We start from the raw sequence: 144179 nt of genomic DNA on the forward strand, positions 1-144179 counted from the left end.
ATGTTTCCAACCCCAAATAGCAAACAATAGAGGCCAGCAAATCACGCCTTGCAAGTAACCTGGGTGAGAAATTGGAGGAGAGAAAGTGAGTGGAGCTTCCTAGAAATACCCTTGAACAGCTGGCTGTGGAGAACTGGGCAAAAATGCCTGGAGCCTGGAGCCTACCCTCATTCAAACTCACAAGGACAGCTGGCACTCAATATCTGGATCCAAGAGAAGACGTTTGCTGGCACATGAATAAAATCGCCCCTGGAAATATGGATGTGGACAAAAATATCTCTGCAGTCAGGGATGTGGGAAAATAAACAAATCCTGTCAAGAACAGGATTGAATCAAACACTGATTTAAATATGATAAGAAGATAGGAAAAATTTTTGCATTACATTGTTGAACTGGAGTGGAAAAAAAAAAAAAAAAAAAAAAAAAAAAAAGCTTTTCTCATACTTTGGCTAGGGATAGGAGGTGAGTAAAACGACCAAACTTTGGTGGGAAAGAAGTGGCCTGCTTGTGCAAAGTGCCCTCCATTGTGCTTGTAGGTGGCAGCACCCTGTCAGCACATTGCGAGAAGGAGCTCCATCTTTCTTTCTTACATGGCCTGACAGCTTTTCAGAAGAGATTTATACAGGGACAGATCGGAATATCTGTCATAGCAAAACGCTGTGATCAAGAGAAATGAGGCACTGCGAACCTCCAAGCTGGGACCTCACACTTCTCTGGGTGCCACAGATCTTGTTTCAGGAGAGGGCACAACAACAGGAATTGCTCGACATCCTGGAGTGGAGGCTCCCTAGGCTACACTGGTACGAGTCATGTGCACTGGGATTTGTTTGCCCATGTGTGGATACCTACAGCCCACAGGTCTGCACCCCTGCAGGGCAGCGAGCCTCCCTTTATGATTAAGGGAGAGAAACTGTCACTTCCAGTGCTCAACTAATCTCATTTGAAGGTAGGTATCTAAAACAGGCCAGATGAATCGTTCTGTGGAAATGTTTATTTCTTTCCCTTGACTACAAGGGAAGTCAAGACAGCTAATTCAGCTGAAGACATTTGTGCTAGAGCTGTTGCAAATGAGAATAGATGAATCCCAGCCCTCATGTGGCCCATCCCTGAGCCACTGCCTGCGGCTCTATGGCCCTGCTGCTAGATCTGCAACCCCAGCAGCCCTTGGATAGGGCACATGGAGCAGAGGTACTTGGTGGCAGCAGAACATGCATCCCATAGGAAGCAGATGGTAGAAAGGATTGCAATGGTCACAGCTTCATTACAAGGAGGCTTGACTGGGATACAGCCATCTTACGAAGAATTTTACATGTGCCTAGAATAAAAAATAATAGAATTTGTCCTGATGGCTTTGAAGAAATCGAGGAAAATCTCACCATTAGCTATAGGCAGCAAGTCTGCTTGGCTTGCCCCTGAGCCACTCTGCTGTGACAAAGCCATGGAAGCATTTTACAAGGAAAAAGGTTGCTGGCTGGTGAACTGCAGCGTATTAACATAGAAATGACAGCAATCCATGTGAGAGCATAGTGCCCATGCAAATCTTTCTTAGGCTATTAGCAGTATGTGGAACGCATCCTCAGATGTGGGACGCTTCTTTGCAGTCACCAGCTGACTAGCTCACAGCCTCATTGTGCTGTGTTGGTGGTCTCACTGGAGCATACATACTACGCTGTACAACAGAAAAAAAAAAAAAGGGGGAAAAAGCAGACTGCAATTCAGACCCCTGCTTCCACACTGAAGTACCTCTGGACCCCAGCTGTGGTGTAAATTGAGATTCCACATGAATGCTGTTGCCTGCTTTCACTGCTCGTTGGGTGCAATTTACTTGTCTTATCCGATTTACACTATGCGCTCATGTTTGCAGCATAAACATACAAGCTCATATAAGTATACAAGCATCTTTTTCCCATCTCTTATCTCTCATACCACCCTAGATCCATCAGATTCAGAAGAAGTGACTTTAATTTTAGCAGTCTTCCTTTCCTCATCCAAAGCCCCACTGATTTCTGTGCTGAGGTTTCCTAGCCACATCAGTAGTTTTCCATTGCTTTTCATTTTATCCTCTGTTTTGAAGAGTTTAAGTGAGAATTAAGTGATACCTAGGCTCTGAGTACAGCCCCCTTTCATAGGGGTGAATTTCAGCCTAAATGAAAAGTGCATGCATTAGGAATGCACTCCCCAAGCATGAATAAATGTTCTCAGGGAGCTCCTTAACAATATACAATCTTCCAAGCAACAGGTTGCTTTACTAGGATTAACAACCTAGAGGAGAAGAATTAATATAATTGGTACTCCTAACCAGAGCTGCAGAAAATAATCACAATGAAGTTAAAAAAAAAAAAAAAAAAAAAAAAAAACTTTGAAACTTGTTGTTTCTTCACATTTTATTTATTTATTTTTGTAAAACCTGCAGGAAGTTCTCTCATGTCAAAAAGGATGTGTGAATGTCCCCCTTCTCATCCTCACTTGTCAGCTTTTATATTCAAGTCAAAACAAGGCTTTTTAAGAAAGTGAAGTCCTAATTGACCTTCCCTAGTTCTATTTCATGTTTCCTTCCATAAGAATAAGAGCTCTGTCAGGTTGGAGGAGAAGTCCATCTAGTCCTTTACCTTATGTTCAACAGCAGCCAAAAATTGGTGCCTAGGAAAGAGTGTATTAACAGGGCAAGTGCGTAGCATCATTTCCCTCCTATTCTTTCACAGACTCCAGTGATCAGCAGCTCAGGGACTCCCTGAGCCAGAGGTGCTACCTTTGTGTTTAATGCCCTCGATGGATTTTTTTTTTCTTCCGTGAAGTACCTATAGCTTCACAAAGTACATAGTTAAGCTGTAGAACTCTGTTTTTTCGTAAATGTAAGTTTACATGGGTTTGAAAAGCAAAGTGCGAAACCATGTTACGTTTCCACCATTAGATGTGCTAGCAAAGAAACACACCTTGAAAAGGAAGTCTCTTCACAGGGGATGTCACTAGGCTGATATGTTTCTTTTTTTCATTGCTGTAATAAACGTGTTCCAGAGTGAATCTTTCAAGAAAAATCTTTCCCCGCAATCAGCAGCCTAGGGCTCCTGAAAATAGCTTGCAGCGCTCACCCAACCCATTCCTGAGAGGGCTGTTGTCAGGGATGCTGCCTGATTAGAGATGGATCAAATGTGCTACAGCGTATTTGTCCTGCTGCCCAGAAGTGGAACATCGGGAGCCACTGGACTGTGACCGGTTGAATAATTCTCAACAAATACACGGAAATAAACATCATCATCTTTATCACATTAATCACAGTCTCACAGGAAACTTTCACCTGGGTTTCAGTGAATTCAGAGCCAGTTTGTTCATTATCCTTGATTCTCTGGTGGCCCTGGGCAGCCAGAGCAAAATTCACCCTTATGTAAAAGGCAGTGCAAAGCCAACATTCACCTAAATGCCATTTGCATGGTTCTGTAGTTCATTGTCTTTGCGCTTATTCTCGGCAGAGTGATGTGGCGAAGAGGTCTTGTAGGATCTCAGGAGCCAGACAGTGCTAAGGCTGCAACAGGGCACCAAAACTGTGCTTTTTCACCCTTTTCCACCCTACAGGTATTTTTCTTCCTTGTCAGCATCTCCAGACTCTCTATTTGTCACATAAGCAATAAAAGAGTAACCCCTTCACTTAAGTAGGGAGGGTTTCCACTCGCACCAAACCTTCCCACTCCAGGAAACTTACTTTAACATCTGCTTTCTCCAGTACAGAAACAGCTGCAGAAAGTCACGCCTGCTGGCTTCAAGAGGAAGAGAAAGCCCCCACTTAGGCAGCAAGCACCATGGGCTCTTTAAAGCCTTCCCAGTGCCAGATTTAGTCTCTCTCTCTCTTCCCCTGTTCTCTTTTGTGCGTGTTTTCGAAGAGTCTGAACTTTTAGTCTGAATTGCTTTTGAAGCTGAACCTGCTACAAGTCTCTCTGGGTCGGATCTCAGTCCTTTTCCATTGCTGTTGTTTTGAGCTCGCACTGCAGATGGTGGGCACTGTCCCCTCTGCAGCAAGTGCACTCTCAGCCCTCCCAACCCAGTCCCCCTGCATATTTCAGATAATTTCAAATCCACATAAACAGACCTTCCATACAAGTAGCTGAAACCTTTTGGCTTCGTCTATAAGAGACAGAGAGAAGTCCCCTCAGGCAGAGTGAAAAGGGCCCATCTAACGCTGTGATGACAGCACAGTAAAATTCCCTGGGCCCTAAATATTTTATCATCATAAAATAAACATAGATCTTCTCGTCATGAAATATACATTAAAAAATGTTTAAACATGTTAATTATTAAACCAATATTGATTCATATTGGATGAAGCATTAACGGGTGGAGTTTGGAGGAGGAAAATTGGCAAATGTGTTTAATGTCGAAAGAGTGCTTGCCACATATCAATATTCATCAGGTCTAACCACTAATAATCATAAAAGTGACAGGCCATATTTATGGCTCCTGAAGCAAGTCAGTGCAAAGGGACAAACTAAAATATTAAGATGTGAAGCACAAAAAAAAATAAATCAGACTTTTTTTCCACCAGCTCATCACTGTGATTATATGGACAAATTGGGGATTTGTGTACGAGAGCCTGCAAAACCGGTGGGAAGGCTTTTGTGTGTTTATTTCAGATCAGGTTATGAGAAGGGTATAGTCAGAAGCTAATGATCACAATTGAGGTAAGGCTATCTTCATGTAGGTGGCATCACAGTACACAAGCAGTTAAATGTTGTTTATGGTCCTTCTCTTTGGGCATTTATTTGAAGAATGCTAAATGGATTATCTGAGAGTAGGAGGGTAGGAAATGTGTCATGTGCCACCCTTAGCATCTGCAGGATTGAAGGTGAAGCTGGAGCTCTGGGAGTTTTATGTTGTAAGCCAGTTATTTTGATTTTTGGTAGTAAAAGTTCTCCCCAAAAGAGACTAGCTTACTTACTGCATTTGGAGAAATTTTTCTGCAACAATTTTTCCACTGGAAGCTCTAGCCATGATAATACCCTGGGATTACAGCACAGAAAGACATGGTAGGTACTGCGGTCTGAGATTGTCGTTAAAATCGTTTAAACTTCTGATTGTCCTTAATTTTGTTCAGTTGTAAATGCAATGTCCATCCAAACCCCTCAAGCAAAGGAATCCTGATGCAAATGGAGGCTGTCTCAGGACATTCCTGGCACTGTCTTATGGGTCTGCTTATTGTTTCCCTCCCCACCTAGACATTTTTCTTGGTTTACCTCAAAATGAAGAAGTATACCATAACCCGTCTCCTCAATTTGCAATGGTGTGGGACATGTTGCAAAATTACTGGAGTCTAAAAGAACTGTAGAATTGCAGGGGATTCATTATATTAAAAAAAAAATCTTAAGAAAAGTGTCTCCTTTTTTGGTCTTTAAACAAAAAGCACAAAAAGGTTCAGTGACTGTGTTCAAGGACGCCAGTTTAAATTTGTTCAGTCTACAAATCAAAAAATAAATTTGTTTTCTTAACAGCCACCTCTGCAAACGCAGTATGGTGGCAGAGAGTTAACAGGTGCTCTCTGTCTTGCATGCCAAATTCATTTAATACTTCTTACTGCTTTGTTCCTCTGCAGGCCTAATAGAAGTTAGAAGCAGCAAACTGATAGAAACCTTTTCTTCTGAGATGGGGGGAATTATGAATACCAGGGGACAGTCATGTCAAGGAAAGGTAGATAAAACATTTCTCTCCCCACTGGAACTTGCTTTCAGTGTCACGGCTGGTGCCTGACTGAACTGCTACTGTAATTTACTACAGATATATAGGTACATAAGCTGTTTGCACAGTAATATAAAGAACGTAGGTTATGAAAAAAAGAGATCAGATGAGGAGGATATGGCCACGCAATGGATTAACTGCAGCCCTGGGAATCAGGATCTCTTCGGTCCCCTCTTTTGCTCACTAGCCTTTAGTACTTTCAGGAGATAACTGGGATTTCTTTTTTCTCACTACAAAATACATACCAGTATAACAGCAAATGTCAACCTTTTTCTTTGGGACAATACGTTCAAAGGCCAAAACCTTTAACATCTGGCAGCTGTAGTATTCCGTTGAACAACAGCTTTATAGTCAGTGTTTATCTGCTGGAGAAATGTTTCTGAGCCTTTGCATTGAGATGATATACTAAATTGTGCATTTAATTTCCACTTACTGTGAGATGTAGCATACATTAAATAATATTTGATCATTGAAAGCATGTTTATGGACTCTAATATTGTTATCAGTCATATGTGACTAATATAAAGTGCATTTTGTCATGATCGGTTGATTTCAGCGTAATTTGTCATTGATAATTGTTAATCTGGGGGTTCTCTTCAACTCTCTCCTAATGCAGCTCCATAAGATGTGTCTGGAGGGAGTCCTGCTATGACTGTCCTTGTACAATGACCTTGTGTAAAAGAAGGAATGGAGTGATGAAGCCATGGAGAGACCCACAGTGTGGAATGGCTTACAGCACTAAAGTCCTAAGTGTCATGGAGTTCACTGGAAGCATCTAGAGAGTAAGGCAAGTTTTAGCGTGAAGACTGGTGCCAAACATGTCCCCAGAGTCCGGGTGGAAAACATGGCATTCTTCAATCAAAGCAGAGCCAAAATTAACTTTAAAAGATGCACTATTAGCCTGATTTCCTAATAAAATTATGTTCTGTGTTTGGACATGCAGATATGTATGAGAACACATATCTTTCTCTTCTACAACATACCCCCCATCCAATAACTTTTGAACTAATTGACCAGTCGAAATAAAATGTGAGAGATAGCAGCCACAAAGATATTAATTTCTTACAAGTTTCATGAAAAAGCTGCTTCTGTTGGAGTTTGTAATTAACTACACACCCAGGAATTCAACGACGGGATACATATTCATGGAAAATGAACTTCATTTCCACCGATCACAGAACTAGTTGGCATCTTGATGGGATGTTCTCCCACTGGAAAACATCAATTTGTCTGAATCAAAACATACTACAGGAACAAACACTGGTTGCAGTAAAATTTCATTTGAAGACAGCTGTTTAGACTGTGATAACAGAACATTTTGAATTTGATTTTATTTTTCTTTCCCCCAGAAGTATGTTATTCTTCTCATATATTAACAAACAAACAAACAAACAAACAAAAAATATGGAGAAAAAACTGGGTGGCTCATAAAAAATATTTTCTTCAAAATTTTCCCATTATGGGTCATGGGAAAATGTTGACTTTGAGTGCAATTTAAAAAGAGGAAAAGGTTGGAATGTTGAAAATTTTCACTTAAACAGATATTCCAAGTTTGGACCAGAGTATTAAAAGGTTCTTTCAGAGTGAAAGGAGGAGTTAATTAGCAGCTGTATTCAAATAAACTTTCCTGTCAAAAGAACTTTCCTGTACGAAACTATACTATCTGGAGCAATGAGCAACTACGTCTTCCTCAATTATTTAAGAGTGGCATCCAGATGATAAAGCCAGTCCTTTATGGCCATTTAACACAAGGAGTGAGAACTCCTGGCATTCAGACAGAAAGTGGAGCCAGACGAAACATCTCTCCTTAGCATTGTCTTTGGCTACCTAAAGCTCACATCCCTTTGTCACGCCGTTAGTCTCTCTGATAACCACAGAAGCAATGTCCCTCCTGCTGATCTGACTACTGGTGAGAGATCTCTCTTTACCGTGGTCTTCCTTGAATCCCTTCTTTGTGTCATTGCCATAATTTCAGCATTTCCTCTCTCCTAGATCAGGTCCTTCTCTTGTCTAAGAAAACTAAACCAGCTGTCTCTGTGCACCAGAAAAGAGTCACCTATGCATGGTGACCCACCCAGACACATGGGGACCATTCAGAGAGAGACTTCAATACCAAGGAAGTCCCAGTCATCCACCTTCTTCTGTTACTTAGGCAAACTGCAATGGAGCAGGCCAATGACATACAAAGACTCCAAAAAGAGGTAGGTTTATTCAGATCAGGATTATGCAATGGATTGAGATCCCTGTGCCTTGGTTTCCTCTGTCTGTCGGTTTGGTGTTAATAACTTATTTTGCTTGGCTTCTCTGTTGAGATTGCATGCTTTTTGGGTATCCACTGCATCAGAATCTGGACAGCAGTTAGTCCACTGACAGCTTGATCTCAGCTGGACTCTCTAGATACTGCAAAAAATACAAGCTAATATACACCACTCAGCATGGCTTGCTCTCTTGTGAGCTGGAATGTAATGACATGGGACACCTCTTGCAAATGCGTCTGTCTTCCGGGCCTAAAAGCAGCCACATTGTATGCGCTGCAATTAGCAGGTCACAGAAATGCTGTCATTGATGGCTTCTCAGCTGTCTTTGGAAAATGTTCTCAACGTATAGCTAATAAGTAGGTTTCTTTGATGCCATTTTGATAGTTAGGGACAGCAGGAGGAAAACAAGCAGAAGATCCAGCTCGGCACTATTATTCCTTTTAACTTTGCTTAGCAAATGATTCTGAAGTGCTCAGCGCAATAACTCCCCCTTTTAAGCATAGGTTTTCCACTCCTCTTCCTTTGCAAGGGTCTAATTTTAAGGGAGCACTTTGGGATTCTAATAACAGAATTATACACTTTCCCTGCAGGTCTTTAATCTCACGATGTTTATCCCATCAGTTGTATCTCTGGTGAGCCTTTATCCTAGGATGTTTGTCTATTAAATTAACAGTATTTCAGAAGAAGAGAAGCCATTTGCAAGCAGTAAATCACAAGGCAGTGGCATTCACTTAGCTCTCTCACTGTTACATTACTCAGTATATTATACACTGTTCTATACAGTATATCACTGAGTTCTTTATCTTCCCTGCCGCCCCCACCCTCCGCCTCCATGTTGTCTGCAAAACGCACAAACCTTTCAGAGGCAGGTGAATGAAAAGAGAAAGAGACAGACGAGACTCGTGCAAGCAGAGAACTGGAAAGTTTGGATAGCACTGCTGGGTTTTGACTTGAGTTGCCTATAAAAAGGAGGGTAGAGAAGAACCCTACATATCGGGATATTTCAAAGTGCTCCAAAAGCACCGACTAATGATGCCCAGCAAAACCTCAGTGTCGACGAGAATGCAGTAAACACAGTGCATCCCGCCTACTTCTGAAGCGAAACCATCCTGGGATGGCAGTCAGCCCACGCTTAACAGGGTAAAGCAAAGTACCACTGTGCTGTAGGATCAGAAAGACACATATGTTGCATGGTGGAGGAATAGAATTAGTTGGAAGAGGGCCAAGAAAATGGGAATAATAGTTCTGTTTAGGCACAAAAACAGCAAATGATTGTGTGGCTTCATTCACGTGCCTTGATTCTTGGTCTTAATGAAGGAGCCCTTCCATAAGAAAGCAGCCTGTAGTAGGTGTTTGGGGGTATTTTCAGAGATCAGCACACCACAACAGAATTACCAAGACTGAGAAATGTTTGCTTTTTCCCCCTTGGATTCTCCAGTGGAAGGAGTGAGTGCAGTTTCATTTAAGCTCTGAGAACCAATTGGTTCCTAACAGAAAGTAGATCTGGTGCTTCTGGAAGCAGATGGGAAACATATTCTCCTTGTAAACATTTCTGAGGTGTCTAACATTGTTTTCCTCTCACAAAAAGGGGCAAACAAATGAAAAGATAAATTTTGAGGGCACTGTGAACCAATAATTTGGGGAAAAAAATCAGAACAGGTTTTACAAAAGCAATCTGTTGTAATGATTCTTAACTACTTTTTCCCTGTTGACTTCTTCCTACCGTCATTGTTGTCACCTTTTAAAATACATCCATGTAGAATTATGATTTCTAAATCAAAGTTGTCTTTAAACCAAAGAAGAAGAAGAAAAAGAAAATTCTTGTTGCAAACTCCTAAATCTAATACTTTGGAATTTTTTTCTTTCTTCCCCCTCTGAATTATCATCTAAAAAAAAAAAAAGTAAAACAGAAAAGGGATCCAGAAGCTCCTTTACTAGAGGATGCCTTCTTCTCTACATCTAGCTCCCATACCATAACTACTGACTTTCCTGATTTCACAAATTTTGAAGTCAAAAGGCCTCAGCAGAGGACTCAGTCTACCTCATCCCAAGGACAGGACATTCAGATTTCTCTAGTCATCTACATGTTAAGCAAAATTTAGGTCATGATAATCCATTCCAGCTCTCTGAACACTAGGCTGTTGTATGCTACAGGCGATGGATAAAGGACACTGAGGTGATCCCCATACTTGGAGTTATCAGATATAATGAGAAGTGGTAAGAGTAAAGAGATCTCTTTTCCTGGCTTGAGAGGGAATCCAAACTGCAGAGCACATTTCCATTGGACTCGTTCCCATTTGCAGCAAAACTGACACCTTTCAGCATTGCCCAGAGCTATTTACGATGGGTTATCCCCAGCTTTGGGCTCCTACTCTGGGGCTGGAGATACAGCCTTGATTTCTGTGCCCTTGGCCCATTCCTTGGCCGCCCATTTCTAAAATTCACCTCTGTTTGATCTATTTGTTTGTTTGTCTCTCTTTCTATTCTGCTTTTTGAAATTCTGCTTAGGATCTCATAAATTTTCTGTATGGACATGTTTTTTGCAATTGGCATATTTCCAAGAAATGTGGAAATGTTTAGACTTTGATAAAGCAGCTTTCTTTTTTTTTTTTTCTTTTCTTTTCCACGAGGAAAAGTTTATGGCAATCTTTCTGAATGGCTTTCCTCCATGAATCTTGGCAACCTAGGAGTCCCCTCCAGTAGGATATAATTGGAAGTGCCTGCTCTGTCTGATAGCCTGGCTTTCAGCGAGTGGTCTCCAGTTTTGTAACTGCAAATAGCTGTGGGCAATTTTGCCTATGCTTAATTGCAACAGAGTTTGTTCCTCCAATTTTTAAGTCCCTCATTTGCAGGCAAAAGCAGAGCACTGCATGTTCATGTGTCCTGTACTAAAAAGAAAATTATAACAAGCAGTAAGAAATGATTCTCTACAATGACTAATACTCATAATTTTTCACTCACAAAACTGGAGAACCAGCTGATGCTGGGATCACTGAGTGGTATGATCAGCAGAAGAAAGGCTAGCTGTTGGTTAGGTCTCCTGATCAAGTTCTGGCTTTGCCAAAGGGCCGATGTGTAACTCATTTCTTATTCGCTCTGGCTCTTGGTAAATTTAGCAATCTTTCAAGCGGGGCTAAGTTTAGAATTAGAAAATGTAAGACTGCAAAGGGGCACAATGGGCATTTCCAGTCTAGCCCACTGCTCCAAGATTGGATCAACCATACCAATTTATACTCTAAGGATGTTCTCCAGTTTGTTCTTTACACGCTCCAGTGACGGATGTTAGTATTAGAAAGTTAATCTAAATATCATCTTCAATTTAAGACAATCTTTGAAGCACTCCCAAATTAAGTTGCCTCATGTTTAGAAGAGCATAGACAACCTCAGATACTGGATGTTATGGCAGTACCAGCTGTTAGTACATACAAAACTTGCAGGGGCCTCAGTACTTTTCCTAAATTTTTAGAAAAAGATTTTCCCAGGAAACTGAGCTAGTGCTTTTCCATGCTCTACCATCTGCGTTTGCTGGAGACTGGCTCCGTTACTGGCATCCCACGAATCTGCCAATAGGAGGCAAAACCATTAAGAAACCAGCAGAGATCACTTTAAAATGCAAACAAAGCAGAATAGTGAGACACTTCAGGCCACATCCTAAACTGCTGTAAATTAGTGAAACTCAGTATTTCAAGCAAACTATGCCAATTTGCTCCATCTGAGAATTCGGCTCTTCATCATTAGCTCCTCCAGCATTACACAGCCAGGTTTAGGAGGCTTTGAATGACTTTCTGCTTGGAGTTTACAGCTGTTCCAGCAAGGCCTTTGGTTTATGCTGTTAATTTATCATTAGCCTGTGTAAGTATAAAGAACAAAACAAAATGGCTGGAAAAAAAGAAACTCAAACAGATGCACTTACTTTTTCTCCACTTCAGACACATTTTGGGTAAGAGGCATTGCTAAAGTAGAAACCTACTGGGACGTGTTTCCTAGTTAGGATAAAGATGTTTGTTGAGATCTAAGACATGAAGAATCCAGATTAATGAAAAAATAAAATAAGCCTCCAACTCCTACCCAGGAGTGTTCTTTTTCATTAAAAGAATATTTCTCTCTTCATTTCTGTTTTCTAATCATTTCTGATTCCACCTGGATCAGATGCAGATGTCCTGAAATATCAGCAGGAAAGCTAATTCTTACAGCATTTCTGAAGCATAAATAAGCAGAAAACAACAAAAATGTCAGGGAGAAAACCTGCTGTGCTATGGTCCATCTAGTTTGGCAGATTTACAGGGGTTAGACAGTCAGATAAAACTTTGTGGTATAGGCACAGGAAAGAGAGAATCCTTCACCGACCAGAATCTTTGTGCCATTTTGATCCCAGCTGAGAACGTCAGTTTGTAGTTGAGGCTGAACTCATTGTGTCTTCGTACCTGAGGATAGCCAAAGAACAAAAGCTTAAAATCATAGAGAAACTAGACAAAAAGTATTTTGGGAAAAAGAAAAGATCCATTACTCTGTTTTTTTCAGAGGAAGAAATAAAACAGAGAAAGTTTTTTCCCTTACTCCCAAATGACCTGTCTAAACATGTCTAATTAATAGTTCGGTTGTTCCCAGCTTTAGTCACCTAATATATCTCCAGATTTGCCCTTCAGACAGATTTCCCACAGTAAGGAGACAGATGAAAAGTCATGAAGGTGGTTAGCAGGATTTTCAGAGGTAAATACCCAAGTGAGATCCAAAGCAAAATAAATGGGCCTGAAGTTTTGCACTGCTTTGCACTTGAGCACTTCTATGAATCCTTACGAGCATTACTTCTTTTACTACATAATGTTCTTTGTAAACCTGACCCTCAGTGCCGTGACCAGGGTCACAGTGGGATCATATAGCAGTTAAAATTAAACCTTAGGATACCAAGATTAGCAATAATATATCCTAAAATGTTTTCTACTGATCTTGTTCCTGGTAACAACATGGATATATAAAAAAAGTCCTTCTTGGCTTTAAACTTCCTGCTATATAGTAATTAACTCGGAAGTCTTCCCAAAAAAGCTAATGAAAGATGCAGCTCTTCTGCCTTTGCCCTTTTTGGCAGAATTGTCTTTAACTCTCACGTGTGTTCCCTGCACAGCAGTGAATTACTCCTTTTCTGGTTCTTGCCCTATTGTCTCCAATACATAGTTTATCAGGCTGATAAAACAATACTCCTTTCCAGTTGCAGGGATTTGGGGCAGCTTCATACATTTCTTTCCATAAAGATCTTTGAAATTTACTTGTGCAGACTTAACATACAGGGAGTTGATTATGTATATATAGATTTTAATATGTACATGTACACTCTTTTCTTGAATTTATGAGCATTTTTCTTTGCGGACAAGCATTTTCCCAAGCACAGCGTCAGGGAATTTGTCTTATCACACAGCTTGCTTGATGACTGATACTCTGTGTGCTGCAGCAGGCTTATTACACTGACAGAGACACTGTGCAACATGGAGACAGCAGCAAATCTGGCTGTGGTGCTCATGAGTATGAAGAGAGCTGCTACATTCGATTTATAGCATCAGTAAGTGAAATAAGCTGGCTCTTCTTTGGATTGCCCCCTCTTAGGGGTTGCAGTTACAGGATAATGCTAGAGATCTGGCAACTACCCACACAACAGGAAAAAAAAAAAAAAAAAAAAAAAAAAAGGAAAAGAAGGAACCTGATGTGGCTAAAATCTCCCCCATAGGCCCCAAGACCGTAAAAAAATGTTCTGCTGACATCATGGAGCGAATAGATCCTGTTTTGCTTCAAGGTGGGTCCTCTTTCACTCCAGAGCTACCACTAACAGTGGCCTTGAGTCACTTTGAAATAGTCTGGAATGAGTCTATATCCCTCTCTTGATCTATTTAAAGACAATATGACATTTTCAGTCATGCCCAGGTTTTGTTGCTCATGTAGGGTGGAAGTTTGTTCTTCTGTCTTTCAACACTGATCTGAAGAAAGCACCTTGTCACCACCATTGTCTGTCTCTGATTTGGAAAATCCAGAGTTAGAATGCAGCACTACTCCCTTTGTCCTGGACGTGTTCTGTTTTATGCTATTATTGCATGAGATTAACATAACAATAATCAATGGCTTCTAGTTTTGGAGTTTTATAGTAATCCTACATTTAAACACACTAGAGATAGAGACAACTTCATATCTCAGAGAATAAACAAGAACAAAACTCACTGTGCTCTTGCTGGAGAAATAACCCAGATCTAAGCTGAATTTTCACCAGTGTGCCCAGATCAGGAAAAATCACTCTGAAAGTCCACAGAGGTTTCCTCTATGAGTTTTCCATATTTCTGACTGTCATATATATCTAAAACATGGTATCAGACAGCCTCACCTCATAATATTCTGCTGCCTCTTCTTCTTTGGGTCATGAAAGAATGAAAGAAGTTAGGAACGAGCATGAAACTGTAAATCAAAAATTACTGCTAGTAGTAAGAATATTCCTGTTAATGATTATAATATAACTCCATTTAGGAACCTTGCCAGGGACTTTGTTTTAGGTCCTGTTCAAGGTGAGGAAGCAGGTGGCAAAATCATTTTCCATCTCAACAAATTTCCCCATTCCCTGTCTACAGCACACATCAACCTGGCCCTTTGATCTGGTACATGATACTCTCCTTCCCTGGAGAATTTGGGGCCAGATGCTCTAACACAAAGTAGCTCCATTAAATCTTTATCATTTTCCACAGGGCATCACAAATTTAAATTGGCTGAAGGCCTTGCTCCTGAGAGCCACTGGAATGAACTAGGGAAAGATACAAGTTTTATCAGTTTTTTCCACAAACATCCAAAGGACAAATGGAAATAGCGATGCGCTTTCCTTAGGAATCCAGGCAACCCTGCAGGCAGTGGAGAAAAAAAAGTGCTCTAAGTTTAAAAACTCAAAAGTTTAAACATTTTGGCAAAAAAAAAAAAAATAACTCCATTCTTGTCCAAAGTGTGTTTCAAGTTGAGAGCTGAGGAGCAAGACTTCTTCTCTCATACTGGTCACTACAGGACTTATGCCTCCAAGTGAAACCAGTGTCAGCATTACCAGCCTTACTGGGACAGGTGGCCATAAGGAGATGAAGACTCCAAAGGAGAATAGACAGAGAAATTTCTCCTCTCAGGATGTAAAGGACATACTTCACAATGTCTATAACCTTCATAGCCACCACAAGAGACAGGCACATACTGACAGCAGTGACTTGCTGTTGAGTGTCTTAGGGGCAGGCCATGGTTTCTCAGAGTTCTTGAGGGTTTCCAACAGTGATTTGCCATTTTCTCCTCTCCAGTTGTATTCTCTCTCTACTGCCTTGCTCCTTACCTCTTCAGTCCTGAGGTTTCTAGCTGGAATTTGCAAAGGTGCATTTGACTGAGTTTGCTCATGGGCCTTTCTAAGAGCTGTCTACACATGGAGCATATTTATGTAGAGGGAAGGAGGTTGTGCATGTATGCATGCGATGATTTTTCTGCTCATCCACATCAGGGCATCCACAAAGGACAGGGACCGCTGCATCTGTTTCTATGTCTAGTCACAAGCCAGTATTCCTATCTTCATATATGTAATCGAGTGACATATCTCCATAGATTTTTCTGGGACTCACATTTATCTGCTTATCATAAGTACATGCTTACCTTGCTTCTGTGTTCACGGGGACATTTATTTTCTTGTATGTGCATTAACACATAAGATCTTTGTCTTAAAAGTGAAGCTACTGAGGAGGAGAAATGATAATCTGGCTGGCTGGACAGTCAGGCAGAACAACGTGTTTGGGCACATATATTTGTTTTCTTACAGCTTGTGTTTGATTGCTTATATATACTTACTGTCATTGAGTGCACTGCATTGCCATGGATGAATATATTCAAAACACATGTGTATGGATTAATTTTGTGTATTTAATGTGACCTTAATATTTACATAGTTTTCAAAGTGCGGACAGTGCTGAGATGGCTTGGGGACAGATTATCTACAACTTTTCATCAATTCAAGCACAAATTTACAGATATCCTTTAAGTGAGCTTTTAGCTCAACACCTTCTCTGGAAAGTTTGTTTTGCTGTTGTATTTTTATCCACCAAGGGAGCATTTACCAAAAGTGGGGCTGTGCCTGGGCACTTACTTTGGTAATGACAATTTATTGGAAATGTGAATATGGTCACACAGATGATGCCAGCTGCACTATTCAACTGCCATCAGTCCTTTCGGCAGAGAGGTGGCTACGGGTGGAGGACCGTGGTGGGCAGCTTTCCCAGACCAGTTGTTGAGCAAGAGTGCCAGATGATGGCATGTTCACTGCTGTACTCTCACCCCACGTGCGTGTGAATGCACTTCCCTCTAGTGGGCAAAAGCACTGCAAAGCTTGTGATTTTCCTGCAGCTGCAGAAGATTTTCTTTAGCTCAGGCAGAACTGTCTTGTGTTTTTAGTGCTGAAGGTCACAGGTTAGATCCCAACTGGGGACATCAGAGCCATCGTGATATAGTCTGACATAGCTCCATCTCCAGAAACGCATACGTGAGTCTTCAGCATATGTGCTCGGTGATACCCGCGTGTGTCACCCCATGGTGCTACATCAGAGCCCTTGCTGGGGAGAGTGTCAGGTGAGACGCGTTTCTCCATCGCTAACTGCCTGCCTGACAGCCTCCATGAAAAGCTTGCTGCTGGCACTGCCATGCAGGAAAACTGCCCTTTAAACAGCAAAAATCTCATTTCCTCAAATCAGCCTGAGAAGTGAATTCTCAAAATATCATTTGGACGGAGAATTCCAAGATATATTTGAACTAGAAAGATCAAAACAGGCTTATTGAAAAATTCCATTTGATAATGTCAAAATGTTTCATTCTGGAGTGTCAAAACACTGCAATCTAAATGTTTAATCAAGTAGCACATATCTGTTGAATATAGCCATTATTTTAATTCAACTTTATTTTTTTTCCTAATGCTTTCCTTAAACTGAAGCAAAATCAGAGGGAAAAATATGTCAGATCAAAAGATTTTATTTTGACTGCCAATTGTTTCAGCATTTTTCTGTTCATATTTTTAAGTGGCTCTGTGTTTGAAAATGTTTTGAAAATATTTTTTAATCAAACTGTCCTTTCAAAAGAAATTTTTAAACTGTGCTACTTTCTGTATGATTCTTTTTTCTTCTCAACTGGTTCTACGGGTTGTGCCTTTTTATCTGCGTTGAATTAAAATCTCATGTTTCCTGGCTTACAAATTACTGGGCTTGATAGGCCATCATGTTTGGAAGATTTAATCAGAAGGCGAAGAGTCCTCCTTCACCCAGTCCCTTTGCTCTTTCCGATGGAGGGAGGTGGGAGTAATGAATGCTGATTGAACCTTGGGCTGAGAATGAATGTAGGGGGAAAAAAAGGCCACATCACTCCTGTGTGATTCAATTACCTCAGAGAACTTTTATTCTCTTGGGGATTTATTCATACGTTCATGATGAATTCAATTTGCAAGCGAACGTAACGGACATCGACAACGCGCGGGCAACGCTGCTTAAGGACACCAGTCGTGGAAGGAAGCCAGGCAGAGGCACAAACTGGATGAAAGTCCTTCTCGTCAAGGTGACACGAGGGGTTCAAGCAAGGGGAAGGGACTAAGAGAGGCTCCGAGGGCCTGGCCTCGAGGAGGAGGTGGGGGAACGCGGACGCTTTGGGCTGCCCGGGAGCACACGTGGCAGCGCAGAAAACCAGCAGGAAAGGAGGCGGCCTGGGAATTTAACTGCAGCAGATGCAGCCATTTTCAGATGCTTATTTTAATCTCCAGTATGCAAAGCCTGGTCAAAATGCTGTCAGATCGGTGTCAAATGCTATTACAAATCAGCATATAATCCTGGCCTAGAGAGGGAGGGATGAGCAGACAGACAGGTCCTAATACCTTAATTTAGCAAATAAGACACTTTCATTTTTAAAAAGTGTTTATTTTTGAGAGGGACGAGTGATGGATATGAAGCTCTGCTCTCTACTACTTATTCAAATATAAATAGAGAGAGGACTAGTTGAAAAATTCTGAATTATGCCCCCCTCCCCAAATTGTGATGTTTGTTCTAAATAAAATTAAGCACAATTTTAAAAGCATTTTATTTACATTAAATATTATTTCTTTAGTATCACAAACAAAAACTGCCAACACTCCTTAATGACAGTCAACAGTTTCCTCTTTTACTAGATCAGCTGCAGACGTACTTTTCATCACGATCACTATCCAAACACAATCACTGCAAAATTCTCCATTCTGCTTGGCCAGAACAGGGAGAGCTATTTCCCTGAAATTTTGACATTTGTTTTTGTTACACATCAAAATGCAAATTCAAAATTTCCCTCAGATCCAAAACGTCAAAATATTACTTGGAAGCATCAGAATGCTTGATTTTTATGAGCATCTTCAACAGTGTTGAGCTATTATAATAAAAAGTGAACATAACAGGAAACATCAAATAATATTTGTTCATCTTCTCAATATAAGTCATGTGTTTAAAGAACATGACTTGAATAATATCATCAAAATTAATATTTTTACCTCAGCAAAAAGAAATGTCCCCCTTGAACAGAATGAAAAGCAAAAATGTGTTTATATTTTTTTCTGCTGAGGCTGTGATGAAAATTGATGCACTAAGGTGACGTGCCTTTGCTTCAAGAGAACGTGTTTCATTTTATCAGAACAGTGAAGAAGTATTATTTTTAATTATAGACCAAACCTATCCTCCTGAGCTTCAATGTCAAAAAAACTTGTCAGCACACAGAGGGAAGAGGGGAGAGGTGGGGGCACCCGGTGTCAGAAAGCATGGCTTATTCTGTATTTCTTGGCTACTTGCATGACTCAGATAGATACTCAAAGACAGAAATGATGATACAATGTCTAACTGCTTTTGCAGACCCTGTTGTAGGACTAGTGGGACTCTGGAGGGGTCCCACTGATCAGACAAGAAGGCTGCTGTGTCTGCAGGAGCTCACTCCAGTGGCCAACAGTGGCCAGTCCCTCACCCCCTTTTCTGTCTCCAGCAGTGAGAATGGTTGCTTCTTGTTCCCTAATTTTTAGCTGAATTCAGTCAAAACAACAATTGACTCACCAAGACAGGTAATAAAATATTTATAGATTCCTTCTCTGGGAAACAGGTTGGCCCAGGAAGAGAGACCAAGGTGATGAACTGAGCAGACCAGATTGTGAACTCTTTGAGGACCACAACATACTGGGGGAAAAAGGAAACAGAACAAATTTGGGCTCAAATTGAATTCTCTTAATATGATGTTTAGGCAGAGGGAGAGTAGGAATTTAAGGATATGGATAAGAGAAGAATATTGAGCTGAAGGAATTCCGTTTGAGAAATATCCTCTCAGGATGGCACAGAAAGGTTTCAAGAAGCTGGTGGTGAATTGAAGCAGCTTAGTTCTGCAAAGAACATCTGGATTTTTAAATGTGACTTAGTCCAAAATGGCATGAAAATGGCAAATGGCGAATGACATTTGTTTGCAAATTTTCCAAAAAGGAAAATTATTAAAAAAAGAAAGAACAAAACCAAGCAAATGATAAATTTTTAGTTGGATGAGTATCTTATTTTGACAAAATATTTTATTTGGATTCTTTAGAAAACGTGTGTATTAATAATACTACCCAAATTGGAAAGGATTCTAAAACTCTAACAATAAAGCTATATGATGAAAATATTGAAAGAGGCTTTAAGGCACTATAGAGTTTTTCCTGCTTTTCTCATACTGAGTTCTCTTTCTAAACCAAAATTTTGGCAAAATAGCATGATTTCGCAAAGGTTTTAACTTAATCCAAGATGCCTTGTCCAGCAAAGCCTAGATCTCTCAAGGTTGTTCTGGTCAGCTCTACAGGACATTAGTGAGGGACCTTCTGGCCAAGTGATTCTAGCTCTGAAAAGGTAAAAATTGTGGGGATAGACACCTTCTAGCACCAAAGTGAGTAGCGGGCTTCTCTCTCCTCCCTCCTCCCCTCACCCCCCCCCCCCCCCCCACTCTCGGATGAAGAGGGATATTCCTTTTGAATGAGGAAAAATTGCAGCCATTTACTTTGTCTGCTATTCAGGAGAGCATCACAACTAATTCCCTGGCATCAGGCTTAGACCTTCAGAGGCTGTTTGGGAGAACAGGCAAGCAGCTCGCTCACCACAGGGAAGCACATTTCCAAGGCCTGTGATTCGAGTGACCAGCTGCAGGCTAAAATGAAAGAAGTGAGGATGGCAGGCAGAGGCTGGAGGACGGACAACAAAGGCACCGGCACGAAAGGCCTGAAGAGGTTCCTAAAAAGTGAAAGGGAAAAAAATAAAAGAAAAAATAAAAACTGAAAGGTGGATTGGAATCAGTGCAAAAGGGAGTGAAAAAAAAATAAAAATAAAAATAAAGATGCTAGCCTTCCCCAGCTCGCACACAGATGCCTCAAATGCCGGGAGGCTGGTCCTGCGGAGTTCACAGCCCGCCCCGGGACGCCTCGGCCTCGCTGGCGCCGGCTGAGTCACACGCTTCTTGCACTAGTCTCCAGAAGAGCAGGCACTGGCCTTCATTAGACTTTCAAATGCAGACAAAGGAGTCTGATACCAGTAAGGTCTTGGCAATTTTTTTTTTCTTTCAAATAGGGGAAACATCTTTGAAAGGCAAGAATTTAAAGGGACCCTGGCTTTTTAATTTTATCATTATTACTACCGTTATTATTATGGGCTATTTTCAGGAGATTATTATTATTATGTGCAAACAGAACTGCCATGGGCTTCCTGAAGACTTTATTTACATCATTGAAAACAGAGAGAGAAAGAGGCAAGACATGCTCACATATTGAAAGGACAGCTTGCCTGCCCCTTCGATATTAGTCAGCAGATTGCCAGCTCATCTATGGGTTAGTCCTTCTCAGGTAGCTCTAATGATGGAGCAGAGGTCAGTCCCACCTGGATCTAGGGTAGAAGCAGCTATTCATCTATTGTGCCTGGGGGGACCTCACCTCCCACACTTTTTTAGGTCTGAATTTCAAAGTCAGTAGCTTTGCTGGAGCCCAGGAGAGGAAGGACAACACTTTCTTTTTCTCTCCATCTTTTCTTCTTCAGATCTACATCAGAAACATGAAATTTTAAATTCTAAGAATGTTGTGAAATTTTAAAATCTCAAAGTGCTCATTAAAAAAAAATCCTTTTTTATCTCCCAGCATTTCTGCAGGCCTCCAAAGACGGAGGAATTCACAAACTTGTCATTAGAACTTTTCTGAGTGCAGTTTATCATAATCTAGAATAATGGTATTTTAATTTCAGTTTAAGTGTTTTCAGCGAGGTTTGTGAACTTCATTTTGAATACCTGTGTAGTGCCTGCAACAGGAGGTTTAAAAGCACTTCAGGTAAGTTAATGAATTATGCTTGCTGAGAACAGTATTGGGAAGAAAAGTGTTAGAATTTACATTCTTCTGACAAGGAAGCCTAGATCTGGTTCTGTTAAAATTGTTCTTCAAAGATGTACTTTGACACTGTGGCAGGAGAAGGAATGGAACCAGACGTTCTGTCTCTAGTCCAGTTTTTCTTGCTAATCCAGAATCAAAAACGCTACTGGATAAAGAAGATATTTTATATTTTATATTGTGACATTATGTCCTCTTAAATTCTTCTGGATTATCCGCCAGCTTTTCCCTTGCCACAAGCTGCTCTTCCTGCAGATATTACCACCAGCGCAGGAGTCACAGCCATCACAGGATGTAAAAAATCAAACACTGCTCTCCACTGATATGCACTGAAATCTTAAGTGATGTCCTGGCTTTTTAGGACATGGCTAGTTGCCCTGAAAATTCACAGACTGGCTGAAGATTTTAAGAAGAGCTGATGTGCGGCAGAGAGCCACTCACAGACCCCTGCCTTACGCTGCAGCAAGAGCCAAATTTGGCTTCCACCCACACTGCTGTTGTTGCCTGCCCCAGGAATTGATGTGGCCAGATGGCTTGTCTCTGCCAGGGACCCTAAACTGGCAGAGCTGGTGGAGCACTCAGCTCATTGCTGGCAGACAGACAGATGGACACACAAGCTGCAAATACAATTAAAGTGCAAATAGGGTGAATCCTTGGATTGACATCATGGACTTGATTCATCCCAGGAGTAAATCAGTCCAAACTTTGGAATTATATGAAGACTGAGACCAGCACAGAGGGGTTATATAGTCTGTGCATTTACAGCATGATTTGTATGCCCATTATATATACACACACACACACACACACACACACACACACACACACACATAGGCAAATATATGTGTGTATTTATGTATACGCACACACACACATACATACATGTATATATCACCTAAACATTCTAATCAGTAGTATGGCTCAACCTCCTCATATGGTTAAAAAAATGCAACGGACCGTGGGTTTTGTGTTAAGGATTTAATCCAAAAGTAGACATCAAGAAACTCATTTCATATAAAATGCACTGTCTTTCCTACCACAGGAAAAAAATAAATCTTCTGTGTTTATTTTCAGATGTTTCTAATGACATTTTTGGTGGAAAAATAGCAAACTGTCAAAAACGAAAATATTTTCAGTAGAGAGACAGTTTTTACGACTTTTTTACATGAAACAAAAGCATTATTCCTTTTAAGATTGCCAAAATTTCCATTTTCGTGCTTTGAAACAAAACCTTGCAGATTTCCACTTTAAAATGTCTTGTCTGTTACAAACTGAAAGTTTTTTTAGAAAATATTCAAATCAAAGCACAATATTTCAAAATTATTTAATTTTTTTTCCCCAGAGCTCAGTTTTGCAAATATTTGCAAGACTCTGGCTGAGGATGAGGCAATGTTTTAACAAGATTAATATGTTCACAAGACCAGGAAACCATTTTCTCCCTATAACACTAAAATGTTTTACTTTCTCTAACACCAAATGACTGATTAACCTTTCACCCACAGGACGGAGTTGGGGATGTGTGGTTGCAATTGCGGAAAACCCGGTTGTTGCTACCACCTGCTCCCATGGGATGGCAATAATAGAATCCAACTCTTGCTGTAATTGTGTTCCTTTGGTTAATTCTGTCCCATTATGCTTAAAAGACAGGACTACACCAAATCTTGGATCTTCCCTTAGTGATAGAGCTCACGGCCGCTAAGAGCTATATCCAAAGAGAGGAACACATGCTCCGGCCATAAGTCCCTCTGAATGAAAACGTCAAGGCTTTCCTGACCTCCGGGGCCCAAACCTGTCTACCTGTGACTGCTATTTTCCAGCAAAGATCTTCCTTCATTAACACCTGCCCTCACGGTAGTTGTTTTGCACTTGCAGTTTCTTCCTCAGCTGCTGGATATTTAACCCCTGTCTGCTGGAGAATATTGCCTTTTCAGCAAGAACAGGTTATTGCAATCGAAACACGGGGATTTGTTAAACTGCGGAGATAACCCTGTAATTCATCCTTTGCAGTTTCCCTAAACTGGACAGTAGGCCGATATCTGTGTGCTGCCTGCTCAACCCTTTCAAATGAACTGGCCATTTATTCCCAAAGTTTAACAGAAAACAATTTACAGAGCCTACAGCCTGCTATGCAGATAAAATGTTCCAGACAGAGAATGTGTTAGTCATATCTATGGCTGAGTTAATTTACAATTTAGGATCCTAGGAAGGACAGCACATCGAGCAGAGCTGTGCCCTGTCAATCAGTCTCACAGAACGAGCTCCCTCATAAGAGTGCCCTCAAGAGATGCTTTAAGAGCTTTCAATACCAATAGGCCGTGTTCGCCTCTCACTTATGTCGGTCACTCCATTGGCATCAAAGGAATTGCTCTTGATTTACACCAGTGTTAGGAAAATCAAGCTCCTAAAGTACAGGCATTCCCTCCACCACGTCCTGGTAACTGCACCGTGAGTTTCCTAATGAGAGGTTTCCTCTGTCCAATACTGCAAAACCAAACCCCTTTCCTCTCCTCAGCACTGTGCAGAGGTCCAGGGGAGTTAATACCCAGTATTGCCTTAACGGTGCAGGTCAGATCTGGGATTTCCCTCGCTTGCCAGGGACTGGCCATACTATTACTTTGAAAAATAACATGTAATTATTTATACACAAACCTCTTCAGTTCTAACATAAATGATTGCAATTTTCATCTGTGGGATGTGGCTGTCTAGGGCAGGGGATAAATGTTCTGCTTCTAAAATTCACACCCCCATCTGATTTCATATACAGAGCTCACATGGCAGCTCCTGGATTAGGACACAGGACCTGTGGCCCTGGCCTAGCAAATCATGCTGTCTCCATGCCTTCTGTGAGATATTCTGCAGACTTTTTCTCCTCTTTTAATGTTCTCTAAGCCCATAGAGAGAGCAAAGCTTTTCTAAAGATCTAAAAAAGCCTTTTCCCTGCTCTCACCTCCACCTCTAGTCCCACCAGAAAAAGAAGCACTCAGAGCCACAGCCTTGCACTCTGAGATTGTTAATGAACACTTTTTCTGTAGATAATTATAGGGACTGGGATATTGAAAGTACTTAAAACATCTCATTCTTTTAATTCATTAATTATATTGCAATTACACAATTCTGAGGCACTCTCTGGCATTTTGGAAATCAGCCATTCTTGGGAGATATAGAAGGGATGGGAACTAGTGAAAGGGAGGGAGGAAATATGATGGAAGGAGTGATGGGAAAAGTCAGAGCTCTGACAAGGCTAAATGAGTTTGCACAACAGTTTGAATTGGAAATCAGTTCAGCTAAAAGCCCATTCCATTGAATTCCAGTGATATCTGGTAGTCTTGCATCAATGTACTCTTGCTACTAACAATAATAATGTTATTAATATAGACATGCTGCTCCAGATATATACTTAGTATGGATTTATTTCCCTTCCTTACATCCAAGTCTCAGCTACATGTACTTGAGGACCTATTTTGATACTAGTCAATAATCTTATTGACTGGGACATGTAGACTACCGTATGGACTAGATGGCTTGCTGCTTCTGGAAATCTTCAAAGATTATGGCAAAAAGTCAACAAGGATGGCCTTCTTAAGAGGTAACTTCCAATTTAAGGTCTTTGCTCCCCCTACACAATGGATGCAGGCTGAGAAAAGGATCATTCCAGAGCAACACTGATGTTTCCCAGCTGACTGAATGCTTTCTTGGGGCCATTATTCAAAATAGTCATTGTCAGTTCCCCCCAGAATTGGGAATGCTCAAGTTAAATGTTTAAAATTATCTTGTCTGCCACCATGCAGACACTCAATATAACTTATGTAGCCTTAGCCTCAAAGGATGAGGCAATTATTGATGTGCTAAGGAGAACAGACTGTCTCTGTCCCCTCAGAGAAGCAGAAGGTCCCCTGTGATACTTTCTTCAGGGATGCAGGCCTGCAGACGAGGCCCTGTCAAGTCCCAGTAGCATCGTCTCCTCTGTTGCATCCATAAGCTTCATTGTACACATCACAGCTGTAGTCTCAAGATGTGTCCCAGCACCATGTTAGACTAAAACCTGGGTTTGAACCTCCCAAATTTTTGTAAACACTCTCCAACATGACCTTAGTGAGCGCAGGCTGGAGGCTAGGAGAACAGGGAGCATTAAAAACCACCCCTGTTTCAGCACACAGACACCTCCTGACTGTATGCATGCCAAAACTCGGTAGACCTGCAGTGTTCATCCCACTAGGAATTCAGGCTATCACATCCCTCTTGACTGGATAAGCAAGACAAAGCACATAACTTATATGACTAGGATTAGCAGGAGGGGCATTTGCCTGCGTGTCTTGATCCCTGTGAGGTTTGGTCAGGCTTGCTAGTTTATATGGAAAAGATTTTATAAAGGGTCTTTTGTTTGTAGGTGTTTCAGGGAAGCCAGCAACATGTAGCATGTTCTCGGGTCTATAAATGCTCTGTGCTGCTGCAATGCAGGAGCAGAACAGGCAAATGCTGCAGCCAGGAGGGTCACCAGTGGTGGTGATGCCTGAATACACTAGGAATTTGCTTTCCCCATAGTTCTGATTTGTTTCATGTGATTTTCAGAGAAAGGGAGAAATGCACTGTGGCATCAAGAGAGCATATTAGGCAAAGGCTGATCATGTTTCTCTTTCTCTCCTGCCCTCTTGGGATGTTTGGCCTCTGTCTGAATTGGCTAATTTTATATTCACCAACTACTCTGTTGGCTGTAGGGAAAGAAAAAAAATGTGATGAAGTGGGGAAAAAAAAGAAAGAAAAGGCTGATAGGAAAACCTGAATGAAGCAAGCGAGGAAGACGGGAGAAAGAACTCTGCTTGTACATCATCTGCAAGAGGAGAAAAACAAAGCTGGGAAAGAAAAAAGGTGCTGAGATTTACCAGCAATGAGGACTTGGATCTATCATGATTCAAAGCCAGTATCTCTCCTGCACATCGCAACACTGCCACGCATGAGTGCTAAATAGAAAGGTGCAGACATAGGCGTGATGTGAGACATACATGTTTAGACAAGATGGCTTCTGTATTTGAAGTTAGATGAGAACAATCTTAAGGATAAAAATATATATGTGCATATTTCCCAGGAATTACAGTGTTAGGATTCCTGTTAATTGCTATTTTGGATTCATTAGAGAAAGAAACATCCACTAAGCATATTCACACTGCAAATGGGATTCATAACAATTTGTTTGAGTCTGAAACCACTTGTACCTCCTCCTGGCACTGAGCCAATGCCTATATTTAAACCAAGAAGCTGAGGGGAGCTGACATTGAGGCTGGTGCTGTATTGGTGTATTTATTTATAGGCAGCTATGTGCGGGTTACATGTGATAGGAACCTCAGTGCGGCAGGAGAAGCGGGTGGTGGGGTGCCTGGATTCCTGCATGGGTCACTACACAAGCATGACCTACACGAGTGACCACCTCTCCACAAGACTGTACCTGTGAGGGCTGGGGTGGGGTGGGAGGTTGGAGGAGTGTGTGCACGCATGGGCTGGCACATCTAAGCATTTTAATTTTTTTCATGTGAGAGGAAGGCAAAAAGCAGGCTCAGGGAGCCACTCACAGAAGTTTGGTGGGGTCTCTTTCACTGGGTGGTGTTCCTGTTCCTGGCTGCATCGCAGGCAGATAGCCATGGAGTTTGAACAGAAGAATATCGGTCCCTCTCAGCATCATGCTGAGCAAAACAAGTGACAAAGCTCCCCGGGATGGGGAGAGCAGCTCCATGGAGAAAGAACAAACCCTGAGGCCATGCCTTCAGGAGCGACGCTGTCCAAGCACAGTCCACGGGATCCGGGTAGCAAAATTCCTGCGCTGCTAAGCATTGCTCTGCTGCCCATGTTGTGCTTGCCCCTCACTGCCTGCATGCTCAATTCCTGCATAAGTCAGACTGCTGTTCTCTAGCGGCTAATCTGTTTTACTTTTTCTTTTTTTAATTTTCTTTTCTCTCTTTGAACTCCTGCCCAGGAGTTGGGAGGGGGCAACCTGCAGGACATCAGGCCAGGCACAAAGCTAAAGCAACGCAATTGCCCCGCAAGCCATTCCACTGAAAGCATGCAACAAGCTCAAAGACTTCTCTTCAGCTCTTGCACTCTGATCACATTTAAAGAGGGATATTTTCTCTCAGCCCTTTGGAGGGGGATGGCTGAGCTCCGGTGAGGAGCTTAGACAAAGGCATCGAAACAAGAAAGCTGCCAGAGTACGTGGCAAATAAAAGGAGTGGCATCAATCTGATAAAGTGCATCTGAACCCACATACGACGACCCAGGGTGACTTTTCAATGATTGCTGCTCGCAGCATCTGTTACAAAGGATTGCCACAGCTGAGCCAAGAAAGAACATAAACTGAGATGGATTTGATCATATCGAACTGTTGGTCTCATATAATACACTGCTGTGCCTAAGCTGAGGGTGACACTTAAGAACTGGCCACTGTAGGAGGAGCAGGAGCTCCCAAATAATTGCCATGGTGCAATATGCTGCTGCAGAAAGGGGCTGTGCAGTGGCCTGACCATGGGAGCCGGTCGGCTGAGCGCCATCCGAAAGTCTTTAGAAGACAAGATGGCTTTCTCAGCTGAGCAGATTGGTTCTCTTTTTCAGATAATGTTTTGTTTCCTTAATGTTTTTAATTATTTTTTTTTTCCTCAGGCAACCAGAAAGCCTGAGGATCAACAAGTCTCTGTTCTCAGCAGTGTTCAGGCAAGCACTGGGAGAGTTTCCGTTTTTCTTTTTCTTTTTCTTTCTTTTTTTTTTCTCCCCAGAGTCTTCAAACAGATGTATCTCTATCAAATTTGGTTAGGTTTTTCTGACAAAAAAATGTTGCTCATTTTCTTTTTTTTCCCCTGTGGAAAATGCTGACACTAAGATTATTTTTCATTTTTGTTGAAATATTTCAGAAGAGAAAGAAGGAGAGAAAAGGAGAAAGAAAATAATTCACAGTACTTTCTTATTATATCATTTAGTTAAAATCTGAGCTGAAATTGTCCTAAACAGGGTATAGAAACTACTAAAGCACTGGCAGCCTCACTCGTTCCCTGCACTGTAGGCAGAATATAACCAGTTTTATGTGGGAAGAGGTAGAAATGTTTGAAAAACTGAAATTTTAAAGAGACTTGCATGAAAAATTCACATTTGCACGGATAAAATCACACTCATAAGAGACATGAGAAGCTTGCCCTCTTTTTACCTCCAGCTTTGCTGTTGCTGAAATAGGTTTTATTCGAGCACTCTTCTCAGCTGGGTCATGGGGTGGGACCTCCCCAAGGTGGGTCATATGATAACACTGGTACCCTGATGGGAGGTTAATTCGTTATGACAGCAGCAGGGAGGAGACGCATACAGTCCTCATCAGACGTGTGGTGACTCATTAGAGCCCCCGGCAGAGGGGTAAGGAAGGGAGCCAGCACCTCAAGGAAGGTGCTCAGTCCTGGTGTCATCTGCTGAGCAGGAAGTATGTAAATAGAGGGTAGAAGTCCATTCGGTCAAATCTTGAGGTGTTCAGTCAGGCCTTATTCATCCTAGAAGAAGCTGGAGAATTACTAAGGAAGGAATTCAGTATCAAATTCTGAACAATTTAATCATTGTACATAATTTCTACCAGAAAGCCATGTTGCTTCCAGAAAGTTTTGGAAGCAAAGCCAAGCCAGACCCAAGCCAAGCTCTGTCCTGGACATATCTACCTAACAATAACAGGACTCAGAAAGGTAAAACCAGCAGAGCACGTTATAACTCCACTGGTAGCTGTGCATTTAACTCCATTAAGCTATTTTAAAGAGCCTCGTCTCACTGCTTTGTATCTCAGTTTCCCCGTATGGAACTACAAGGGGAAGGAAAAAAGCTTTCAAACAGAGAGCGCCCTGGGGTGATGAATAAATACATGTCAAACAGACATGGCCTGGAACATGAATGATTGTTATCATTGCAGATGCACAGACATGCTGTTTCTTTAAACCATCTTTTAAATGCAGCTAGCCTGTGGAAATGTACCACACTCACTAAAAGGAAGCAACGCTTCCAAAGGGGGTAATTCAACACCTCTAGAGTTATAATTGTTTCCTAATGCAACATCTTTATCCTATAACACAAATAAACACTTGCTAGTAATGGTGTGCTTTGTTAATTACAATGATTCTTAAAATCTGCCCTAAATATGCATTATATTACGGCGACAATATTATAAATGAGCATCAAGTGACATTCATATCACCTATTAATAGCTGGAGGGTTTTGGCAGGTGGGATTCTGGGATTTATGCAAACGAGGAATGTGTTCTTCTATTATAATTTCAGTGGATCTCCTCAGTAAACTTCTGGTATGCTGAATTAATGTCTACTGTGCATTTCTTCTTGTTTTTTGTTTTTTTTTTTTTAAAAAACGGGAAGTCACTTACATATATTATAGGGGATAATGAATTATTATTATTCAAAATGAAGGTTTGTTGCACTTATTTGCATATAATGTTTAATTTTTACAGAATATTTCATTCTAATGCATGCAAAAATGATCAAGAAACTCTCCAAATATGTTAATGTAAATTCTATTGCAACTACATCGCGGCCTTTATTTCTGGGACTTTATTGTAAAACATTAAAAAAATGCTTCAACATTAGGATAATCTTTTAAAAATATGGCAATTGTTCCGATGTAAGTGCTGAGTGAAACTCCCCACACATCTACAATTACTGAAAAGCCTTAAAAAATATCGTTGCTGGGGTCTGATAAAAATCCCACCGAACTGGAGGCAAAGGCATGCAGGGATGTAACTGGCTTTTTTTGGTGTGTGTCTTGGCAGCCCCAGGAGAGCAGCTGGGCTAGGTTCAGCAAAGGCACAGTGTACTCCTGGGAGGACCAGGTGCTGCCCTGCCTGGCCTGGCTTCTATCAGGATCAGCCTTTTCCAATTCATGTCAAAGGAATTTTAATACAAACCTCAAGACAGACAGACAGGATGCACTCATTGGCTAAAGATACTTTTATATGTTCTAGCCTCACCAACAACATAACCTCACTGATTCTCTGCGAGGCATCCCTTAACACCCTCTTCTGCTAGTAGACCTGCAATAGCCAATGCCCTGAGGTCCTCGTCCATCATTGCTACCTCTGCATTTTGAAGGGAAAATTCTATTAAATGATCTCAGTCTCTAAGCCAACTGGTGGAATAGCCCTTTTCTGCACTACTTAGGGCTGTATTAAGACGACATGGCGCTTGGATTTGGTCTCCTCCAGGCTCTGTGAGGTGCATTGGTCACTCAGTAACATAAAGGACCAAGCAGTAAGTTCAGGATTATAACGTTGATCCATTCTTCTTGTATTCTTTTTTTAACAACAAATCTTGCTATCAATTATAATCATTGCAATTAAGTACCCTTATACACACACACTCATACATATACACATTCACCTAAGGAAAGCTAAAATGAGCCTTGTCAGTCCATATTTAAATGTCTTCTCCATTTTTTTTATACAGTATTCTCTGGCTGGTCTGTGTTTTGGGAGCCTATCTTTAGATATCTGCTGATGAAAACCTTTCTCTGTATATAATTAAGGACATTATTTAACAGTGCTCACATTTTTACAATCTGCCATCACTTCTGTACATGAAAGCTTTGGTACTTCCCTTATTGCATTATACTTGTTTAAGTTCAGTAGTTCTTATTCTGGGAATAATATTGATGGCCATTTTGCAGCCACAATTATTAAACTAGGGCCCATAAAAGGAGATGAGTTTTGATTCTACCTGTGAATAATGATATATGGGTTTCTAATGCTTTTCAGTGACTGCAAGTCCTACATTAGAGGGACTTCTACAAAAAAATACAACCTGCAGTCATACTCAGGGTCCATACAGAAGGTTAGAAAGGGCAGTAGCATTCTTCTGATAGCACCCGTAATAGAAAAGAGAGACAACAATCTTCATCTGAAAACAGTCTTGCCTGTTGCAGACATCAAAAGAGGACTAGCAAATGATGCATGGAAAGTTAAACACCCTGGGAAGGTCTAGCCAGGGAACAATAATCACATTGGACTTATAAACAAGAGTGTCCGAGAAGGAACAGAGAATGTCATGCGTGCAACATCTGAAAGTGGAGTGACCCTCAATGTTAAACAAATAATTAATTATAATACCATTTGTTCAAGTTCACAGTATAGATTCTATTTGTGTCACAGCTATCATGAACTTCTGTTTTCATTTGTTTGGAAATGTGTTTGGAATATGACTAAAGCATGCTAAATATATATGGGCGTGGCAAAATACATAAGATAGTCTTAATTGTTTCTTTCTGATAAAAGGAATGCTCTCAGTACTTAGTTTGCTCAAACATATTAATATAGATAAAATATTCTAGAATTATTTTAGTATGCTGAAAGACATAAAAAAAAGGGGGGGGCTGAAATGAAACCTCTTTCCATCTTTCTTCCTAAGGGAGACTTTCTCGTCTACATCCCACTCCTCACTGATCCAGCACTGGGCAACGCAGGCTTAGTGTCCTCACATCACAGCCCTTGGCTTCCTTGAGGGAGTTAAACACCTGGAGAGGAAGGATGCTCACCACGTGCAGGATTATTCTGCTCCAGCACTATTCCCTTAATAAATCATTAAGGAAATGGTATCTCGGTATCAGTTTTCTCTGCAGTTGAAGCAGGTCGGGTGGTTGGACAACTGAGCAGAGCTGTCCACAGACCACTGAGGCTCCTGCGCTGTCCTTTGTTTTGAGAGCATCAGCACTCTCCGGTGCTCTGAACAGATAATCCTGTTTGCTTTAACCTTGCTGTAAGCACTCGGTAGCTGCCTTCTTTTTTCCTCTGTGCTGACTGATACTCCAGGCCTGTTATTATATCACTGCACTCTCTGTTTGGGGGCAAATACACATGGAAATAGGGAGAAAATCAGGGGGGAAGGGTGCCTTGCTGGCAGGTGGTGATGGTGTGTGTGTGTATGGGGGGACAGCTAGCCTTGCCATGCCGGGGAGCATCAGTGTTAAAGTGATTAATTTCTCTTCTCCATTACTCTAAATTAGCTAAACAAATCCCTCGCTAGGGCTGTCATACTGATGTTCAGCATGCAAATTGTTTCTAATGAGTGGGGCACTGCGGCTGGTGGCTAGCTCATAAATCGATTGGTTCTGACACTTGGGTCCCTCACCAAGTGGACAGGGTTAGCAAGGAGACAGCAATGCACGAGGCAAATGCTCAGAAAGGCAGGAATTCAGGAACTGAGAGGAAAAGAGCTGGAAGTCACCCATACCAAGGGGGTAAAGGCAGAGAGTTGTATCCATGCAACCCAGAGAGCGCTCTGCTTGAAGCAGCTCAGCTTGCAGAGGAAGAAAAAACCCATCTCATGGCCAGTGAAATATATAAAGTTTTATGGAGAGAAGTATAGGGGTTGTTTTCCAAATGGAAATGACTCAGCTGTGCTTTTGCTAGCTAAACTCAAAGCACAGTGCCCTCAGTTTCATTTGATTTCACCTCCCTGAGTGCAAAATCCTAGCAACAAAATCTATCCAACATTGTCCAGAAGTTTCTGGTGAAAGGTATTTTTTTAGCATGGCATTCTCAGCTGAAAGTATTTGTGTGTTTTCTACAGAAAATAGTGATGTTTTTTATTTTAATTTTCAGTTTGCCCAAACCAAAAGCTTTTCAGCTAAAAAGTGAAAACATCTCGGTTTTTCCATAACATGTATTTTATAACAAAACGTTATTACTTCCCATTGGAAAACAAAAATAAAATCTTTGTTTTCAACCACTTCTGCTCCCCTGCTGACTTCCTGGAGGAGCTGTTTCTTCAATCTTCAGACCACTGAGCAGTCCTTGAAAGATCATGGAAGTTTCTTTGCACTGTGGGGAAGAGAGAAGGGAGAAACACAATCATGAATACGTCCTTAGGATTACTTGAATCTCCAGCAGGATTCAAGTACATCCTTCGTGTTGAACATGCACCTAAGCATTTTGTTTCATACATAAGGTTTTCAGGATGCTTTTCTGGATTCATGCTGAAATCAGTGGATGGGGTTGAACAGATTTTCCAAGGATGCAGACAAGCACCAAATAGGACTTTCAGATGCCCATGAGAATTTGGTTGCAATGCAGCCTAGACATTCTGCCAGCTTAACTACCTTTGAAAGTCCTCATAGATGCCTATTGGCATTTTTTGGCCCTTGAGTGTCTACTCTGGGTGTATTAAAAAGCTTCATTGGGTTAACAGTGATTCTTGAAGTCACATTTTTTCTTCTACTTCAGCATCCAGGCAGCAACAGAGAATTTATGAAAATGTTTGCAAATTTTTAATGTTTCACCCACTTCAGCATGAAGATTCATACCAGGAAGTACACTATTCATTATTCATTAATCTTTTCCCTTTCCCACCCTGCCCCTCACTTTCCTGTTCAGAAGCATCATGTGTTGCACTTGACCAATCATAATGAATAATGAATGACTAGCAAACAGACTAAAGCAAACAGTAAAAGCCGATAGGTTCAAAAATTATTTGTCCAACTTATTTGGTGAATACTTACAAATAATAAACCCATTTGTTTTAATCAGGATCAGTTCATGACAAGTTTGCTAACTGGACTAAGGCTCTGGTTCAACAAAGCATTAAGCGCATGCTGAGGTCAACAGGATTTTTGTGTGTGCATATAATTAAGTGGCTAAGAGTTAAGTAACTTGTTGATTCAGAGCCTAGCTTCCTAATGAAATGGCTCGCAAACAGTCTCATACATCTTAATGAGCCCAATCCTCATTTTTTAATCTTTTGAAGAATAGTAAGAAGAGGAAAAAAAAAAACCCACAATGTTTCTGTATTTGTTTTTCATATAATTCTAAGGGTTCTCCACCCTAATACTGCACTGAAACTCTGTGTTGGTAACTGGGGCAGGCTAGATTACATTTCCTATCCAGCATGTTTGTAACACTGGTTGAAACCCATGAAATTTCTCTTCGGACTAATAAAACACATTTTTAAGTTTGTTTAGCCCTGGGGCACTGAAGCCAAGTTCCTGGCAACAATAATTCCTGGTTCTTGAGTTACATGGGCTACTTGTCCCAGAAAAAGAGACAGGATACTCTGTTCTGAGAAGTCAATACTTGAACCCAGTAGTCCTGGAGGAGCTGGTGGTTCAGAAGAAATGCTCCAGGTGTTTTGTCCAGCATCTCAAATTAACATTTGATCTGAGGCCCCAGAAGTATTCTGTCCCAGTCCCAGCACTCAATAATATATTTAAGTCCATGAAGAAGCTAGACTCTTGAAATGAACTTTCATTTTGCTGCATTTCTTAAGAGAGTTTTTTTCATTGTTTTGAAATTATTTCAACATACTTTTAAACATAAGGAAGAAGACAGTTCTCAAGTTGGTTAAAATACTTCAAAGAGGTAGATACCATTTTTAAAAGCAGTCAAAAAAAATTGAGGTTTTTTTTGCAAGGGAGAAGCTACGACCAGCCTTATTTACTAACTGATGTGCCTGTTGCTGTGTGATCCTGTTGCCATGAATACTTTTTGTATATTTATCAGTCTGTCAGAAACAGGTATCTCATCAAAGATAAAGTAGGTTCTAGGAATGACAATCCTCTTCTGAAGTTTTGAACTCTGCTATCCAAATTCAGAAAAAAAAAAAAAAAAAACAAATTATCCATCTAGAACAAATAACATAAATATAAAGCTATACATTCGTTAGAAAAGCTCTGTGAAAAGATCTGAATGATTTCTGTAGATGTCAGTGAACATGAGTATAAAACTTCCAGAAATTCCTAACATAACTCCAGGTATTCTTTTATGCCCAGGGAGCCCAAACAGCTTTCCTTGGAAACAGTTCAAGACAAAATTCTTACTTTACCAATGTTTTTTCTCCAGTAAGAAATTTCCATTACAGAAATATTATTGTCAAACCTCTGGGGAAAAAAAAAAAAAAAAAGAGTATTTTGTGCATGCACACTCTTAAACAGAAGTTCTTCTTTTGCATACCTGTCGGTCTTTCAGAAAGTTGGCAAGACCAGATGAATCTGAGCAAAACAAGAAAGGCCATTGGGACCAGCCAGAGGTGTATTACCAAGCCAGGGTGAGCCACTGCAGCATGGGGAGGAATCCAAAGAGAAATTCATGTGCTTGTGAAGCTGTGATTAAACATTCAACATCTTTGATGGGGGGGGAGGAATACCCTAGATTTCTTTTCTGCTTATTTTCAAATACAGAAACCTTTGGTGGAAAGGTAAAATTTTTTATGGGTTCTTTGGAAACAGAATGGTTTCTGCTTACATGAAGTGCAAGACTTTAAACTAAAAAATAAATGAGTATCTTCACATTTGGTTGCAGCCAAGCAGGCTCCTGAGGATGCCACCAAAGCTGGAGCAGCTTTCAATGTTCCAATTGTCACAGAGAAGAGAAGTGAGATTTTCCCATGGGCCTGCTCTGTTTATCTAGGAAAAGCAACTGTGGAAACCAACAGATGGCAGTCATAGAGCTCCTGTGCCAAGGTGGCAGTGCAAATATCATTGCTTCTGCTAGCTGGTAGCCAGGCATTAGAGGCAGATGTAACCAATTAGTGGAGATCCCTACTCCTCATCCACTGGCCAGGTTTGCAATGCATGTGATCTATGCATAACAATAAGGGAAGACTTGTCTAAAGTCCTTCATGGGCCGTTGGCTAATGCTCTTTCTGAGGAAACCATGCTGAAACCTTGTTGTGGCTGAGCTGTTTGAAGAGGTCAGCACTAAACCTGCTTTCTCTTCAAAGCAGGAATTTATTTAATCCTAATTTTCATTAAAATGTGTGACTTAACTAAAGTTTTGGTGCCAGGTGGAATTTCTGGTCAGAATGAGATGAAGATTCCCAGAAATGGTTAACCTGGTGAGGTAGGAGATGCAGGTTCAAAGCCACGCTCTAAATCAGGACTTAAATTTGGAAGCTTTATGCCAAGGATCTGAACAGTTTGTTGACTATTAATGTTTTTTTTTTCTTTCCCTGTAGTCTGTTAGTCCTTTCACCAGAAAAAAAATAATCTACTGTGGCACCACAACAAAAAGATCAGCTCCTCTTGAGGTCTCTTCCCAATACTAGTGCCGGGGCCACTTTGGGCATGTAGTTTCCTTCAGGGATCTCTTTCTACAGCAACAACTCTGAACAAGAGTTCCCACAAATAACTTATGGAGGCCTTTATCCCTGGAAACAGCTATGGAGCAAAGCCTTCAGAAAGCCGTAGACATAAACTGGCCAACTGAGTGAATCCTTAAGCAGCCATGAATCTGTAGGACCTCTGATGTTTGAGCAGATAGAGATGAAGTAGCACCAATTCTTGGACTGTCTTGAGGAAAAAAAAAAAGAGCGGGTCATTGTGCTGCACCATGTAAAATGAAGAAGCGTGACTGTGAACTGCAAGCTCTTGGGGGCAAGAGAAGCCTTTACTATATTTGTGCATCATGAAGCACAAAATGGAGCCTGCTCTCAGTTAAGTCTTTTAGCTGCCACAGTAAAATAATAATATTCAGATACAGAACTCAGCAGAACTGAGCTCAGTTTCTGTCAGCTTCACTGGTGGGAAAAAACATCTGAAAACCCTGCAGGAGTTCAGGATTTGGCTATGGCTCTTAGCAAGTGTTACCACTTCAAGTCTTCCACATGGTTCCCATGGTGAGGGAACTTGCTACACTGGTCACTTCACTGAACTCTGCTAAAGGACTGCTCACATGAGAAAATGAGTATACATGCAGTCTGTAAGCACACTACTGTCCAAGTTGAAAATAAGCCAGAGCCCAGATGAGACTCATTATGGCAGTTAATCATGGGAAAATTCCTTGCTGTGACTGTAGTAACTTCTTCTACCTTCCCAGCTCTGGTGGTAGACAAAGAGTTAAAAGAATCGACAAGAGTCAGGACCAGGTGGAACAAGCTGGTTTGAAGAAGCCTTGCTGATGATGAGTAGCTGATGTTATTTAGGGTCATAATTGACCCTGAGAGCAAGACTGGGTCACTATATAATGGTCTTTCAATGTTTTTTCTTCTGTCTTTTTTTTTTTTTTTTTTTTTTTGGGGGGGGGGGAGCAGGAGTGAGGTATTGTTCTGTTTCAGAAAGCTTGTTGGACTACGATTTAATAACGTCAAAACAGGGCAATTGCACAGAGAAAGGGTTTCTAAATGCTGCTATTCATTGAGCTAAGAGATCTTCAGGATAGGTTAAGAAAGATAAAGGATTACCCCGAAAAGCAACAGAGCTTATTTCTTCCAAGTAAAGACTGAAAGACTGTTTTCATTGTGTAAAGTAGCGCTCTGACTAGTTTAAAAGTGAAAGCTGGTCCCTCTTTGGCATGTATTGCCATAAATCAGGATGTTTGTTCTATCAGTGTGTGTACAGCACCTGGCACAATAGGCTCTGTATTGTGATTATGAAGATTATAGTGATAAATCTTTATTTTCTTTTATTTTAGAAGTTTTTTAATGAAGATATTACATCTAATTGCTTTTTTTTGGTAAGTGGAAGAGATCTAAATCTGACCTCTCCCTATAGCCATGCATCACTGGTTAATCCATCTAAGTCAAAGGAAATAACCTTGTGAAATAAATGGGATCAGAATATGACCTGATGTTGGTGTGCTAGAGGTTGGGATTGTTCTGGAATGATGTCAGCGTATTGAAGAAAATAGTGCCAATTAAGTGCTCTGAATCAATTTACATGCCCATAGAGTTACCTTTGACATATACTTTCAGCAGTACCCTTGGGATGACTGTTTTCCCTTGTGATGGATGATTTCCAAGCATTTTTTTATTTAGATGTGACAAATCTGAATATCATGAAGAGGTGGAACAGTTTTATTTTCTAGTAGGATCTTGTCCAGCCAACAAATTCTGTTTTTTCTCTCTCTCTTTTTCTTTCTTTTTCTACCAGTCACAGTAAATGCAATTCCCTGAATGGCCATTATAATACAAGTTTAAGCTGTATTGATAACAATATGACTTTACTGAAAAATGGGAGACCTGAGATGTTTCCAACAAGGATTCCCTTACAGGATTTAGATCAGAGTCTCAGTACACCACCATCGTTAACGCAATGTTCCAGCTGCACTAACTCATTTCAGCAGGAATTCAGCCTGCTAGATGCCTAGAGAGAGTCATTTTCATCCTTTTGTTCTTGTGTGGCAATGTACCATTTGCAATGTAAGATTCATCTTCAAGGCAGACCTGAAGTTCACCTGGCTGCAGTAGTAGGAGCAGTAGGAATTGCATTGCACTGCTCTTTTGCTGTCCTTCTGTGCCCGCATGATGTGGGCCTCTTGCCCCCATATAAGAGGGAAGGTACCACATAGAAAACAAGTGAGTAGATGGTGAAAGGGGGGTTGAGATGTAGCATAGGAGAAAAAAGGAATACCACGCCTGGGTGCATTCACCTCAAGGTGATATTTAAGGGTCTTCACCTCTATCCCATTTCTACATCTGGGTTTCACCAGCAGGTCAGTGCTGGCATGGGTAGATTGCTACAGATGTGTATCAGGGAGGAAGAATAGGAGAGTGTAACCTCAGAAAGCCTTTGTGTGCTCTTTTTTGGGAAGAGCTTGTGTCCTCAGGAGGAGTGCAGAAAAGAGAGAGGAAGTCCCAAGTGTGGTGCAAAGCTGTGACACTCCCTCTTACTGTCCCTAATCTGAGGTCCCTCAGGAGAGTCATTACCTCCAATTTAGTTTCCTGAATGTCAGCAGAAAGGCTGTAATCATGTGTTTGGCAGAGGCAGGGCAGGCCAGGACGTTGGCGGGACCTGTCAGGGTATCACTTCATCTCTCTCACACTTTGTTAGAGGCTGACAGCCAGCTTGCCATTACCATAGCAGGGCCAATTATCTCTGCATTGCAGGAACAAGCCCCAGTTGGCCCCCCTTCCTCATCCACTTGCCCTTCTGCTATGGATCATTAAAATGATTTTGCACACACACAAACACTCTCACACACACACGTGCTGCTGCTCAGCTTAATGAATTACAGAAGTCCCAGCTGTGGGTTCTTCAAGCCTGTCATCATGGGCAGGAATACTGTAGAGTAGGAGAAGAGATGTATTTTTTTTATATTTTAAAAATCATGAGATATTAAAGGTTTGTGTTTCCCCCTGGGTTTAATTACACTGAATGCATTTAAACTGCTCTAATAGGTAGTAAATCTCTAAAAAGCTACAGATTAGAAGAGGGTTCATCACCTTCATATAAGGTGAGGGAATTCTAGCTCTTCAGCCCAGAGGGATTTCTCCGGTGTACTGTGAGGGAATTTCTACAAACCTTTTGGTCTCGGTCTTCTGCAGTCTATACTAAGATTTTGAAAGAATTTTGAGGTTCCTTGTCACTGATCATACACTGCTTCACATCTTCGGGTGCTTGCATCCAGAGTTGGACAGTCTGCCTCAGGCACCAGAGGAATTCAGGAACTCTCCTGTTCATGGGCCAAATCAGGATTCACTACTGCTGTCTCTGGGATCTGGCCCCAACCAGCACATTGCATCTGCTCATCAGGCCATGGGACAGGCTGTGCCGTGCACCCAGGGCAGCTTTCTCACCTCCATACCTCACTCCCACTCTCCTGAGGACACATGGCTGATATTACCCTGCTGTGAGCTGAGACTGCTACTCAGGACAGACATCTCTCCACCTGCTACTCAGGACAGACTCCCTGGCTTCTGGAAATCTTAGCCAGGCTATCTTCCCCTTCACCCTATGCAAACCATACAATGTTTCTCTCTCTTCCTTTTTTTTTTTCTTTCCTCTTCTCTATCTCTTTTTTTCCCCACTTTTGTAAAACAACTTAAATGTCATCTTCCTGCAATTACCCACAGAAGAGAGAAATGAATAGGAGCATTCCCACAGGGGTCCCTGTCTTAAATGAGGCTTTTGTTGTTAAAAATTGTTACTCAAAGCAGTACAAGCCTTTGGAATCACTCACATGTTCCTGGTAACTTCATGCATGGGGCTTTGAATTCAGAGAGCTTGTTTGGAGTCTGCCAGCCTTTCTGGAGGTATGAAATCTGGGCGCATAATTCATGCCAACGGCAGCAGCCCTTTTTGCTCAATGCTGGCTGCTACATTGCCACAGACAGGTAACTGAGTTGTGCCTACCACAGCCTTGTCCCTGCACATCTACTACCCAGCAGGGTCTGCCAGAGGACTTCCTCTGAGTGACTGAACTGGGAGAAAACACGGTAGTGTGGCTTGAAATTTTTCCTTGTCTTTGTTCCTCTGTTGCCTCCAGGCATTGTGGTTTGGGATAGGTGTTCTGTGCTCCATCCCCATCCCAAACAGGGTGACTCTGTCTAGTGATTACAGGTGAGGGTCAGGGGCTGTGCAAGGTCCAGGGTTCCCTTTGGGTGAAGGATTATCATCCCTCCCCATGCCTCAGTTTCCCCATCTGAAATGTGAAGGCAGTGACACTCCTCCCTGTGCATGAGGGGATAGTTAGGAAGCCTAACATGATAATAGTTCAGATTCATCCTCATGATAAAGGCTGAGAGAAACCTAAGTGTTGCCTAAGCTCCATGGGTATCTGCCATCCTCACATACAAGATTTGAACAGAAAATATCATGGAAGGGCTAAAACTTTTGATTGTAGAGCTGAGAAAGGAAGCTTCTCATTTGCTTTTTTCCCCATTTCTGAAAGATTTAGGAGTGGGAAGGTACATGCCAGGCTTTGAGCAGGGTTACAGAGAGAAATTGCAACAGCTGCACAAAGCTGATGTCAAATCTCTGCACACACTCCCCCTTTCTTCTGGGCCTAAAAGTCAAGGCTAATGGTACCTGCTCCCCACAGCACAGACTGCAGTATCCCCTGGGAACTTAGACAGCAATCCTTGCCTGCTGGTACCAGGTCATACATTTTTTTCATTCATCAGGAAGGAGCTCAATTGGGCATGGGTGCAAAGCACTGATATAGCCAGAGCTGCAGCACCAAGTTAAACAGCCAGCCTGAAATTAAACTGTGTAATGAGGGTGTCAGTCAATTTTACAAAGCTTAGGGAAGTGAGAAGGAAGAAAGCCTAGCTCTGTCATGCCATGCATATGGGCACACATGCATTTCTCCTTCTCTTCTCTGGGCCTCACCCCACCATAGAAAGAAGGAAACAAAACCTACCACATCTTTCCAAACAAATCACAAAATCAGCATCCTTTTAAAATGGGCTAAAAAAAGAGATTAAACTTTAAATACCATCTCTTTCCATGCTGCTAAGCAGCTTATTTATCACAGTGTGAGCCCACCTTAAGAGCTGTGACGACAGAAAGCTCCACTAGTAATTACTGCAGGGAGCCAGAAGGCATGAATGAGTCACCACAACCCCAGTGTGCAGCAGACAAGGTAAGGGGAAACAGATAGACAAGGAACAAGAGCTAACCATGCATGGGGCCTTGAAACCCTCTCAGGAAGATATGCCAGTCCATCTTCTTTGCCCCTTGCCAGGAACCCAGGAACCAGCTAGCCAAGCAGACAGCTGATGCTGGAGCTAAGTCCTCAAGGGAGCATCCTCAGAGGTAGGGCTTGACCTTGAGTCCTGACCCGCCAGAGGAAAATGAAACTTTCCCGTGAGAAGGAAATATCCTCAGCTTACTTGGGCTGCATATGAGTCCAAGCTGTGCCCTTCAGAGGGCTGACAGAAATGGTGCTGAGCAAAGATACCCTCAGTTTATTGCTGGCTGCCCTTCCTGCTCTGCCTCTGCTAACAGACATACTGGCTTCATCAGCAACCTCCATCTTCCCAGTCCCGCACACTGGGGGGAATTGAGCCACTTCAGTTAAGTGAGTGACGTTGGGGAGAATCTAAGGCGACAAGCAGGGCCTGCTGGGAATAGAAAGGCAGTTCAGCCCCAAGAAACCTTGGCAGCTCCTGCCCAGACATTAGAATATGTCTGCTCCTCCTATGCAGTGCTGGAGCTGACAGCAGGGTCAGCCCATGCCTTGCAGCAGAAATAACAGCTCTGGGATGAAGGGCCATCATCTCCTTTGCATCCTGGGAGATGATGATAGGTGTCTTCTACCATCATTGTCACTGGGCATCAATAGCAGATGTCTTTCCTTCTTTTTTGTAATAAGATCCTGTTCACGGCTCAACTTAGTAGCAAGGTGTTTTTAGGAGCAGGTTACCATTGCAAAAAAGAGATTCAAACATTATTAGGGCCTGGTTGTGATGGATATTGCAAAAACATGCAAAGTGCAAAAATGTCCTGATGAGCTAATCAGCAAAGACACCTTGCAGAGGACAGAAGAGCCACATCAAGGGGAAGTGAGTTACCCACATTCATCTCATAGCTCGGTGGCTAAAGTGGGAATGGAACTCAGAGCTCCTGCTTCTTGTCCATTAGATTTCCTGGATCTGGGCCCAACCTACTCCTCAAGAGGATAATTAAATGGGACACTGGCTCTGAGCAGTGTCTGATTTAGCTTCACACCTGGTGGGCTTAGTCACCAGCACACAGACTCATCTCCATAAGAACAGTGCCTGTTACCTGTGCTCTGACACATCAAATGTGGTCTTAAAATAGCACTGAGTTTCTGACTGAGTTCCCCTGGGATTTCTCCAGATCTATCTTTCCTGCCAATTGCATTAAAATGATTATATTCTCCGATGGCTGCAATTTGCATGATCTTTTATCCCCCTGCTCACCTCTGCCTTGCACTGGAACTCTGGGCCTCCTCTCCTCCCACCAGTTTAGATCCATGTTACAATCTTAAGCAGGGTTTGCTTGTGTCTTTCTGCAGTGGCTGTTCCCAGGAGAAGGTCTCTAGGTCATAGAGACAAAGGTAACAGTGGTTGACTAGGTTATATTGGCAGGCAACCTAGCAATAGCAGATAGAAATGCAAAGCATAGGAGGAAAGCTACAAACAGGTTCCCAACAAAAAAAGTTTACATGTTCTGGGCTTACACATCTTGATCTCTTTCAAGCTGTGAGAAAGCTTCAGCTTCTAAAAAGGGCTATTTAAGGCCATGTCTTATGGCATTTGCCCCTTTCTGTACACTGGCCTTCACCTATATGTGGAGATCACAGTTAACACAACAGTAGCTTCATCACGGTTCATACATAGTTTCCATCAGCACTGAATTAACAGACAGCATCCTACAGAGCATCAGCCTGAGCAGCAGGGAGAGCTGCTGTGGCTTTCTGTGTACTTCCTTTCCCGATAAAGATCCAAAGTGATTTTCTAGTGCATAAAAAATGTCTGATGCCTGCAGATTTCTCCCTTTTGCAGAGCCATGACCTTCAGGAGGTTTAGACAAGTACAGAGCCATGTGGCTGCTCAGCTGGACTTGTTAATGGTTGTCCCACTTCAAACAGAGAGGCCTAAGGGGAAGATGGCTTAGACTCCAGAAGGGAAACAGCTATTTCCATGGACAGTTATCAAGATGGTGGCTCTGTGCCATCCCTTTAACCTGAGATCCTAACTGGAAACTTCCAGCAGCCCCAGCAGGAAGAACTTGGATCTGGCAATCCCAATAATGAAGTCCAGCTGGCTCCTTGGCCAGCAGCTCTCTGGTGCTATTACGGTAACATCGCCAAGGGCTGGATGGCAGCAAGAATATCGTGAACAAGGAGGAAGAAAGGTGATGAAACATTGTGAATATGGTACCAACCAGCCACAGAGCACTCCATCGCTACAATAAGATGGTGGCCCTGTGGCACTGGAATGCCAGCCAACTGCCCTTGGAAGTTCAGGGGGAGCAACAGAAGTCATCCACTGCCATCAGACCCCCCATGAGAACGGGGGATCCTCTGTGATCACAACTTAGTCCTCTGCCAATTAGATGTCTACAGCAGCTGCTTTGTAGAAGTCCTGATTCTGAAGGGACATCTCCTTAATTTCTACTCTATTTCAGATTTTGTATCAGAGTATCTCATATTGGCCATCTTCCTTCCCTGCTCCTAGGTACAGTGGACCAGAGTAGGGTGGTGAGATGGTTCCATGTTCTGTGCATTACAGAGCCTCTTGTTAACCTACCCGTGTGAGGTAGCCAAGGATAGATACAGAACATAGGAATGTTTATTTATTGGAGGGAAAAGGCATCCATGGAGGCTGTATGGGCAGGACGAAAGGGGAATTTCTCTCTGGAAAGAGACGGTTTTAGGGAGGTGTTGGTATTGCTGGAAATAACAGAAGAGAGCAGTAGCCTGAAAGGCGCAGGGGTGGTGACAGCTTTTCTCCAGCTGGCTGACCGACAGGAAGAGGAAACCCCTGGACATCCCAGGCCCTGCAGCCCTCCATTCCGCGATGTGTCTGCTACCCTGCAGCAAGAGCTGATACTGCGTTTTTCCATCGTGGCCACCGGAGGGCAGCCCGAGGGAGGGAGCCAATCTCACCCCTTCCCTCTCCAAAAACGGAGGCTGAGGGGGCAAGGGGAGCAGCGAGAGGTCGTACTGGGGTAGCCACGATAGGGCAGACTGCCGGGGCACAGCTCCAGGGCAGAAGGGAGGAGGTGGACGGAAAGCTGCTTTAATTGATGGAGAAGTTTCAGCAGTGAGCTAGAAACGTGCCGGCTGAAATAGTTCAGCTCTCTATTAGGGAGAAGCATTTTATGTCTGTGCAATGAAGAAACCAATTAGAGGCATGATTTAATCAGTGTGTTTTAGTGGGCGCATTAAGGGACCTGGATGTGGCTACAATAAAGAGCCAGCCAGAAAGCTTTGATGGTGTCCAAAGCTGTAAAGCCACTTCCTAAACACATCCCCTCCAAGGGATATTTGTAGCCTCCAGCCAGGTCGGGGTGAAAGTGGTGAGAGGGCAAATGGTAGCTTCTGCTGACATGATCTGGATTTAAAATAAATCAGGTGAATCTGACAGATCCCTTAGGACACCAAGGTAAGGTCTTCCCTATTGAAGTTGGCAGGGCCAGGGGATGTCATGTTAGTGACCGCAGGGCCTGCTTTTCTTTACTTGAAAGAGGCTTTGATAAAAACGTCTAGGCCAAAATACTCACCTGTGGTTCATGATCATAACTGTCTCTGCCCTTATCACTGCTGCAGTGTCCAGCAGGAATAGGCCTACCTGCTGCACGAGCACAGGGCAGCCACCAGCACAGCTTCACCCCAAAGACTTCCTAATTGAGTGAACAGTTTGGACTGACCTTTTAGGTTGTGCATACCCCTTAAAGGACCCTTGGCATTTCTATCCCTTCTGAAATGCAGATGCTGGTGTGCTGTAGCAGGAGCGATGGCTTGCACACATTACAGGCATGTATTTTGAGCAATACATAAAATAGTCCCCAATTGCTCACTTGCATTGCAGATATATGTGCTGTATTTCTGCAAGGGGAAAGGTAGTGATGGCCTCTGACAAACTGAATTTTCCCTGCTTTGATTCCTTGTGAAATTTCACTTGTTCCTCCATTTGCCTCTCAAAAATCTCAAAAGCACAGGTGCAACTCACTGATTTTTCTGTACAGTGCAGGCTGCATTTCAATGGTAGGTGAAATGTTACACAGCCCTCCTGCAAAGTGCTTAAGGACCCAGCAGGAGGAGAGGCACTGCATAAAAGTAAAATATTGTGGCTCTCAGTCAAAAAAAAGTAAGACTTTACCTTTTGGACAGAAGTCAGGGTGCCGTCTCTTTTTCCTGGGAAAGATCAGGCCTCAGCTTAGTGAAAGGAAAGTGAGCGCTCTGCCTATGGCAGCATGCAGAACCAAATAGCATTTCTTTGCTGCAAACTCTCTTTGGCTGAAAGATACAAGGATGCTGAAGGAAAGGAAGTCTAAAAGGAAAATAAATATCGAGGTGAATGACTTTTAAAATTCTTGGGCTGCTGTCATACCCCGTAGGAAATGCTGCTTCTGTGAGCAAGGACTTGTATTTAGTTCTGTTCTTCTTATACAGCCATGAGTATGTTACTATCACTAAAATGGTCATCATCTCACTTCTTTCTGAAGTCTAGAGGAAATAAATATTTTGCAAGCTATGATGTACTCATATGCTACAACAATATGAAATACGTAAATACCTAAAATAGATCCATTCCTGTCAGCAAATATCCAGACATTCTGAAATAATTCTCATCAGTTCAGTTTCCAAAGATAGATAGTTCCAAGCTAACCTCATTTCTCTGAGGAAATGATTTTTTTTGAGAGAGAAGGGAACACTAATGTATTTAACCCATCTCTATTTCAGTGTTATATTTCATTTGAGCCATATTAGTTTCACCAGTTTTGCTTAGAATTAGCATAAGACTTGTAAACTAGTCTCTGCTTGTGGTTAAAGGAGAGGTAACAACAAATAAAACTGCAAGATGAGTTGTTCTTTGGAAGGGAGTTATTAGTAATTTTTTCATGAATGACCTTGGGATATGATTTTTCAGGTCTGATCAAGAATTTGCTTAATGTGAATTAGGAGGCAAGGTTTCCACAGAAGTAGATGGGTATTGCACAGAAAAAGATTTGGATGATCTCAAGGACTGGATTGCCAGGCTGGTGTGTGATGCTATAATTCTTATTTTACGTGTGTTAGGACTGGAAACACAGCCTCTGCTAATATCATGAGGGGAGAAACATCAGGGTGTAGAAGCTGATCAAAGGAGGACTGTGAATCACCAATGAGTTTTGTCCATGAAAATGTCAGACAACATCCTAGAATGTACTAGGCAAAGAATTCCCTAAAGAGAGACGGAGGTATTAATGCCATTATGTAAAGTCCTAATATTCTTGTATCAGGAGTAGAGCATGACAATTTGGTCACTCAAGGTTGGAAAAGATAAATTCAGTGGGGATAGACGCAGAGAGACCATTTGCAAGTCTCTCCTTTTCCTTGCTCTGTTTTATAAAAGAAACTAATAGAGTTTAGCTTGTTTAGAATTAAAGGCTGAGAGGAGATGATCCCTTTTTCTAAGGGAAAGGGAGATAACCCAGGAAAAAGTGAGTTATTGAAGCTAAAGAACAGTATCAACTTGAAAACTAGGGGGCATAAACAGACTCGGTAAAGTTAGGAAACTAGAATTGGGTGCCTGATAACCAGACCAGTGAGGTTAAAAGCAGCAGAGAGGCTTGACAAACTTCCAGCAGGTTGTGGACATTATCAAGTACAACTAAAGCAGGGCAAGGAGATGGGATTTAGTAGTTCTGGGGCCCTGCCTGTGCCTTTTAATCTAACTCAGTGGTGGTAGTCCTAGTTGTGTTTTGTCTGTGATATTATGAGGATGCAAAACTTTTAGAGGATGTCAGAAATACACCCATCTGTAGACCAGTCATTAGAACTTAGATGCAGCAAACAGCTTTTTGTGCACACAAATGAAAAAGAAACCACAGTCCAAATTTTACATGGTTAAATATGGAGATAATTCCTGTTCTTCACCAAGGAAATCTGCCTCCTAGCAGATTGTATCCCTGCTTTTCCACATGCCCTAAGAATAGGTGTCTTTCCAACCTATCTTTTAAGAAAATTAAGACCTCTCATTCAGCTACATGACGTCCCATGCTCCGTGCCTAGATGAAGGGCTAACAGGGCTGCTTCTAGTTCTGGTGTCAGCTCACTGATGCCCAAGAGACTGAAGCATCTCTGAACGTACTTGAACTTCTCTTTTATTTTTCACCAAGCTGGGCTAGACTGATCTCCTCCAGCATCTGTGTGTCCAAATAACCAACCTTTATATAAATCCTTCCATAAACATGTAATCTGTACTGCATCAAAGTCTCTTCTGTGATAAAATCCCTAAAAGAGGCTTTCACATGAGAAAAGCATGGTCCACTCTCTTGACATCCACTATTGCGTGGTTAGTCATCTCAATTTCACTAATGCCCAATAAGTAAGGGATATTTTTGACAAGTCCTGACTAGTCTGGGATACACAGAGAAGCAATAAAACATATTTCAAAAAGAGATCTGTTATATTTTCAGATCACAGTAAGTCTTAACATAAGCTACATACAATACCAAGCAGCTATTTCCTCTGTGCCATACAAATACAAGCAAGCTTCTACTCCTTCCCAGCAACTTCAGACTATACTGGAGATATCAAGAGAAATTTCCTCTGTTCACTGTTCTGGCAAGGACCAGCCAAAAAGGCTGTCAACTTGCAGTTTGTTGTTTGTACAAACTAGAGGTCTCCAGAGCAGAACTCCCAGGAAAAGAGCTAAGACCCACAGGCGTGTACTGGAATAAGAAGGCAACATATGACGTGCTCCCTAGCCAAAGGCTAGTGCTGTAATTAAGCTGACCTAATTGCTTGTCTGCTTCTTGGGAAGATGATGGCACAGGCCAGGGGTCAATACAAGCTCCTTGGATGCTGATGTGACCCCAGGTGGAGGGAGGTTTTGTCTGGGACTTCTACACACTCAGAGCAGAATGGGGGCATATTGCTTTTTAGCTGCTGATTCAGCATCCCCCAGCCTTGCCAAGCGTTTGGGCTCTCAAGCCATTTACGTCCAAAAGCAATTGGAGAAATCATTTGACAAGCTTCATCCCGAGATATTGGCAGATTCCCAAGGCCGACTTTGTTACTCAAAGACTATGTTTACAGTGAAATGATTTAGGGATTGAGGGATTATCCAACACGGGCCCTCAGCCCAACACCTCCAGAAGTACCAAATACCTAATCATTCCTGACAGCAGGAATCAATCTTCAGGAGCTGAAATTCTTCTTCTTTTTAATTTTTACTAAGATAAAACAAAATTGTTCTGTTCAGACAGTGCTGTCTACAAATCATTAATAAAGGCAATTGGCTGATTTACATCTGGCATTACAGAGGTCAGAACAATAAAACAAGATCTTATTTTGCAGCTAACACACATGCTCTGCTATCCTTTATGAAAGCTGTCAAAAGCCAGTGCACGATGGGGAAGTGAGGTAAGGAGGACCAGAAATTATGGTGGGAGAGATCGCAAGGGAAATGGAGTCGTGTATTTCTAAGAGGGTGGAGGACGTTTTCTGCTGTGTGGGTTTTTTTTGTTTTTTAAGATTTATGAAGAACAGGGCTCTGAGTTGTTTGAGAGCTGCCAGCTCTGTTCTTCTCATCAGGGAGCAGGCTTTTCTGAAGATGGGTGTGTAGTGACCCTTCAACTACTTACAAGTTTTCCCATTGGAAACTCCAGTCTTCTTAAGAAGTTCTGCTCTAAAATGTCATTAGACCAAAGTCTGCATAAATCCAGTAACTGGAGAATACCTTAGTGAAAAACATTTAGCAGGAACATTTTGTGATGGTAGAAAGCATTTGGGCTTTGACGTGCTATTTAATTATTAGGGGTAGACTGACCATATATAGATGTACTTGAACCACGAGATGTTAGAGAAAAGAGAAAGAGCCTGAAAACCAACTCAGGCCCAGATTCTACAAGCTCGTGCACACAGCTGCACTCCAGCTGACTGCAAGAAGATCAGACAACCCCATAGAGTCTGTTTGCTTAGATTATTAGACAGCATAATTCACCAATTCGCCAATGCTAGATCCTGAGCTGTTCCCTCATTATAGAAAATCACAGTTAATAAATTTCTTTATCAGTCATACTCCACATTCTGTTTTCCTAAGTACCATACTGAATATTTTGCCTTTTCCTACATCCAAAGGCCTCCTCATAAAAAGCAGAAATCTGCTCAAAAACTAAGCACAAAATGAAATTAAAATAAGCATTTGTGCTATAAAAAAGGCCCTCCTCTTTCATGTATCCTTCTGATTAAAACCCTAGTTAAATGCTAGACAGGAGATCACTGCAATTTTCTTAAACTCTTGGATCATCAAAATTTCCTGTCCATCCCTCAGCCTTTTAAGTTGCTTCTCTTAATGATGATATTGATTTTGATTTTAGTTTCATCTAGTTTTAGTCTGTCCTAGTGATGGACTCTCACTGCTTCCCAACAGGAGATTAGTTTATAGTCCAGCGGACCTCATGGGTAGGAATCCTTTCCTGACATCCCGCTTAAGTTTTCTTTTTTTTTCTTTAAACTTTTTGTGATTTGATTGGATAAAGCAATTAAATCCTGGAGTCAGAAAGAGAGGAGAGCAGAAGAGAGGGGAAACCAGCTGAGATAAACTGCCAAGTGACCAAAAATACATGCAAGAGTTTCCTCCCCAGAACTGATTTCCTATTGCAGCCGTAGGTTTTATAGAAAATTTGTTTACCAAGAATCTTTTCTAAGGAAAGGAAAGGAATCATTGTTTAGAGGAATCTGAGTCAAACAGGAGATACTTCAGATACCTTCTGAATTGGAAAAGAGATTATCATTAAGACATAAGTGTGAGACTAAATTTTCAGAATTTTAAAGTCACGAGGAACTGACTCTGATTATTTATGTGGACCAATCTGCTACTGTACCCTCTCATATTCTTAAACTGCTGTAAACGTTAGATCAATCAGATGAGAAGCCTGTCTAGGTTAGTATCTTGCCTCAAGAAGTTATTAATAGTAGATGTTCAAGAAGCATATAGAAATGATCACTGTTTCCCACAGACCATCCTGAGCAATTCTTCTTTCTCCTTTTTGCTCATGATTTTCCCAGACTGGAAATCCTAGTAATCGTCTTTCCTACTTCAGATTAGAACAGGATAAGATCACTCAAAGGCACATTGGTAGATCAGGAGATGAATAGTTCAGAAATCTGCTATGTTGCCCTTTTAAATGAAGCCTAGAACTGCAGCATTTGTGTCCAAAGGAAGGTAATACGAGTTTTCTTATGTTTCCAAACAACCACAAACTCATTTCAAAAGAAATCCAAAATAAAGATCCCCATGCAGTAATCTAATGAATTATCTGAACTACTGAAAAATCTATGAAGAAAACAGTATGGAAGAAGGAGTTAATAAAACATAGGACATAGCTTGGCAGAGGAGGAAAAGCAAGATAAATTGGGCAGGAGAAAAGCTGTGAAGATCCTTGAAGTTTAGCTTGAAATCCAGTCAGAACAGAGGAAGTCACAGATTTTTTAAAGGCAAAAAGAGCATTAGGATGAATGCATTCTGACTTGCTGCAAAACACAGACTGTAGGAGCTCTCCCAGTGATTGTTTTATCAAGCTTAAGAACTTGTGATTTTAATTCAAAAATACAGCCTTCTCGAAAGCCAGTCAGCTTCACAAAAGAGGCTGACTCACCATACCTCTTAGGAACCTGCTCTGGTGACTAATTGCTCATATTGTTAAAAATGAGCCTCTAATTTGCAGCATCGACACTGACAACCTCAAATTCCAGCCACCTGATCTTTGTCTTTTGTCTGCTAGAAGTAACTGAAGAAGTGGGTGTGTGTGAAAGAAAGAAAGGGAAAGAGATTCTAAATCTTACCATGAAAACGTTTTCCTGTAAACTGCAGATTGAAGGAGATTGTGGGATAAACCACTGAGACTGGAAAAAAAAAATGCAAAAATGCAAGAACATGACCACGGCAAGCATATTCTTAGGGCCTCGATGACAGAGGAAGGGACAGATTTAGATTAGGGGCACTTGATTTCACAAAACTTTTAACTTTTTTGGAGAAGGGGAGTCAAAACCAATCTCTATCTTGCTTTCCTTAGAGAACAGGGGTTGGAAGGATATTAGTAATGATGAGAAACGGAGGTGCAAAAATAGCGTAGATGAGAAGGTGGATTTTTTTGAGAGATTAGTGGAAAAATCCAAGGGAAGATGGCACAACAAGAAGGGGTGATGTGCAAAACTGGACAGATGGGCAAATTTCTCATTGGGGAAGCAGACAAGCATGGTAACTAATCAAACTATGTGGACTGGGGAAAGAGTGGACAAGGGGCCAGGAAAGACTCGATACTTTATGTGGCCTCCTCTGCCTCTCTTTCCTACACTTCAAAGCTCAGCCTGATAAGATGGGAACTAGTAGACCTAAGTTTGGAAGGCTTTACTTGAAAGCAGTAAGATTTCAGTGTTGTTTTGCACTACTATAACATAGAAAAGTGATTTAGGCAAACGGCTTTTGTAAAAATTAACAAATCAGATGCAATTTAAAAAGTAAAACTTAACGAAGACACTGCAAAGGCAGATTTTCATTTCTTTCTGAGCAGTTTATTACTCAGCTATATAAACGCATTGCTACTAATGAAAGACAAATTACCCATATATGCTGATTTCTGGTTGATGAATTCTAAGGTCACCAAGAGTCTATTAAACACAAAATGAAGGAACAGGAATGGAAACAGGGGAGTTCTGGCAAGACATATGTTAAATCCACACAATTCAACAGAGTTGATCCGCTTGACACGCATTTCCATAACCAACTATATAACTCTGTCTCTTCTAAAAACCCTTTAATAAGACCAGCATATAATTTTGGCATCCAGAACATATCAACAGTCAGTAAGATCTAAACTCCTCATTGACTAGTGGGAGTTGAAGTTCATGGATTGGGTCACTGTAAGGTAATTTCCTTTAGCTTTCCAATAAACTCTTTGTATTGACCTAAGACCTCCAAAATTGTGAGTGGTTAATAGCATCCATAAAAATAAAATGTAGGTGCAAAATATCTGAATTTGAATAGATTTCCTAGAATTTTATTAATTTATAGAAGTTGAAGGTTGTGCCATATGTCACTAGAAAGTAATTTTCTCTGGATGTGCAATAAGGGCTTAGATTTGATTTATGACCTAAATATTGCAAGATATTAATACATCTCCACACCAGATGGTAATGTACATGTGAGGAAATGTACCTTTTCTTTTCTAAAATTGCTAGATTTTTTTTTAATTTACTAGGATAAACTCAGTCAAAGGCATTCATTAATTTTTGAACACTGAGCACTTATGTAGACTGTCCCTATCTCTGACATAGATTGCTGTGTTATTCCTGTATAAAATACATTTAAAATGGTTCCATAAACTGTTCGAGAGACTATATATGTGGTATCCACGTATATATCTATTAGGATTGTCCAGACTTGATATGTCTCTAGAAACAGACAATGTTTTGGGCCCTTGGGATCCAATTTAGATGCTGTTGGGGATTACAGCTGCAAACAAATAAGAGGAAAATATATATTCATAATCTAGTTACAGGAACTAACAAACACATCAGGTAGTTTGGAGGGAAGGGCTCCTTTACAACTCCAGGGCAAAAATTCATGAGAAGGCTGAACAGCTATTTTAAAATTTACCAGTGTGGTTTTGTGAAGTGAAAAGATACCCAAAACTTTGTTTTCTAGGGACAAGAGGTAGTTCACTATTTTCTGCTGTTTGGTTATGACTGCATTAAGTCCAGTGATTTCCTGGAGAGATGTTAATATCTTATTTATATACTGGGTAAACAATATGTACTTTTCTACCTCCAGAATAAAAGCTATGCACCAGAAATTCTCATATTCCCTGGCTATCAGTGCATAAAATCAATCTCTCTGCCAATTCCTTTTGGAACTGCAAGTACAGACTAAATAATAAGGGTTTGTTTCAAATAAGAATTTCCATCCCTTAGGAAACTCCAGTCTTTCAAAAAGTAGTTTCATCTTGAATCAGGAGATGTTAATATGACAGTCAGCTGACCCAAGGGAGAACTACAGTGCGTGATGGGAATTGAAGTCCAACCAAGGAAGGCAAATTATAGGGAAGAGTAGAGATGCAAAGCACAGATGAACATCTATACCCAGATCCTCTTGTAAAATCAATTTTAATGTTGAAACACAACAATTTTGATTTTGCAGGTGAATTTTTCTTTCTTTCTTTCTTTCTTTTTTTTATTTCCCCCAGGTTCACCTCTCTACTACTTAGTGGCATGAATTCATCTTGAATATGACCTCACTACAAATGGAAAACACAGTAGAGGTGTGTTTTGATGGAGGAAATGGTATCGTTTCAAAAGCTAGGTGGGCATGCTTCAAATGCACACTGATACATATTTAGGATCTTGCTTCATGGTTTATTCATGCTGTCAGGTTGCTTTGCTGTTAGAGAGAAGTCAAAACCAGTTCCACGCTCCGAGTTCCTTGGTGGGCACTCCTGTTTTTGGACTGGACCTTCAGCAGATCTGACGTTTGCCTCAGCTCTGCCTGTGGCATTTTTTCCCAGCTTCCTTGTAGAAAGCTATCTAAAGGTCCTTCAGGCTCTGGGAGTTCAGGGAATGCTTTATACAGATTAAGTTTAAAGTGAAAGAGTGGACCAAAGGCTTTAAGTGCTTTGTGATTGCCTGCCGAGAAGCTGATGGACATGAGAACAGTGGGGGGCTCATCAAATGACTGAGGAGCCGGATTATTATTTCCCCTACCCTTTCCTGCCAGCTCAGACCTGTTATTTCAGGGCAGAACAGCAGGCAAAGGAAACGGAGCTTGACTCTCTGGCTAGGTTAGCATTTCTGATGCAAGACACCAGGTGGCTGGATTGACGAGAGGCTGTCACAAGCCGAAATGTTTGCTGTCTTGAATGAGAAATAATAGTCTGGGAAAAATCTCTGCCTTGCAAAGGTCTAGGGCTAGTCCAACTCGGGCCATTCGGGAGTGGAGGGTGTTACATAGGTTGGCAGCTGAATTCACTCCTCAGTGATAAGCCTAATTTCTGGTTATGCTATGGACAGAAGCATAAGGCATGAGCCAGGGCTGGGAAGACCAGTAAAAGATACGCTGCAGTTACTGCTGCATAGATAAACAGCAATAGCAGGAAAAGTGACTGACTGATGGCTGGTTTGTCCTGAGCACAAGTCGAAAGAACAAGCTTCCTCTGCAAGTTGTTTTCTCCCTACCTCAACCAAAAGACGACTGCTATTCTGGTGAAGTGACAGATGCTGCTACCAGTCATATGACTGGGCAGAAATGCTCTCATTTTTCGCAGTATGAAATTATGTGTTCTAGTATCCAAGGGTAATTTCTCACTATTTATTCTTGCTTACCCCTGACCCATCCCCTGCTATCTATGCCTACATTTTTCCTCTTGAATAACAGACTCATGTCTCTTCTGTACTCCTTCCTATGAGCCATTAACAGGAAAGCACAGAATCTCTGTGCAAATGCACAAAAACATATGTGTGAAACACTGCATGTCCCAGTAACATCCTGGAGCTATTATTAAGGATTGGAACATTACTGTCATGTACGTTATATAGCCAAGTTGTAATCACAATGTGATGGCAAATAAGAGTCCAAATTCACAGAAATCTAAAGTACTGTTTTTCCACTTAGGAAAAGTGTCACATTATTATCTTGTATTGTTTCAATGTCACTTCTAGTTTTAAGCTGTGGCTGGGTCGTGTATAGTGCTAGGTAGTGTATATAAAGAACGAGAGTCAGACACTGTTTCAAAGAGCTTTCTAACCAGGTATAAGGCATGAAATGCATAAGACAGATGGGAATGTAAGGAAATAATGAGATGATGTGGGTCAGTGCGAGAGGCAGGAGCCAGCAGATTAATTGCATGATTTTTGCAGACATCACGACCGAGTTTGATTTAGGAAGGGATTTGGAGAAGTATGATGAGATAGCTTTGTAGATGTTAAAGGAAGTATGAGGAGCAGTATGGGGAAAACACAAAGATAGCTTGTTTGAAAATGGAACAGGTGGGCGAGGAAAGACTGGCACCAGAGGCCAATTGGAGGTGAGAACCAACATTTCCAAGCTGAATGACAGATTATGGAGAGGGTGGGTGAAGATGGACTGTGAAAGCAAGTATGTGCAGCATATGTTAGAAGTGATTGAGAAAGGATGATACCAGAGAGAAGGATATGGAGGATGACTGAAATCAGTGGGTAGAGAACTTGGCATCTGAATCCCAGAAAGACGTATGTGCGTGGAACCAGACTGCATTTGTTAATACCAGAGGTAAGGTCAGTCCTTGCAGTCATTCAGAGATATTGAGAAGCCGGACAAAAGTTTTGGCTGCAAGGCAGGAGAGGCAAGGTCATGTTTATTTAGAGATGTTATGAGGCTTCTAGAGGCATAGCCTGAATGTGAGGGTTCGGAGTGTGATCTGGGCAGATGCCCAGGTTATGAGGCTGAGTGACAGGGAGCACAAAGAGATCCACACTGGTGGAGCTAAAAGGCAGTAAGAAGGCACTGGGGTGAAAATTAAGATTTTTGCACTTGCCCTTATGACCCCAAACTGGTGGTTAGACAGCCCCAAGGACATGTCAGAGAGACAGACCTAGATTTTAGCTCAAGCAGGAGACAGAGCTGAGTCTGTGATGTTAATAAAGGTGGAAATTTCATTTTGATTTTGGAGATCGTGTTATTCTGTGATGGATTCAGATACAAGAGGAGAGAGAAATAGACTGGACCCTGAACATCAAGGGAACCCCTGAAAGCAGGATAGGTTCTATTCATGGATGACATCACCAAATGATTAGGGGGATAAAAAAGCAGCAGGAGAAGATGGAACTAGAAAGCAAAAATGAGGCAGGTCTTCAAGAAGTGAGACGTGGCTAGTTTCATGCAATGCTGCTGACAGGTCAAGAAATGGGATGACTGGTGGAATATAACTGGAGGAAAGTAGTTATTCATGCACTGAATGCAATACTCTATGTCAATATAGCCATAAAAAAGGGGTGGAGTTTCTATTAAAGTGGTAGAAATAGAGATACCATTGGTAGCCTGAGATAACAATGCAGGTGGTGTTTATCCAGCATCAAAATGACAGCCTGACATCTTACTAGAAATTGTACAGCACTGATTTGCTTTTGGATAATTGTTCATCTTGCATGTTATAAGTTACTTATTGGCTAAGACCCAGGACTCCTCAGATTAGCTTTGGCATTCCTCATCTAAGCTGTGATCATTTTCATATTTCACATGTCTTGGATTTCATGTAGCACATGGCATGTATTGAGTTTTCCTCTGCAAGTACAGAGCACGTATAAAACAGAGAGGCCCTGAAATTAGATTCTCCGATTCTCCTTGGTCCCCATGAGCTGACCTGGACAAAAGCTCTAAAGGTGATTGTGTCCATGAGAGTGGGTTTCACTCTCTGCAGAGGTTGATAGCTGTTATTACACTGCTTGGTGAACTGTCCTTTTTATTTCTCTGATTTTCATTATCCAGTATAGGCACAGCATTTCCCCCACCACCACCTTCAGATGAAGGAAGGGCTTTCCGCAATGTGGAATGCAACATCTCTGTAAACACAGAGTGGGACAGCCTGCCTGATTCCCATCTAGCCCTAGATAAACTTCCCCATCACCAAACATTTCCTGAAGGACCACTGCCTGTCTTCATTGCCGCGTGGCAATGGCCCTGCAGTCTAACCTTTCCACTGTTCAATCTCTCAGTGAATCCTGAGCAGAACCTTCCCAATCTTGTTTCTTAGGTGCACGGACAGAGTGGGCAGTAGTCAGAGTTCCTCCACCTCACCTTCCAGAGCCTCCGACATATAACAGTGAGCAATAGCTTACAAGTAGCTTCTCTTCACAATGAAAGTCAGATTTTGTTTCGAAAACACTGTGTGCTTGTAAAAAAAGCTAAAGTAAAAACTTCGTGCCCATAATGTCTATCCTTTACATTTACTTTGTCTTGGTGTCACCTGCTCTCCTGGGAACCTCTATGTCATGCTTGCTGCAGCCCCTGGCTTTATGTCAACCTTTTGACAGCTTTGTCCTCTTCTCTTTGTGGGTCCAGTCTTTGTAACAGATCAGTGTCTTTTGATCTCACCCTTCTCAGCATTGTCAAAACAGCCCTGTCAAAACAACCTTGTCACTAGGACTGGGAGTGAGGAGTCCTTCTTCACAGCTATAAACCTCCCTGTAAGGTTTGAGAATATATATCTTATCCAGGCCACTCTTTTATTTCTCCTGTCTTTTTTTATTTTTCCTCTCAACAGCTCCCTTTGCTAAAGTGATGAGTTCCAGTAGGGTAACATTAAAGAGGTGCACTGAAGGGCATATGGTATTTATGAGTCATATTGCAAATATTTCCGTTTTCCCCAATTTTATCACTACAGTGCCTGATCACCTCCTGAGACCAATGCATGACAGGGAAGTATAAAATTAAAGCCATATGGAGACTATACTGAAGATTTGTTCGATGTCAGAAAGGAAGTCTGTGAAACTTGAATGCTAGGTTTTGTTTGACCTGGACAAGTATTCTAGCTCTATTGAAGGAGCTCAGTTAAATAAAGTTTATGTTAAAAGCATCCTGTTTTCATGTAGCTAAAAAAATCAAGATAAACCAGTATTATCCAAGGGCATATCATGGCTGCCTCTTAGGCGAGGACCATCTAGAGAAAATGTAAAGGGAAGATGATTAACGAACAACACTCTTAAGCTCATTGAGCAGGGTTTTGGAGAAAAGGCTTTGGGATTTAGCCTCTTATCTATAGTTTTCCACTTTCACTAAGACTCAAGAGAGATAGAACTAATTTCTTCTCTGTTTCCATTATGAGGAGCACATTTTTCCAATGTAAGCCCTGGAAAAGGTATCATCAATCACTGCTCTTTTAATCTGGGAGTTGTGACTTCCAAGAGTTTGATGAATAGGCCCAGAAGTTACTGTAGCCTGTGACCTTCTTTTATGGACAGATGGAAGGAGAAATCCTGAATTTCTTATGCTTTATACCTCTTTGACTTTGATTACTAGTACAATGTGCAGAAGATTGAGAAAAAAAACTGGCTGGAGATTGGCAAGGAGAAGAGTGTTTGACTGAAAATAGTAACATTTAACATACACACAAAAAAAGAAAGATAATATGGCAAGAGAAAAATCCAAATATTGGCGATATTTGTCTTACTAAAAAAATCTCTATGATGCTTTATTTGTGACTAAAAAATGTGACAGGAATTTTTTTAAAAAAGAACTTGAACCACCGTATATGGAACTTTATATCAAACTCAGTTTGTCATCTGAAAAGAGAAATGTCCAGAATTTTATAACACTTTCTGAAAACCAGGGAGCAAGCTAGAATCCTCGGTTGCACAAGTACTGGAGCCTCCAACATAGTTTACTGCATCAACACCTAATACCTGCACGTCAGAGCCAGCATGCCTGTAACGCTGCAGAGCTGCATTTGGTTTGTCAGCATCTGAGACCTGGGAGGGGTACCAGTAAAAGCATCTTGTATGTTATAGTTGTAACAGTGATGGATTTTAGATTCTCCAGATACGACTGAACAGCTGCTTGATTTTCAGGGTGAATAGGAGGGATTACTAAGGGTAAAATCTTCCAGCGTTCCAGGCTTCAGACTTGGAGTCTTTGATGGCAGAAGATGGCTCTGACCTGCAATTACTGTAGAATGCAAGTGTGTTCCTGCTGTAATTCTCCAGGCTTGAATCAATCATGCCAGCAAAATCAGTGCTTCTTTGATCAGAACAGCTCACTGTCCTGCATGGCTGAAGGTATAAAATCACCAGCCCTCCTGTTCAAAGTAGAATGGGCATTCATAAATCAGGTTGGCAGACCATAAATTCATTTACCCAACAGTGACACGGTCAAAAGCAACTCAATGGGCTTTTAAAGTCCTATGTGCAAAGCTGGAAACAAACGATGGATGAAGGGAGTGTAAAGAGAAGAAGAAAGTGGCATCTTTATTCTCTGTTGAGTGCTCTTTTGCCTTGGAGAGAAGTAGCTTAGGGCTACGACTGAAATTTTCAAGGCTGTTGCCTGTCTCTGGATGCTCAATTCATTTCCTCTTACGGGTTTAGTCCATGCAAGGAGGTGACACAAAACTCTTCATGAAGAATGACATACCTTGCTTTGGGGATAATTTTCTCCAGTGAGTGGAGGAAGTTATATAAAATCATGCTATAAAGCTCACATGAAGCCTGGGGAAGGGTCAGTCTGGGAGAGGGCAGGGGAATGACCAAGCTGTAGGGTCCACAGCCCTGTTTTGGGAAATGTTCATGGGCTATCAGGGCTGCTGTCTCATTCCTTGTGCAGGTAAATCTACAGCTACCCCTTGTTTTGGCGGATGGTTTACGTAGAACGTAATATCTCCCCCAAGTTTAGACTATGAGGTTGTAAGTGTTTTGCCATGTAGTAGCCTTGCTCGAATATTTCAACCATGTGATGATAAGGTGAATGTTGTTCTATTTTTCTTATTGTTGCCTGTCCTAAAAACCTACACGGTCATGTAGGTTTTTTTTTTTTTTTTTTTTTTTCAGATGAAGAATATAAATCATCATACTTTCATCTGCTCTCTGACTTCCTTTTTAGAGGCATTGTATCAGGACCTCATTGCAGGGTTCAGGATGCTCAGCTCATGGACCACAGCTGGCAGCATTCACCATGTACTCAGCAATCCAAGCTGTACTGCTCTGCTTGGGGCCATGTGGTGCTTAAGGTGCAGGGACTCTCTCTGCTGTTGTTGTAATCAGCATTTTGAGAATCTAGTCCAACCTGACTGTTGTTGGTTTTTAAGCTCAGTGGTCTGAATCCATCCTCTAGCTTAAAACATCTTTAATCTGTCAATTTGCTGTAAACTGGAAGAATACTTGGGAAGAGGTTCCTGCTACAGTTGTTCTTTTTGTCCTCTTTTTCTAAGCATTTCTCAGAGAAGTTCTAGGCTGGAGGTTCTGCTGGTCTTATGTAGTGTGGTCTTTCTTATCTGCTAGGCACTGAGGGACAGCAAGAGGTTGAGGCTGACTGTACTGGAGCTGCAGCATATGTGTCTCATTCACCACCAAAGCACTGATGGGAGAAGAGGTCAAGTAGGGCCTTTTGGGTCTCTTCACAAAAGCCTTAAGTCTGAAAGAATCCTATTGAACATGGCTACTACAAAGTGTCTATTCTATCTGCTTCTGTTAGTCACTGGCAGAAACAAAATAGGAAATCTCATACTTGAGGCCCAGTCAGGCCAGGAACGTCGTGTCTTTCTTCTATGGAGGATGTCTCAAGCCGAGCAGTAAGGACTCTCACAAGCTGTTTTCTGGACAATGCCACATATTTGCATCTTTGTTCAGTGATGTGGAAGAGGAGAGAGACTATCAAACAGTCATACTCAGGTCTCAGCCTAGTCTACTAGAACACGGTCTGCATGCAGCCAGGCAAAGCACAGCAAATGAAGCCTTTCCAGTGGATCAGAACAAACCTGGGACTGGTTACCATGGCTGTGTCCCTTTCATTGCTGTCTGATTTCATCTGCTATGAGAGATATATACGCATATATAAATTTAAATAAAGTTGCAGCAACCCTGCCAGTTGCTTCTAATAAAAAAGCTCTGTTGAAATAATGCAGTGTCTTGAGAGATTGGGGTGTAATATGGTTAAATGCTTTTACAATACCCCATTAAAGTAAGTGGATAGAATTTCATAAAATATTTATAGCATTTGAAAAGTGTTCATTCAGAGATTCATCCAGAATGCGAAGCAGGCCCAGAGCAGCTAGTGCTGAAGACAGGTGTTGATACCATGATGTTCCTCTTGCATGAAAAGAGAAGGTGGACGTAGGTTAAATCACTTTACTGAAAAGTAAGAGGCTTGAGTTCAAATCCTGTGTGGCAGTGGGTTTTAATCCAGTTACTAAGCCAGATTCTGCTCTTCTTTCCTACTGAGCATGATGGAAATAACTATCTCACGCTGTCAAGGATACTACGTTTCCAGCTATTCCTATCATAAGCCCAGGGGCATTAATGAGACTTTGGAGCAGGACAAAGAGCTATGATTTAAATCTAAGCAATGAGAGAGGAGTTGGTTGCTTTTGAGCAAGTGCTGAGATGACGTGATCTCACTGAAAAGGCATCTGGCTGAATGGCTTCCCACCTGTGGTAAAAGGTAATAGCAATGCTGGCTGTGTCCTCCTCTTTGGCAATTATACTCAGGTTCCCTGGGTATTAAAATCAGCTGATACTCCTCCAAAGAGTAGGTTTTAAAAAGAAAAAAGAAAAATAAACTTGTATCCTTGAAGTTGTTTTCTATCTGAGTAATATGTCTGTCTTCACAAGACAATGCGCTGAGTCCTGTATTGGCAGCCACAAACTGTTTGACACCCTCAAACTTGCCGACATAGAGGAAATGGCCTGGAAAGCTTAGGACTATAAAAACAGCAGCAGGATTAAAAGTGGTTACAGAGAGGGGGACCAGGAGGAACTGCCTTATAAGTAAGTCAAGAGATGGTGCTAATCCAGCAGCTTTAGACTGAGGGCAGCCTTGAACTCTTAAACCAAGCTCAGGACAAGACTTTGGCAAAACTAATCCATGTCTGCAGAGGAATAGTCATGCGAACAAATGATGGGAGGGAGGAAATCTTCTGTCGATGAAGAAAAGAGATGAGAAATGACAAGTGCAACACTGATAAAGGACTGCCCAGCTGTGCCAGAGGACATCAGCAATGCACCAGGGAGGTTTCCTCATATAGCACCTGTAGGAAAACTCTCAGCCCTATCTTTGTCATTGACTCCTAGAGAAATACCTTTGGAGGGAAGCACATCATAGAAGAAACTAAGACAGCCATAGTTCCCTAGAAACACTATCCCAGGGTTCAGTTCCTGCAGTAAATTTCCCAGCATCTCCAACTGTTTCCACAAGAAGTTTGGAGAAGCAAAACAATGTTCTCCATCCTGTTGCAACAGTGTGTTGTGAGGAGCCACTGTCTCATCATATTTGGCAAAGCTCCTACTCATTCCTGTTGATTAGAGATCATGATTCTCATTCATGCCAGTTTTACCTTTGTGTCACTCAATTGACTTCAGAGCAAAGAAGAGGAGAATCTAGTTTCCTATTTTTCATTTTGCAAGAATAGCTAAATTAACCCTAGAGCCACAGCCAAATGCCATCTTTTCTGAACTCCTTCTCTAGGATGCAGTGGCTACACACTAGTATTGCTGTAATCATACCCAAGCTTCATTTAAACTAGCTGTGCACTGCTCAAACTGGGCAAATTTATTTTACTTCGCAAATGGTGGAGGAGCCTACGAGGAAGGGTGTCCTGCTGAACCTTGTCCTTACCAATAGAGAGGGGCTGGTTAGAGATGTGAAGGCTGGGGGCAGCCTTGGCTGCAGTGACCATGAAACTGTGGAGTTCAGGATCCTGCAGGAAAGTAGTAAGGCAACAAGCAGGATTGCAAACCTGGACTTCAGGAGAGCGGACTTTGGGCTCTTCAGAGTCCTAATTGGTGGAATCTCATGGGTTAAGGCCCTAGAAGGAAGGGTGGTCCAGGAGAGCTGGCTTGTATTCAAACATCACTTCCTCCAAGCTCAAGAGTGGTACATCCCTATGAGTAAGAAGTGCAGCAAAAAGGGCAGGAGACCTGCATGGGTGAGCAAGGAGCTCTTGGCCAAATTCAGACAGAAGAAGAAAGTACACAGAATGTGGAAGAGGGGACAGGCTACTTGGGAGAATTACAGGAATGCAGTCAGAGTATGTAGAGATGCTGCGAGGAAGGCTAAGGCCCAGCTGGAATTGAGTCTTGCAAGGCATGTCAAGGACAACAGGAAGGGCTTCTTCAACTACATCAGCAGCAAGAGGAGGACTAGGAAACTGTGGGCCCGCTACCGAATGGGGTGGGGGCCCTGGTGACAAGGGATACAGAGAAGGCAGAATTACTGAATGCCTTCTGTGCTTCAGTCTTCACTGCTAAGGGCAGCCCTCGTGAATCCTGTAGCCTGGAAGTGAGGAAGAAAGTCTGGAGAAGGGAAGACTTTCCTTTGGTTGAGGAGGATAGGATTAGAGACCTTCTGAGCAGGCTAGACATCCACAAATCCACGGGCCTGGATGGGATGCACCCACGGGTACTGAGGGAGCTGGCGGATGTTGCTGCCAGGCTGCTCTCCATCATCTTTGGAAAGTCATGGAGAACTGGAGAGGTGCCTGAGGACTGGGAGAAAGCCAATGTCACTCCAGTCTTCAAAAAGGGCAAGAAGGAGGACCCAGGAAACTATAGGTCAGTCAGTCTCACCTCCATCGCTGGAAAGGTGATGGAGCAGCTCATTCTGGATGTCGTCTCCAGACATATGGAGGAAAAGAAGGTGATCAGGAGTAGTCAGCATGGATTCACCAAGGGCAAAGCATGCTTAACCAATCTGATAGCCTTCCACGATGGGATGACTGGCTGGGTAGATGAGGGGAGAGCAATGGACGTTGTGTACCTTGACTTCAGCAAGGCTTTTGACGCTGTCTGCCATAACATCCTCCTACATAAGCTCAGGAAGTGTGGGTTAGACAAGTGGATAGTGAGGTGAATTGAGAACTGGCTGAAAGGCAGAGCTCAGAGGGTCATCATCAGTGTCGTGGAGTCCAGTTGGAGGCCTCTGGCTAGTGACATCCTCCAGGGCTCAGGACTGGGTCCCATCCTGTTCAACTTTTTCATCAATGACCTGGATGAGGGGACAGAGTGCCTCCTCAGCAAGTTTGCTGATGATACCAAGCGGGTAGGAGTAGCTGAGACACCTGAGGTCTCTGCTGCCATTCAGAGGGGCCTGGACAGGCTGGAGAGCTGGGCAGAGAGGAACCTCCTGAGGTTCAACAAGGGCAAGTGCAGAGTCCTGCACCTAGGGAGAAATAACCCTAGGCACCAGTACAAGCTGGGGGCTGACTTTCTGGAGAGCAGCTCTGCAGAGAAGGACCTGGGAGTGCTGGTGGATGACAAATTGACCATGAGCCAGCAATGTGCCCTTGTGGCCAGGCAGGCCAATGGTCTCCTGGGGTGCATTAGGAAGACTATTGCCAGCAGGACAGAGGAGGTGATCCTGCCCCTCTACTCAGCCCTGGGGAGGCCTCATATCGAGTACTGTGTCCAGTTCTGGGCTCCCCAGTACAAGAGAGACATGAAGCTCCTGGAGAGAGTCCAGTGTAGGGCTACGAGGATGATCAGAGGGCTGGAGCACCTGCCCTATGAGGAGTGGCTGCAAGAGCTGGGCCTCTTCACCCTGGGGAAGAGAAGACTGAGGGGGGAATCTTATCAATGTCTCTAAGTATCCAAAGGGAGGGTGTCAAGGGGACAGGGCCAAACTCTTTTCAGTTGTCCTGTGTGACAGGACAAGAGGCAATGGGCAGAAATTGAACCACAGGAAGTTCTGCCTGAACGTGAGGGGGGATTTCTTCCCTGAGAGTGACGGAGCACTGGAACAGGTTGCCCAGAGAGGTTGCGAAGTCTCCTTCTCTGGAGATCTTCAAGGCCCGCCTGGATGCAGCCCTGTCTAACATGCTGTAGGTGACCCTGCTGAGTGGGGAGGTTGGACTAGATGATCTCCAGAGATCCCTTCCAACCTTACTGAATCTGTGATTCTACTTTTTTTTTCAGGGCTTCATATTCCTCCTTTTATCGACCTCCAGTCTGCTGTTAAACTTTCCTCTAGAAAGTTTATGTCTCCCTTATATGCAGAGCCTGTAATATAGACATCCCCTCACTCAAATGCCAAGGTTAGGACTTTCACTCACTGTAAACCAGGAATGATTCCACCTGAAATGAGGAGTTTCTCCAAGTTTCATTGAAAAAAAAATGTTTTTTTATTTCCTAGCCTGCACTCAGCGGCACTGTTGCTATTCTGATTACACAATTACTCTATCTCATATCAGAGGCTGCTGCACATCAGAGCTGAATCTCTCATTGGTGTGTGAATTAGAGTAAAACAGAGCTTTGGGATCCATTAGAAGAGTGTCAGTCTAAGATTTTTTTTCCTTAGGTTTGCCTTCAGTTCACTTCACCTTGTTTTGTTCCCCAGTGTGGTTGCAAGTTCTTTTGGTTTATTAAATGCACTAAATATTCCTTCAAAAGTATGTATTTGGTTAGTTTATTTAATAAATACATAGTTACAAAAACATTTAATACATAAATGTATATATATTTGCATAAATAAATGTCTATTTATCCATTAGCATACTATATAAATATATGTATTAAATGTATTGACTATAATTAAAAGCTTTGAACTTTCCATCATATTTACAGTAATCTATGTTTCTTCCCTTTGATCCAACTTGTTACCCAGGCTTGCCTATATGTTAAGCCACCTCATCGTCCACATTTTGTGGAGTTTCTCTCTCCCAGTTAAATAGTGTATCTGTCTGATAAGGAGCAGGAAAGCCACTCTTCTGATTTATTGATGATTGGAGGGGGTTAAATTTTCTTTAGGGGAAGCACCACGCTGTAGATCATAGATCTGGAAACTCTAGATCAATATTTTTTCTCTTTTCTTGTATAGGGAGTAAGTAGATGCTGATCCGCTCTCATCAGACCAAGCAGAGTGAATCATCTCTCAGTGTTATCTTCTTCATTTCTGTGCTGCTATAGAGACAAGTCCAAGAAGCCCAAAGATTTTTTTTCTTAACCTTTCTAGTGTTTTTTTTTTAGCCCACACTTTTCAGACACACTAACTGCTTAGTAAATATGACCTGTTCACTGTACAGCAAACTGTTCTTGTGGTTTGTGGAGCAGCTTCTTTCACCTCATGTGTGAAGGACAGCATCATAATCACTCTCTCGTCTTCTCTTCAAAGATGAAGATGAAACAACATGTTCCCAGCAACTGAAAGACATATAGTTAAAACCTGAGCCTCTGAAATCATGAGGAATGGGAATCCCCTGCAGGCTCCCCGGAGGAGACACACGCTGCAAACGTCCTTGCTGCAGACCCGTGAGGCTGCACTGCCCCAGACCACACAGTGGCTGCTTTGTCCCGGCACGGGTTGCTTCTGACTCTGGAAAACTGGACTCTCTCAAGCATCAGTATGTTGTTCCCCTGCAAACCACCTCTCTCTGCAGCAGCAAAAAAGGGAAGGTTGCTTTTTTCCCTGTAATTTGATGCAGGACTATCGCTCACTGCCTTTGTCCTCAGCGTTGCTAGATCACTAAGGAGTTAGATGCGTGAAGAGGCACCTCAAGGTAACTAACACGCAAGGAACCTTTTATTTAGAATAGCTTATTTAGAATAGTTGATCGTGTTTTTTAGATCCTTGACATGTCCTGTCCAAGGACTTAAGGCCTCTTACCAGTCCTCATTAACTGCTAAAGAAGTTCATGTTACAAGCATCACAGCCTTATTGCTCGGCTAACGTTACATATTGAAACCATGTCTGAGCTAGGAGTGAGAATCTGCAGCACAGGCTTCTCCTACTCCCTGTCCCCTAAATGTCCTTATCTACAGCCAGTGTTCTCCACTTATCTGCCCTATAATGCAGGAAAAAAAGGTCTGTTCGTGGAGATTTGCCCTAGCACTGTGGTAAATGTGTCCGTAGGGGTAGGAGAGGGAGGGGGGATGTGGTAAGCTGCTACTTGCTGTCAAGGGCGGATTTGCAGGGCCCAGATGGGCAGCTCTACTTTCTCGCGCTAATGGATGCTATCACTGATGAACCATATATACTTTTCCTACACAGCAAGTACAGAATAACCTCTCTTTTTCCTTCTATTCCTTCTCTCACTTACAAATGCTGGCTGCACAGCTGGTAAAATAGATAGGTCTTTCTAACCCTTTCATGCATGCTCTGTGAGACCAGGTAGGTTTATAAATATGGTAATGGTTTCCAGAGCATGCTTGGACTAGAAATAAGACAGAAAGCCACAGAGGCTGGACTTGGAGAGATAACTGCAGAAACAGCTCCACTGTAGGAGAGACTAAATCTGCACTCCAGGTCAAATTAACAGCCTCCCCCCTTTCCCCATTAGTATGAGGAAAGCTCTTGTGCTCGCTTGTTTGCTGATTACATCCATGAAGAAAGCAGCAGCCCTTGTTTAGTTTATTACCAGAAGGTCCAAGCTTGTGATAAAATGCATTGATTTATACAATGGAGGATCCTGCTTGGCGCTTCAATGCAATTGTCCTGCTGAGAAAATACAGATAAATTCTTAATTTATTCTCACTTTAAGGAAGCAGAGAAAAAAGAGAAAGAAGTAAAACCCCCAACCTTGCGATATGAGCTCATGAAGATGTTAGTCTTCACTAGTCTGCTTCCTAAGGCCTCCCCTAAGCTGATTCCCTAGAGGTATCCTCAAGTGACTCCTAGTAAGGCTAGGCTCAAGACTTTATTACAGTCCTTCCAGGAGAAATCTTCCCTTCAGAGGCTAGGCTCAGGGTGGCATCTCACACCAGCGAGCACGATACTATCCCCTATGCTTCTGGCAGCAAGGATGCAGCTATCTCTGGCAGAGATCACCTCCGTGCCTTTCCAGGACTCTCTGTTAAGGTCACTTGAAAAGTCATTTCCCTTTCTATAGCTGGGGATGATCAATGGTGATTGATGGTTTAGCTAAGGAAGAAGTTGAAGAGGAAAACTGTGATTTCTGGTGCAGATTAGAGCAGTAAGACAAGGGATGCAGAAAAAAAGCAAGGGAAAGTGGCAGGTGGAAGGAGATGGATCTCAGCTTCACAAGTGATGCCTTTGACAGATATTTCAAACCTAACCTTGCCTTAAAAAATTAATATTGCCCAGAGCCCAGGAGTAAAATGAAGCAGTTCATCTAACATGCCAGGAGTGCAACACCTGTACTGTGTACACTTCTCCCCTGGGAAGTGCTTATTTGTGCTGGAATCTGGGGATGACTGACAGCAAAAATGCTCACTGAGGAAAGAAGCCACTGCTCCACAGCCCTGGCTTCCCTTGGATCACCTGGAAGCACCAAAGCTTGTTATCTGCCTGTAGGTTTGAAGGGCTAGAGATGTCATAGCACAAGGGAAGAGATGTTCAAACCCATCCAGTGGAACAGAAACCTGAAATCCAAACTTAGTGACCTCTGGCTGCAGACCTGGAGTCTGCAGCAGGGTTTGAATCTGGGTCTTCCAGCATCATGAGAGGTTCCTTACACTTGAACTGAAGGCCCATCAGATTAGCAGGCAAGTTCATGCTATAGTTCGGCCACAGGAAGAAACAAATACAGGGATGGCTTTTGAGCACCTTTCCTACTTTGCCAAGCATCAGCCTGTCTTCATAGCCTGCAGTTTCATATCTTTGCTCTTTGAAACCTGCCCTCAGTTGAAGCCATTCTGCTCATGTGAACACTTATATGTGCTTGTAGTGTTTCTCCTCTATCTCTTCCTTTCAAAATATGTCTGATCTGGCCAGATCTCTCCTTCTTCCAAATAGGCTTTGTTTCTTTGACCTTTCGAGAAGAGCTGAGATCTTCAAATACCAGTATCATGCTGTTTGCCCTTTGCTGAGTTCTTTTGATTTCTGTAGTATCCTTTGTAAAATAAGGTGACCAAAATATGTGTGTTGTCCCTGTTGTGACAACAGATGCAAGTGGAGAGCAAAAGCTTTCCATGTCTGGGCACCTGCAAGAAAACAAAAAGCAGCCCTGCTATTTGTTGCCACTAGGGACCTGGATCTGGCACTTCCAGCTATTGAGAAAACTCTGAGTATCTCCAAATTTTAATGGGCTGGCATGATATTTTTCAGGAGTTTTTGTTCTGCTGGTGTGCAAAACGCATACAAATAATGTTCTCCAGATTCCCTGTACACATGCACATATCTAAGGGTGAAAACCAGGATGGCAAAAATGTAGCAGAAAAGGAAAGAACTAATCCATTCCCAGGATTTTCTTGAAAATAGAGGTGGATAGTATAGACCTTCTCAAGCTTTTACATTTATTTCCTAAGACTGGAAGAAACAGCCCAGAGCCTTATTCCATAGAGTATTGTTCTAATCTCTCTGTTGTTTCTGACACTGATGGATTTTACCCTCGAAACTTAAAAAATCTTGCCCTCAGACCTGCTGTCCCTGGATAGCCAAGAGAAAAATCAAGCAGATGTCCTCTTTACATCCATATTCCTTGATCTGAGAGTTCACTACTCAGCCCAAGTAGCTGTTCTCCACCCTAATCTTTCCTTGTGCAGCTCTTGCCCATGAAGAAGGAACAAGAAAGAATTAAAGAGAGAAGATGAAGAAAATATTCAGGGACAGGTGGTCAGCTTTATCCTCTTCAGAAGTTAATAATCTTACCTCCATCAGTCTTGGCATCTTTTATTATTTGTGTGCTCCTTCGAACATTTGTTCAGCTTGTTTTTTCTTCATGAATCCATGGCAGCTATCTTTAATTAAATCACAATTCCCTAGGTGTTTTCCCTCTTCCGTGGCTGATTAGTGTAGCCAGTATCTATAACCCCCTTCCCCCCCCCCCCCCCCCCCGCTGGAATCAAGAATTACAGGTCTCACGTTTCCCAAATCTCCTCTCCATATCTCTCTTAATACAAGCATTGCCATTAATAATGATAAAAACAAGTTATGGAGTTTCTCATTCCTTAGGGGTCCAAGAGGCTTTTCAGACCATAAAGGGAGATAGGCTATCTACTCAGCACCTTTCAAAAAGCTGCTATCTCTGCACAGAAATGCAGTGTGGCCCATGGTGGGAGCATTGCACAAGAGAAATGTCTTCTTGTTCAATGGGCTAATGGACCCTGACACAGTGAGCTCCTCTGCAACCACGCCAAGTCAGCTTACGTCCCTGGGTGAAGCTTGTGTCAGTTGTCTGAATCGAAATATGAGAAGTGGTGCATATTGCAGTTGTTCTCAGCAGCTCCATTAGTACAAATGGAGAGGGAATTACTCCAAAGGATTGGCAGAGAAACCCCGGTTCATACAACTGCTGTCCCTCTTCAGGGGAACTAGGTGCCCCCAGATCTCAACCAAATGCAGTCTTTTGTCATGTATTTTCCTCTGCGAGGCAGATCCTTTTCTAATTCAGCCTATCTCTATCACCTACTCCGCTGCAACTGTTCGCTTAATTCTATGTCTGAAGGAAAAGCATCAATTACTGAATCACTCACCTCGCCTCCCACAGTACTACAGGCTTTGCAGCCTACCCCCAGCCCTCTGTCAGCTGTGGCTGATGCTAAATAGGTTATAACATGGCTGTGGCTTGGGGCATTATGGAGGAGACAATCACTGTGTTTTAACCCCATTGGTATTTCTCCTAATGTTTTTCTTTCCCGCTTCTGCTTCTTTCCTTGTGTTCCTTCCTTTGACATCTTAATTCTAGGGCTCCGCAGGATCAGATTTTAGAAGTTTTTTCTTCTTCTCTGCAGATACATATTGCTTTGTCACAGTCTGTTCTACTTCATTATTTTTTCTCCTGCTTCCATCGTTATTTTTTTGTTTAAAAAGATACAACTGCCAAAATGGAATAAAACTTGATGCAATTTCTATTTAAAGGACTTTGATTGCAAGGGGAGGAGGAGGTTAAATGTCAATGAAAAATACATTGCTCAAGCTTTTTTGTGAAGAATTTCAACTAATTGTTGCATATTTTTTATACATAGATATAAATTATCAGCCTCCAAAATACTCAGAAGTTTCTTTGACAATTTTGACAAGTAGTGAGAGATAAAAAACACTACTTTTAATTTATAGATGGAATATGAGGACTCCATGGTAGCTGGCAAACGTGCAGGCTGCTGTTGAAAAGAGCATCCCTGCTTCTCCCTTTTCTGTGTTTGTGAGGCCATCCAAGATGACAGATCAGAGAAATGGCAAATTTGCTCCAGTCTTCAATAGCTTTGCTGAGACTGGGCACAGTCAGCCTCCAGCCCCAAATCCTCTCCCTGCTCTGGAGAAAATGCAACCTAGAGTATCACTCACTTTCCATCTTGTCCATGCTACTTCCTGCTGACTTAACACCTTTGATGGCCTGTTTATTTGAAATCTTTAGCTTTACCTTCACCACTACCATTTTCTCCTGCCCCACTTTTGCTTTTTACCCCTTTTCCCTTGTTTCATGCTGTCTCTTGCAGAAGTCTGCTAATCTGCTCAGTGGTTATGATCATTTAAAACCTCTTTGTTCTGTTCATCCATAGGAATAAATGTGGTAGAAATCATCACCCACGGGGAACACAATTTTGCCTCTCTATTTTTTTTCTGACATTTTTCTCTCTCTAGTGAAAGTGCCATATTGAAATTAGAGGTGAACCATCAGACCATCAGATGGTTCTGAGCTTGGGGCTCACTAGTTCATAATGCCCTTGATATTAAAATAACAAGAATCTAGTCTACCTGGGATGTTGTCAGCACTTTCACTCTCTCCAGTTTCATATGGAAACCAGAAGCAGACGTGGAAGAGCAAAAATTTAGAATCTCAAAAACAAAAACAAAAGTTTGAGTCTAAAAATGCACAAAGATTTGGCATTTAAATATCACAGCTATAGCCTTCTTAGAAATACCTGGGATACATAATGAATTATAGATTGGTCTGAGCTGCAAAACTGAACCCCCCCCCAGCTTGTCGTTTAGTGACGTTCTGATCTGACCCAGGAGGCTGGTTCAGGTCCATCTCTAACTCTGAGTTCACTCCTCTGTGATCTCTGACTTTTCCTGAACTTTCTCAAGTTTAACTGTGAATGTTAATGAACTGGGAGATATTGTCAGGCTAAGGAATGCAGTTCCATGGTTTAAGCATGTTTGAGCTTGAGTTCTGCCTAGAGTTAGATTTCCTGAGGCTCAGTGAGGGCATTTCACTTTTTTTTTTTTCACTCCTCCAGTAACAATGTTGTCAACTCTTCTTAAAATGAGAGGTAAAATTTTTAAGCTTTTTATTATTATTATTATTATTATTTCTTGCTGGGGTTTTGTTTTTCTTCCTCTTTTAATTCAAATAAAAGTTTTTTTTCCTGCAGGTACAAAGGAGGGATAAATTGCTTGTGACCTTTAAACATACCACTCTCCATCTTCCTCCTACTGTTGCTTTTGGACCAGCTCCTGGGCAGAGCCACACACTCTCATTTCTACTCTGAGCCCCTCTTTTCGGTTTTGGACCTTGTTTTCTTTTGGGGAAGGGTTTGCACCCCCCTTCAGTAGCACTGACTGGGGACTGTGCAGTCCAGGAGAGGATTAAATTACGAGCAAACATCTTTTCGTTTTGCTTCTCCCTTACTTTGCATGACCTGACCTCCTAGTATTTCCATCCCTCCTTTCCCAGTATGGCAACAATCTTTTTGGCTCTTGTTCTTGGATCCTGTTGCTTAAGTGTCACTCCTGCAGAGCAAGGGCCTCAGGATGCTGGTGGATTGTACTGTGTGATTCAGACACCACTTTGACCAGCCAATGCATGCTACCTGCTTAAGACCCCATAAAATCCCTTCTGCAATACCTACATCGTGGTACTCGTCCTCAGAGCTCGGGTTTGCTCAGTGGAGCAGTGGACAGTGGAAGTGGCAGCAGAAGGCTGATGGTCTGAGCTAGAAATGGGCCAGCCAGCATCTGCTCCATCTCTGCAATGGTGTCTCTAGGTCCTATCTCTGGGAGCCCTCTTTTGTCAGGCAAATAGAAATGCAAACAGCCTGACCTTGTCAGGACCCCTGACCACGGCCACAGCCCAAAGCTAGCAGATGTATTTAATCTTCCTTTGATAGGGCACCACAGGAGTACAGTGCATTCTCCAGAACTGCAAGGCTGTTTGTATCAGACAACCAGAGTCCCACCAAGAGGACTTTCACCTTCCACCTGGTTATTTTGCTCAGCACTGTGCAGGACAGATATATACACAGAGAGGGAAGTGTGTCATGGTTGGGAAGATGCACTTGTTTAAATATTCTTTCTTTTCTTCTGAAGATAATATTCACATAGCAACCTCCTGCAATGTTGGGGTTCAGGGCTGTTGAGTGGCAGAGTGGTTCTTTCTTTCACAGCCAGATATTTTGTGGAAGGCTTTGACAAAATAGATAAAAGCAAATTTGGCAAAATATAAGAAAATGAGGAATGAGATGAAAGTGAGAACATGAGAGGCATCCAGGCTGCCTTGTACACTACTATAGATTTTTGACATAGGGTTCCTCATGAAAAGTTCATGGTAAAATGATTCTAGTTTGATGGGCTAACTATATAGTTTCTTAAATTGCATAGTTAGTGATGGAAACACTACTAAGGTTTTCAAGAGGTTCAAATATATTTTGTAGGATGATTTCTGAGCCTGGTTTAGTTTGCAAGTATCCACATATCAAACACAGAGTGCTTTTTACTTGCAGAGTGAGGTTGAGTGTACTGAAGACACAGGACATCACCGCAGTGGATAATATGGCTAACTTTTGCATATCGTTTTTCCCTAGTCATTAACTTCCCATTCATGGAAGTGTAATCACCATTGAAAGAGCAGGGCCAAAGGGAAAACCACACTCCATTTTATGGTGGGGAAAACTGAGACAAAAGGGATGGAAAAGTAAACTGCTGCAGTGCCTGAACAGGGCACTGCAAATGTTGGTAATCAGGCTAGCTTTCCCAGAGCCCTGCATGATGCTCTCTGTCTTCATGGATGCCCTTTGTGGGTAATTTCATGCTGCTTGACACAACCTAAACCTTTTGTTAGGTGGGATCACCTCCAGTGAGGACAGGCAACCTGACATAGCCCCAGCCTGGAGGACTGAGGGCCTCCAGTGAAAAGAAAGCTGAAATGGAAGTCAAATGGAGAGACATCCTATTGCATCCCCTTGTCTCTGCAGAGACTTATCTTAAGATGGTTTTCTTTTTCTTCTTCTTTTTGCATTTCCACTTCCCATTAAGCTTCCTCAGCCCTTTTATTAAGGTTTATTTTTACCTCAGAGCAGGAGGTTAGAAGCACATGTCTCAGGCTTTGACTGCTTGGCATTTTGTGAAGATTGTGTCACTTGTTACTTCATACCTAGTCAAAAATAGCTCCCTAAGCACAGAAGCTGGTTACTTACGTGCAGAGACCATTTATTCCTAGCTCTTTCAGTTTTGTTTTAGGGTGATTGCTGAGGATGTGGAGGAAAGAGCTACTAGGTTTGAAATCTGAGGGAAGGGGAAAGCCCGAATGGCATGTTTGCGCTATTTCAAGTGGATGGTCCTCGTGTTTCTTTCACTTCCCCCTTGCCATGGGAGAGAAGAAGCAAGGAGAGGACAACATCTCTCAACACAAAGTGGGCTGTGGGGGCCAAAGTCAGCTGCCCTGCTTACTTCTGCAATCAAGACATGTGGACTCAGAGCAGGAACTATTAGGCCAACAAAAAAACAAGTGAAAGAATGACCCTGTCATGCCCACCACCCCATTCTCATACAAAATCAGTTACTGACAGATGAAGATCAGGCCTTTCTTGAGAACCCTCCCAAGAATGAGCTGTGCCATATGGTTTAATGCTTAATGACTTATGTTACAACTTTTCAGCCCCAGCACAGTCATTCAAGATACCAAACTCTAAATGTAATTGAAATGAATCAGATGGGATATGTTATTTTCAACCTATTTTCATTTCAATCTTAATTTTGCTTTTAGTGAAAATGAATGACGTCTCAAACCCATTTTTTTCTTGTGAACATCAAAATAAATATTGATGGCCTTATTTTCCAAAAGGCATCTCTGTTGTGTTTTGATTTTTTGGAACTGGAAAAAAAAATGAGTAAGTCATTTCTTCCCTTCATTATAACAGTTCTTTACTTTCCAGTGAGATATTAGAAAGAAAACGTTATTAAATCAGAAAATCTCCTGTCAGCTGCGTAGCACTGAGCAGCACTTGGTGTTCGTGCCACTTTCACCCTTTCGCTTATTTGGTTATCCATGTGATAGAAGCTCAGAGGAGGGACCAAACTCCTTATTGAAGATGATGTGATCCCTTTTCATGCGCACCCTGAGCCATGCACTGGCTGGCTGAGGGGATCCTGCTGGATTAAAGCATGTGCCAGTTTCTTAGAGTGCAGTGAACAGAAGAGCAGGAGTGACAGAGCTGGAGGAAATACTGCTCTAAATAGATAGCCAGGGGATTCGTTTTCTATATTAAAGTATTGATTTTTCATAAACTAAGAGCACAAAAGGCCATGGAAAACAATCAAATCCCAGTGCAGGAAGTTGAAAAATTAGACAGTGCTCTAAGCCCTCGTGGCTGTGCTTTGTGCAGAGACATTCAGTTAAAAAAGCCTTATTTATAGGCAGTGAACTTGAAAAAGATCAGAGGTGTGGTTCTGACATACCAAAAGTTTGTTTCTCTTAACCTGGATGCTGTGACTCTCTATTTCAGGCAGGGAACATCAGCTGAATCAGACTCCTGAAATTTCTTGTATGTTCTGCATACATCTATGCTAAATAGTTCCTCGAAACAACCTTTCATTTCAGCACTTCAGCTGCTGTGTTATCATCCTGTGATGGGAAATGAGATATGCAAGAAGACAGAGAGACAACACACTATTCCCTCTTTTTAATTTCTGTCTGTCTCTCTATAGAAATTCTAACTTCAATCAAAGTGGAGCTAGAGAAGTTCAAACCTGAATTGATGTATCACTTGTTTTGCAGTGAAAGTGATGAATCACTGGAAAATCCTTTTTTAGGGAATATGGTTAGATTGTCCATCCTGAAGCTGGTGTTAGAGACTGCATGTCCCTGCTTAAAGCCTACCTCATTGAGTTTCATGGAGAAACCAGCAAGTGGAAGAAATCTATGGGCTCAGTTATACAAAAAGGAAAGCAGTTAATCATAATTGTCTCAAGTGTGAAATTTATGAATCTATTAAACTCAGAACTTGTTAAATATCAATTTTTGGTTCTAGATCATTTTTATTTTACTAAAAGAAAAGGTAGCAATAAGAATTTTGGTAGGGTGCTTAAATGGAACTTTAAAATTAAGGCACTGTGAAGTTGTGGCAGAGATCAGATCTGGACCTGGACTTCATAGCTTTTGGGGCTTCTTATCAGCATGGAACTAAAAACCTGGATCCATTCCTAAGAGTTATTTATGTAGGAACTAGATTCTTATAGTTTTACTCTAAGAAAGTACTGAATCCCCAAACAAGGAGTAAAGACTGTGCTAGACTAAGATTCACAGCTGGTATATTGAGTTAGGGGTTTTCCCTAGTTTCTTTGTAAGAAAACAGACACACCAACAAGGAACAGATAAAACCAAAAGGTATGAATTTCCTCCACAAAAATCTGTACCACCCGTCATATCGCGCCCCACAGCATGATAGCTAAGTCTTGCATCTGACAGGGAAATTTCAAGGAGCAGCAAGAGGACACATGTTGTCATGTGGATACTTCAAATGCACCAAGAACGGTTCTGCCACACATGCACACTTGAAGGCAGTGACGGTGCCTCAGAAGGCAGCCGGGGATCAGCCGTGTGCAAATTGCCTGAACAACACACACAATAAATCTGACGTGCTGCAGACACACCAGGCTCCCTGTTCCAGCGCACGACTGGTTGATCCATGTGTGCCTAGTGGCCATTTGTCCAGGATCTAGGTATTCGGCAGCCCCGTTGAACTAAGACCTGTTTATTTCTATTTCTTGCTTCCTGAACACAGCTCCCAAGCAGAGAAGAAGAAAGGGAACACCTCTGGTGAAACTAAGATGCTTTTCAGCTTGAAACACTGCCCCACACTCTCAACACATACAGTTTGCTTTCTTGGGGCAACAGCCAAACCTTGGTTGGAACTTACCTGAACTGTAGTCCTGTGTTTCTGTAAGCAGGATCCCTTTGTATGGAAATGCTCTGTCTGGCTTCAGAGGACAGAGCAGAGAGATGGTTCAGGTGACAGAACTGGTGATCCTGGCACACTTTCACTCTTGAGCCTTATGGCTGTGTTTTTTCTATTAAATGTGGTTTAAAATAAACATGGAGGGACCAGACAGGCCACAGAAGCAGATTTCTAAGCAACACAAATAAATCTACATCTATGTAGGTGCAGGCAGGAAGTTACTGGACATTTTTTAATGAGTTCTTCTTCTTTTCAGAGACATAAACACCGGCCACTAGAAAGGAAAATAAAAAATATCACCTTATTTTGGGGGCATGGATATTGTAGGGGACTATGTGAAGACGAGGAAAAGTCAAAAAGGTTTTAGTAGCCAACCCTATCCATATCCCCAGGAATGATGTGATGACAGGTCTGGCTGTCATCCTCACACATGGATGTGTTGGCACCTGCCGTTGTCTACCCAGACCAAGAAAGTTGTGAGGAAGATGATGAAAGGCAGAGAGGAACACATCACATTTAAGCACATGATAGTAGGCAAAAGATGGATGGGGAGAAAAAGAAGGGTAGTTCCAACCTTGCAGAGCCTCAGGGGAGACAATAAAAGATGTTTTATAGGACAGAATATGAGCCAGGCTAGAAACACTGTCATGCTCTGAAAGGGCATCTCTTTGTTTGTTTGCTTCTCCCATTTTCAGAGAGACGTTCACTTGCAAGCGTTGGGAGATTTAACTCTGTGCAGATGGGAGGAAATGATTTTCAAACTGCCTGTTTGTAAGCTAGCTTGAAAATGACAGCACTGCCATTGCTTTTTTTGTTCTAAACACCCAATTAAACTGACTGTTTACACCTTCCTGCCAGATTCCTGTCTCCTAGCTGAAGAGAACTGAGCAGCTAATGAGGCACAGCACAGGAACCGGCAGGGGAAAGGCAGGCGGTTTCCAAAGATTTGCAGACTCAGCCCACTGTGGTGGCAAGGAAGAAGAAGACTGGGCTGTTTCAAGCTCTTTCAAATAGGGCTCTTTCAATCCCCTCAGTGACAGTGGGAGCATCTGTGTTGTAGCCACACCACTATGCAGGCTGTGTTCAATGGCAGACAAATCCGGACACAATGGCCATGCCTTGACACTTCTGGGCCCATCATGTGGCCATATTCTCACTAGTGGACATTAACATTTCAGGATGAGCTTATGAGCTTTTTTCACATGTTGTAAGAAGAGTGGAGTAGAAGAAAAGAATAGAGAAGAAACTGAGAGATCTTGGAAGCAAGGCTGAAGATGGTCATGTGCTGTGCTCTAGAAAAAGTGACCTTTGGAGTAGATTAAAGAAGGTTCCCTCAGGTCTTGGAGTAGCCACTGCAAACCTGTGACCTAGGGCTCTCTCAGGGTCTTTATTTCCCCAGGAAAAGATCCACATCAGGAAGTAAGGGAGGAAACATCGGTGGCACATTTTCTGTACTTGTTTCACTTGTTTCTGCAAGAAGAAATCTTTGCTTTAGCAGCAGGGGCTTGGTCATCAGGGCAGCCAAACTGCCTGCGCAAAAAGGCTAGTGCTAACACAGAAGTTATTACAGATTGCTGTCTATGACACGTGACAAATGTTCCTGGATCCTATTGATAGCATAAATGATGTTAGGGGTGCCTATTTTCTGGCTGTAACTGCAGAACCTGATGATTGTGGTGACCCCTTACTACCTTTCTCCCACATAACAGCCCTCCCTTTAAAAGAGAAGGGGCCATGGTCACCAGTCATTGGAGTGATATCCCTGATTGCACTCCAAAATTGTATTTCCCAAATCTGAGAACTTCTGATTTGGGAAGCTCAGCATTCCTTCTTTGGTGAGGGCAATAGGGTGAAGTAGTCTTCTACTGTCATTTTGAGCACAAAAATCTATATTTTCACGATACATTTGTAAAAAGATAGTCTGTCTTATATTGCTAGCAGCTTGCAACACAAGAGACTACCTATATAAGAGTATATTTGTTTGTTAGTTTTCCTAGTATCCTTTGGATAAGGCAAAACTTAATGTTCATCTTTTTACAAAGTTGTGATAAAGACAGAACTTTATTACCAGTTATAGTGTCCATTGGGCTTGTGATTTATACTGAACCAATGTGTATGCAGCACACCCTTTCTTAAGGACTCCACTATAGTTTGGGTGCAATGATCTAGGGCGTGTTTGCTCCCCTTTGAGAGCTGGAGATCTGCAAACAAGACAGAAATAGCCCCCAGAAGGAAAAATCTGGATAGCAGACTTTCAGATGAGCCCATGAAGCTATAGCCTTTCTCTGTGTGGTCAGGAGCTAAGACGTTCTCTAATCCTGAGGCTATCTGAGTCTGATTAGGTTTGATTGCATGTTCTGTGGGCATTATCGATCAGTCAGATGATTGATGCAGTGGTTGCTGTCAGTGCCTCATCTCTGATGTAATTGCATGAATTATTTGCCAAGGCCAAGCAAAGTATTAACTGTATATAAAAGATCAGCTCTACATACATATGTACATTATACACACACACACACGCACACATATCTATATGTATTTATTTTTCACTGGAGATTAGGCTATTTCTAAAGATTCTATATACCTCGCTCAGAATGCAGGGAGATGTACATCCATAAATCAATGGGTTGATGCAGATGGAAACCTGAAAGATAGCACAGTATGCCATGAATCCTTTCCCTTTCACATGTTCCATCTGATGTGATGAATGGCAGAAGCTCTGCTGACATTGGATTTATCCTGCACTGAACATAGTGGTTTGGATCATGGGGTTCAGAAGAGTCCCTAGCGGTAAGGCTTGTGACCCTCCTCTGAGCAACTCAGCACAATGTTTATCCTTGAAAGCGATGGCAGTATATATATATAAATATATAGATATTATAGCTGAAGTGGCACCAGATGGATAATTGCAGCCCCTGAGTGCCTAATCTACTCTCCAGGACATGGGCAGTTTTCTGAGCCAACAAAACTTAATTGAACTTTCCGTTCCAGCTGGAAAAGGTTATGGATCTAGCGAGTGCAAACGGAAGGCAGGATGAAAAGGTCAGATGTTCTGTTCTCTTTGTAATGGATTGACCGGGGACATGTTTTTATCTTTCTCACAACCGCTGGATTGTAAAACTTAATTAGCGAGTCACTTTGCTCCCCTGTCTGAAGGCATGTGTATGATGATTACACATAGATCACATTTTATGGACATGTCATGTTTTCATTTGAGAGTAACAGCCTGCATGAGGGACATTTTTGCCACCTATTTACATCAATAGTTCAGAGAAGGGCCAGTAAGACAAAATGGAGAGCTATCCTTGACATAGGGGCATGCTAGTCCAGCTACCAACGACATCAGCTGATGGAGCTGCATCTGTTTAAACCAAGTGAAACTCATCCGTTGTCGCTCAGCCACTGTGTGCTGAGGTGAAAATGGAAGTACTGCAAATAGAGGCAGAAATGAGCCAGCAGATTTAGAGATGGAGAGGAAAGGACACACAGACAGGGAGTAATGTAACATGCTGAGGGAGAAAATACAAAGGAAGAGATAGAAAAATAAATGTATATTTTTGCATGACAAAGAAAAATGTGTAAACGTACAGTGACAAATACAGGAATATCTGAATTCCAAGGACAGACCTGCTGCCAATACAGCCTGACTGGAGAATAGTACTTTCTCAACTGAAATGTGCAACCTCATCATCTGAAAGCAGATCTTTTGTGTTTTCTAACAGGTGATAAAATACAAATAATTGTTTATTTTAGATTAGACATGAAGGAAAAACACCTAGCAGTAAGGACAGTTAAGGACTGGAATACATTGCTGTGAGATAGGAGGGTTTTTTTAGATCAGGTTAAGCAAACATCTGTCAAGAAAGATTTAGATATAGTTGATCTTGATCCCTTGGGGCAGGGATGGACTAGATGACCTCTTGACGTCTCTTATTTTCAAGTTTATTTTCTGTGATTTTATGAACTTACACTTTCTTGGTAGTGAAACTTATCTTTAGAACATCAAAAATGGCCTCAATGAGTCAAGAAATCCCTGTAGGATGAAATCTGAGTCGGTCACTGACAAAAAAATCACAATTCCAACTATGGAAGAAATTTTTCATAGATTTTTCGATTGGGAAAGGGAGGATAATTTTTAAAGGGCCTTTTATTTTTTCAGTAGGGTAATTCTGAAATCTAGCGTTTCCCTTTTTAATCCAATATAATTCTTCCTTATCGGGATTTTTCCTAAATAAACAAGTCTTTAATTTCTTGAAGTTGTAACATGCCTTGCAAGAAATACTGCCATTTTTTCTGGAAAACTCCAACAATTAAATTGAAGGGAAAGGAGAGCTACACTTAAACTAAGGGAAAGAGCAGAATATACTGGGGCTAGAGGGAATCTCTTCCAGTCTGCTAAGGTCTAGGGGCTGAGACCTTGACACAATGCCACTTATTTATCTCTAGAGCCATCATATCTTCAAAGTCCTATTGAGGATATAGTCAGATTCTTCATTTTTTCCTTTTCCTCTTTCTATGTTTCTAACTCCTTTCCAGATCTCAGCTGTTGTCCTCATCAGCTCTGCTGGGACTCAAGTACCCCAAACTCCTGCTTTCCTCTTCGCAACTCCAGTATCTCTCACATTCAAAGACCTGGGAAAGAGCCCAGCAGCATGCCACAGCTTGGGCTGTGCATTTTAGCAAGGCTACACATGATAACAAGCTTTGGTGGGAAGCACAGTCGTTGGGTGGCAGCCTAGGATGAGAATTTCTCTGCTACATAACTCAGACAGTAGGAAGGCATTTCCACTCTTGTGGCGCAAAGCATGGAGCCGTGTATGTCAGGATGTAGGGGTGCAGAGCAATCTGCATGGGAGAGGTGGGTTTGGCAGTGGTCAGGCTGGATTCAGATTTTCAGAGCAGGAATTTAGTTTTTCCCACTTCTACAGCTTTGAAGACTTTGAGATCTGGGTTTCTGATTTGAGTTTCTCTCTTCTTAAGGAACAGGTTAACAGCTTTCTTTTGTAACTGAGTTATCACATTCATAAGGACCTCCTTTACAAAAACAGAACAAACTGCTTTATGGATGGTAGAGATGATCCACGAAACAAAAGCAAAAATTCCGTCTGAGAAACTCCTCGTGCTGTAAAGCCAGTTCAGGAGAGAAGTGGCGAGGCTGTCAGCGTAACTGCACAGGGAAGATAAAGAGATAGGAGGCACAGAGTGAACGTATCTACAGCACATCAAACAACACCAAGTCAATCAAAGACTCATTAATCCATTGGACTATGAACCTTCCACTCTGATGCTGGCAGATGTGCCAGTTGAACACCAGTAGTAAAAAAGCTGAGTAGGAGATACTGGTCATCAGTAGCAGCAAAAGAAGAAGCATTTAAAGCTTTCTTCTGTGACTGGGGATCTGGACACAGAATTGAGTAGATTCAGGCCATCAAAGAGAATTGCTTAACAGAGATCTTCAGGAGTGATGGCATTGCCACTTCGTGAATCAAGCCACAAACAGATGCAGAGGTAATCTAAAAACCTCCAGCACTCTTTCGTCTCTCCTGCCTTCTCCATCCCAGCATATTGCATGATTAGGCATGTGATCCATGGGAAAAAAAAATAAAAATTGCCTTTATTTGAAACTGGAGAGAACAGTCAAGAATTAGTCATGCAAGTCTTAGAGAAAAGAATAAATATCAGTGAATTTTTCTGCAACTTTTCCCATTGAGGACTTTCTTTAATAACTTGAGAAGAGAACTGTGGCCTTGTCCCTGTCTAGAGGAAAAGCTACTTCCTTCAAAGAGGGTTGTATTTTCATCTCTTGATATGGCAATTGAAATGCTGGTTTCCAAAAGAAGATATTGGTTGTTTTACATGGAATAAAGAACAAAGTGATGCCTTGATCACGGTCTTTCAGTACCTACATGGGGAAGAGATTTGTTAGCAAAATGCTCTTAAATCAAAACAGAAATGTTCTAACAAAGCCCAGTGAATCAAAACTTCAAAGACAAATTCAAACTTAGATGGCGGTGTGACTCTAAATAGCAGTAATTAATCACTACAACAACTGAATACTGTGGATTCCTTGACAGTTAAAATCCTTAAAAACACCTACATGCTTGATTTAAAAGAGGCGTTACAGAGTAAATGGAAAGAATGGGACTGATACAAATTAGTGGGTGAGAGTCAAGACATCAGATTAAATGAAAGTTCCCAGGCAGCAGTATGTGCCTCATCTGTGATGTGAAATCTACTTCAAAATTGTATGTGGATGCTTCCAGGACAATGTAATGCCACCTGCTACACATGCTCATGTTGTAATCCAGAGCCAGAAGCTGCTGTATCACAGTGCCCAGTGTTGGTGACAAGCAAAATGTTTGGGAATCCATAAATTAAATTATTCTCCTCCTTTTCTCCTCTTGCTCATCATCATAATCCCTTCCACCATTGGAGTCTCTTAATGTAACTTTATCTCACTTGAGCCAGCTGATTACTTGGAGATTATCTGAGGGAGGGGGAGAGAGAGAGGCAGGGGGAGGCAGAGAGAAAAGAATCTAAGAAAGGAAGCACCCTAATGGTCAGAATTAGTTTGTGACACTTCTTACAGGTATGTTCTAAAGACCATATCTGGACGAGGGAAGATCCAGATCTACTGTGTTCAATATTTTGAGAATCTGGATGATTTTTCTTTTTGAAAACAGGCACTAGTCCTAAAATTTATTTGTTTTTAAACATTTTTTTTTTAAATTTCATGAGTTAGGGAAAATGTATGTCCTGTTTATTCTGTACTTATTTTGGCTCTGATTTTGACACCTTTTTGTTTTTCTTCACATAATCTTCATGACTGAATTTCTCTTTTCAAATTCATTTTAGAGTAAAGAGAAATTTCATTAAAAAGTCTTGTAGGAGGGAATTTTTGACAACCTTTAAAACATCTTTTGTTGTTGTTGTTGTTCTCGTTCTTGTTGTGGCTGTTGATGCTGCTGTTGGGAACATATTTTAAATTGACCTTATCCATAAAAGTGACTTTTACACAGCATAATTCAGTGCCACGTAGAGATACTTAATCCAACTGAATACATGAGGCAACATAACTATTTAGTGCACAGCTCTGAGCTGATCTGCTGTCCTTAGACAGTATTTAATTCATACAATATTGATACTGATCTCTGAGAATAAATTTCTCTCATTTGCCATAGCCTGCAAGTGTGCAAATAGGCAGTTAGTCTGAAGTGATTGACATGCTTCAAGTTCAGACCATCAGTTACTGCACTAACTCTTGTTCCTCCAGCCCCATCTTTACTGTGATAAAGTCCCTTGGTTGGAGAGGAACTTCAGTAATCACAGCTCCCAGATTGTGCCACAGCATTGTCACATTCTCAGCATTCATCTCCAGACAAAATCCCTTGATCTTTTTGTGCAAACATTTCTAAATTTGTAAACTGGGGACAACAATTCATTATTTGCTTCTGTAGGAGTTGTATGAAGCTTCATCAACCAATGTTAGTAGGGTGCTTGGAGATCTCTGGATGAAAGCTGCTGCATAAATGAATAGTATTATTGCTGGACTGGCAAATGTTAGTACTCTTATAAAAAAAGGGTATGTAGGTAGAAAATAGCCAATCTCAATATTTATAAAATTTTTGCTTCCTCATAAATGCAGAAGTTCCATAATCCTCACTGGAGCTGTTGGTTATTTATCTGCATTTGAATTTTAATGAATAAAAAAGCCATTTTTTTGTCACAATTCCTACAGCCCTGGCTCCCTGCAAATTTCTGCTTTACATTTAAAAGAGTTTATTTTGATGATTTTTAGCACTGGGACAAGACTGACTGAACAGTCCTCGACCTGAAAATCCCACTGCTAACTCACAAAACTGAAATGGGGGCAGCAAGACAAGGTGGGTCCAGTAACCCCAGAACACTGCTTGACCTGTGCCACAGAGAAAAGATCCATGACTCATCCCAGAAGACAGCATAAAGAAGTTGTTTTTGTGGCTCTGTTAGTTTGGACAGTTCGGAGCCTCTGTTAGTTAGACTGCTAGAAAGAAGGATGTAATGAATGAGTGCTTGGCTGAATGTCAGGAGGACCAGAGCTTGGTGCCTGGTTCTCGTATGGACTTCCCGTTTGCCTACCCCAGGTACCTCTTACGGTATCCGGATTTTCTGGGACATGTCTTCCTTGTTCGTACTGCAGTTTTAACAGGACAGATAGCTGTGTAGAAGGTATAGGTGCCTCCCCTGAGCACATGCAATCAGATCTACAAAAACATGTGGCAGGTTCAAGGAAGCTCATATTTTGCTGTATACATGAACCATAGATGATATCCAATAACGTGCACTGAGCTTGCTGTGCCTATATGCCATGTGTGCACCCCTATGCTCATCCATGTGCATCAAAGAATTCTTGCACAGACCTGTGACAAGCCTTACACTTCATCTGTGTTCACCCATCTGTAAGCAGAAGAATTGACATTTTCCTATAGTGGAAAATATCGGATTATACCACTGATGTGCTTACATTGCGTATCTTACACTCAGCAAGGGACATATAAATATCTGGACAGACTACACAAAGATACTATACATCCATAAAGGAAAAATAGTTGGAGATGAGACTGTACCTGGATTCCAATGAAACTCTTCAGAAGAAGATTTCAGATGAGTATTTCCGACCTGTTGCAGCCAGCCTTGTAATGCATGTCGATGTCTCTACCAAAGACAGAACGTCAAAGAGAAGCAATCCACCCTCTAGCAGCATTTATTTTTAAGTAGACATTTCAAAGTGGGAATCAGGTCCAAATAAGTCTTACATACTCTTTCTTAGGAGTAAATGAAAACAGAAGAGAAAAGATGGCCAAAAATTAGGCCTATATGGTCTGGCTTAATATGCAAGATGAATCCTAACAGGCTGAGCTTTCACTGGAGAAAACAGATATACTGTCTTCAAATTCAGAAGACCCTTGCAAGGCTTAATGACTACCACTCAAATGTGAAATTCAGTTGTACTTCCATTATCTCCTCTGCCGTTTTAAAGAGCAACAACAATTTCGGCAGATGAGGCTTTATAGTGTCCCAGTACATCGGATAACTAATGTCCTCACTATATGGAGAAGAGAAGCACAGAGAGATGAAATGACTTGCTCCAAAATGTGCAGGAAGCCATTGTTCAAGCCTTTTAAAAGTCAAGTTCCTTGACAACTCATTCTCTATTTCAATAACCAGAGCACGCTCCTGGCTACAGAACTCAATTGTATGACCCCCGTAATATTTGAAGTGATGTCTCTGAGATGAGGATTCTGTATACGGCTTTCTTCATTCTTGGAGCAATCTAGTCCTCACATTGCTTCCCAGTCCAGTGTTATGGAGGGCATGTTGGTCTAGGATGTGAGGTCTTTTCTACCAGATCTTCCTTTCCCAAAGATTTTGCTTCATTTTCTCTTTCAGGATCATCATATGTTCAGTACCAAGATGGTCTTCCTTTCCCTCCTCGCTTTTGCTCAAGATATTAGATGGTTTCCCAGGCAAAGCCATACGTTACTGAGAATGAAGCAGAGAAAGCATACTGCTGCTTTTTGAGTTTTGCTGATGACTGGAAACAGGTTTAGTATGTGACAGATCCACCTACACAGCATCTCTGCTAGGAGCAAGAGAAAACCTTGGCAATTGATTTCTTTTTTCCTAATGACAGATGACTACCAAAAAGGGGGAAAATATCATGCTGATCTGGGTTTGTGTTAGGGAAAACAGATACTATTTAGCTCTTCAAGATGTGACATCACTGGAAACTCTGACCTACGAACCAGAGTGAAGGTAATGCCGGATGAAACTTACTGCCTCTTCCCACTTACCATTCATGTTGCAGTGCTGTTGTATTTGGAAGTGCTTGCTGGGATATGAGTAGAAACACTATTAATTGATGATTACTGTTTTATTACACTAGGTGTTATACAGGCTGGTTAAAAGCCAGTCTCTAAACCACAGATCTGTCAAGTCTGTGCAGGTGATAATCAGTCTAGAAGAAACATCTCATGGATGAGGAAGACACCCGCACACTCCCATCAGGCTGCGGACTTGGCGCAGGTGCACAGCCCATTCTTAAAAGTAGGCTCCCCATTCTGAGTAACCAAAGTAACTAAACATAAGTTCCACTATTTGGGGTATGAAGCAACAACTGTATTGCCTAAGGCCATGAAATACTGTCTGTTTTCAAAAGGCCTATTGGAACCTCCATTCCACTTTCCTAAATGTGGTGAAAATTGGCCTACAGGTCCCAGGCTAGCAGAGAGTGACAATCAAATTGCATAAACCTATTTTATTAGGGAACCTATCTAAAAATAGGAAAGGAAAAGGTCTCATTTTCATTCCAATGCAGAATACAAACGAACTTGAAACCTCTCTGTTTTTCACCCAAGAGAAATCTATTTATCTGGCAAGTTTGCAACCCATTACCCTTAATACTGACTTTTACTTGAAGACGTAGTTGATATTGACTCAGATTTGAGCTCCAGCTACAGATGTTGTATGGCCTCATACATACGGTGAGGTATTAGAGCAGGACTCTGGAAGTGTGGGTTTGCTTCCCAGCAGTACGTACCACTGACTGGCTGCCTGAAGGCAGGCATGTTACTTCATCTCTCTGCCTCTCCTGTTATTGATGATATTTTTCCTCTGTCCAGAAGCTAAAGAAAGGCTCAGCCAAGGTTTCTGAGGGCTCCTGTGTCATTATTACTCACAACAGAAAGTGACTTTGAACACGAAGGACTTTCAGAGATTTGCAATAGCTCCTGCATCCAGACTTGCAGAAATCTGTGATGAATAGCAGATGATTGCTCTTTTGGAAGGACTGGGTTTGCTTCAAGTTTAATCAGTAAACAGCTTCTGATTATTTTTTTCCATCCTGTAAATATTCCCTGGTGTTTTTGAGGTGACCATGGCCTACTGCCTCTTTCACACCATGAACTCGGCCTCCTCCACCCTCCTCCAGTCACACACGCCCACTGAATTACTCTGAGAAATAAATGCAGCAAACATTGCCCTGCAATTCAGAGCTGTCATCTGAGGGTGACCAATGATTCCTGGAGTTTGTTGGACAGAGAGGCGAAATTTGTCCTTCAGGGACAGTGACCTTTCTTTCCCATATGAAGAACTGATAATACTCTGTAAATAAGCTGCAATACAAAGCTATTGCAAGCAGATGGGCACATGAAGACAGATTATACATACTCTGAGAGTGTCCCTCCCTCCTTTACGATGAAAGGAACTAAACTGAATTAATATCTAGCTATTTTGGCCATGTTGATAAACTCAGTCTCCCCACCATACAAACGTGAGCCAAAACTTCAGAAATAACTTGTCTTTGTAGCATTAGGTATGCCATTTTTTTCATACTTCAAAATGGTATGAATTTAGGTTATGGTGTTTGGAAAAATGTCTTAGTAATTCTTTCTTTATACCAGACAATTTATGCATTCCAGCTGTTAGCACTCAGGCAGATAATGATCATATATGCGACTTGCTCCGATAGTAGCACGAAGAATATAAAATCCCAAATGGGATCAAATATAAGTGTAGGCACGAACACTCACACTGGGCAGTGGCTCTTGATAGACATGCATCTCCCTCAACATTTGTTATTGCAAATTCAGATAGTCATGCTGGCAGAATAAATCTGTAATAACAAGCCATAAACCATCAAAAGCTCAGTGTATGAAGCTCAGGGTCCTGTGCTGCATAAACAATATCTACGGTTTAACCCAAAAGGGAGTCCAAAGGCTGGATTTCTATATAGTGGGGAATATAAACAGGCTGCAGAATAGGTGAGAGCTATAGACACTTTCTGCCCTATTTTTGCTGATGTTGACAGTCTCTGCTACACTTGAAGAAACCTTTGCATTTCTGCTTTTTGTGAGCCAGAGCCCTGATGGTGGAAGTATTCAAGTTGAGGAGTTTGGATTTCCTGGTAATCCACAGTCCTCACTGTGCAAGAGCACCACAAGACACAATATTTCAGCAGTGTTTTTGTATGAATTTCAGTCATTTCTGGGTTATTTATGTATGATTGTGGCAGCAGAAGGAGGAGGCCTGTTTCTGCTGTCTGCTGTGGACAGTTTGATTTAATGTCTGATTGCATTTAATTTGTGGCAGCAGCCCAGATGCTATGGCCATAGATGCCTAGAAAATCATTAAGCAAATGCAGTAAGACACATGGAAACCTAAATCAGAGCCCAAGGACTCCCACATCCTGAGATATTGTCTCTTAGCTCCAGGATGCCTGACTCTAGTCTTTATTCCCTGGTTGTGAGCTTTTAGCAAGCTATTGGAGGGGGACCGATGAATTTTCTCAAGGGATGTTTTCTGCAGAAAATGGACTGACCTATTTTTGATGCTAGCACTCCACATCTTCCTTGAGTTGAATCTTACTCCGTGTGTTTTTACACAGCTGTGAGGTGATAGCCTTTACTCTCCAGGTAAAGCTTAACAACTGAAGAATTGTACATTTGCAGTAGTATGGGTAGAACTAGCCTAAAGGTTAAAGGCAAAATCTCTATGCATGTTGAGCAGCATCTTGCCCCACTGCGTAATATTTCAGAAGGCCTGAAGACAGAAAAGTACTGAAAAGATCTGTTCTTCTTGCTAAGATCTAAGAAACAGGGCTGCAGAAGCCTCCACTGGAAGGAAATGTACAAACTAAAATTAGTTTCAAGCAAGTAAATAGAAACATTCAGTTCTGAAAGTGTAAAAAACCCAACAACCTCACACATACCTCAGATGTGCAGCATCTTTTTCATCTTATTTTATTTCAAACTGAACTGTAGAGCAGAACTGAAAGGAATTTGTAAAATACACTTTTATTGCCCAGCCCTTACTTTTCACCCTTAAAGTGTCACCTGATTGAATTTGGAGTCCCTTTATCTGCAGGAATATGATGCTAGATTTGAACAGTGAAAGTCCTGTAATGCTGACAGCTTTGCTTGTTTGAACAGCCTGGACCCCGTGGGGGGGGGGGGGGGGGGGGGAAGAAAAGAAAAGAAAAGAAAAGAAAAGAAAAGAAAAGAAAAGAAAAGAAAAGAAAAGAAAAGAAAAGAAAAGAAAAGAAAAGAAAAGAAAAGAAAAGAAAAGAAAAGAAAAGAAAAGAAAAGAAAAGAAAAGAAAAGAAAAGAAAATGAAGGCAAGGAGAGAGTACTCACAGGCTATAAATTCAGATTAGTCAAAATGCTGGGGTCTGCTCTAGGGGTTTGGAGGTGTTCCTGAGGACTGTTCTTATTACCGTATTGATTCATTTCTGCTTTTAATCTGTGTAACTACGAATAGAAAACTCAAGTGAAGTTAGCTCAGTTTTAGTCTTCATCTTCCCTCAATGTCCAATAAATTTGTTTCTAAATGGGAATGAAGATTGACAGAGCTTCTTACTTTCTCCAAAATATTTTTCCTTTCTCTAGAAACAAAAACTTTATTAGTCAGAGCAGGAGAGTCCTTGCCTGAAGGAAAGAGCGGGTTTTGGTGTATCTGTGCTGCCAAATCCACTGGGTGATGAGACAGGTCACTCAAGCCCAAATTCTTTGGCAGCCAAATGGGCTTAAGCTCTGGCTCTGTTCTGGACTGACCACGTTCATTCCTGGAGTGGAGAAATGAGGAGGTCCTTTTGCTTGGGTAGAAGAGGGAATCCATTTGAATTTTAGTCTTTTCCCTACAGAGAGTATGAATGGTTCTGGTTCCAACCATATGGTACAGTATACTAAGATATCAAGAACCAAGCTTGACCCAAGTACACCTCAGAGGTTAAATTCAATGAATATGTAAGCCAAAATACATGCTTCCAGCTAATTTTAAAATGATGTATATGTCTTCTACTATATTGGAAACACAGCTGAAGATGTAATAAATAGAAATATAATCTTTCACATATTTGGGAGATGACTAAACAGGGTCAGGAAACTGCATGTTCCAGGGCAGCCCTTCATTTCCCTGGGTGATTTCATACCTCATGGAAACCTGATTAGGAGCTCACAGGCAAATCAGTTCCCCTCAGAACACACATCATGGCTCTACAATGAGTCCACTGGAGCAGACTTTATTCCAAAGGAGTGAAGCAACTTGGAAATGCCTCATGCCAGCTGTCTAGGCATCTTCAGCAGAGTTTTCATGTTGGAATAGTCGCTTATTTGAGGCCTCACCTGCAGAACTACATTGTGGGTGGTATTTCTAGCAGATATTATAACATGCTTCCTGTCGCCCTATAGAAAACCAAGAGCAATTTGGTCCAAGGCTATGAAAAGGTTAAGACAGTCTCCTCTCTGCTTGTAGAAGAACATTTTGAACCAAACTGCTGCAGGGACAGTAAAACAGCTCTTGTCACCCATTCCCAATCTCTCTTTAATGTAACCAGAGACTTAAATACGACTGAGTTAATCTTTGAGGAAAACAGAAAATACTGTAACAATAAAGGTTGTAACATGGTTACAAATGAGAGCGAGTGCTTCCCGCTGCATTCTAAATTCCTAGGATAATTCTACGGAGCTTCATTACTGGAGTATAATTGTGTTATAGAACTCTAAATCACCCTGCTACACTTAACTGGCAATAACATTAAGATAGCGCAGATATTCATTTTAATTAAAACATAGCCTCAAACTATTTCCCTGCCATAAGAGGCAAAACTTTCTCCTCTTCTTTTTTTTTTAACACTAGAAACTTTCATTTGTTCCCAGTGTGTCTCTGGTCACCAGAGGGTCCAGAACCGAAACGCAATTAAGAAACACCTTTCTGCATGCCATTTCTTTCCCCTGAGCAGCTCTCTCTGTTTGAATGACTCTGCTGCAGGGAGAGGGACAGCTTTCGTTAGTTCTCCTCAGTGTGACCTGCATCTGTCTAATTCTCTCAGAGCAAGTGTAATCTGAAAAGACTATGTTCATCCGGTTCCTACTAGTTCTAGTTAGCTTTTCTGTTTTAAAGCAAACCACTTGGCCAACTCCTGAAGCCTACAGAGGCTAGTACAACTGACAAAGGCAATGAAAAAGAAGACTTGAAATGCCAAGAGTCTGCAGTTTGACACCCTCCTTGTAGTAAATCTTTCCGTGTCTATGTAGCCCACCTACCTTAACACAAATGCAGCCCAAGGCCCTTCCTATTTCAGGGTGTATCTAGAAAACAGAATATGGAGAATAATGTGCTTGCAGACATCTTTTGAAAGAGGTAACCAGCTAGGAGATGAGCAAGCAAGAAGCTCTGGGTGAGAAGTACCTTGAGATACCAAGTGTCTAGATCCTGAAAGCGCAGTCGTGCTTGGAAATACATAGAGCTGGCAGGTGTGTGTATGCTTTACCAAACTTTTCAAATTCCCCTTCAGATGTGCAACAATTATGGTCCCAGCTCTGTTTTCCCTGTAAACTTCAGTTCGGCTCCTCTGACTCTGGTGATATGAGAACTTCTTGCTAATGAGTAGATGCCACTCAAACCAAGTTTCAACCAAGAGCTTGGCTAAACCAGATTACAGCTGTGTTCTCCAGGATCAGGTAAACACTATATGAACCTGTATTTGTCACTAAAGCCTGCAAAGGGCTCATCATAACCACGACCTTGAGATTCAGGGTGTTAGTGCATTTTGGAGCAATGGTGCACATAAGTACCAGGCAATCATTGCTGGGTGCCTATGTCGCTAGCAGTTTCCTCTCTGCCTTTAGTGACTGCTTTCTCTGCGTCACACAGATGCCAGCACTTCCACCATACCTTTAAACCTGACTTCATGGTTGAATGGACTGTACATTATATATAGATTTACTATGCATCAATTTCATCAATAAGAAAACAACAGAAATGAGGAAATGGCCACAGAAGTTTTTTCCACCAGTGGAAATGATTTTTTTACAGGCTTCATTGAGAGACCTTTAAGCTGGCTCTGAAATGTACAGAAAATAACAGTTTACAAATCTTGGGAGAGTTGAGACTACTTATGTTGTGTTCTCAGTTCCAGAATGAATGATATTAGAGATGAGAAACGACAATCTTATGATGCCTCAAGGTTTCTATGCAGGGATTTCAAACATTTTTAATTTCACCAATTTAACTTGATTTAAATTTTACTTAGAGGTAATTGGGATGAATTAATATAGTTACAATTATACAGAAATCAATCCATTAATGTCTGGAAAATCTTCTTAATATGGTAGCAATTTCATGGATACAAAAAAAATCTACCCACTTAAAATAATTTACACAGTTCAATTTTAGATAATAATAATAAAAACCTTCTGAATTTATGTGAAAAAATCTTTTTTACCTAATAATTGTTCTGGGCAATTATTGCTGTTATTGTAGCCATAGTACCTAACAAACACCAGTAATTTTTTTAGCTTAGGGTCATTCTTTTCATTTGTGTTTTTATATCACCTCAAAGAGCAATATTTAGGATTTGAGGTGCAAAATGTCACCACCTATATAGGTAAAACAACAAATAGCTTAACAACCAGTATTCTATTTATTTACAAGTCAATATGGTCCTTTGCTATTTTATTCGTTTTGAAGATGACCAAAGACTGCCAAGAGTTTAAATTACAAGAGTAAGTGGAATAGTTCTACTGAAATAATAGACATTGTAACCTCTTTAGGGTGGGCTGAGATCTTCTCTTTGGCTCCTTCTCCAACTCAAGTTAGCATTTCTCCAGGTAGTAGCTTTTGGCAGTAGTGGGAAGGTTTATACAGATCTAATCCATAGGGTTAAATATATTGTGCTGGTTGGTAAGAAAATTGCAAAATCAAAAGAATATAGAGGAAATTTACCTTATGGACTGGAAATGATTGGATTGTCTGCTTATGAGGAACCCATTTTTACGAAGATGAAAACTTGGTTGACTGCTCAAGGGTAAAGACGCAGTAACGTGTTAAAAATATTAATGAGAAACTTAGAATATATGTTGGGTCCAATTAGGTTAATAATGCATGGAAATTTATCAGAAATGCAAGCCTTAACTAGAGGGCTTCGAAGGAAGAAATTTTACTCCAAAGAAACTTACAAAGAAGTGCTAAAAACTGTGCCCTGGTTTTGTTTGAAATGCCCATCACTTGGATTTGAGTGACACATTGGAAGGGTTTGTGAAATGCGAAGTATCTTTGTCTAAATCGTGCCTGGCATGTTTCAGATTTGATAAGACATAATAAGCAAACCTGATAAGATTCAGTTTGGATGACTATCTAAAAACTGTTCCTACCTATATGAACACCTTATATAAAAAAGAGGGCAAAGACTAGATATCTTTTAAGTACAATATTTTTTGAATCATTGCTTATCCTTCTGGGTATGATGGGGAAAGTATAAATACTAGCGTATTCATGGGTATGTGTATGCAGGTATGTGGGAGATATTTCAGCAGTTTCTTTCAAGAGAGGAGGAAGAAAGAAAAGAATTTCTATAATATTTTCCAAAATTTAGTTCAAGCTTCCAGCGCTGTCCATATTGGGTCTGCTAACTGATTCCCAAATCAACAGAAAATGCAAGAGTCACATTAAAGATACTCAAGACATCAGAATTTCAGTACCAGCAAAATTATGAAATCCTTTAAAACAAAGCCCCATGCAGACAAAAATAGCCTATTTAGTTCATCACAATAAGCAGATTTTTTTCCCCACAGAAGTGAAAACACAAATAGATGATGTTTCATTCATTTGAAAGCAATTGAGTCTAGGGACTAATCAGCTGAGGATGAAATAGAAGAGTAATCATTCTGAAGCTATTGTAACGGAGGAACAAGATTACGAATGTGTCGTTTGCTGAGCCAGGCTCCTCTGAGAATTAAGAATTCGGGGAAATATGCTTTTATTTTATTTTTTCCTTTTGCCAGACATTTTGGTTTTGGTAAACAGATGTTTACCTCGAAAAAGGCTGTTTTGTGTTTGGAAACTTCTGGTCGGCTCAGCCACAAATGAACATGCCTGGTAATTGCTTCAGAGTAAAATGAAATGTGAACTCTACTTGGAATTTTTGGGAGGTTCTGAACAATGTCCTTTTTGTGCAAGAGACAGAAATAGAAAATGGAATATGGTTTTAAACATAAAAGCAGTAACATTGTTTCAGGCCAGTCATTTTCCATTATTGACCATTTCAGAAAAGAACAAGCTTTTTCATTAGCGTTGTTACTCCAGATATTGTTTCACTGATTCTTTTTTCCCCCTTCCATCTTTTTCCTTCTTCTCCCTTCAAAGAAAGATCAATATATTGTAGAGGATGAGTTATGTAAAATTCTGGACCTGTCTGGGTGACCACGGAAATTGTCCTTGCAGAGGTGGGACCACTGATAACAGCCTGTTTTGTGCTCCTGTTCTCTCTAATAGTCCTCTTCTGGCCCTTAATAGCACTCAAGATGATTCGGTTATCTCCTGGCTCTCTTCACTGATCATGACCCTTTCAGCTACTTTTAGGAGCCCTATGTTCTTTTTTTTAGCCATGCTTCACAGCCTGGTAGATGACAAAGTCCCTGTGACTCACAGAAGGGTTAGTTCTGCTCATTTTAGTTATGCTTCTTCCAGAAGAAACTGATCTCTGCATCTAGGAATGGGGGTACCAAGATGAAGTTAGTGAAAGCATTTATGGTAATCCACTACTTTTTCTAAGTGCAAGACCCCTGTTGAGCTCCAAATGTAGAAGGGAAGTGTGTCTGAATACACAAATACAGACATATATGACCTCAGGACCTGTGTATTTCGATAAACTACTACTTCCATTAAGAAATATGAACACATTGGAATTCATTTCTCGCTCTCCTTTTTTTTTTTTTTTTTTTTTTTTGAATGAACAATATGGCTGTCTGAAAGCAATATTAATCAATAACTAATTTCATAGTTGGACAACTGTTTTTAATGACTTTGTACTTTTGATGCATTGTTACAAAAGGATTCGGATCATTCCCATAAGAACTTGTCAAGGAAAGGGCAAATTCATTTACTTGTCATCATGTGAGAGCCAAAAGGCTCATTAGGCTAATTAGGAAGAGAATCATTTGGGTTTTCACTCATTCAAACACAGCAAAAACCTCTTGTTCCTGATTCTGTACAAAGAATTTGCTGTACCTATCAAAATAAAGGTGCTATGTGTGGATATAAGACAGGTTAAAGCTATCACAAGTTGGATTCTGTAGCTGAGCTGAAACATCTCATTGCTCATGTCCAAAGCGACATCTTCTGCTGCAGGAAGTCATCAGGCTCTGGCAAGGATTAACTGGCTTTTGAACTGTTTCGAAGAGATCAAGAAACCTTTCTCCGGTACAGCTGCGGCTCAGCTAGCTGTGAGCGAAGCACCTGCCTCACCCCTGCTGAGCACAGCAGCTAGCTGAGGCCAGCAATAGACCAAGAACAAACACGGACTAAAAAACTCTCGTGATGACAAGCCCTTAAACACGGACCACTTTCCCTGCCAGGGTAGCCTCTATGTGTTTTGTAACAAATCTCCCAGCTTTCAGATGGAGGCTTTCCTTTGCTTACCCTCTCTCTTTCCTTTCTCTATCCTTAATGCACATAATTTCTAGAAATAGCTGTCAGATTAGTGCCCAGTGATGGCTGCATTTCAGTGATGGTGAAGTGATTCCAGTGCAACCCTGTCTTGTTAGCCAAAAGTGACCAACAGGGGTGTTTATCCAGCAAACATACTGGAAGATGCATAACGTCGATAGTGGGTTGTATCCCTCTAAGGCAATGCTTAGATAAAGCAATTTTTTATTGTCATGGGTGTCCCTTAGGCTATTTTCTTCCTTTTTCTTTCATTTCAGAATTTGAGTTTCCTTGTAATTAATTAAACAGCATCTTCTCAGAGCAGGTGATTTAATCATGCAGTGACACCTGCCCAAAGCTTTCAAATAATAGCACAAGTAATGGAGACAGTATATTCTTTTCTAAGTAGGCATGGTTGATGGAGAGAAACACAGAGCAAAAACGTCTTAAATTTGTGGATAAAGGGATTCAATCCAGAAGACTTCCTGTCTGGGTTTTCTAGGAATTTATCTATGCCAATATCCAACATCATCTTAAATTTTTTCTAGAATGGGCTAAGTAGCCCGTTTCTAATTTCAAGAGGAGGGAGGCTAGTGATAATAGTAGGGGTATGTTCACGAGCAGTATTCTCTGATTTCCACATGGCATCCTTCTCTGCCGACCCTTGATTTTGCTTTCCATCCGCACATTTTCCTGGAGCATGAAAGACCATCCTCCCTGCCAAGCACTGCAACAGCTTATGGTGCCACTAAGCAAGCCCAGATAGGCTGCCTCCAACCCAGTGAAAGTGCAGTTTTATGGGGAAACAGATGAGGGAATGCTCCATGTTTGTTTCTTTTCCAGTCCTACTCTTAAAAAGTGATGTGGACATTTCAGTTGCACTTCTCTGTTGTCTGCCAGGATGTTCTTGCTTGTATTTCACTTGGGCAAAACTAAGAGCCTTGGAACAGAACAAGGCAATATTCTTTGTGCAAATCACCAATTCATTGGTATAAGGAGTTCAGGGGAAGTAATTAGCACTACTTGCCACTTCAGATTCATGATGTGAACAATTTCAGCTGGGAAAAAAATATAAAATACAAATTTAAAATAAGAGAGAAGTCAAAACATTTTCTCATGTGTTTCCTAACAGAATAGTTCTCTTTTTTTATTTAGCTAAAATGACACTTTCCTTTTGAAATTGGTCTCTTCATCTTCTGTTACTTAGAAAGCAAAATAAAATAAACAGTAATAAATGTCTTAAAATAAAAGTAAACTTTTCATTTTGTGTCAAAACATGCTGTAGAATAACCTTGAAACACTTTTTTCTCCATGGTTTTGCTTCAGTTTGACCATTGAACCAAGTGAGTCATTATTTGCAAGGCTCTAGACATTAGTGAGTGCTGACACTGCTGACTGTATTGAGGATGCTAGCATGGCATCCTGAATCCATCAGATTAAAAGAAAATGCTTTCTGTCTATTTTTCACCTCCACTCCCTTCCCATTGGTTAAATGAATGAAATTATCTCCACAGCTTTATTGTCTGAGGCCAAGAAAAGTTAATGGAACTGCAAGAGCTGAGACTAATAAATGTCCTTGCGCTGTTTTGCAGGAAAAACCAGCACAGAGGCACTTGCAGGGAGAGCCGGGTGCAGCAAAGGGCCAGGCTGCGGGCACGTGTGGCAGGCTGCCCAGTGGGCCGTGGTACTGGCCCGAGCAGCACGGCCACCTTTTGCCATCACAGTGCCCACAGTATGTTGTTGGCACCACGCAGCTCTAGGAGGCTGCTGAATGATCATTGAAACCTGCCTCATCCCCTATATCTATTTCCTCACCTGTTTACTGGTGGGGATAGTTCCAGTGTTTATGAATCAGATCTGGTGGATCTCAGTTAAGTTGCTGGTAGAGAGGAGAGTTCCCCTTTACAAACAGAGTATCACTACCACTAGCTTCGCTTGCAATCTTAGCCAAGGCCACAGTGCGCAATGTGTTTGGCCATGGGAATGACTTTGTCTTCACCCCGGGGGCTGCTGAGCAGCAGAGATAAGTGCTAGTAGCAGTGCCCCCAACATCATTCTGCACTGTGTTTAGAGAAGCTCAGTCCTAAAGACTGTCATGCTGACACTGTTTTCCAGCTGCAAATTCTCATTTTTTTTACTTTTCTGTCCTTTTTAATGCAGCAAAATGCTCAATCTCTACTTTTCACTTTTCATATGCAAATTTAGCATCTTTAACCTGGTTTTCCTTTTCTATCATGGTCCTTTATTGCAGTAAGAAAACTTGAACATAAGCAAGAAGAAAAAAAAAAAAAAAAAAACTTTTTCCAAAGGCTTTAAAACAGAGTGATGAAAAATAAATTCCTGCTGCTGAAATTCGAGTATAGGAAATCTGTGTGGAAAGAGAAGTAACATTTACCCCCTGCACACATTCGCACTCTCCATCTCACTCTCTTTCTCTCAGTCGCTTTCTTCAGCTCTTGTTTTACATAAACTTTTTATTGGTGATAGACTGAACAATAAAGCTTGTAACAAAGCAATCAATACACATTACTCAGCATGAGCTAGACACAATATTGGAGACTCCACAGTCAAGTAAAGCAGGGAATAATCTTGTTCCTTATCCCCTTTGAGCAGGAAAGGGAAATGCAGAACTGGCTTCTACATCAACCCCTTTCTTTCTGTTTGCTTGTTTCAGTCTTTGTGGCAATCTCTTCTTGAGGTATCAGGGCATGTAGGGGTGGGTTGATGTCTCTTTAAAGGACTTTTTTAAACCCTCTGTTGGAATATCTATCATATTTAACAAGCTTCCAGGACCAGTTGTAGGTATGTGAGTAAGCCTGCTATGTTTATATTGTGTAGCTATTTATAATACTACTGGGCCATTGAAGGGAGTTGTTTTATTTTGTTGTGTCAAAAGTGATAGCTACACTAAGGATGACAGGATCTGACCTCGTAGTTTAGGACTTACGGAGCAAGAATAAGGGCTGAAAATATCACTCTCTCAGTGTTGGTTTCAACTAGTATCAACCAATTTTCAGCTTCCACTAAAAAAGGGAACATTTTCCCCAAACTCAGAGGTTGTGAGGGATATCCTGAAAATATTGCCTGGTTATACCAGATGTAGTGATGTCTGTGTGAGCCTGCAGACAGCCTGGAGCAATAGCTCTGAGAAAACTGAGCTCTTCCGTTCACTGTAAAGATTTGTGACCTTTGGGGATCAGCTTCTCTGAGTATCCTAGTTGGTTTATTGGAGGCACACTACCAGAGGTGATATAGCACTAGTGAAATCTAAGGTCAGCTCCTCCACTGGGTGGATTGAGATGAAGTCTCCCTCTCGAAGACTTGCTTAAGCTTAGGAAACAGTGCTCCTGTGAAGTGGGAGCATTTCTTTTCCAATAGCACAGTGAGCACCTGCTTCCCTCCCATCTTTTCCCATCCTGTTCATTTCAGACACCAGCTCTTTGGCGTAACAGTAGCCTCTAAACTGGTACTTGTGTAGCACTTCACACAATGGGGATTGTAGGATAGAGTTGAAATTTAAGCTCATGTTTTCCCTTGCATTTCACTGACAAAGCTGGAAGATGCTGCTGGACAGGATGCCATGTGGAGATCACTGAATCCCCCCAAAAGCCAGACGTATCCCAGAACACACATTGCTCTCAGGACTAGCAAGGGTAGCATGTGTATGTGTAGGGAGGATGTTGCTGCTAATGTAAAATAAGTGTGTCAACAGCATTTCTGAAGGATATTTTTAGCTTACAGATTCAGTGTCTTTTGTGGGCTACAGTCAGACTGACACAATAGACTCTTAATGACTTCTTGGGGACTTGATTGTCTTTTTCTATACACAGCTTATTAATGTGCCTTCTATGCTACTCAGGGATGCAAGAGCCAATATGACTTCAGAAGGGTCATTGTGGTCCAGAGCATCTGTACATAGGCATAAAAAATAAGCTGAATAAATACTCACCCACTAATCCACAGCACAATAGATTGTAATCAGTCTGTCATGGTAAAGATTATTTTTTTACACCATCTTTTCATCCAAGGTATTTTCAGAACATCTTTTTATCCTGGCACTCTGTAGACGTTATAAATTGATCATCTTAAGTCCTTTGACAGAGCAGAGAGGAGCAGAAGTGCTGTTAGTGGCTGGAAGTTGGGACTAGCTTGTGGCAAGTAGAAAAGTAGGTAAAAAGCCTGATTTTTCTTTTTCTCAGGAGATTCTGTGATAATCCCACAAAAGCTGTGCTCCCTGGGTGTTTGAAAGAGTGGGCATGTTTCTCTCTAAGAAAAGCATATGTAACAGAGACAGGCAGAAAACATCTGCAACTTTCAGAGCAGTCCCACGACGAATATGGAGTCACTGGCAGAGGAATGGACCAAAATTAAACATGAGTAGATTATATTTGCATGGATTAGTATCATTACTGTAGCAGTTGATTCAGCCAGGGATTTTCCAGAGACAGAGAAGTTTTGACCTGTTTGAATTCCCTCATCTTGTTCTCATGTCTAATTATCACTCTGGTGACAAAAGTCAGTGGTCCCCAAAAGCGGTGGAAGATAGTGACTTTGTCACCTCCCTTCAAAGCTTATTTGTTGTTACATTGTGTACGTTATATTTAGGCAGCGAGTACTACCAAAGGAATTACATTCTGCTGTTCAGTCATGTACATATCTTTTGAATTTTATGTTATAGGAATAAAGAAATATTGGATTGACAAAGCATTGCTGAGTAAATGGCTAGAAAAGATTATTATTCAGTGAGTGTATAAAAGACTGAGGTGGGGGGGGGAGTCACAAACCCTTAAGGTGGAGAAGACACTGGGAGGCTGAGAATCCAACACTCACTGTAATAAAAGAGCAACTTTCTGGTTTGAGCCTAGGAAATCATTAGAAATAAATAAGTAATATATGAAAACAGAACAGAAAGTCCAACAAAGGTCTTGTAGATGACTCTACTTGCTCAAACCTGTCACAAAAATAGGGAAGTCCACTAAGGATGTCTCATGTCCAGTGACATGGGCTGCAACCATGTGTGTCCCCTTGCTACCACGGCATGCTTCTCTGGAAGCCACAAGGAGGGTCTTTGCAGAACGGTACCTGAAAGATTTGTGAAATAAGGAGTTGATCTCTTCAGGCAGTCAGAACAGGGCGCTTATTTGTTTTCCATTTTGTAACGATCTTTGATAAACTTTCCAATCTGGGCTTGATCTCTGCTGTAGTGGAAGAATGATTTTTTTAGTCATTTGTAACTTGGTTTCTGAGTATGGTTTCCAGACAAAGCCAGCTCACATACCTTTGAGGCAGTGAGTGTTGTGTCAAATTCTGTAGTTTTAAGTTGCCTACTAACCTCACATATGAAGGAAAACTCACTTGAATTAAAGTGCACAGTGCAGATTCCCTTGACAAGCCATGTCAGAAGAGTGAAAAGTTTCTAACTCTTACTGTTACCACCTCTTTGCTGCACCAGGATTTTTGGACTCTGCTCTCCAAGCAGCATTTCTAGATTTCCCAGGAAGAGTCCTTGTAGCATGCAGCAACAGGAAGCTGCAGTGCACATGTCATAGCTTTTCTCACTGTGTGGGTCTGTATCCTGAGAGGCTGGATTAGCTGTTTAACAGGATTCTTGGAAAGCCCAGTTTGCAATGGCGTTTGAATGGAGTACCATAGCTCATAGGCATTGATTTCTGGCAGTTTGTCTCTCCCAGAGAAAGCCCACTGTTGGCAGAAGTCTTCATATGAAATGATCCACCTGACTATTACTGCTCATACTGCAGCAGGACTAATCCCAGCTCCTCCATAATCCACTGCTTTGGCCTGGGGAAATGACTGTGCTCTCAAGTAACTGGATCAGGGACTCTAGCAAGCCCTGTGAGCTTCAGGAAGAATTTTCTGCATTTGGTTGCTCAAGTATATTATTAAGACTATTCCTGTCTGATTTAATCTCCAGTCTGAACCAAAAAGCCTGACTCCCTCTGTGTTCCTGCTCTGGATCAGGTAGGTGAAATGCTAACCCTAATGAAAGAAAGGGAGATTTACCATTGACTTTGGGGCTTTCGTGTTATCCCTTGTCTGCAGCCTGTTCCAACTTAAAGAGTTTTCCAGATACACTGATCGTATAAAGACCTCAAATGTATAGTGCAATATTTCATATCTACCTTCTGTTATCCTATCCCCTAATATTATTTTTGCACTGTCTCTACCCATAATCACTGATGTATATACCTCTTCCTTTGTGTCATCCGCCACAGTGCAGGTAGATTAAACCTCCATAGATTCCATAGACTTGCCTGACTCCTTTCTAAAACAGGATTTCCTTAGGGAAAAAAAAAATAATAATAATCCAAGGCAAAAGATAAAGGAGTGAGGAGCAATCACAAGCATGGAGTGTCCTCCCCTCCCTTCCTATATCCATTGGCTAAGTCACAGCACAACTTGCAAGATTGTACAGTGTCCAAGCCGTTTTTATAAAAATAGCAGACAATTCTGTAAAAATAGAGCAAACTTCACCCCTGCTGAGTGCATCAGAAGAGACCGCATCACAAAAAAGTCAATGTTTTTGCCTTAGCAATGGTTTTCTCCAGGCAACTGTATTGCAGAAGAGCACAGCAGTATCCTCAAGCTCTTGTCTTAAATACCATTGCAAATCAATTACCTTTCAGGCCATAAACTTCACTTAAAGAGACAGAACACAAGCAGACATTTCCTAGTAACAAAAACAATTATATTGAAGATAGAGCATCTTAAGTGAAGTCTCTGCTGTGCATGTGCGTAGGTGTGGGTAGGGGTGGGAATTGAGATGGAAGAGGCATAAGGAAATTGTCTTAAAGTGTATGGTTTGTAAACAAAACACAAACATATCAATAGCAAAGTTAATCTCTAGAGCGCAGGCAGCCAACCACAGTGGGGAAAAGGATGTCTGAAGGACAGGCAATAAGCACTTCCAAAAAAAGACCCAAGAGTGAAAAGCCAGCTATCCCCAACAACCATCCTGTAGAAAACAGACATTTCTGATTCCAGGATAATTTGTAAAAAACAAATACAAATCATCCAATTCATTCCCTCATATCAATAAATATTTAATGTCCAAATAATGAATCTTTCAATAAATATTTAATACCCAGACACCAACATACATGGCAGAGGAGAGCAGGTGCTCTAGTAATTTAAGGCAATTGAGTTTGTACAATAGTGGCTGGTGAGAGGACTGAATAATGCAAATTGAGATGAGGCAGGAAGAGAAGTCAAATCAGGGTGATGGTGTTTTGGATCTTTGTAAGCTCTTTGTACTGCAAGCAGGAGAGCACCTTCAGTGGAAATGAGCTTAGTGTAGCTCCTAGCAGCTTTGTGCTTTTTTTGTCTTATGCCAAAGAGTTGCTACCTGCGGGCCAGGTTCTTGGCAAAAAGCACATTTGTCATGTCCAAGCAGCAGGTGCAACACTAACTGGTTACATCCCAGGAAGCATCTGGCCACTAACTAGCATGCTCAGAGATTTAACACTACACTCTCTGAATCTGCCTTTCCAGCTCTAAAAGAGGTCTTTTTTCAGTTAGCCAAATCTCCATATTGCAGCTACTGTAATGTCCATGCTTTCTGTGCAACCTTTCTACTGCTGGAGCACATGGCCTTGCAAGCATGTTCTGCAGATTTTTTTCTTGCAGACAGCCTTTCCAGTAATTGGTTGTGAGCTATTACTATGCTGAGAAGGTACTTGATATTGCACTAACCAAGGGTGAAATCTTCTGGCATAGTAGTGTACTCTGATGGCTGGACTAAATATGAATACTGAGATAACATTGCTATCTCAAGGCAATAGGAAAATGGGGAGATGCTCTGATTTCTCCAACCTTTGGTAAGGAAGGACTATTTCTAGCCCATTTCTTACTCTGAGTAGATCACTATTGGTGCAGGAGGAAGGGGAAGAGAGGTTTCCTAGGTGTCTGAGTGACTTGTTTAAGTTACTGCTTACCTTTCAGAGCATTAGTTTTTATTTCTGCGGCATGTCTAGAAACTACAGTGGTATGGAATTAGCAGAGTCTGGAGGATGGACTGATGCTCTCTTTCAAAACCGGTAGTTATCTTGAAAACAAAAATGAGGTGGATAACATGAACACAGTGACTCTTGGAGAGAAACAACTCCATCAGCCTAATTTTGCAAATAATACATGCTAGGAACAGCAGGTGCTGATAACACAGGGAGGTGCCCCTGGTCATTCTTATCCTCTTCTTCCAAGGCTTTTAACAGATCCAAAAGACTCACAAATAAGTACTATCAACCCTCAAGTCAAACCTACACTGCAATTAGCCCATCCACACCAGAACATCTCCTTTTGGATCATGACAGAATAAGCTCTTACACACCGATGGCACATCAAGCCAGGCACATGGACATACTCAGCAAGCTGGAGTTGATGCTAACAGCTTATCCCACAATTCTATGCAGCCTGGGGCATCTGAAGATGCTTCAGTCCCTAGAAGACAGCATCAGTCACTATCTGCAGTGGGAGGCAGCTGACGTGTGCCCCTTTTTCTCTGAGGATCAGCATCCTTCTGCTGATGCATCTCCACTTGGCTTTATTCTCTCTGTGGAGAATTTACTCTCTAACCATGCTAGGCAGTTTCCTCAGCATTTCATTATGTAATGCTCTGGGTGGTAAAGAAACACCTTGCCTGATTGACTCCTCAGCTACTGAAGTGGGAATACTGAGTTCCCTGTGGATATTGTAGGTTCTCTGTGATTTGTGGGACAGATTTTGCTGGCAGGGCAGTTTATGTTTGCTGAAGCAGTTTTGAAGCTCAGCTGAAGGATGAGTGAATGGCCAGGAGTGTGGAAGCTGTGTTTGGATAGGGCTGGCTAGTGAGAGAAAGGATAAAAGTTGCTTTGGATGCTGGCTTAAACTTCTTTCTTAGTGCCCACAGTGCAGAATTAAACCTAACAGTGTGAACCCAGACACCCCACCTTAAAAGTTACAATGTGTCAGCTGAGACTCTGTGCCTGATATCATGCAAACTCCTTGACTATGGCAAATGTAAGGTAATTAACTCTGGTTTATGCCCTAGGAAAAGAGTTGCACTGCACAGCATTTGTAATGGGCTCTCAGTTACACATAGTTCTTGTGTAACATGGTAAATCTGCAGCCACAGCTTGACAGTGTATCACAGCATCATTCTCTTTCTGTCTGGGGAAGAAACATGTATTTTAAAGCAAAATTCATAGCTGTCTTGGAACCCAAACATAGAAGCTCATTAAGCAGTTGGTGATATACTGTTGCAAGCTGGATAGGAAAGTCCTGCAACGTACAGTCCTTCCTTAACTCCTAGATATAGTTGAAGTTCTTTAGAGAGAGTGATTGTCTGAATATGTAATGCTTTCTGACTTAGACCTTTCTTCTGCAGTATAAAGTTCTCTAGCCCTTACCCAGTAGAGAATAATGGAGTCTAATGGGAAAAACAGAAAAATAACAAACTTCTAGGACCATGTTTTTATCTCATCCCTGCCACATGTTGCAGTAAATTTATGTAACCTATGACCACATCACTGAAGATGGAAGAACTGGGGTGCTGGGCAGTGCCCACAGACAGAGCACTGCCAAATATAACCAAAACTTGCAACACAGTGTGTGAGTAAATAAGATCTGGATTCCCTGGGGAAAATCAAACTATGCTCCTTTTCAAGGGTTGGGGATGGGTCAACTGTAACCTGCTAAAAAAAACTGAGTGGAATTTGCTGCCTGAATACCTTGAAGCTTTTTGCCACCATTTGAAATTTAACTGAAACAAAACAGCTCAATGTGCAACTTCAGGGAAGCTAGCTAAGCATTTGCAAGCTCCTTCTTGTCTAAGGATCCACTGGAGATCAATTAAACCAATTCCCTGCTTTCAAAGCAATGGAAGCCATTTATTCCCTGCAGCAGACAAATGCTGCCCGAGCAGAAGATAACTAAGTGGATTTAGTACATGCTTTCCCTCTTGATCCTTTTGCCAGCCCTACTCTATCCCCACACTTTGGCCAGACAGCGAGCCTCGGTCTTCTGTACTGTCAGCTCATGTCCCCTTGTATTAGCCTGTCAGACTTTGCTATCTCTCCTCGTCCATTAGGAGTAGAGAGGACTTCAGTGTCCCATGCTCGCGTATGCTCCATTTGCTGACCCTTGCAGAATTCTAGTGGTGTCCACTCCTTCCTTTTTTTTGCCAGGTCCATGCATACTCTTGTCCTTCTGAGTTTTCCAGCTACTAGACAACGGAGAACTTCTCTGGCTGTGAGTGTGTTCTCAGAACAGTTCTCAATATCCACCTGAAACAGTTCAGAAGCAGAGACTTTCAGCTGCTGTAAACTGGTGCTACAGTGGAGCTTTACCGATTTACGTCAGTGGTAGATCTTGTGATGAGTCTGTATCCTGATATAACTGCTTAAAATGCCTACCATCTGTCTATATACTGCGTTTTGTTTCATCCTATTATGTGCCACCCAACAAATCTCAGTTTAAAATCAAGATCCAGAGTGAAGGAGAGTAAAAGGAGGTATTCTCTGCATGTGGCATAGGACTGTTCTTCTACATCTGGCCCATTTCCTACAGCTCAGTCTATCACAGAAACATGAGACATAAATGGTTCTATTTGTTGGTTTCCCAAACTTGTGCCATGCAGCAGCTTCAGTGGGAATTATCCTCAATGGTGGAATGGGACAATTACCCAGCTAATGAAGCACATTTTCCTTTTTCTTCTCCACCATAAAGCTGCATGGAACCTGATTCTCCATCCGGATGCGCAGAGAAAGAGCAAGTGCTTTCAGAATGGGCCCCCAATCAGTAGTGGCAAATGCACTTAACACGCCTGCTGGAAAATGAAATGACTGATACCATATAATTAGGCCTTAATTATTTATCATTTTTGTTTAATTATTGGAACACTTGGAAGTTAACAGGTTATAAAACTCTTGGGCTGTGTTTATTAAATGTTGGAAGATTATTAGCACGTAAGTGCCATTTCTGAACGTTAATGAAATATCTGTGAAAAGCCCGTGGCTGGAGGCACTTTGGTATTATATAGCTGTTGCACACAGGAGCTACAGGAGCTTAAGGCTAATTATGCCTTGTGGGCAGGGCCATGGACAGCAAAAGAAGGGCAAAACTCAAAAGTACCATCACTAGTCAGCATACAGATGGACAAGGCCACTTTTACCTTTTCCTTATGTCATCTGCTGGAATATGTCTGTGCTTGAGTCTGCTCTAAGCTGCTTCATGTTGGCTATGGTGGTGGGATAGGGTTGTGCCGTCACTAATATTAAAAAGAATAGTTTGTGAACAGGTTATCTGTACCCATGTGCTGCACAAGGGAAAGACTGGCCAGGAGAAAATAACAGGATGAAATAAATATTCTCCAAATCCAATGGTAGATTTTACAAAGGAGTAACCATGTGGAATGAAACCTAATTGTTGCTGGTTATTATTGGTTTTAAGATTTTGAAAACTGAACTTGAAACACACTGATAAGGTGCCAGGAGCAATGAAACATCTGTTCTATTTCAAAATGTGTCCCTACAAAAAAATAAAAATAAAAAAAAATACTGTTTAAAGGACTGGTCTTTTTTCCTGTTTAAAGCACTAAAATGAGGAATAGTTATCCCTATTCTATGGATACAAAGATGCAAAGGCCCATTTTGTGAAATATGTAGTATAACCAAATCTAAGCACAATCTTAAAATATCCCAGACAGAATTGCACATCCAAGCCCTTAGTACTGACCAAAGCCCCACAGGAAGCCTCTGGTGGAACAAAGCTTCGACCTTGCTTCCCTTTCCTTAGACTCATGTCTCAAAGGACCAAGGACCAAGTCTGCCTCTACTGAACATAACCCTAAACCTCTTTGCTTGCCCTGAAGTGACATTTCCCCCAGGTCTGCATCTGAGTTGGTTTCCCCATTGCTCCTTACCCTTTCTCAAAGCACAGGTTCGGCAGGGATGTCTCTGCACTGCTCCTGTCCTCTCTTCTTCCCATGCTGTCTCCTCTTGTGGCCTGGGAGCAAACTAATGCCAAGGGATTTGTCTGCAGACAACAGTGCTACACCTGCACTGCTACTACCAGCTGCCAGTTCCTAAATTATAAATGGAAGGATATTTCATCAGAGCATTAAAGGGTAAGAAATGTCATTTTGTACTAACCAAAACGTTCAGGAAGAAGACAGCCCATAAATTATTTAGGCAAAAAGTCACATTTTATTCTGCTGGATAGTGTGATGGGGGGAAAAAAATGTATGTTTTCTTCCCTCTCTCTAGGGGGAGAAAAACTGCAGAAGAGAAAGAACTACTTGTTTATCTAAGTGGCTCCCAATGACCTCCCTCTTCTCTATAGTGTTATGGGACTTCACCAAAATGCTTTTCCTGTGCATAAAGAAAAATAGTTGGATATCTGGTCTTCATTTCTCTTGAAAGGACAGGTCTAAGGAGTTTTAGAAAGTTTTTCTTGCTTCTGTTGTGAAAACAGGAAAGGAAAAAGCTCCAGGAAAATGCAGCTAATAGCCTGACCTGGAGCATTCCTTCTAGGGGATGGTTCAACCTGTCCTCCCTGGAGTGTCTTGGCCTTCTTCAAGCTGGTTCATCCCCTTTGCATTTGAGTAGCCAAAAATCTCCTTCTTTCTCAGAGAATCTCTTCAAAATGTTCTTCAGGACACTTGCCTTAATTTCAGTCAAAATATCGCCTTCTTCCCGTCTGCTTCCAAACTGGTCTAATTTCTGTGGCAGAAGCTGCAACATTCAAACTGCATTCAAACAAAGCTGCTGTTTGAACTGGCTTCACAAATCAAGCTGAGATTTCACCTTTCACCTCTTCCTCTCCTCTTCCATTCCTGCCAGTTGCGTGATGTGGAAAACTCACCTCTGCAGGACCTTCTGAGGCCCCTTTCATTCATGCCTGGGAAAACACCTTGACCTCCCAGAAAGACGTCAGTCTCATAAACATTAAAACCCTGCTCTGATTTTCTCCCTCCCCACAAAAGTTAGATGGCTGAGATTATTTTTAAACTCAACCAGAAGATTAGTATCTAATTTCATCATTTCTACTCTGCTCTGCCTATGAAAGATGGACTGGGAAGAAAAACATTACTTTTTTTTTTTTTTTCCTTTTTCAACCCTGCACCAAGCTAATTAAGAAGCTGAGGTTAAAAAGCTCATCATAAACTGAACAAGTTCCAACCCAATTTCATTAGGATGCCAGGGTTTCATTGATTTAGGCAGGATTAGCTATTGTGAAATGGAAATGATGCCATTAGACACATCTCCCCCTGCCTCCTGCTTCTCCCCCCCTCCTCCTCACACATCCACACACATCCACCTCTCTTGCCGAGCCCGGCTGGCATGCTCAGCTGAGGCACAAAGCTGGCTCATTTCGTTGTGGAGAGTTTAAGCAAAGGAGCCAATCAGCATTTATTCGTCTGGCTGCAGCTGGAGTCAGCTCATCAAACAAATTAACAGGATTTTCATGGAGGGTTTTGGCCAACATGCCACATTTTTACTTCAAGTTGACTAAACAAACCTGGGCTGTGTTTCACTGGAGGAGAGCGGGTGGATGGGAAGGCTTGGGGACGGGGTGCCCGGGGGGAAAGGGCACCTTCTCCATCCTGCTGGCCAGAGGCCAGGACCGCGCTGCCAATACTGCCCCAGCCGGATTGACAGGAGGGAAGGGTTTGGGGCCAGACGTCTTCTGGAGTCACGGCAGCCACTCAAATGCCTCCTCATGAGTGACAGGGAGGGATTCAGCTTGCTGCTCTGAGGCGCTCATCACCTCCTCAGGCTCTTTATCCTCCTCCAGCCCTTCTCCCCCCTCCAAACTCTCCTTTCTCCTAGGCAGTGGTTTTACCCTGGGGAGGTGCAGCCTGCCTGCAGCGTGCTGCCACAGCCGGAGTTAGGGCAGGCAGGAAGAGCTGGCCTGCAAGGAGAGGCCCCTGTACAGCAGGGCCAGGAGCTGCCATACTCTCTGTTGGGCCGAAAGAGGAGGCAAAGGAAAAGCAATTCACTAAGAAAGGGGAATGGATGCATTTGCGGGGAAAGAGGAGAAGATGGGGTAGCTGGCTGAACAAGAAAAAGGGAGGAGTAAAATCTCCCAGATCCGTGAGAAAGTGAGTGCAAAACACTTCTTGAAAATGCAATCTTGGCCCAGGCGTTAGTCAAGCTTCTATGATAGAAGAGGAAAGTTCATGCATCACAAAACTGTGCAATTACAGTTCCATGTGTACACACTGTCTAGGCAGCAGTTTATATGTGTATGAAGTAGGGCAGAATGAACTTGGTTCATAAAGGAGAGTGCTGGCAGGTCAGCTTCAATTCTAGAAAGGGGATAAAATACCACAAAATGGTCCTGTTTAACTCAGTTTTTGCTGAGTTTTTGCTGGGCTGTTGGCTCCACTCCAACACACAAAACAATAAGCAGTGAAGGATGCGTTGCAACTCGGACCTGTAGTGGTGGTTGAGCTGTTGAGGATCTCACCAAGATCACTGGGCTAACTATTCTGAAGTTTCTCTAGCTCTGCTTCAGAGAGACAGAGTCTAAGCCCTCCAAAACCTGAGTGATATATTATTCAATGATTCTGTCCACCACTGCTAGAGAACTTGATCTCCATAGTATCTATGTATAATACTAACATTTACTCTTGGAAAGAATAGCCACAGTCTCTTGTGTTAATTAGCCTCTTGGACAATAATAGAAAATTATTGGGGGGGGGGAGAGAGGCTCCATTTTTGTCTAAATCTTGTAAAATTGATCTCTCCTGATCAAAAAGAACTTATTGAAAATGAATACTCCCAATGATGTCAATTATCCTCCACCAATTATCTCTGGAAACTCATTTCTCCAAGCCATTTCAGTTTATCTGAGCAGACCTGTTCCTTTTCCATCAGGCATTTTTCCATCAGTGAACATGGAAGCAATTAGTGAAACTGGAAAGGCAGTTCAGGTAAATGCACCCAGCATACGGGTGACATTCAGAATTCAGAGCCTCAAGGAGGTTATTGAGACAAAGAATCTACCAGGTTCCTTTTTTTTCAAGAAGATTAGATATTTACCCATGAGATAATAGCACCAATTGCCATGTAAGCCAGCATACAAGAATGAGATCTCAGCTCACACTAGATGAATAAGTCTGCCGGGCCTAAAAAGGTGCTTTTCTTCTCCAGTGTGGGCAGTGTATGGTTGGCTAAATATATTATGTGATATTTAGGAACAGGGTCTGGGTAAAGGGTTGACTGACACCATTTCTTCAAAACATTGGCTACTATCACAGAATGCCAGAATAAATGAACCAATATAAATGGACAGTATAGTAGGATAGATTAAACCTTTGTATAACTCAAGAGATTTGAAGAGGCTTTGACCAGGAAAAGATTTGGTTATTTGTACATCAAAGCAGTGGCATATTCCCCTGCAGAGACTTTCACCCTCCCTTGCAAAGACTTAGAGCTTCCTCCTCCCCATGCTTGAAACATCAGTCTTAGTGGTTTTATCTCCAGAGCTCCAGGAATACATCCTCTGTTGCTGTGTGACTGTATTCTCCAAGGATCTACTTTGCAAGATAGTTTTTCTGTCCCATTTTCTATTCTGAATGTTTTTAGATGTTAGTCGGTTTATAAAAATAAAATAATACTAAACATATTAGAGTTATCTGAGCCGTGTGTTTCTTTCCCCATACTAACTTTCTAAAGCTCTTCATTGGACTTTTCTTTATGTAAGTTGGTCTGAATAAAGTATTTTCTATATAATAGTTCCTCAGCTTTCCCAGGACCCTTCTAGCAAGAGAGGAAATGCAAACCATAAGGCTAAGGAGGTGATAAAGGTACTTGATTTCTCTTGATGGTTTTCACATTGATCTGTGCTTTGCAGATGGGTCTCTCTTTCCTCTTCTTTGCTCAGCCTCCTGTTTAATTTATACCTTAAACTTCACAGGTCAGGAATTTTATCTAAGTGTTTTATACACGGCCTAGTCCAACAAGGTCTCAACCTTGGCTGTGGCCTCTAGACACTATCACACTACAGATACTAAATAATAAGTACTTTCATGCATGCTGGTGGGTGTTGAATGGGACATCTGTCTTAGCTCATTAAATGCAGCACTCCTGTGTTTTTCCAGGGAAGTTTCACCTTGAGAGAGACCTCCCCACTCCCCTGGTGAGTCAGAGAAAGAAGAAGGACATAGCCAAGGCTGAGCAACAAACACCTCCCATATGGAAGAAAAATATGATACAGCATCTTGGTCCATTCCTTCACTCTCCTTTTGCCCTTCCCTTTTCTCTAAACAACCAGGCTTCCGAAGGAGGAATTACCTCCTTCAGATCAAAGCAGAGGGTAACCTGACTATTTCTTGCAGAGAAGTAATAATTAAGGCACTAGAAGGATGCAATCTGCATACATTATTGCAAGTTATGCCAACAGAATGTCAACATTTGTGTCATAAGTAATCTTGAGCAGCAATTACTCCGAGCATTGGTCTGGAATCCAGAGACAATGCCAGTAGTACTAATTACAGAGGAGCTTCTCCTCCACTGGAGGATGGACAGAGGATTATGAAAAAGGATCATGGTGCAAAAGAGATCATCTAAGTAGATCACCATGAATATGGGGCCAAAGGAACTCCTAATTTTTAAAAAGAAGATGCCTGCATCCTGCTGCTGGAAATAGATCAATGAGTTGCATGATCTCAGCTTTGTCAACAGGTGATATTTTCCTCACAGCCAAGATACGAATCAGGAGAGAAGATCGTGGAACAATAGACATTGAAGATACTGTGACCTATCATTTAGAAGTTTTAATTCCTCATCAGTGGGAGAAGATACATTGACAGTAAGACAAGCAATGCAATTACCGAATTCTGCAGGATTTCTCAGTCCTGGAAGAGTAAATCCAAAGCATTGGAGTCAAGATGTTTCAGCAGTACAGTATGAGGATCCAGTGTAGGCAAAGCTGTGATAAAAGTCCTGTTCGAGGCTCCCTTTGATTTTCCTGTTCATTGGCACTAAGTATTGGTATCATTCACTTGAAAAATGCCTGCTATAGCACTCTAAATCAATGCTAAACTGATATTATAGAAAGTATGATGATCATAGAGCTAATAACAAAACATTTCCCCCTTTAATTCCTCCTGCTCACCCTTCCTTCAGGGAAGGGAGAAGAGATAAAAATGCTATGAAATTTCCTGGGGAGTCTCTTAGTAACTTTATCTTGCAAGAAGTGTTATTAATCTCATTAAGTGCACAGCTCTGTAATGAATGGGCACTGTTTCTTTCCCAAAGAAAGGGAATCACTATTTCAGCTCTACAAGACTAACCCTGAGAAATATGTATCTATTCATCATTACTCCATTCAGTCATAACTACACATGCTCACACTTGCCTGTAGCAAAGGAGGCAGTACTTATACCAAAATTTTCTACATTGCCCTCTTCCCAGCCTAGAAACTTGGAGTTTGATCAGAAATTTTGCCTTAAGAGTAGTTCCTGAAAAGCTGCTGTCAGTGATGGGAAAACTAGCTGAAATAAAGATAAACCTTTATTATCTTTGCTATTTTTAATGGACAGTTGAAAAATTCACTCTGTAGTGTTTGAAACATAGCTTTAGATAGCTTCTGAAACAGGAGGAGAAGCGTAAGATTTTTTTTTTTTCCTGATATTACTAATATCTCAGACCCTAAATTACTGAAAAATTCAAAGAAGAATCCCCAGGATTTTTGTTTCTTGGAGGAAAAGTCATATATTTCAGTGTTTTTACAAAGTTGGCTTTTAAATCTTGTTCTTCCTTTTTAATTTTTCTTTTTTTTTCTTTTTTTTTTTTTTTTTTTTTTTTGTCTTTTTTTTTTTTTTTTTTTTTTGTCTTTATAGAGGGGTATATGAGACATTTTGGTTAGGACCAATCCTCTGTTTGCCCATTCTGTGCTGACTCCAAGTGCTTTGCTGACATGCTCTGCCTTGCCTTCTGAATAAACTGAAAGCATCATTTCTTGTCTATTTTCACTCCCCATCTTCCAGGAATTTGTCTTCTATCCTATCGATTTGTGGAAATCTTCAGTCCCTACCCCCTTCATTCATTTTCCTCTTCCACTTTGGGAAGCATTATGACAATCTAAACCTCCAGCTGTCTCTTGAGGGCATACACCCACCACCTCCCTCAGGATGCTAGTGCAAACTAGTGAGCTGCTCTCACTTCTACTGAAATCCCTTTGGTTTATTGGGCAGAATCAAGACCAAGAGGAAAATCTTCTTGAATTACTCCCCACTGAACCCTAAGCATATGTTACCCAGTCTCCACAGCCTGCTCGGGATAGTCTCAGTTCCCCATCACACAGAGGTCACTGTGTTTCACACACATGCTTGTAAACTGGAGCTTTCTTGCCAGGTACAGCAACACTCCAAGGCCCTCACGCCTCCCCAAGGCCTGGAGCTCACAAAAGTTGCATTTTATCTTAATACTCTGTCATTAAGTGGAGTTAAAAATAAAGCTTGTCAGAGCCTCACAGCCTGCAGGGGAAAGGATATTAATTACAGCAGGCAGAAAGTGGAGAGGAGCTGCCGTGAGTGAGAAGTTCTCCTGCTGAGCTGTCACCTTCTCTGTGTCACCGGTGGAGTTCTGCTTCGGTTTGCACATAGAGCAGAGGCTGGCCCTGATACCTGAGAAATGTCAGGATGGGAGGAGCCAGAAAAGGGATTTTGTTGCTGACTCTGACATGCTCCCTAGCACTAATATTCCTGCCTGCAAACCAAACCTCTGCCACTCAGCATGGGGAAATGTAGCACAAGCTGAGAAAAGGGCAGTGGCTACAGCTATGAGGGGAGACCAGATTCAGGGACCAGAACTAAGACTCATTGCTAAAGCCTTCAATATTTGGGATTTCAGTTATAGGGACAAAGTGGGTCCTTAAGGTCCAAGCAGACAGTAGACTCAGCAGAAAATGGCACCCTATTTTCATCCAAGATGTATGAAAAGACGAATGAGCTGCCAAGAGAAGATAGAGACCGAAATATTAGCATCACTGCTATCTGATAGCTTCTTAGCAAGGGAGATGCATAGTGTTACATTTCCTTTTCTTCTACTGGGTAGATAGATATTACAGTATCCACCCCTCACCCCAAAGTTAGCTTTATTCCAGACTGCTCAACTCTTTGGAAAAAGTATTTTTAATGTAGATACATTCAGTATTGAAATATATATTCTGTAGTGTCTCTTGCATGTTTAGAGGAATGAATACAACATTTATTATCTTGTCTGAATAAGACATTACTTAATGTAGTCAGAAGTGGAACAGGAGGCTTATCTCTATTTAAGGTCACTCCAGGTTGAATTGTAAGACTTGAATCAAGATTTGCCATAAGCAACCCAAATCTTTAGGCCTGCCTGCAGAGTGGTGGGTGGAGGAGCAGCTCTTTGCTGCATGGGAGGGTGTGCAAGATTGAACTTGCTAGTGAAACAGGTAAATAATTCATTCACACTCCAGTGCCATACAAGGTGATACTGAGACCAGCGTGAAGCAGAAGGTTGATGAAGCTGTCTAGACCAGACTTGTGAGGTCATCCAGACAGATTCATTGTACTGAGCAGTTTATCCCTGCAGAAATCACATTATTTGTCTTCCTACATGGAAGTGGGCAATCCAGATCTGCAGCAGACTAGTACCCTGGAACAAAGGTACCAGAGCAGTGATGCTACTAACATCAGCTGGTAGCCTGAACCCATGAGCATAACGACACATCATCCTTTGCTGTTACTAAGTTGTGTTACTTTCCCCTATCTTGTTTCAGGCCATTACATTCACTATTTTATTTGCCTGTTGTTGTCCATAAACTCTTTCCACAACAAAAAAAGATCTGTAGCCACCTCAGAAACCTTTTCTCCCATGTACATAACTCAAGGGTTTCAACAACTACAGAAACTGCAAATGGAAGTTTCTAGGCTGCAGAGAATATAAAAATATGTCTGAGTGAAGAGAAAGGAGCAGAGACCAGTGTCCCAGCTGCATCTTTAGCTGGTAGAGTAGTCCTATGGGATGGAGGGTAAGAGAGATGCCAGAGGATCCAGCATTCCTGAGAATGGGCCTCCATGGTCTGAATTATTCCTGAACTTCACTGGAGAGGACAGCAAAGGGAGCAAAATAACAAAAGTAAATAAAAGCAACACCAGGAGCCAGATATTGTGAATTACTCTGAATCTTTAGCTGGGTGAATCAGTCAAGATGCCAGTACAAGCTCTTCTGATGGGAAGGTTCCCAGTGCCATTGGCTGAAGGGTAACGGCAAGGGGATGGTGTCATATCAATGCTGCTGTGCCAGGATGTATTGGCATTTATTTCTCCTTTGTCAAACCCTGACTTTGCCCAACAAATCCATTGACAGAAAGCAGCTCTGTACAAGGTCTGACAAACTTGGCAAGGGCTCTCCCCCTGCTAGAGATGACCTGAGAGTTCACTTAGAGGGCACTACACCATCCCAACCTCATCTGTAAGAGAGCCTCCGTTGCTCCTTTCAGAGCACTGCTGTGGAGAGAGGGAAATGAAAGAGAAGAAAAGAGTTAAGGCACATAGTCCTTGAAACCAGCAGGAAAGAGGCTGTGAAAAAGCTTAATTAATGGCACATCAGAGTTCCCCAAGATGTGTGTCTAACAAGGCCTTTGCCTGACACTTTAGCTTTACTTGTGAGAAATTAACTCCGGCCAAATACAAGCAAAAGGCTGTGTGAAAACAGGAGCCAGCACGAGCAGATACATCCTGATTTAATGCTATCCTTTGGATGACAGCCCTCCATGCCTCCTCCCCACTACCCCCTTCTCAGGGACACGCTTATTACAGCTATTTCCAAGTGAAGAAACAAGTAGCCAAAAATATAGGGAGAGATTCAGTTTTATCACGAACAGAGAATGAATAAAGCAGGGTCAGAGTGTTGACTTAGAAAATTACAGTCTTCCTGGCTCCTGAATAAATCCAGACATGGCACCCTATGCCACTCAGCTTTTACAGAATTTAATTTAGAGCAATTGATTTATCTGCTGTGGACAGGTGGACTCTATAAAGAATTTTTAGGCCAGAATTTACAGTGGGTTTTATGGCATGGTGAGAAAAAGAGCAACAGGAGCCTGACAGGCCTTTCCCAGTTCCCATGCGCTGCCTCTCCAAAGTGAGCAAGGCCTAGTGGCAACAAGACCCAAACCCAGCCAACATTGGCAGTGGAGAGGAGCCAAAAGCTTCTCCAAGTGAGGAAGGTCAGGGTTTGCAGGGCTTGTGGAGCATCATGTAACACATGTGCGGTGCTTTGGTTTATTGGCCCTGCCCTAAAGGGCTGGGTTTTCTTTTGCATGAAAACCTCAGGTCCTCCATCTGCCTGAAGGCAGATTTGCTGTGGTGTGGGTTTGTCAAGTAGAGCTATTGAAGGAATGCAGCTGGATGCCTGCAGAAGCCAGAATTGGGGCAGAATTCACTAGCTGAGCAGAAGATGTCCTTAAGAAAATCTTTCCTCAGGAACTCTTTCTTCCTTGTCACCTTCTTTTGAGCTCTGGATTCTGAACTGTCAGCGCTTCAAAGTCTTTCTGCCTCTCCGTGCTGTAGTTGGGGTCAGGAGATGTCAACAAGCTGGCATTGATTGATTTTTTTTTTTTTTTTTTTTAATGACAGTATAAAAGGGAACTTTAAGCGGGAAGGTTTCTTGGGAAGTCTCATGAGTTTGACAGCTGCTGATTTCAATAACAAATTGTTTTTCCTGTCCTAGGAATTCTTTTCAGTTTCAGAGAGTGCGTCTAAGCTTTAGGGTACAAGGTACTCCAGCTTGCATCCTTTCTGGGTTTAGCTGAGTCTCCCTAGCACACAGCAGCTGGTCTCCGTCTACTGTGCTGCATGTTTTACAGCTCCTTTGAGCAGCTGATGACTAAGGCAAGCATCCTTATAAATTCTTCCCAGATGAAAGGGTTAATTGGAATAATCAATAAGCAACAATGCCCTGATTTCTGGGCTTGATTGACTTTGAGCAGCACAGCCAGTGTTTGGATGTGAAAGAGCCACAGCTGTGAAAGCAGCAATTGTTTCCTGTGAGTCAGCGAGAACCAGTGCCCCAGCACATGCAAGTGAGTGATATCTCCTCAGCGAAACCAAAAACGCAGGAAATAATTCTGCTGCCTGCTTTGGTAAGGCTCCTGCTCTCAGCTCCTCACTTACTCAGGTCAAATCTGTCTAGCACTAGGGCTAGAGGAGAGCATTCATTTCCTTTCCTAAACTGCTGGATAACAATAACACAGATCATCATTAGATCTCCAACCACCTTACAAAGGTTATTATTATTCTTCTGGATCCCTGCTGAAGAAACTGAGGCACAGGAGAAGCAAAGCAAGTTGCTTGATTTTATTTAGCAGTCTAGGGAGGAATAAAAATTCAGACTTGCAGCTTTGAGATCTCCTGTTGTCTATACCAGAGCATATACCTCAGACTAGAAACCTGGCATTACACAAGCTAGCCAGTGACACAGATAAGGGTTACACTAATTCTAAGGGTCAGAAAATGAAAAAGTAGGGTGAAGACTGAAACATATGAAGTCTCAGACAGTATCTATCTTTCTTCAAGGCCTCTAAGGAAATGAAGGTGCCACCAAGGGAGTCTGTGCAGAAATTTATAGACTGAATGCCAAGAAATAGAGATAAAGCTGCAGAACACTTCTGTCTGGAGATGTTACTGGCATTCCTGACCAACCTGTTTCTGCTCCAGTGAAGTAGTCTCTTATGTGATCATCAAACCAGAGACAGCTTCAACAACTGGGAGCATGAGAAGGTGTGTGCAAGTCTCTGACCTACCTCACAGAACTGGTCAGGATCATATACCCTTTACTATGAATGGAGAATCTTCCCTAAACATCAGTGTCTGAAGGTATTAGAGTTCTCACCTCATTGCTGAGAACCCCAAAAGAGCTACCTGCCTTGTGCAGTGTCTGATAGTTTCAAGAACTATGAAAGTTTCCAACTCAGTTTTGACCCTCTCAGCTAAGATGAGACCTCTCCCTAGAAAAGAAATTATGACTGCAAAATGTTGATACCTGTGAGCCCAGCTAGCACACAGTGAGATTAGTTAATGTGTCATACAGAGCTGGTTGGGTACAGGAGATACAAAGCATCTGTGTGAGCTCTTCAAGAAAGCAACAAAGGAAAAACAAAGAATTAATGTGACCCAAGAGCAGATTACTCATGGGTGTTTTTCAATTACAATAAACTATTATAAAGGGAAAATGTTCTCTTATTTACAATAAATTTCACCAATTTATAAACCTTTCCTTATTTAAGAAAAACACACAATACAATACAAACTCCATCTGGCTCTATTTAGACTCTAGACCTTTATGTTTGTACAGGTAGAAGCCATCAATTACTATGTCAAGACCAAGCATTTCAAGCACCTGGACACAGGAAATGGAAAGGAGACGGGGGAGGGAAGGGGTACAAACAGGAGCCTTAAAAGAGTTATAATTAGTGTGGCAAATGATCAGCCTGGGGATTATTAAGCAACCGGGTTTATAGAAACCACAGTGCTTTGCTGGCTCTGTTGCAAAACTAAAGCTATGAAGCTACAGATGTTGAGAGAGGTGCAGAAAAGGGGCACAAAGGGATTTTCCTCTTTGCTTTCAGAAGAGTCACCCTCAATCAAACGCATCTTCCTCCAAAGAGCAGTGTTAAAGCCGCAGAAATATCCATGGCTTAGATTTCTAATTCATAGACAGGGAGATATTCCAGGCAACCCCTTTGTGCTGCTCCAAAAAGCTGGCTACATCCATGTGTGCAAGGAAAAGGCAGATATTCCTGAGGCAGCCATGAGCTGGCTGCAGGCAGCAGCTAGTGCCAGTTTTGAAGGATGCATGACTGAGTGGGGCAGCTTTAGTTCCCCTTACGGTCAGAAAATGTGATCCTAGGCGAGGTTTGACTCAAGAGCCTTAGAAGAAGGATTTACATGGCCTCAGACCAACATTTTGAGCAGAGGACTGGGAAGGAAGATGCCTGACGGGCAGAAACGCTGAACCTGAAAATGATTTCCCTTCTCATCCTTGCCAAAGACAGGCTCTAGCACAGCTCACAGGTGCCAGACCTTTGTGCCACATTTCCCTCTTGTGATCAATCTGTTAAAAGACATCAAACTAGTACAGCTAAAAATAAATACTCCTCTAATTCTTATGTTAGAGGCCTAGACTCTAAAGGTCTGGCACTAAATACTAGCCAGCAAGGTATTCAAAAGCTTGTTATACCAATGAACAGCTAAAGAAGGCTGAGCAAATTTTGGTTATATTCTCACTGCCAAAAGAGGAGGAGGATGGGGTGGGATGGAAAGTATGTTCATATTCCCCTGTCCTCAGTGTGAAGCAGAACTGTGTTGCAAATTTGTATTCCTGGCTTCCCTAGTTGCACAGGAAATGTACGTATTCTCTCAGGTGCATATTAAACACAGCTGAGCTTCGAAGGGGGTATTATTAGCATGGTCAGCCATGCAGTTCTTTCATTTTAATAACAATCTGGTGACTCATCCATCCCATTAATTTAACATTTAAAAAAAAGTATGGGTCAGATCTTCTTCATTTACCTAAGTTAAATTAAAAAAAAAAAAAAAAAAAAAAAAGTTTTGATTGACTTTAACCTGAAAAAATCCCTCTACCCCATTAAAAAGGCTTTTTTTTTTTTTATCCATAACTATCATTTGGCAGTTTGCAATATTACGATAATTGTTTTCTGTGTACAAAACTGAGACACTCAGAAGCACAAAACTGAATACTAAAGACCTTCTTCCCATTATTGATGTGCATTCCAGCAACATGGGGGGACCCTCAGCACTGGATCAAGACTCTGTTGTGCATCTCTAAATGCAGAACAAAAAGATAGTGCCTGCTTCAAGGAGTTACAGGCTATGTATGGCCTGGCAATAAGGATCACCATCACCTAGCTAACTCCAGGCATTGACCATATAATAAGCACATATTGGACATTTGCAGATGCATATTTTTTTCAGAAGCAAATATCATACATGATGGTTTTTTGTTCTCTTGGGCTTTGGTTCCCAAATATTTTGCTTGAAGAGAAAGCTGTAGCATTGAAAATATTGTGGGTATAATTTCAAATGAGATTAAGAATATTGGGGTGAATTATTTTGAGCTGCAGTCCTAGAAGCTATGAATCTCATGTGTCTGGTTAATCCAAGCAGCTAGTTTGTCTCTTGTTCAGATGTACAAGTTATCTTTTTCTTAGATCACCCTAATTTGGATTTTGCAATAAAGGAAGTTAACGTCTGGATTGTATTTTACATAGAGAGACATTTAGAGAGACATTTGTATTAATACCCTGTCATTGCACCTATACAAACTCCTCTTCCTCTTTTCTCACCAGTTTCTGCATCTTGAGCGAATTGAGAGACAGTAAAAGAGGAGTTACTTGGTGCCTCTATCCCAGGTGCCCACCCATTGGTTCTCTCCTCCAGTGATAGCTCTACACCAAGCGTCTCACCCTCATCCCCCAGGCCAAAAGCTTTCCAAGGCCACCTCTTGCTAAACATTGAGCAGCAATAACTCAATCTGACTAGAAGTCACTTGGGTGTGTAAAACAATGTACTCTTCAGATTCTCCACAAAAAGTGAAAAATAGCACTTATATGGGACAAAATATGATAGTAATGTCCTGCCAGAATAAACCTTTCCTTCCTTGTGTTTTCCCACTCCCTCAAAATATCCCATAAATTGCATCACAGTTTGGAAGAAGATGGTTAGGTCAGCTCAGGAGAGAAGGAGTTTCACGTATTAGCTGTAACCCCAGGCCATGTGCTCATCTGCACCAAGCGACTCATAAGCCCTCGATCAACGTCCTTATTGCAGGAAGAAGTGTACACTCAAGCACTGCAAAAATCCCTGTGATCAACCAAAGTCTAACCCTCTCATCTCTTTCATGTGGGCCAGTATATTATTTTGGTTTGCAGGGTTATGCCCAGGGAAGAACCACAGCTCAAAACCCAGCCAGAGGAGATTTTTTTTTTTTTTTTATTACCTGCAGAGCAGAACTGTATAAGCCTTTCCACATCAGTGTGTTATTTTCCTGTTCATTTGACTAAATAAAAGCTGCAGGAAATTGTGTCCAGAGTGAGCTGGCAAAATGAAAATCAAGCAATACAATGGCCACACTAGGTCAGGCAAAAGGAGCAATAGCAGAAAATCCCAAAGGGGGAAGAGACACCTCAGGTCAGAGCTGCACCTTTAGACATCTGGGTTCACAGAGCAGGATAAGTTCTTTCAGGAAGAAAGAGCAGGCTGATTGACTTTGGAAACATATTTTCTGCTACAGGCTTTTAATTCTAATCTGGCATTACAGAATATTCTGTGGTTTCTGTGGACATTTCTGTGTTTGCCTGCAATCAGGGAAAATGGGACAAGGCTCTCTCTCAGGTGGTCTCTTTTCATTTTTATTTTCCTGTATGGCAGACTGGGCTAGTGGTTGGAGTAAAATGTGCATTAGATGCCTTTGGTTGGAGCCCCAGATCTGCCTCAGGTGAACTTGGTTCCCATTTTAGACATGTGATTTAACTTTTCAGTGACTCTGTCTACGCATTTTAGAAAATGGTGGGAATAACTCTCCTTACAAAATGTGCCAGAATTTTCAAACAGAAAGTGCAAAGCGTTCTTAGTCTTTGCAGGAACAACTCCTTTTCACAATGATACTGGAAGTCAGCACATAAGTCTGGTGCTCTCTTTCAATATTGCTTTGCTTCTTCATGTGTTGATATGCGGTGACAGCTTGTTTTATGTTTATAGGGCAGGTGTTTTGTCACTACATGACTCAATCAGCATGTGGTTATAGCAAACAATGTGCTGAGATAGTGTTCTCTAGTGACAAAAACGGCTCTTCTCCTACGGGCTCAAGTGCATCTGCTTTGGACTCTGATGATTTTCAGCAAAGTGACGAAGTCCTGAGCATGAGGCAATGCCAGTGACCACGCACGGCGTGGGTGGGTCTGCATGTGCCAGGCTGCCACACCCAGGGACCGTCTGATGGACTAACTGCTGTAGTCTCCAAAGATGGCAATCCTAGAGCAGTCCCATGGCTCTAATTGTGTCTCCTGGTTTTGATTTTCGTGGTCAGCTTGAAGCACTGATCTCTGACTCCATGCTCAAGTGGACACACATTCCTGGTGCCAGTCAGTTTGCCACTAATAATTAAGAATCAGGTAGGAAAAACTCAGGCACAGAGAAAAATCTGGGTGTGGGAAGCAGATTGAAGTGGAGAAGATGGAAAGCAATGGAGTAATGTTTATACATGATTCTAGTTACATCACTGCTGGACCATATCTTACTGGGAAGATGTCTTGATATTCTGGTGTATAGAATTTGGTGTTTCAGTAACTGAGACCCTTTCAGAAATGGTACAGTTTAGGTAAGATTTCTGAAAATTGAAAGTTCCCTATCAGATCTTTTTGAGGGCACTTTTTGCTCATAGTTCTGACTACAAAATTCCTTAAATTCAGCAAGTTTAGTTCAGAGTTGATTGAATGTAACAAAGAGTACATTTTGGCCTGTTGACTTTAAAGCATATGCAGGTTGGTGAGAGGTAAAATACACCTGCCAAGTCTCTGTTATAAATGTTGATTTAGAGCCTGGTTTGCTATATAGCATTTGGATTCTGCCTCATTTGCTTCCCACTTGTAAATGAGATTTCACATATTGTCCTTTAAGTTCTACCTCTAGAGCATTTTCTTTTATTACTCACGCTTCTGAGGATTCTCACTGAGCATGAGAAGTCAACTTACAGAGAATGTGGGGCGTCTCCGCTTCAGTGTTTAAAATCCTCTGACTCTCCCCTGCTAGCCACCACTTTCCTCTTCTTTTCTCTATATTTGAGCTTTTCTGCTATAGAGGTGATCAATTGCTTAAATTATCGTAATATTTTGCAGAGCGCAAGGGGTGGGGGATAAGGGAATGGAGTTAAAAAGTGTCCCTCCAAGCTGAGAACTTGGTATTAAAAATCTCAGTCCAATCCATTCTGAAACCGTTGAGCTAATAAATCTCACAAACAGAGCTTTTCAGTGGAAAGTTTAACTCAGTTGTAAGTATGTACTGCAGGTATTACTGCAACATGACTAATGGTGAGTGAATACTGCAGAAAGATGTCTGTGTATACTCATTTGAAGTCCTGAACAAATTTGCTTTGAATCTCCTAGTCTGTTTCTATGGCTGCTTTCCACAAATATTGTAGCAAATGAGCTTTACTAGTGTGAATACTCATCAAAAGTCAATTTGGAACTCAAATAGCTTAATATTTTCCAAAAGCGTATTCCAAATTACACACATGAACATGCAGTTCAAAAATGGATGCTGATTCTGATGTGATTAGTTACACAACTTGCCCAATCAGAGAACAGAAAAAATACAATATAGCTCGTGTAACTATCCATGCAGTTTGGATCTCAAACTTTGAAAGTTGGATATTTTCAAGGAACTATTTGTGAACAGCTTAGTAGCTTTGACTCCTCTCCTCTGAAGACATTTGTAAATAGTCATTTTAGCAATGAATAGCAGTTGGGAATTTTGCAATTTGTAAGCAGCCAGTTTACAGGGGTAGTAGGGGAAAGGGGCAGACTGAGTTCTTCTAATGAATTGTCGGTTATCTATCTAACTCTGAACGTCAAGAAGCTCAATATGCCAGCCCCATAGACAGAAAACTAGTAGTAAGTCACATTTTCCACTGAAGTCAACTGAAAATTTGTGTTCATTCTGTGCTGCAGATTGGCATGTACAGAGATTTACTCCATCCCAGATAAGAACATGGAGGATGCACATTGCACACTTCCCTTGAGAGAAACAGCTCTCCATGAATCACTTAACAAAATAGGCAATACAATCCATTTAGCTCTAATTTAGGATCTGTTATGCCTTCAGCCTGAGGCTGCTGCCCTATGGATGAAATGACAGGCGGGGGCAGTGAGTGACAAGTGGTTTCCAGTGCTGATGGCAAATCTCACTCCTTAGATCGCCCTTTCATTGGTCTTTCCAAAGTTGCCATTCCTTTTCACTGGTTTTATGTATATTTATTATAATACCAGCCTAAAGGTTGGAAACAAGATTTTGATGACTAAAGTAACTAGTGACGTTTTTTACTGCAGAGGAGGCTTGCAGGAGTCTTGTGCAAGAAGACTCAGGCCAGAGAAGCTTGGGCTCTTCCATGTTGCACAGTGACAGGCTGCAGAGAGAGATTTTAAACATTATTGGAAGACATTTGCTGCTGTTGTTAAATGAGAATTAATCATTCTCAATGTCACTCAAATGGATTTGCCACGGCATCAGGGGAATCCTAACCTGCCCTTTACTGACAGGTAAACCGAGGCTGGTGTCCACTTCCTATTGTCCATTTTCTCTTCTGTGTCAAGACAGACTTAAAGCCCTTGAACTCTCTGAGAACGGCATATTTGTCAAGCAAGAGAGAGAAGATATTGACAACAAATGAAGTCAGCCATGGTCCTAGCTGGATCGAACTCACGGAGAAATGATGTCATTATCAACACTGATGGTTTTCCAAGAAGAAACTTCCATCGTTTACCCTGAGCTGCAGCTCCAGCTGCATTAAACACTGTTTTCCAGCTAATAAAACAAGGCACAATTTTTTACATGCTGTTTGTGGTGACAGCATAAACAGTCTTGCTGGGAGATTGCTCAGGCTAGGCTCCACTGGCGAGGATCTGCAGAAAGCCTTGGAAAAGGCACCCAGACTCCCAAGTTCGGGTTTGTTTGTTTAGGGGGTTGTTTCTACCAGTACAACTCTCTCTCTGAGTCTCCCCCCTTTATTTATTTATTTACCTATTGAGTCTAGATTTATTTTGTTCCCCAGCAATTTCAGGCAATAGTAAACAAAAGGAGACTCACTCCTGGAAAAAGACTGTTAATATCCTCACCAACGGAGAAGCAAATATAACTTTCCTAAACAAAGCCGCAGGGAGCATTGCTGCACACCCAGCAGGGTCTCTGGGGCAAAGCAGGTTGGTTAGTGAACGAGCACGCACAGCGTTTGGGTTTGTTTTTTGTTTTTGTTTTTTTCTTTTTTCTCTTTCATTCTGAGAGATTCTTGCAGAAAACACTCAGTGGGAATGTGAAAATAAACCACAAGTTCTGCTTCTGCTGAACTTAAACTGAGAGGGAAGGGAGCAATTCTGCGCTCATTCCTGCATGGAATAACAGGCTCTGCCGTAAATCAAAACCAAGTGAGCCAGCATACTGATTTCTTTTCTCTCTTTTCCCTTCTCTCTCCCTTTCTTTCTTATTTCCTTTTAGACTGTGCTTCCTTCATTTCCTTTCCTCACATTCTGGATTTGGACATTTTCTCAGTTCCAGCTCCAACTTTTCATGAGAAATAGAAGATTAAAATATGTGGTGTGTTGTACTGTCCTTACACAGGCTGTCTCAAATGGCAGGAACAGGCGCTGAATCGACACACTATAAATCTGGAATGCAGCCATTCCTTATTGTTGAATTAAATCCCTTGTGTTCACACATATCAAGTGAGGTCTGATCCAAAGATCACTGAAGTCAGTGGAAAGATTTCCGTGGACTTATGAGGGCTGTGGATAAGGGCTTAGGATTAGGGCTGTGATAATGACCGTTCACCTTGTCTGGTAGAGAGAGGACCAATAAAACCCTGGCCAGGCAAGGTTTGTCATTATTTAACCTTCAGTCTCCCATCTGTGCTGACACTTGCCCTCTCTCAGACATCTCACACAGCCCAAATGGGCCTGGAGAAAATCTTCCTAGACCATCTAAAAATGCTTATTTCCATCTTTCTTTGTGCAGTTTCACGTGTATTACAATAACAAAACAAACTCTGGTATAAACAGCAGGAATCTCTGAAGCCAACACAGTGAAATGAAGATTTTTTTCCTCCAAGAACTTTGTGCTAGGATCCAGAAGACATGATTTTGTATCTGGAAATTCAATTTCGAAGCCCCTTACTGTCTCAAATGACCAAATGGAAAAGACAGTAATTGCTGAGAAACTTATTGACTTTTCCTTTTTAATTAATCCGAAGTGGAAGAAAACCTGCAGTTCCCTGTCCAGACAGCGTATGTGAGAGAGGGGGAGGAAAGAGAGAGAGAGGGGAGAGAATCATAATTAAAATAACTCAAATTAATCTTGGTGAATGCTCCTGCCACTTGAGTGCTCTGAGTCTAAGGGGAAAGCACAGCTTTACTCCAGCCTCTTTTTTCTCTAATGCCAGCTCATCAAGGACTGCTGGACAGCAGTCTCATCCATCCGAAGGGATGATCTTCTGGTCAGTGTAGGATCTGCATCCCTCCAGCAGCTGGTCCGCTGTAGGATAAACACCCCACATTTCCTCTTTTTGAGGCTTGAATGTGTGCTGTGTTCAACAAGATTAAAATAATGCTATCCAGGGAAGTGGGTGATGGCACAGTTGCTCTCAGCCCATGCATGAATTTCCGGGGTGACTCCAGGTAAGGAATGAAATCCTCTTGGCCCATCTCTAGCATGGGCTGAACGGATTCTCGTTAGCACAGTGACCAGACATCTGAGCTGATGTTTATAAAAGTTTAAGGTTTTCGGGTGGGCAGTGTTTTAGGTGTGTCTTATGTCTCCAACCCAAATAGCATCGAAGAGCTCCACCCAGCTGCCACAGACCCACCTTTCTGTGCTTACAGCTTGACACATTTGCAGCACATCTGAGCAAATACTGGAGTTTTAACATTTGACTGACAAACCAAGCGGTAAGGACAGCAGGAGGAGGAAGGAGGTGAGCAGGAAACCTCTGCAGACGTTACATGTGCTGGATGGTCTGGCAATATTTAGCTCTTTAAGCAATCCATAAGTTCTGAATTTTGGCCCATGAAATAGCCTTGGCCAAACTGCTCGATCTTGATGGCAAGGGAAGTTGACCTTAGAAAACAGTAAGTTAGGCAAGGAAAAGAAACTGCTACTCACAATCAGCACAGACCACATGTACTGCAATAAGTCAAGTTCTTCTTCCTTGCCACTCCATGGCAGACAGCAGCTACACCCCCCCGCCACATGCACTACAAACTCGACCTCAAGTGCATTTTAAAACAGAACTTAATGACAAGCAGTGGCTCAACTGATGATTAATTTCTGCCGGAGAAGGGGCCTCTTGCTATGTTTAACCTTCTCCGAAGAAAGAGCAGCTTCTTAGAGAGAGAAAAATAACTCACAGACTTCATCCTGATGCTTGACTTGCACTAAGTAGAGCTCTGCAAGAGCAGGACTCAATGGGAATTTGCATGCTTCACATTCCAAACTTGTTTTGTAAACCCCTGGCTTCATTCCCCTGCTTGTGGAGCATCCCGAGCCAATTAGATTACATAACTAAATGAAGTCAATTGCAGATGAGCACAAAAAGCTACTGTTTGATCTGGGTTCAGAGAAACACCCTCCATCTAGCAGTAGAAGCTAATGAAGGCCGACAGCTGAGGAGGCAGGAGCAGTGTAGCTATGTAGGGCTGAGACCTCAGCATCACCCCCAGCTTTGGCACGAGCAAGAGCATGACTGGACACTGCAGCTGGAGTGCCAGACGTGCTGAGCAGTTCAGATCTTCAGAGACCTCTTGTAGACCGTTCTTTCCACCCACGTATCCCCTTCCCCTGCAGCCTCCCCTGACATGCTTCTCATTTCTCTCTAAGTTGCTTTGCTTTATTTTAGTTTTCTTCCTGCTTTCCGAGAAGTTGCTGTTGGGATTAAAAAGACATCGGGCAAATCATCAGTATGAAAGAGACATGCTGAGAAAAGAGCAGATTAACCCACTCTGCAGAGAAAACTCCTCATTTCTGGAGTGTTTGTTTTGAAAATGTCACTTCAACGGGTCACAGAATTCATGAATAAAATCCCATTCTTATTTCCATTCAAAAAAGAATAAAGATTTATTACCAGCCTCACTAGGAAAGCAGTATTGAACCACCGATGAGTCAAGGTCTACAGCATTGCAAGCTGGAATATTTATTGCTTTTAATTACCATAAACTAGCAAGGAACTTGTTTTAATAGATTTTTAGTATTATTTTTTGACTGTAGTTTGGAAAATGTAAGTACAGAGGGGAAAAAAAAGACTGAATTGCCAGCAGAGCCTCCTGAGAGTATATAGTGATAGAATGAAAGACAGTTTGATGCTGATGGGTTAAATAAAAGGTCACTGGCACTTGAGAGATCTTGACAACACTTTAGTAAACCTGTGTCAAAGCATCATTAACCCCATTTTACTGATGAGAAAAATAGAGGCAGGAAGTAGCCTTAAAGGTCTCCAAGGACCATTTGGGATCCCTGGAGGGACATTAGATATCTAAATATCTGGAAATTTTGCATAGCACAGTTGCCTCTAGTCTACAGACTGGAACTGATACATTCAGAGGTGTAGGCATACTCTGGCATTGGAGAAAAAGTGAAACCTTGAGAGCGGCTGGCTGCTACCTTGTGAGACCCTCTCCACCACCGTGGGACCTGGAAGCAAGTGAGCTCAACAGGGTAACTTGTGTGTGCCTTTGTCATGTGTCATCCGGAGGGTGCAGACCACCACCTCAGACACCTACCTCCCATTCTCATGCATGGGCATTACTTGGAAAAAGCCTTCCGCAGCAGGCTGTGTTTGAATGTCTGTGTGCTTTAGGGCAAGGGTGTAGTCAGCAGACTAATGCTAGTCATCATGTTGCCTGTTCTGTCTCCTTTCACATTTAACACATCCAGCTTTCCTTCCCTTGCCAACGGTGAGTGCAACCTTTCAGTCAGGGAAATGTACAGCAGGCTTGGTGGAAGGACAGGTGATTGACAGGCAGCTTCTGATAATGAAGTCCATTTTTATTTTTTATCTCTTGTCGAGGTACAAGGACTCGGCCAGTGTCCCAAGTAATGAGTGTTCCCTTTTCCTCTCCCTTTGCTTGGATATGAAAGTGTGTGTAGCCATGTGTAGCTGTGTTAACACTACATTACTAAAACCAATCCCGGGAGCCTGTTACCGCTGCACACCTCACCGACTCCAGCACTTCCTCACGTTGATTTGCATTCATGCAGTTTGTGTAAACAACACTGCTTGAGGAATATAAATAACTGCAGCCAGCAATGCAGTTCAGCTGCTCAGCCGCAGGAGCTCAGCAGCATCTCTCTGTTGCTGCTGCAGGGCTGGAACATACTGCTAAGGGGACAATCTCTTCCATTTCCCACCTCCATCTCCCTAAACAGAGGATGCTGCTGCACTCCAACCTTTCTGCCCCTATCTCCTGCCCCTAGGGAGTGGAAAGATGCTCCACTAGAGACAAGTTTTCAAGGGGTCTTTCCATCCTGGCATGAAAAACTGTTGAAAGAGCCTTAAAACAGGGCTCAGTTTTCACTTTGACGGCACATCAGTGTTGGGCCCATTGTCAAGGTACTGTGTTTTGAGCTATAGTTACCCGAGCTCTCTCTAAGTGTGGATGGAGAAAGTCAGGCACTTCCAGAAGGTGACTGAGATTTTTGGTGGGCTGATTTACCCATGAGATTGCTGACTCTCTCCACTGTTTAGGAACCCTGGGGTGACCGCATAGCTGTCCCCATCAGGTGAGATAAGTCCATATCCCTGTACCCCAGTGCTCCACAGACTGGCTCAAAGTTTACAGGGATTAGCCCAAATTCAGTTACACAATGACCCCAGTGTACATCCTGCTCCTGAGGAATCGTAAGAAAAAAGGTCTTTCATATGAAATCAGGTAAAACTATGGTTGTTTTAACTGTGCTTTTACCCAAGCTCAGAGATCTAAAGTCCAAAGAAATGTTCACACGCACATGTTTGACATGAAGCTGCTAATGATCACTCTGCCACAGGGATAACATATTCGTGCTTGACCACCGTAATTTCCTCATGATGTATTTGCTTCATCGCTCCTTGACTTCTGCGGGCAGGGGCAATGTCTTTAGAAGCACCACCTGGGAACTTCATGCTAATTAGTCATAAGCTTACATAAAACTCGCAGGTGGAGGCAGCCAAACCAGATCAATCCTTTTTTTTTATTATTATTATTTTTGTCAGAGTAAGGCTGAAAACAGCTAAGAGCACTAAATTTTGAAAAGATTGAAAGTGAAATTTTCTGATCTTTTAAGGATTCACATAAAGCCTGGTCTGGAGTTGCAGTCTTACATCCAGATTTGGATCTATATCCACTTCTCAACTCAGCCCAAAAGATGATGCTTGCAATTTCTTTCTCTTGAAATTTAAAATTCCAAGAAAATGTTGGCCGAATCTCCACAGATTTCCAAAGTTTGCATCTTTCCTTTGCATTTAAGCCTTTCTCAATCCTTTTTTTTTTTACTTTTTCTTTAGACGAGCTGAAGTAACTCAGATTAACAACACACACTCTATTTAATTGGCTTCATATGGTTCTATTTTAACATTTGGATTGGAATAATATTTCAGAAAATGACTGCTATTATTTTTTTAACAGATGGTGAAAGATCCACCAACAGAGGAAGTGAGTCACAAGTTGTACTGTAAATAATAAATAATAATAATAATAATAGTTCTGCTGACAGTGTAACAAGGGCTCCGATTTGCTATCACACAGGAAAGCTAATAAACCAAAGTGGAAAGTGCCTCTGAAATCTTTTGTTTTAATTAGCAATGAACAAATTCGTTCTGCCAAATGCTGAACCCACTGGTAGCTTCACATTTTTGCTTAGGAGACAATTTGAAACAGAAAGCAGGATTTGGAGGGGACAGCCAAACTCTAATGAGAAAATACAGTACATGCATCTCCAGCTGGGCTTCTTTCAGGGCCATTTCACAAGTGGAGAAGTGAAAAAAAATGGTGATTCTGATATGAATTCATATATGTCTCCAGAGTATTGGCCTTTGCTCAGTACCGTCCCCCTAGACATGCTCAGATGTCTTTTCTTACAATCTTTGGTCATGGTTGGATGCTGCACCTCTTCCTGCTACCACACAAGTAAATCTATACCTATTCTTACCCTGCATCTCAGGCACACTGCGTAGGACTGTACCACAAAGCCCCATGTACCCCTGAAAGTCTGGGAAGAATCAGAGTGACAATAAGAGGATGGCCCCCAATAGAAAAATTCAACCTGCTGCTGGATAGACTTTTCTGATGTTCCCCACGATGTGGGTGGGGAGACCACATTCTGGCCTCAGATACTGGATCCAAGCCTAAATTTCTGCCACTTGGTAGATTTAATGGGCACAGCCTTGTGTGACCCTTGTGTCCATCTTTAGGCAAGCGATGAAATACAGCAGGTTTGGGGCTTTCTAAAGAAGATGCTGTCATGACCCTACTGCAAGGAGAAAAGGCTGTCATGGAGCAAGCTATGCTCTTCCTCAGCACTGATGTCTTTCTATACATCACTGCTGGCTCTGGAGAGGCTCAGCCCTGTCATTGAAGAAAGCCTACTACATCATTTAGATCTAATGCACTGAATACTTGTGGTAGTTAGACAAAGAGGTGAAAGAATGGACATACGTACACAAGACCTTGGCAGAAAACAACATTTGGCAAACTAGCATCTCTGAGTCTATGCCGTGCTCTCATTTCCTCTGTGTCTGTGCGATTGTCCTTGTAGTGAAAAAAATTTTTACAACAGGGGAGAGTTTGGGTTGCATGTCACTACCAGAGAAGGGAACAGATACACACAATGCTGCCTACTCGTATTGTTGGTTCACGGTGACACTGCAGCGTTCTGACAGTGGGCTTAAAAAAGAAATTTTCCATTAAAAAAAAAAAATGGATTTTCTTTCTTGGCTTACATAACAGAGCAAGGAAATGTAGGCCTAGATTTTACCAGTCTTTTGCCAACTTTTCTCGGTAAAGGAATACTCTCAACATGGTGGATTTTTCAACCAACGTCTTACAAGTTCAGAGATGGCTTGGGGGCTGAAGTAAAGATGAAAATGATTTAATCACTTTTGATCTGTCTAGACTTTGTTCGCCGCAGCAGGTAGGAATCAGTTCCACTTCTCTAACCCAACTTTGCTTGTCAGAGCTCACTTCAGCTTTATCATGCTAAGAGCCTGAAATAAAAAGGAGATAGAGCAGAGATGCTCACTGTCCATAAGGAGCTGTACAGCTGAGTTATCTCAAGCAGCCAAGAAAACTGTGACCAATATGCCACAAATATCCGCAGCTTCCCTTTCCAGACTACAGAGCAAAGGGGAGCTCTAACAAGGAGCATTTCCTTTATCAGAAATGACAGATACCCTCTACTTTGCCAGAGTCTAGCAAAAGACCCTTCTCTGAGCCAGGCTGTCTGACATACAGCAGCTGCCTTCTTACAACCTCTTGCAGACAGAAGAAACAAATGATTTTTTCCTCTTTCTTTACTACATACAGAAGCATCTGGACCTAATCCACCATTGCCTGTCTGTCCAGCTATCTCATGTCTCTATAAAACCACCTACTGCCATAGTATCTGAGTGGATCCTGTGTAAAATTGACAGGAGAGAAGAAGTCCCAGCAGACTTGAGAGATGAAGGAAAGGAGGAACAGAGCTTGCCTGGGTGATTTAGGTCACAGTACAGTACAATAGAGCTATTGAAGCCCCACAATTGCCCAGGTATATCAGGCCCTGCTTTGCTGTATCTGTGTCTTTTAACTCAATATCTCAAATCCAACAGGTCTGTAAATTCAGGCATGATGAGATGTCAAGTGTTCAAGCCCACACTGAGCTTGGTATCTTCTTCAGTGCTGAAGTGCTTTTGATTTCTCCATTGTGGACTCATTTTGACTTAGATATAGGTGTCATTCTATACATCTGAGTTAATCATCTGGACTCTATTAATAGCCATGGGAGAAAAATAACACATCTAGGGCATGACTCATCTGACTTTTAGATGTGTCCCCAGTACATATCCAGGGTGCAAGTAATCATCACAAGTAATCACCTGTCCTGTAGAGCTGATATGATGTAGTGGAACATAAATCTGGAAAAATTCACAATGGGTTAAGCCTGTGCCGAATTCTGATACTTATCCTATCCCTACCCCAGAGCCTATCTCTGAAGATATCAGGATTTCTGAATTCCTTTCATAATTAATTCATACTTAATCTTGAATAAGTGTGATTTTAATAATCATTCAGTAGATCTAATACTGCAGAATTGCCGCACCATTGAACTTGAAATTACATGAAATGAGACAGCTATTTAAATAATGGCCTCTTCTGAGCTTGGGTGTTTGGGATTTTTGTTATGGAGATATCCAGAAACACAAAGTCACTGTCATGATATTAAACCATTTATGCTGCCATGTAGCCAAGCCATTAATATATTTTAGTGCTTTACAAAGCTACCTGTCTGTTTTTCTGCAGTTTCACAAATGATAATAAGAAAGTGTCTATCCCTTGCTTAGAATTTTCTTTAATAGAATTAAAAATATGCTAGTGGCTGGTCTTCATATTTATTAGTCAGCAACAACTTAGATACAAAATGATTTATAATACAGGAAAATATTGAGCTTTAAATAGCTTTGTACATTAGATAGTTAATGGTCAACTCAATTAGCTATGCTTCCCCCACAAATCTTTTAAAACTATGTGCTTCTGGCCCCAGGCTAGGGACAACATGCATTTAGTTTGCACTAATTCACACATTGTACGTCATGTGAAATATGTTTGTTGTAGCTTCTGTCATTTAGTTGAAGCCAAATATAAAATAAGCCTTCTGTTCTCCTCAAGTTCCTTGAACTTCTTATGAGCAGAATGACTGATGGACTGCAATAAGTAAATAAGTGAAGATTTAATACAAATTAGGATTGAGGACAGGTCTTTAAAGTGACCTATTAACTGAGAAAAAGACAAATCATGACTAATGACCAAATAGTGATACGTCGGGGGACACACATGTCCGAATTTCTTTAAAGCATTTTATGTTGCAACCGTACCTGAGCCTTCTGGAAATAAGAAAACTGACATTTGTCTTTTCAAGTTTATTTTTGCCCACACAATTCATATAAATGTCCATCTGAATGGGAAGATGAGCAGAGGTACAAAATTTAGATCCATCCTTACGATGATTTTTCCCAGGTTGCCTATATGGCTTTCAGTGCCATTTGTCAATGGAGATAGATAGACTAATCAATTTTAATTTAAAAGTCTCCTATATTGCAATGATGTGGTTCCCATAAGTTTGTAGTGTGTACAGACATTTTATTTGCTGCCATGCCAAGCAGTGGAACCACTTTTTCTTATGGCATCAGTGATATATTTCACCACACTATCCCAAGGGATTCATTTATCAGTATTTTCATCTGTATCATTAGATTCACACTCTTGCTTTTTCATTTCATATGTCAAATTGTTTTCCTGCCATCAAGTCCATCCACTGGCCTGTTGTTGGCCACAGGCTTTGGGTACTTCTGGTGAAGGCTAGTAGGCAAAAGGATAAAAAAAAGTAGGAAACACCAATTCTATCACCAGAAATGTCATGCATGTGAGGAGAATTAACTGGATTACCCAGGTCAACCAAACAATTTCTGTTCCAGACATATGTGATATGTGCAACCTACAGCATGTGTTTGGAGGTGAAAAGATTTTCTATTCGAGTCAGACAAGGCTATATATCATAGTGAAAAGATTATAATTAAGAAGGCAGTTCACAGTCCTACATCATTATAGGAAGTTACATGTTTCAGTTTGCAAGTAAGAACTTCTTAAGAGCCAGGAGAAGGGTGAGTCCAGGGCACTCTGAAGAGTAATCAGTAACAGGCACTGGTAGGTGAAAATTCTGGGTTTGGGCTGTGAAAAGTAATAGGAAAAGTAGAGGCTTCTGTTCATCCCCTGCTGGAGTGGTGGCTGAATGATCCAGGTTTGCAAACACGTAGTAGGCTTTGCCTATGTTTGCATCCATTTCATGTAATCTGGGACATCTGGTTCTTTCTCACAAACTCCATTTCTTTGGCAGCTAATTACTCCACCGTTAAAACGTGCTTTCAAGTTCTGCCACTCTTAACATGTTTTAAAGTGATACCCATCCACTCAAAAAACAGAAACCATGATGTTGCTCAGCAAAGCAACACAGCCCAGTCACAGAGATTTACACATCCCAGAATTAACAAGCTGATATATTTTAAAATATTTTCAAACCCTCAGCAAATTGCAAACCATTAGCATTGCCATGAGAGGACCAGGTCTTACTATGTGAAAAGAACTGTGGCTTGAAGGAGTCGAGTTTCTCTCCTTACTCCATGAGTATACTGTGCCTGCCAGCGTGAATAGCCCTGTCCTCACAGTCCAAGTGACAACATGACCAGCTTACCAAGGCTCTGCAGATCTCTAAGGAATCAAAACGATCAATGATTCACTTCAATAGATTTACTGAACTGCAGTTGGCCCAAGCCCTACACCAGATCCAGACCTATTTCTGCAGTCCTAGATCTGCTTTATCCTTAAGGGGAAATAAAAAATTCACATTTTTCAGAGCTCCATCTGCAGCTGATTTGAATAGATAGACTTCCACTATCTTTTCTGTCTTTTTTTTTTTCCCCTCCTTAGGCCTCTGGTACCCACCTGCACCTAGACCCCCTCTGTGAAGTTCAGCAGAGAGTGATGCCACCCCCTGGGAGAGACTCTGTTATCGTGTATGGGAATACGGCAGCAGGAGGAGAGATGGCACTGGGGAGAGCTTTGGCTCAGATTTTCATCGCCATGTGCCATCATCCATGACCCCTTGTACAACAAGCCAAGGGGCTTTTCTGATTCCAATTCTGATTTGATAAGTGTAGGGAAGTATTGGTTTTTATAGCCCTGTTGAACATAAACATTGATTTTTAGGGCTTAATCGTCTGCTGCAGCTGAACACCATCCAAGGATTTTTTTTTTATTTTTATTTTTTCAGCTGAAATTGATCAGCGGGAGGCGGGAGGAATACAAAGGAAGCAGAGGAATGTCTGAAACTTAGGTTTTTGTGTTGCCCAGGCAAGGATGCTGCCGCTTTGTCACTCACACAGCCCCCACTCTTCTGGGATGCTGCAGGCAGCCAAGGATATGCTGCTGAATGAGCCCTTGTCAGCTGCCATCCTCGTTGGCTGGCTCCCTCGTAGCTCCTATTTAGCTTCCTCGCTGCCTCCCTCATAAATATTCACACGGCACAGCCAGCGGAAGACATTGTTTTTTCCTTAATTTCCATATTCAGCATGACATCGAAAATGATTCAGATATGGGTTCAGCAGGGGCTGTGCATCCAGGGAAGAGGACAAGAGAGGGTAGGGTATGTATGTTGGGTGGCAATGGGGGAAAGAAGTCAAGAGCAGACAGCACTGAGAGAGAGAGGGAACAAGGTGAGGAACATGATGGAGGTAAAGAAAGAGAGCAGGGGATTAACTTGGTCTAACAATCACAGTAAAATGAAGCTGTTCCCATTCATAACCCAGGCAATCCATGTCCTCATCAGGAGGTTTTCATAAGTGATTAATGGTTAATTTGTTAAAATTCAATGAAATCTTGTTTCCTCTCTTTAAATTAGAATTCAGGGAGAGAGGGAGAGAGAGACTGTCCCAGCCATCCCCTGCTGCTGCTCGACAGAATATAATTCATCTAGCAGAACTGGCTTTTGCTTTCAAAGGATTACAAATAAAATAGAAACATAGCCTGGGGCAACAGCCATGGAGCTCTGGAAGGCTCAGCTGAGGCGAAGGGGCAGAGGGGAAACCTCGAAACCCTGAATAAGTTGGCAGACAGTCTTTGGAATAAAGCCAGGATCAGCATGGTCGAGTCATAGGCCCTTCAATCCTATACTGAATCCTAATCTCCTGTCATGGGATGCAATTTCTGTTACTTGCATTACGACAAGGCAAGGATGAGCCACCAGCCCTGGTTTTGCATGGGGTATGCTGAGGGGATTCCTATATACTGTGTCCTTAAAAGTGTGGAAGACATGGCCACTCATCTATGATATGGAAGGCAAAGAGCATTTCACAGAGGACATGCACACATTGGAGACTGGACTGCTTTTTGTTCCTTCCTGTTTTATTTCATTAGTGAGACATTTTACTGATGGTATGTAACCACTGCTTATATAGAGAAAAATATATATAATTGGTTGTGAGCCATTACGGAGACAACCCTACTTCAGCTGTCAGACTAATTTGCTTCTATATAAAATCATTATCCTCGTGAGATATTTCAGTGTATCTCAAGCCACTGAATCTGACATTAGATGTTATGTTCCAAACCACAGACCATGCCCTTATTTGCCTGACATGGAGAATGTTGAAGATTCATAGCTGCCATTGATAGAAAGGGATTTACAGGCGTCTCCCCAGTACCCCAGTGGTAGATATCACAGCCCACCATTCAGTAACTTAGGACTGTGTCTTGGGCAGACATCCAGGCTGGAGTTAATGTCACCGAGAAATAGCAAATTCTCCACATCCCATGGTAAATGTTCCAGCAATTAATTAATACTTTTTTAAAAAAACATACTTTACTTCCCACTCAGCTCAGTTCATTGTCAGTTATTAACTGTGTGATCTTGCTGCGGTGTTTGTTTGCTGGACTGAAAAAAACTCTTTTACTGAGTGTTCTGAGCAGAAATGGAAGGGCTTCTACCACGTAAGATTTCAAACGTTTTGGAATCTTCTTTATTCTAATTTGAAATGAAATGTTAGTTTTCCAATTTTCTTCAGGGATTTTATTAAGTATTTGGAAAATTTAATCATTTGTATTTGATTTTTCGAGATGAAATGTGGCAGCACAAACTCCTGGTGACTTTTCAGGATTCTCTCCAATTTTCAGGAACTGCATTTTTGTAAAGCTTAGCTCCTAATCTATGCTAAATTTTTTTTTCCTGAATTGAAATCTGTTTATCAGAAAACTCTCAGCCCACTCCATTTGAAAACTCCGTCTACATCTTCCTGAGGGAAAAATCACAGAAGAAAGTTTGCATTACCATTTCATTTTCAGATAACACCTCCAGTTACAAGACTTCTCCCCATCCTCAAATTAATAAAAAATGCAATGATGCGACCAGTACTGAAAACATAAATGTAATACACCTCTATTGCTATGAAGAAAGACAAAAAGAGCCTTTGTTCATTTAGTGAGCACAACATATGATTACCTCAGTGACACCAAGACTTATTTATGTGCTTTAGGTACATTATAGTGAAAATAAATATTGAGGTTTATGTCTTTCTAATATGGAGAAGCTAGGCTTTAATTATGGTGGAGGAGGTATTTTAACTCCAGCCCACAATTATAAAAGATTAAAACTTTTTCTTTGAAAATACTCTTGAGAATAAAATGTTTCAAGATTCTTCCTGGGGGGAAAAAAATGAGGTTTTCTTTTCAGTTTGGTAAGGGAAGAGACACCTTTTTAATAAATATATGTACTGGACCACCTTCAAGTTATCTGTGCATGAAATAAAAAGTTGAATTTATTCAGACAGTGAGAAAATTGTTCTGATGTTTTGGGATATTTTTTGTCGGTGACTGAGAGTACTAACTCATTTTCCTACATTAATGGCTTAAGATACACTTGTCTTTGCTTTTATGCAGTACTATCACTGTATAAAGGCCCAACATTTTGATTTAACATAATTTTTTGACAATGATGCACTTTCACTACAAGGAGAGGTGAAAAAATTAGTTCTCAAGTTTACAGGCTGCAGAAATATACCCTGAGAAATGTTGCTTTCCCAACCTACAGAGGTCATGCTGTCTTTTATTACAATTTCCTGGGCTGTTATGGACTGTAATCACATTTCCCCAATTTGTCATGTCTGTATTTTCACTGTTTCTACCATGTTCTATGTCAAGAGGTTCCAGTCAAGATTGAAACCCTTCTGTGCTAGGCACAGAACAAAACCTTTTAAGACCCAGTCCTTGCCCCCAGTAGCTTGATTGCTGCAGAGGTGAAGCAGACCAAGTCAGAAGGCAAAGAGGATGTGCAGAGGGTAGGAGGCTTGTTTTCAGTCTTTTGGCAGGTCATTGGCAAATTATTAAACTCAATAACATGGCTAGCCCACCTGTCTCAGATGCTGTATTGCAGTGAATCACACAAGTGCGAGAAACTGTTCAAGGACTAGAAAAACAGAATGGGAAAAAGGTCTTTGGCTGTTCAACATAGGTATTGTGTTACTGAGTCATGATGTGTTTGGTCTCCAAACTGGGATTTAGAGGTATAAAACTTCCAAGCTTGGAAACATTCATCCTTCATCTTGTGAAATGTTCTGGCTCTTGTGTGTTTATGGCATCCACCTCAATTCTGCATTGAAATAAATGTTTGTATTTAGTGATCACTCCTTATCTCGTCTATACAGTGTTAATAAGAAATTGCACATACTTCTGCTGTACTGCGTTATCCATGGTGTTTGGGCATCAACTTCCAAGAAATGACATTTCCTGAATATTATTCATTAAGATTAAGATTCACAAGCACCTTGTGATACATATAAATCTTACAAGCCCTAGATTAGGGATGGGTACTTGAATATGAGTGATGTAGAGTGAGTCTACAAAAAGAAATGCAGAAAGAAAATGTCACAGCTATGAATGGAATACAAACAGTTTCTTTCCAATCCTTTTTAGACAAAATCACCACTGCATCCAGCGAGTATTCAATACTCAGCTCACTCAAACTGACACAAATGAGAGAAAATTCATTGGAGTTATGTTGATTTAAACCAACACAACAACTAGTCCATCATACTTATTCAAATTTATATATTTTTCCCTTCTTTGACTTAATCGGAGTTGTTCCCTCCCCCCCCCAGCATCAATAATGAAATATTTGAAGTATTTATTTATTGTAATTTCTCATTTTAATCAAGTGATTCTTCAGTGGACATGATTTAAGCTTGAAGTAATTGTTTTACTGATACTTCAGCATAAAAAGATTGGACAATTCCTGATTAATAGGTTTTGAAATGTACTGTCTAGAACATGCAAACAGAGCATCATTCTCAAAAATATGGTCACATGTATAACAAAGAGTATCTAGGCAGCAGAGCAGATATAAGGGAGCAAGTGGAGCTGGTACTAAAATGTTGATCATTTTTCCCTGTTTGAAGCCAGGATCCACCTGGCATTATAGCAGAGGCAGATTATCAGCAAGAATTTTCCTTGTAGGCTTTGTAGGAAAGGAAACAGGTTTGCTAGCTCATTAGGGTTGGATATTTTCCTAATGGGAACTTCATCCATCTTTCCTTGCTTTTCCACTTATAAAGGTGCAATTTTAACTCCTCAATAGAGTCCAATGTCAGCTGGCACTCTTACATGCTCCTTCACCACTTTCCAGTGGTTGAAGAAATTAATAATGAATAATGAAATACTGCTAATAAGCCTCACATTGACTGTTCTCATCTCTACCACCTCACTGTTTGCTGTCTTCCTGGCAGGAATGGATTTGAAAAGGAAGCGAATACTGAAAATGTTATCAGGTGGGGTATTGAGAAACACATGCATGTTGCTGTTTGTATTATCATCTGAGCAAACATGAGCACGTAGATAGGTAGAAACATAGTGACCCTCAACTAAGAGAAAGTAAAGAGGCCATTGCTTCCTGCCAGTCTGTTAAGCAGCAGGGGAATAAAGAGGACACAGAGAGGTCAATCTTTGCTCAGCTCAAGAAATAACATGTATAGGGTTGGAGGAGATTGTTTCTAGCTTCACACTGCAAGGATGTGACTGATGCCACCTGAGAAGAGAGAAGCAAAGGCTCAGCAATGCCAAGATAACACTCTGGCTGAGGCAGAAGAAGAACCTTTAGGCACATTTCTCCTACAGGTCTGGCCAATGCACAGGGAAAGAGGATAAGAGCCTGGCCAGCACAGAGGAGAACGGTCTGCAGCCACCGAGATTCCACAATAGCAGTTCACCCAGGTAAAAGAGAAGTAGCTAATGGCCGTCATTTTCTCTGCTACAAGGTTGCTGCTGCTAACCTGGAGCACAGCTTTCTGCCAGGATAAGAGCTCCTACAGGCAGGACAGCACATCCCTACCAGGATTCTTTGCCTTGCATTTATTTCTTGACAGTGTTATCCAGGAGGGCCCCAAATCTTTGAATGCTCTAGTGATCTGGATGGATCTCTAGATCTGGATCTAGAGATTTCTTTAATCCATGTGGTTGGGTTGTTGTTGGCATGCACTGAGAGCTGTCCCAGTTCCAGGACTGCAGGGCCAGTACCATTAGCAGGTCTCTTGCACTACTGAAGTTAAAGGTAGCCAACACAAGGAAGCTTTCACAATGTCTCTTGATTCAATTTTCCCAAGTCTCTTAATTCCATTTAATTCAAAAGCATCTCTTGCCTAATACAGTGTTTCGTTTGTTTCTGCAGGGCTTTAGCAACATAATTTACCCTGAAAGGTAAAGGTCTTTCTTAATCTCAGTGTGGCTCTGCTGCAAGGAGAGAGATGCAGCTGCTTTAAGGAAACTCCACTACCAACCTGCCTTTCCATGGCAGGAGTACGGCTCGGAGGATGTTGGGGCTGCAGTCATTCCCTCACTCTTGGCACACAAAGCGCACAGGATTGAACAAGTCCCCATTGCTAGTGTTGTAACATGGCACGGGGATGGCATCGCTGGGAGGAAATTCTCACTATGGGTGTCTCCACGTCTGTGGATGGGGACACAGCCTGGAGGAAGCTGTCGCCACACGAGTCCTAGCTAATGTGGGATTTGATACAGCAAAGAGAGACCTTTTAGGTAGGACTGTAAAAATCACAGTGCTCCAGCAGACATAATAGATGAGGAAAGTGTGGGGAGGGGCAGAGGGGAAATAAGTGAGAGCATACAAATTAAAGAGCAGCATTTGAAATCTAATCAAATATTCTCTCAATTTACTTACCACCCCTGCAGTGCTCTGCAGCTTTATTAGGTTTTTATTCAGTATTCTCTTTTAAAGTGACATTTACATTAATTTACAGTACTAACATGAAAACCTATTTAAAAGCTCTGAGCTTTTGTAACTTTTTATTTTTCAGAGGCCTTCCCTGAGTTTCCAACTCACTAATAAGGAATCTTTAGTTTTATGTCATGTCTGCAGGAGAGAATCCGAAGTCTCTTCAAGGTGAGTTCCCGCTGGGTTTGTTAAATGCAGTAGGGAGACCATCTTGGTGGGTTCAGGTGGTAATTGGCTATGAAGCAGGAATGTTCCATCCCAGTAGCCCTCCACGCTCCAAAGTGTCTTCTGTGCTGGTAATCAGCACTGGAGTCTATTCCAGCTTCAAAACCAGGGACTAGCTGCATTTTAGGGGATGCACCTGAAATCAAAAATTGTCATATGGAGAAACCTGATTTTTCATAAAACCTGTGGGATTTTGCT

This window comes from Rhea pennata, chromosome 18 (genome assembly GCF_028389875.1).
Source record: "Rhea pennata isolate bPtePen1 chromosome 18, bPtePen1.pri, whole genome shotgun sequence".
NCBI classification, from domain to species: Eukaryota; Metazoa; Chordata; class Aves; order Rheiformes; family Rheidae; genus Rhea; species Rhea pennata.